Raw genomic sequence first — 127,639 nt, 5'->3', positions numbered from 1 at the left:
CCCACATTTGGTTGTCCATTGATCTGTCAATGGACATTTGGGTCATTTTTACCTCTTAGAGATTGTGAGTAATGCCGCTATGAACATTCCTATAAGGTCTCTCTGTGGACATAGTTTTCATTTCTCTAGGTCATATACCAAGGAGTGGAATTGCTGGATCATGATAATTCTATGTTTAACTATTTAAGGAACTGCCACACTGTTTTCTGTTTTCCACCTGCACCATTTTACATTCCCACCAGCAATGTATAAGAGTTCCTGTTTATCCACATCCTTGCCAACACTTGTTAGTTTCTGTTTTTTAAAAATCAAAGTCATCCTCATAGGTGTGAAGTGATATCTAAGTGGTATCATACTGTCATTTTGATTTGTATTTCCCTTATGACTAATGACAATGAGCATCTTTTCTTGAGTTTACTAGCCATTTGTATATCTTCTTTAGAGAAATATCTGTTCAAGTCCTGTACCGTTTTTTCAAGTGGATTCTATTTTTTTGGTTGAGTTTTTTTGTTTGTTTGTTTTTTTTTAGCTGTGCGGGGTCTTAGCTGCAGCATGCGGGCTCTTAGTTGCGGCATGCGGGCTCCTGGTTGTGGCATGTGGGATCTAGTTCCCTGACCAGGGATTGAACCCTGGCCCCCTGCAGTGGGAGCTTGGAGTCTTAGCCACTGGACCACCAGGAAAGTCCCTTGGTTGAGTTTTAAGAGTTCTTTATGTGTTCTGGAGGCTAATCAGATATATGCTTCTCCTATTTCCCAGGTTGTCTTTCCACTCTCTTACATTGTCCTTTGATACAGAAAAGTTTTATATTTGTTTCTTTGGTTGCTGTGCTTTTGGTGTCATATCTCATAATCCACTGCCATGAAGATGTGCCCCTATGTTTTCTTCCAAGAATTTTATGGTTTTAGCTCTTACGTGTAGGCTGTTTTTTTGTTTTTGTTTTTTTTGCGGTACGCGGGCCTCTCACTATTGTGGCCTCTCCCGTTGCGGAGCACAGGCTCTGGATGTGCAGGCTCAGCGGCCATGGCTCACGGGCCCAGCCGCTCCACGGCACGTGGGATCTTCCCGGACCGGGGCACGAACCTGCGTCCCCTGCATCGGCAGGCGGACTCTCAACCACTGCGCCACCAGGGAAGCCCGGCTGCTGAGTTTTGAGTGGATTTTTGTGTATGGTGTGAGGCGGGGATCAGACTTCATTCTTCTGCACGTGAAGATCCAGTTGTCCCAGCACCACTTGCTGATCTATTACTTTCATAATTACAAAACTAGGTAAAATATAAGCCTGCTCCTGTGTTTAAATTGAAGTAGGCATTGCTCGGCATGGGCCACCTTTTGGGTCTAGATGCTGCCCTGGTCTCTCCTTCCTACTCCTGGGGCAGCAAAGCCCTGCCCTAGACCCTTGTCCCCTCCAGCACTCGCACGTCAGTGGGCAGATCACCAGCCTCAAGCCAGAGGCCTTAGTGATGGGCATGGAGTAGGAGGCAGGCTCACCTGGGTGCTGGGGGAGGAGCAGCCCACCCTGACATAAAGAGCGTGAGGTGTCTGGAGCCTTGGCTGCAGCAAAGGCCACTGGCTCTGTGGGGCTGACCTGGCCTGGGGAAGCCAGGCCAGGTCGGGTCAGGCCTTCAGAGAGACCCATCTCTCCCTGGGATCAGGCTAGGCAGGTGGGGACACAGCCCTCCCCTCTCAGCTCAACCTTTCAGCCTGGAGGCTGGATAGGGCATGGCCCCTAAGGTTTGGACTTTCCCTGCCCCGACCTGCTGCCCCAGGCCCTTGGATCCAGTCCCCCCAACTTTTCCTCCCATTTGCTTCATTCCACCTGCCCTTGGTCCCACAGGTGGCCACTTGGGGATCTGCCATCTCTGCCCCATCCTGAGCTGTGGGCTGGGGGTAGGAGGAGGGTCAGGTCTCCCTCTCCCCCTCCTTGGAGCCAATCTAGGTCCTGGGGGTGGGATTGGGTCAGGGTTGGAATTGTCACTTCGTGCTTTCCACTGGCTAGAGCCCCCCAACTCCCTCTTTGCTCTTTGTGTCCACACCCACTCCTCTCCCTGGGTCCTCCCACACCTGTGCCCCCAGGCCCCACAGGCAGCCCTTCCAGCCTTGCTCCCTGTGGTCCCTACTACCCATTCCTCCCTCCCCTCGTCCTGGAGGCCACACAGTCCAGGCACCCAACGTACGGCTCCTCTGTCTGCTGCCTGCAGCCCTGTTCTCCCTCTGGGTCCCACAGGCTTGGGGGCTGCTGCTGTGGGACGCTACCTCCCTGTGCCCCCCTCTGCCTTGCCTGTCGCTGTTTGCCCCCACCTGTGGCCTGAGTGAGGTGCCGCTGAGCGCAGTGGAGTGGCCAGCCAGGGAAGGACTGGTGGGCAGAAGACCACTGGGGGCTGGCGGTGGGAGGCTCCCTGCTGTCGGGCCTGGCACAGCCTCCTCAGACGGGGGCCTGGAACAGAGCTGGCGATCACACAGCCTCTGCTGGCAGTGGCTGCTCCCGCGGCCTGTGCACAGCCTGAGGGCGGCCAGGCTATACCTGCAACCTCGCCTGCTCTCCAGGTGAGGCGAGGTGCCCCTTCACAGGTCAGGGCAGCTGAGGAGGCTGGCTGAGCCCAACACCGCACAGACTTCCGCTCAGTTGGGTACCTTTCCCAGGGGGCATCTGGCAAACGCTCACTGTCCCACACTCCCTGTCCAGGTCCCCAGCCCCCAAGCGCAGTGGCCGTTTCTCAGACCACAAGCCTCCAGGCCCCCTCTTCTCTCTCTGTCCATCTGGAGTTGGGGGGTAGCCTCTCCCCTCTCAGGGCCCTCAAGACAATCCTTGTGTTGGTGACCCCAAGGCACCCCTGCAGCCCAGACTCCCTGAGGACCCTCAATTCCCTGCGCCAGTTGGAACTCCCTGCTGCCACCCCCTGCACCGGGGGCCTTCCTCCGGGGTCCTCTCTTTCCCTCACTCCCACATCCAGGCCTGGGCAAGTCCTGCAATTCCTCATGCCCTAGGCCGTGGACCCCCAAGCCTGGGAGAGCCTTTGCCCACCCTGGTGCCTGGAACAGAGTAGGAACTCCAGGAATGCAGGTGAGTGAGGACATTCGGGAAAGGGCAGCTTCACACACCGTCCAGCCTCCTCTCCACCCCTGCAGCCCATTCCTCACACGCGGCCAGAGGCAGACTCCCAAAGCACCCCTGGCCCGGGCCTCTGTCTCTCTTCCTTGGCTACCATTCAGGTCTCACCTGCTCAGGTGGGCTGCCTGGTGCCCCAGGTAACTTAGCCCTAGCCACGCACTCTGCACCTGACCTTGCTTTGGCTGCCTCTCCCGACCTTACCGGGGATCTGCGTACCTTCTGGGGGGAGAGCTGGGTGTGGGCCCACCTCATTACTTGCTTTTGCTCTCTAGGGCAAACTCGGCTCACCTGGGCTGCCCCCTCCCAAGTGATACCCGGATTTACAGCTTCCCACTAATCCCCCTAATCTCAACTTGGAGCATCTCAGCCCCAGGGGACAGAGGTCATGACCCAGCCTGGCACGCGGAGGCCCGGGAAAGTTCTCCTGAGGTGGAGGATGGAAGTCTCAGCCCGACCCTGCCCTTGGCCTTCCCCAGGCCAGAATGGCCAGCTGGAGGATGCAGCCAGGCCCTGGCAAGGAACCAGGCCCGGGAGCCACGGAGGGGGCCGAGAGAGTGGGCTGGGCTGCGTGCCAAGCTCTAAGCATCCCCGTAGCCACCGGGAGGGCGAGGCCTTGCCCAACCTTCCTGTGCCGACCGCAGTCCTCCTCTTCCCGGTGACTCAGCACAGCTCGGCGGAATGTCTGGGGTCACTCAGGAGAGGGTGGAACGAAGCCAGTCCCTTGCCCCTCAAGCGCCAGCTCACGGGTGGTTTGCAGGGAGGCGTGAGGGTGGGTCCTGTCCCTGCTCTGCTTGGCCACTCGAGCCCCCGTCTCCCCTCACCTTCGTTTCCTCACTTTCACTCCAGAGGGTGGACCTCACGGTCTCTGGGGATTCGGTTACTGGAATCCCTCAGCCTCCCCGAATCCCCTCAGAGGCCACAGTGGGCAGCAAAGTGAGGTGGACATCAGCCCCCCGGGCAAGACGGCTGTGGGGGTTGGTTGACCTGGCGAGGTGCACCCTCTCTTGGTGCCCACTTGTCGGGCAGCTTGTCCTTTTGGCCATGGCCTCACAGGGAACACCGCACTCTGTCCCACCCATGTCCATAGCCCTGCCTCTGCCTCCAGGCCTCAACCTCTAGGAAATGGCTATGTTGGGCCTCCTGGTTCTCTTGTGCCTTCCAGGAGCGCCGTAATTCCAACCAGAGTCCCTTCCTGGTTGTGGCGCCACGAGGACGCCCTCCCCTGCCCCAGCCTGCTGCCCGGTTCACAGGGCACCCCTTGTTCGGCAGGGGCAGGGACCATCCCGCTGGCTGTCCATGGCCTGGCACATACTTGTAGCGGGGGGGACGGTGAAGGACATCTCTCCCACTGAAGCTTCCCAGCTGGTCCCTGTTTCCTCAGGACCCTACCAGGGAATTTGCCCACCTGCTTCTGGTGGTCCAGAGGGGCACACAGAGGCCCAGGCAGCAGGTGGCAGCCTGGCCTTTCCTGCCCTGGGGCCTGTGAGCAAGTGGATAGGTCATTGCAGCCTAACACAGGCACCTTCCTAATCCGAGGGGGAAGTGACTTGCTCAAGGCCATGCAGGCTGGTGCCTAAGCTGGCCCCACCCAGATCCCTGTGCTTTTGGGACCCCATGAGAGGCCGGCAGCAGGGCTCCCACTGTGAGGTCAGCTCCCAGCACTATGAGCCCCACGGCCAAAAATTGGAGGAAGGACCTGGAGTCGTGGGCAGTCAGAATGGGGGCCTCGTCGGGCAGCCCCTGGTACTCCCCTGGGGGGCACTGTCCTGGGAGGGCATCCAGCTGCCAGGCCAGGCTGCCCACACAGGGGTCACTTGAGGATCACCAAGGTCAGGCGGTATTCTGGGATCTGGGAGCCACAGCCCAAGCCCAGCCCTTTGATGCATGGCCATCCTGGTTTATACCACCCCACAGCGAGCCAGCTTGCCACCCAGTGTTGACATTTGCTCTAAGCTTAGGTGCTGGGGGCGCCAGTGGGAGCAGGATGGCTGACCACGCCCAGGCCAGCAGACTTGGCCCACTCCTGAGCCCCCTGGCCTCAGTTTCCCCATCTGTAAAGTGGAGAAAGTTCTAGAATCACCCAAAGTGTGGCTTTGAGGGCTTCATGTGATATAGGGGCCACCCCACACGACAGGCCGGGAAGCAGGGCCCCCCTCAGAGCCTACTGGCTTCTCAGGAAGGTCCAGCACTAGTCCTTTGCTGGCCCTTTAGTGTCCCTGCAATGTTGTTATTATCCCACAAGCATTGTACCCTCACAAGCTCCAACTGTATGCTTGGGGTGAGGGGGCAGTTTGATCCTGGCTATGCTAGTCACGAAGGGGCTGGGCAGGGTCCCTTAACCTCCACTGTTCTGTTACCACATCTGTGAGGGGTGACCACAGGGTGGCCTGTGGGGAGCTGGCCCTGGGCTGATATTAGCCCAGGGGAAGCAGTCTGTAGCAGGTTGAATGGTGGCCCCAAAAAGATGTGTTCTGGTGGTCCCAGTACCTTAGGATGCGACCTTCCTTGGAAATAGGGTCTTTATAGATGTAATTAGTTAAGATGAGGTCACATGGGAGAAGGGTGGGTCTAACCCAATAGGACTGGTGTCCTTAGAAAAGAACACATGTGAAGACACACACAGGAGGAAGGCCACGTGACGACGGAGGCAGAGAGTGGGGTGATGCATCGATGGGCTGAGGGGCACCAAGGACTAGCACCAGTAGTCACCTGAAGCTGGGAAAGGTGGGTCAGGATTCTATCCAGGGCTTTTGGAGGGAGCAAAGACCTGCAGCCACCTTGATTTCGGCTTCTGGCCTCCAGAACTGCTGCCTCAAGCCCCCAGTTTGTGGTCACTGTTATAGTGGCCCCAGGACAGACACACAGTCAGTCAGCATTGGCAACAGCGGGGATGCAGCAGGCTGGCTGAAGGGTCACCTGCCTTGCAGTGTGCGCAGAGGGCATTCTGGGTGGAGGAGGGGGTCTGGACAGGATGGTGGGCAGGTTGGGGGAGACAGACTGGGAGAACGTGGGGTCTGGCCTGACCTGTGGGGAGACCAGGCAGAGAGCTGGGTAGAGAGTAGTCAACATGTCCCTCCTCCCTTCCATGGGCATCTACTGGGCTCCCAGACGTGGGGCACAGATAAGGGGCCGAGCTCCAGAGCCCAAGTGGACAAATTTTCAGAACTTAGAGGGCCTGTGGGGTCTGCCAGGAGTGACAAGGCCCCTCTCGGGGTGGTGAGGGCCCGAGCTCTCAGCAGGGCCCACTGCCGGCCTCCATCATTTTGTGGGCTGTGTGATGTACAGGGGCAGGTGAGTACCATACCTCTCTGGGCCCAGCACCCCAGAAGCCTTAACTGGGGCTCAGGTGAGGGAATCAGAAGTTCTGGGATGTTGGGCGATTGAAGTGGTAGAAGCTGGCCCTGCCACAGGAATCAAGGCCATGCTGCTCCTGGGCCACCCTTAGGGTTAGTGCTAGGGTCAGGGTCAGGGCTGGGGTTATTGCAGGGATAGGGTTACGGTAGGGTGGGTCAGGATTAGGGGTTAGGATTAGTGTTGGGGTTGTCACAGAGTTAGGGGTTAGGGTCAGGGTGAGGGTTGGGGTTAGGTTTAGTGTTGGGGTCAGGGTCAGGGCTTGGGTTAGGGTGACTGTTGGGGTAATTGCAGGGATATGGTTATGGTGGGGTGGGTCAGGTTTTGGGGCATAGATGGTGAGGTGCAGAGATCATATTTATTGTTAGGATTTGTCTTTATTCAAAGAGGTGTATCCTCTTGGCCCTTTGGGTTTACATAGATACACCCCAGAGGCCCTTCCCTGGGGCTGAACTAGCACCCATGTAGTTCACATGTTGTTCAAATCTATGAGGAATGGAGGGTGTTATCCCTAGTTTATGGAGAAGCAAACAGAGTCCCAGAAAGCTGTAACAAGAGGAGCGGAATTGGGATTTGAAGCTGGACTGTCAAGCAGGTTACCCTGGTCTGGAGGCCGTGAGGCTGCCCAGGGCCTATGGGATGTAGGTTAAAGGTCATGGGGACCCGCTGTGGCTCCTCCAGGCAGGCAGGACTATTTTCACGTGGTTTCTGCGCACTGATAGGATCACATCTTTCATTTTCCATGAGGCTTGAATTATTGATCTGCCTGATTTTTTTTTTTTTTTTTTTTTTTTTGCGGTATGCGGGCCTCTCACCGCTGCGGCCTCTCCCGCTGCAGAGCACAGGCTCCGTTGGTGCAGGCTCAGCGGCCATGGCTCACGGGCCCAGCCGCTCCACGGCATGTAGGATCTTCCCGGACCGGGGCACAAACCCGTGTCCCCTGCATCGGCAGGCGGACTCTCAACCACTGCGCCACCAGGGAAGCCCCTGATCTGCCTGATATTTAATAACCCCTGGACCTCCCTCCAAGAGCTGCCTCCTAAAACAGAGGGTCGGGACTTTTGTCCAGCACTGGCAGGAACAGCTTGGCGACTGGCCCTGGGCAGCCAGAAAGCCATCAGGGTGGAGAAAACACAGATGGAGAGGAGAGGCTGGACCAAAGACTATGTCACCCCGCCTGTGTGCCCATCACTGCCTCTCTACAGCCCGGGCCCCTCCCCTCCCAGGTACAGTACCGCCCCGCTCCGTGCAGTCCCACATCCCGACCCGTCGGAGCCGCCAACAGCTTCGGGGCTGCGAGACGGGCGGGATCGTGGAGCCTAGCTGGACGAGGGGCGGCTGTCGCGCCGGGAAGCCTTGGCCGCCTCCCGTCCACCCGCCACCCACTGATAGTCCTAAGCCTTCCTCCCTCGGCTGCACCTGCGCTCGGGCCGGGGGGGTGGGGTGGGGGGTGGGGGGGTGGAACCCGGAACCTGGCTTCGGGGCTCACGTTTCCAGCCGGCGGGATCCGAGCAGTGCACCAAGCGCGCCCGGATAGCGGCAGACGGACTCGGGTTACCATGGCAACGCGCCGGGACCGGAGGCTGCTCGTAGCAGGCGTTCTGGGTGAGGCGCGGACGCGGGGGCGGCGCGGGGGGCCGCCGAGGGGCCTCAGGGGCCCGCAACGTGGGAGGCTTCGGCCTCTCGGCTCGCTTTTCACGGGCGTCTTTGCTTTCCTTGGAAAAACCCGAGACGTTCAAGTCCTGCCAGACACAGTGCGCTGGGTGGGAGGGCCGGGGGCGTTCTCTGCCGGCATGCTTTGTTTCGAGTGCTCTAGTGTTTATTCGACCCCTCCAGGAACCTGAAGAGGTGGGTGCTGCAGAGATGAGAGAGTTTACCCCGGACAACAGCCAGTGAGGACGGGTTCAAACCCAGGCAGCCTGGTCCAGAGTGATTTTTTTTTTTTTAATTATTTGAGACTTACAAAAGAGTTGCAAAAGGAGTACAGAGATTGCCTCTTTACCTTTTGCCGAGATTCCCCCAAATGTTAACCTCTTATGTTACCATAGTTCATTTTAGCAAACTAAGGAAACTAACACTAATACAAAACCATGATCTAATGTATAGGATTTATTCACTCAGCAATTATCCCACGAATGACTTTAGTCTTTTACAAGATCCAATCCAGCACCATCCGTGTTTTGTCTTCTTATTCGTTAATCTGGAGCACTTCCTCTGTCTTTCCTTGACTTTTATGAGTCAGTTATTTTGCAGAATGCCCCTCAGTTTGGGTTTATCTGATGTTCCTTTATGATTACTTTTAAGTTATGCATTTTTATTAAGAAAAACCTTACCAGTGAAATTGTGTTTTTCTCTGCATCTCATCAGGAGTCATCTGATGCTGATTTGTCCCATTACTGCTGATGCTAACTTCGGCCGTGTGTTTTAGGTGATGTCTACAAGGTGTTTCTCTCATCAAGTTACCCTTTTTCCCTTTCTAAATAGTAAATATCTTGTTTATAACCATACTGCCAACGAGTAATTTTAGCGTCCAGAAGTGAGCATTTTCTGAAACAATTATAAGTGTTGCATTTGCCACATGGTAATTTTTCCATTTCCATTATTTCTGCTTTTATAAGTTGGAATTGTACTGTAAGGAAGAACTTTTCCATATTTTAATTTGTTCAGTTATTTCTTGGTATAGGCATTTTATTTTTATTTCATAGGTTATAATCCATTACTATCATTTATTTTGTTGCACTGTTGTCCAGATTTAGCCCATTCAAGTTGGCCTCTGTCCTTTTAGCCTGTCCTCAACATTTTGAGCACTTACTTATTTTCTGACACCACAAGATATTCTGGACTCATTTTGTGCTTTCCTTAACCTAGCCTGGAGTCAGTCATTTCTCTAAGGAGCGTTGGTTCCTTTTAGTTTAGATGTTTTTTTTAGAAACCAAGATCTGGGGGAGGTATGCTCATTGCTACTGGAGTGTCATTGCTTTTTGGCTTTCTCAAAGGGCGAGCTGGGAAACATGTATTTGTGTACACTATATACATCCGTATCTATTTCTATATCCATATATCTGTACATACTAAAAATTGAGTTTATATTGATACTTCCAATTCCAATCCATCACCACAGGGTTCATTCTACATTCCTTTTCCTCTAACTCTGGCTCCTATTGTCCTCAGTACATTTACCTTTTTGCTCAATCCTAGACCACATATAACGTAATTTCAGTATTACCAATCCATATTTGTGTGAAAAACAAACCTACTAAAGTATAATATTTGCATGTGGTTGTTTTTGTTTTTTTCCTTAGAATATATAGTTAAAATGCTGTTTTACAAAGTTGTCTTAGTGTGTTTATGTTATTAATTTGTAATAAAGTGAGGTTCATTTGTTTCTGATTATATTTCACTTTGAGTCCTTATTGATTTTTTTTTTTTTTTTTTTGTGCTGCAGTGCGCGGCTTGTGGGATCTTAGTTCCCCAACCAGGGATTGAACCCAGGTCCTTGGCAGTGAAAGCACGGAGTCCTAACCACTGGACCGCCAGGGAATTCCCGATTCCTTATTGATTTAAGTTTTGGTATGTGAAACATTTATGTGGTTCTAAAAGTGAGCACAGTATCAGCTCTTAACTACAAGACTATTCAAACTTTTATTTTATCATTTATTCGCTTTTTGGGGGGGAGAGGCAAGGGAATCTGGCAGCTGTAAATTCAAATAAAAAGCACTCTGTTCCCCTCATTGTAGCAGTATCCCTCACCCCAAGCAAGTTCCGGTGATTGAATTAAGATCTATCTGCTGCTCATCTCTCTCAGGTTTTACAAATGGTCATGGGTACTGTTTGGCAGTCAGTGAAGGACAGGAGAAAAGGCTTGGGTCATAGGCCCCGAATTTTCATCCCCTCGATCCTCTTAAAAATCGTCTATACCGAGTTTGGTTCATGCTGGGATTCCAGAGGGTGCCAGCACTGAGTCCCCTGTCCTGAGTGCAGAGATGAGCCACCTCTGGAATTTCTTTCAAGTCCCACAAAAATGTTTTATAAATTCAGCTTTTTGAATATATTTACAGAGCACCAGTAAGACAACATGCCTTACCAAAATAGATTTGGGTTTTCTGCATTAGGAATGGTGGTTGAGTGGAAAGCCAAATGTATCTGGAGCCACAGTCCTACAGAGGAAGGAGATAAAAAGAAACCTCTGCTTTAGGTGTCTCTTTGCCCAGCCATTGTGCCTAAATGGCTTGTTTGTGAGCGTCTAGGGACTGACTTTTAGCCTTTACAAATGGTCCTTTTTTGTACATTTTAGAGTTTGCAACTGCTTATGTTTTACTGAAGTCATGTAATGTTTTTTCAGTAAAGTACTTGTCAAGTGTTTATTCTAAAACAATTGCTCCAAGTTTTTGGTCAGACAAACAAAAGTGTGATTAGTTCTACTGTCACATCTGCAGTTGGGTAGCCTGTGGGTTCCTCTCTGATTTGGTCATCTTGGCAAGGGGTGAGATTGGCAAGGATGAAATTATCCTCCCAGGCTCCTTCCTGTATACACAGCTTATAGTCGCTGCTGACAGCTTGCTGGAGAGTTGGGGCCCTGCCAGGGCGGGGCGAGCCCCTCTGCAGAGCCCACTTGGCTTGGAAAGCTCCTTCTTCTCCATGGAGCTCCTTTTCATATATGGTTTCTTAGGCCTCATCCTTTGCCCCGAACTCTTGTAAGTATGATGTTGGCTGTTAGGAGACGCTTGGCTATAGATCCTCCTTGCAGCCCTGGCCCTGTCGTAATCTGTGAAGAGACACCTCAGAGTCTCCCAATGCCTGGACGAGCCAGTTTCTGAGCCTCTTTCTCAATGCTCCGTTTGATCTGACAAGGCTGGGCCTGCATGGTCAGGGTCAACTGCTGCAGACCACTGCTGGGTTTTGGGTGAGAGAGTAAGTGAGTGCCCGAGCTCTTCCACACCCCACTGTATAGTCTCTGGTGGCATCTTGACACCAGGGGTGCATTCGAACTCACTCATGACTGAGGTGGTCTTCAGATAGGGCCTCTGCTGCTTGTGTCTGTTTGCAGCCTGCAAATTTTCCATGTTTGGGAAACCATGACTTTCATGAGGAGTAACTTCCATCTTCCTAAGACCCAGAATTTCCAAGTGCCTTTCAGAACTAACAGGTAAATATCCCCCTTAGATTAAAAAAAAAAAAAAAAAAAGTTTAGAAAGCTCAGCATTTTACAGATGAGAACATCAGAGTGATGAGATGACCTAGCACAGTCCTGGTCCATCCCCTGCTGACCCCACTGCTTCTCTTAGAAGATTGTGAACACCGTGGGCCAAGACGAGTTGACAGTGCGCTCCCCCCGCCCTTCCCGGAGATTTCTCCAGTTGCCCCAGAGGTTTTGTGTGGTCCCTCCTGTAAACTGGGTGTGTACTGGGGATGCCTGCTGGCTGACAGACAGATTGGGTCCAGATTTTGAATCTGTGACCTTTAATAAAAGCCGATTATTCTCAGCCTTGGGGCTTTTAGGATTTGTGACGGATGCAGGGCAGGCTGTCTGTGATGGGGTGGGAGGGAAAGGAGCATAGCACTGGGCATGTCGAGGTCCAGCGGAGCATACACAGTAGAAGCTGGTTTCTCTCTGGGGACCGGCTGGAGGTCCAGAGGGAGCTGTGGTGGGCAAGATGGGCCAGGCCCCATCCTAGGGGTCTTCATATACTGTGCCAAACAGGTTGAACTTTCTTTTGAAAAGGCCACATGCCATGGGCACAGTATCACGTGGTCAGATTTCTGTACTAGGAGAGCAATTTCCATGGGTGGCTGTGTGACCGATGCATTTAAGAGGCGAGCCTACGGACGGTCCTCAGAGGAGGGAGGCCCGTTGACGTCACAGACCTCCGTGTGCTCTCTCTGTAAAGAGCCGCAGTGATGACTCAGGCATTTCATCAAAGATCATAGTAGCATCGGCATCATTTAAAGTTGTGTATTTGCTTAAATCCTGATTCTTTGCCTGTGAGTGTGCACAGGCATGTGGGTGGTCTGTGTGTACGCCGATTTCTGTTGACAAGACTATGCCAGAGCCCAGAGCTCACTAGGCCACGCACCAGCTCACACTCATGCAGCCCCACTGTAGTCAGCTGGCTTTGTGCATATGTTGGGGTTTGGGGGGCCAGCCATTAGACGTCAGTTAGTGTGGGTGAACGCCCAACTGTGGAGGTCATCGAGTCACCTTGTTATTCCACTCCGGGCTTTTCTTGAGCTTGGTGGCCAGGCTGACCTGCTGGAACCCTGGTTTCCCAGTGGTCCTGGGAGGCTTGCAGCCAGGGCAGGGGCCACGGGCTGAACAGGATGTGTAAGCCTCCTGAAGGCTGAGCAGAGCCCCTTCCTGCCTTTCCCTCTGGGCAGGGCCTCCCTGACCTCTGACCCGGGCAGCCCTGCGTCTCCGGCCACCCTAGTGATGTGGGAAGTTACCTCCTCTGCCCCTTTGTTTCCGTGCATCTCTGTCTTGTCCCAGTAGGGATGACAACCCGTTGGTGTGGGGACCTGGCCCGTGTCTCCAGCAGGTGAAACAGCACCTGACATGTAGTAAGAGCTAAATAAATACTTGTTAAATGAATGAATTTAAGAAAGTTTGCTATGTTTATGAGAATTTTACATAGTATCATTTTTTTTCTGGCTACAATGATATACATCCTAACTGGAGTAGTAACAAACATTTGTTATCTCCTTCAAGGTGCCAGGGATTGGCGTACAGAACAGAGTGTGGTGACCTCAGGACATACCTGGGGAATCCCCTCGGCTGTCTACCTGGGGGAAATACTTGGCAACTGACTGAACTGGAAGCCAATAACTCCAGTTTTTACTGAATTCAAAACTTTTTAAAGTGAATGTCCTTAGTTTCCCTGTAGTTCATTGATACAGCCAATAACACACTTAAAGATCAAGTTATTGTTGATCTAGAGTGACTGAATCTGAAGGGAGAGGGCTGGCGATCAGAGTGTGGGGTGCTTGGGTATTTTGGAGTGGGGGAAACCATGGACAGGGTAGCAGAGGTGGGCCAGGCACCTCAGCGGATGCAGGGTCATCCTCTGTGGTAGAGCCACCTGGGCTCTGAGACCACCTGGTACACAGGGTTGTGGGTACTTTAAGGAAGCCGAGCCTTTGGAGGAGGAGGAGGAGGAGTGGTTTGGAAGGGCCCTGGGGGAACAAAGATACCTGCCTCCCGGGTTCCTCTGCTGTAGCCCCAGAGCCCCATGTTTATGTGTTGTCATGTGATAGTTTTTTTACTTTTTTTTTTTTTTTTTGCGGTACGCGGGCCTCTCACTGTTTTGGCCTCTCCCGTTGCGGAGCACAGGCTCCAGACGCGCAGGCTCAGCGGCCATGGCTCACGGGCCCAGCCGCTCCGCGGCATGTGGGATCTTCCTGGACCGGGGCACGAACCCGCGTCCCCTGCATCGGCAAGTGGACTCTCAACCACTGCGCCACCAGGGAAGCCCGTCATGTGATAGTTTTTACCATTTAGTTATTTAGTACATACTTTTGAGCGCCTCCTGTGTGCTGGAGTTCCAAGTATGGGATACCATGTGGAATGTGTAGGGAAGAATGATAACATAAGCAATAATCCACCCGCTGCTGGTAAGTGCCACGCAGAGAACTTGGATGGGTCTACGGCATTGCACCAGTTTGGGTCGAAGTTGAGGGGGGATTTCCTGGAGTGATCCTTGAGTTGGTCTCACTGACAGGAAGGAGCCTGCTTGTGGGTTGGGTGGAGCATTCCAGGCAGAGGGGCAGCTGGATTGAGATTGACTGACGGGGTGGGAGGGGGAACCATTCGGCACATGCCAGCCCTGAATGTAGCGATCCGGGTGTTGTAAGTGGACCGAGGAACCGGAAGCACTGCTGGGCGGGGGGCAGTTAGGCTTTTTTTTTTAAGATTCCTTTGCTGGCTCTGAAAGGGCAAGTATGGAGCAGAGGGGCCAGTTCAGGGTCTGGAGTCAGCGAGACTCCAGGTGAGGGATGATGGTGGCTGAGGTGTGGTGGGGGGATGAGAGACAGCAGGAAATCCAGGCTAGTTCGTGGTGTTCAGCTTGGGCAGCTGGGTGGAGAGGGGTGCCATGGGCGAGCTGAGGGCAACGGGGGCGGGGGCGTGCAGAATTGAGGGTGGCAGGCTCAGGGTTTCTGTCAGCACCCTGTTAACTCAAGATGGCAAGCAGGCCCTGGATGGATGCAGCTAAGGAGAGGCTGACAAGGCCGCACTGGGCCTGTGGGTGCTGGGCGAGGCAGGGTGCAACTGCCTAGCAGGAGAGGTGGTGGAGACCGGGGCTGTGCCCAAGGTCTGCCCCGGCAGAGCTCTGCTCTGCCCCAGAGCCCTGCGGGGAGGCCACCACACTGTCCCTGGTTAGGACAGCTCTATCAGGACATTTGTGGAGTTCGACCGTCCCTTCTGATTAGGACCCTGCTTCCGAGTTCGTCCTCCCTCCCTGCCCTCACACTCAGGACGCTTGCTTCCTGTCCGATGCCACATGTCAGGGGGCGCTTGCTCCATCAAGCCTTCTCAGATTCTCGGTGGACACCGAGTGGGTGTCCTACGTTTAACTCAGTTCCCACACTAACTGCCTGGGGTTAGTGCCGATCCCACGAGATGCCCCCCTTCTGGATGCAAGTCCAGGTTGTCACCTATGCTCTGCCCGACTGCTGTAAATCAGGGTTCCCATGACCCCTCTCCTCAGGTTCAGTAACGTGCTAGAGCAGCTCACAGAACTCTGGGAAGCGCTTTACTTACTAGATCACCAGTTTATTATAAGCGGATACAACTCAGAGCTGCCAGATGGAAGACACAGGGTAAGGTGGGTGGGAGGGGCTGGGAGCTCCCATGCTCGCTCTCCTGGCACACTGCCCTCCACACTTCCACGCCTTCACCAGCCCAGAAGTTCAAACCTGCTAGTTCAGGGATTTTTACGGATGCTTTTGAAACCGTGCATAATAATTAGTCAAACCCATTCACCTGCCTTCACTAATCAAGGTAGTTTTAAGACTTGCATGTCCTCCGAGCAGCATGTAGCCTAAACAATAAGATGTTTGCCTGAGTTGTTTTCCAGGAACTTGGAGTCAGCTGTGTCTAGTTCAAGCTGAGCCAGTTAAGACTGGATAGGACCACCAACCCTCCAGCTGGGCATGTAGGAGTGTCCGCTTGGTGACCTTTTAACACTGGGGGGTCGAAAACTCTACCCTCAAAACGTGCAGAGGCCTGTAGCCTAGCTACACCTGTGCAGACCGATTACCAAACCTTTTTTCAATCACCTTTCCTCATGAGCTTGCCTCTGACTGCCCTGCTTCTTTATTCCTGATCCCATAAATACCCCGAGCCCCTTGCCTCTGGGGAGGTGGATTTGAGATTTGATTATCTTGCAAATAAACACCCTCTTTGCTGCAACCTTGGTGTCTAAGCGAGGCTTGTTGTGTGGGGGGCAAAGTGAACCTGGTTGCCAGCCACGAGGTAAGTCCAGAGGGACGTTTTGCCTGTGCCTCGTTGGCCCCTTGCCAGTACTGAAAGCCTGTAGAGGAGTCTGAGCATCTGCTTGGTCTGTTAGTTCCAGGGACCGTCCCCTGGATTTCCCCAGGGAGGTGTTGCTGACCTTCGGTGCTTAGTTTCATTTTGCAGCAAAGAGACAGGTTTTGGGTTTGTTTTGTTTGTTTGTTTTGCGGTACACGGGCCTCTCACTGTTGTGGCCTCTCCCGTTGCGGAGCACAGGCTCCGGACGTGCAGGCTCAGCGGCCATGGCTCATGGGCCTAGCCGCTCCGCGGCATGTGCGATCTTCCCGGACCGGGGCACAAACCCGTGTACCCTGCATTGGCAGGCGGACTCTCAACCACTGCGCCACCAGGGAAGCCCCTGTTTTGTTTTTTTTTAATTTATTTATTATTTATTTTTGGTTGCATTGGGTCTTTGTTGCTGTGTGCGGGCTTTCTCTAGTTGCAGCAAGCGGGGGCTACTCTTCGTTGCAGTGCATGGGCTTCTCATTGCGGTGGCTTCTCTTATTGTGGCGCACGGGCTCTATGTGCGCGGGCTTCAGTAGTTGTGGCATGCGGGGTCAGTAGTTGTGGCTGGCGCACTCCAGAGCGCAGGCTCAGTAGTTGTGGCGCACGGGCTTTGCTGCTCCGCGTCATGTGGGATCTTCCTGGACCAGGGCTTGAACCTGTATCCCCTGCATTGGCAGGCGGGTTCTTAACCACTGCGCTACCAGGGAAGCAGGTTTTGGGTTTTGAGTTTTTGTGTTTGGAAGATGTCTTTTGGGTGAGTAACCTTCTTAAAGAAATGCACCTGTGCCTGTTGCCAAACCCCTTGGCTCCCTGTGCACCAATGCCGAATAGAAATACGGAGACAGAGATTTGGAGGAAAAGAAATAGAGAGGCTTTTATTTCTCTGCCAGGCAAAGGAGAGACACGGCATGCTGGCACCTCAAGAACTGTGCCCCTGCTCCTCGGGGAATCAGAGAAGATTTACATGTGCGGCTTGCAGTCAGGCCTATATGATAAGGATCAAAAGTAGTGAAGGTCTTGCATTCTTTTTCCTGCATTATTTCAAAACAGTCACAGCTGGCCTCAGGCAGCCTGGTAATTGGGTTGTTGGGTCCGTTTGTCTCTTGGTTATCGGCCTGCGACCTTCTTTCTGAAATGCAGATGCTACAAGGGAGCGCAGGATGTCATTCACTTAGTGTTAAAGAGTGATAGGTTAGCTTTGTGAAGTACAGATCTAGTTACAGACACTACAGATTAGTAACAGTTAAAACTAGGAGTGATTAACTCTTTCAGGCCAGGTTATGTTTCTTGTCTAGCCTGTTCACTGTTCCCTTTATTTTTCTTGTTCTCAAGAGAGGGAAAACTTCATTTCTATTTTTGCTGCAACATGCCTAGATTGTTTGCCAATCCTGTCCAGATTGTGGGTTGGAGGCCCACCTGGCAGGATTTTTAAACCTGATTGTTTAAACCATTAGCCACTGGTGATTGATTCAGCCTCCAGCTCCTCTCCTTTCCCTGAAAGTTGGGAGGTGGAGGTGCAAGTTCCAACCCTCCGGTTCCCCTGGCAACCAGCCCCCAACCATTGGTTATCTAGGGGCTTTCCAAAATCACCTCATTAACATAGACTCAGGTGTGGTTGAAAGAGGTTTGTTATGAATAATGGGAGACATCCTTTCACCTGGAGTTATTTCAGGAACTAGGAACAAAAACTAACTAAAGATGCCCCTGTAGCTTCTGTCACTCAGGAAATAGGGTTTTAGGAGCCTTGTGCCAGAAACCGTGGATGAAGACCAGTGTTTGTTGCTGTATCACAACCCCACAAGGCCCTGCGTTCTCCTCCTTCTCCCTCAGCCTCTCGTGCCTGTGCCCTCTCCCTTTGCTCCGCATCTCTGGTGCAGTCACCCCGAGGCAGGCTGGGCTGGAAGGGCATGTGCCTCCTCCCCTCCGTGAGGCTGGCCTGCACCCCCAGTGGACACCGGGGAGTTGTGGATGGATGTTTCTGTCCAGATTGAGATCATCGCGGACGCCTGAGGATTAGGGGCTGCGAGGACCAGCCTTAAGAAATGATAGTATCTGTCACACAGGTGCCAATAAAAGCGTCCCCTGCACAAGTGTCTGGAGGTCAGCACAGCAGGCCTGTGGGAGAGACTCAGCCTATACTTTTTCTGTCCTCTGTGGCTGCTTTCACACAGAGTTGAGGGGCATCAGTAGAGACCCTGTGACCCACCAAGCCCTCAATGTTTACCGACTGGCCAGGAAAGGGAGAAAGCTTGCCAGGCCCTGTCCTGCACAATTTGTTTCCCTTATCGTAAGGAATTCATTTAGATCTAAATGCCGACAGCTTCACCTGGGAAACTGCCTTACTTTTTCCTCATGAAAGATGCAAATCCTATGATGGATCCTGTTTTCCTTTGTGCTTTGCCTTCCAGCAAGCCCTTAGTCAGATGCATTGCTCAATATTTTTTTTTTTTTTTTTTTTTTTTTTTTTTTTTTGCGGTATGCGGGCCTCTCACTGATGTGGCCTCTCCCGTTGCGGACCACAGGCTCCGGACGCATAGGCCCAGCGGCCATGGCTCATGGGCCTATCCGCTCCGCAGCATGTGGGATCTTCCTGGATCGGGGCACGAACCCGTGTCCCCTGCATCGGCAGGCGGACTCTCAACCACTGAGCCACCAGGGAAGCCCAGCATTGCTCAATATTTAATAATTACCTGGCCTTCATTGCCCATTCCTAACGTTCATCGTGTGTTTCTTTTTTTTTAAATCAATTTTATTTATTTATTTATTTATTTTTGGTTGCATTGGGTCTTCGTTGCTGCACGCAGGCTTTCTGTAGTTGCGGCGAGTGGGGGCTACTCTTCGTTGCCATGCACGGGCTTCTCATTGCAGTGGCTTCTCTTGTGGAGCACAGGCTTTAGGCGCGCGGGCTTCAGTAGTTGTGAGCTCAGTAGTTGTGGCACACTAAGCTCACGGGCTTAGTTGCTCCGCGGCACGTGAGATCTTCCCGGACCAGAGATCGAACCCGTGTCCCTTGCACTGGCAGGCAGATCTTTAACCACTGCACCACCAGGGAATTACCTCATCGTGTGTTTCTTATTTTACTTTCTGTGTTCTGAGCACTGTTCTGCTGAGCTGTGAGAAACAAATGTCTGAAAAGTTTGTTTCATGTTCCCACTGTCCACGGGGGTAGACAAGCACGTAACACGCATCTTCTTCCAGAAAACGCACCTTATTGTTTCTTTAGTCCTGACAGAATATTTTGGGAGTCTCTAAATACTAACCCAGACCACTTTACTTTTTTTTTCATTTTGTTTCCAAGATGTTAATAGTAATAATTTTGATTACACAGATAATTTTTTGGTAGGGTGTGTGTGTGTGTTTATTTTTTGGTTTTTTGTTGCTTTTCTCTAGAGTTTTATGAGTTCTGTTATTAGTGATCACCTTTCACAGGGCAAAGAGTCCACAGCTCATAAGCGAAGCAAGACTTGGGCTGTCTGAGGAGAGCAGTGCTGGTGGCAGCAACTCTGCAGGTGTTTGAATTGAGGCCCTACGAAGAGTTCAATCACAGTAAACCTGATGCCATCAAAACGTTGTGTAAAATGAAAATTTTGTTCATTTCTTACCTCCACTGGGTTTTAGAAAGTAAGGTTTCGTTGTAGAACTTTGTTGGTTTGTTTTTCTTTTAATATTTATTTATTTGCTGCATTGGGTCTTTGTTGCGGTGCGCAGGATCTTTTGTTGCGGAACACGGGCCCTTTGTTGTGGTGCATGGGCTCCAGAGCGCACAGGCTCTGTAGTTGCCTCACGCAGGCTCTCTGGTTGTGGCACGTGGGCTTAGTTGCCCCACGGCATGTGGGATCTTAGTTCCCTGACCAGAGATTGAACTGGTGTCCCCCGCATTGCTAGGCAGTTTCTTAACCACTGGACCACCAGCGAAGTCCCCCTGTTGTTGGTTTTTGTTATCAGTAATTTCAGGAGTGAAATGAACTTCATGTCTCTAAAAAAAGTAGTCCTCTTTCTGGTTTAGAGAGTGTTTGCTGTAAATGTAATGTTAAAAATAAATTTTAAAAAAGACCCTCAGGTTCTCCTGTTCCTGTTTCTGTGTTAGTTTGTGGATATTTGCTTTACATTGACCAAGGGGGACCAGTATTCATGCTGCTGGTGCCCCTTGGGAGGGGCTGCATGGAACCTCCACAACCTGCAGGGTGTCTTCACAGGCCCCTGAAATCTTGTTCCTCTGCCCAAGAGGGTTTCCATGAATGTGTATTGACCCTGTGGGTTGAGATGGCCTGGGACAGTTTGTCTTTTTCATTTTAAAAAAAACCCACTTAAAATGAATCAGACATTTCAGACTCTTTAGGGACAATGATACACAAAAGTCACTGCTGGATGCCTGCCTCAGACCCCACCTGGCCTTCCTGGAAAAGCACTCTCAGAGCCGGGCATCATTCACATGCCACCCTCTACCCCAGAAGATGCCAGTGGTACGTGTGCCAGCCTTTATGCCTTCTGGGCCTGTTGTGTAGCTGGCAGGGCCTGACCCATGGCCTCGGACCCATTGCATAAGTCAAGCCCAGGAGATTCCCCCCCCACCCCCACCAGCGGTTCTGCATATCAGAATCCACCCCATCTCTGCCAGGTGATGGGACCAGGACAGTGGTGGAGGTGCCCTGGTGGGGAGCAACCCTCACCGGCCCTGCCCCTTGTGGGCCATCCTCTGTGGAGACGGGAAGCAAGAGGTCTTCAGACACTTGTTGGCAACTTGACAAAGTAGTTTTATGCTGTTGAATCTAATAATTAAAAAATCGGAGTTGTGTATTATATATCTTCGTTTTTGTAATTTTCATTTTTGTTCTAGCACTTTATTGTGTTTTACAAAAGTATCAGTGCACGATGGACTGGAAACACAAGAACAGAGGGGCCTGCTTCTGGGTGGTGAATCTCCGGGAGCCTGCATTCCAGCTCCAGGAGTAGAGCATGGGGGTGGGAAGGGGCATTAGCTCAGGGGCCACCTGGGGCCAGTCACAGCTCAGCTACTGAGCGGCCTTTATGAAACTATTTTAAAGAACCTAGCTTTTGTAGGTGAGCAAACAACACTCCCTGTCTTTGCTTCCTCTCTTACCTCGGTGATCCTGCACTTACTGTCTGTTCCTTCTGCTGTAGGGTGAGGATAGGGTAGAAAGAGCCTTTGGGGTCTGGGCCTAGTATGCCCCTGCCCTGCTGGAGCCTAGGGGAGCTGCCTTTGGCTCTCCAGAACTCAGAGTGTGACCAGAAAGCCAGTAACTGGCCAGAGCATCCTCCTGCTTTGGTGACAGCGATCATTTAGTTGGGGATCTGAGGTGTGTGTTGTGGAAGACAGGGTCCCTAACGGTGAACCCGTTGCCTGCCTCCTCTTTGCTGCAGCTGCCGACATGCTGCCCCCGCCCACAGAGCAGGCCCTGAATGCCCTGCTGGCTCGCAAGGAGGAGGAGTGGCGAGCACTGCAGGCCCAGCACTCCCAGTTGCGGGAGGCAGCCCTGCAGGACGCTCAGCGCCAGCTGGAGGAGGCACAGGGGAAGCTGCGACGCCTGCGGGAGGACTTTGTCTACAACCTGCAGGTGCTGGAGGAGCGGGACCGGGAGCTGGAGCACTACGACGCTGCATTTGCCCGGGCCCGTGGGCTGGAGGAGGCCAGGCAGGCCGAGGTGAGCGAGCTCAAGATCGAGGTGGCCAAGCTGAGGCAGGCGCTGGCCAGCGAGGCCCGGCGGGTGGAGGATCTGCAGCAGCAGTCCCAGCAGAGGTTGCAGGAACACCGCCTAGAGCTGGAGCGGGTCCACAGGTGAGGGCCAGCAGACCCCACTCCCCGACCCTCCACACGCCTCCCGCCCCGCAGCGCTGCCCGGCGCCCACCTGTCCAGTGTTTGTCAAGGGAAGGCAGGCAGGGCCACACCTGGATGTCTTTTTCTGGGTCCCAGTGTGGCTGAAATTAGTGGAGATTTGTTCATCTATTTGGAATTTTTCCCCATGATTTACAAATCTGTATAATTATAATAAAACATATTTGAGCTTATGATTATTTTAATGGTGTGGAATATATATTAAATCCAAAACTAAGTGAGCTGACTTGAGGCAAGTCGACTGAGACCCTGAAGCTGCCGTCAGGCTTGTGGGCTCCGCTCACGGTGAGAAGGGAGGTCAGGCCTCAGCTGCGCGCTCTGCTGCAGCCTTGAAGTGCTGTACACTGTTTTGTGAAGTGTCTCCTCAGGTCTTCTGCCCATTCTTTTTCACCAAATTGGGGACATTTTCAACCGTTATTTCTTCAAGTACATTTTTGGCCCCACCCTCTTTTTCCTTCCATTCTGGGACTGCAGTGATGACCATGTGAGTGTCACATCTTTTGTTATCCACAGGTCTCTGAGGCTCTGCTCATTTTTTTCAGTCTATTTCTATTAACAGGTCAGGTAACTTTTGTTTTTCACTGGTTCTTTGCTCTAACATGTTCATTCGGCCTTTGAGCCCAACCAGGGTGTCCTTTGTTTTGGTTATTGTACTTCTCAGTTCTCAAATTTCCATTTGATTCTTTGTTACTTTTTCTTTGCTGAGAGTTTCTGATTTCCATTTGTCCTAAAACTGTGCAAAATTGCTTGTTGAAGCATCTTTATGACGGCTGCTTTAAAATCCTTGTTAGATCATTTCAGCATCTGCGTCATCTTGGTGTTAACATCTGTGGATTGTGTTTTCTCATTCAGATAGAGATTTTCCTGGTTCTTGGTATGACTGGTGACTTTTGATTGTATCTTAGGCACTTTGGGAATTGTGTTGTGAGAGCCTGGATCCCACATCACGTACTCTTCTGCAGGCAGTCACCTGTCCAGGTGCAGCATGTAGGTCCCCTGGGTCCTGCCAAAGCCACCCCCGCAAAAGTGAAGCATGACCTGTCACCTCATGTTTGCAAAGGTGACCCTGTGTAGTTTGGAGACTCTTCAGTGTTACTTTTCTTAACACTGCACTTTTCACACAGTGACAGGAACAGTGAGCTGGACCAGCAGCGGGAGCAGTATGGGAACCTGAAGTGGAAGCTGGAAAGGAGGCTGGAGGAGCTGGACAGCGAACTTGCCCTGCAGCGGCAGGTAGGGCGTGGGGTCCAGTTCCTCCTCAGGTGCCCACCCTGCCCGCCCTCTCTGAAACCAAAATTGTACCAGTTGGAGAAGACCATTTTGTTAGCCGTATGGTATCCTGGGATCACAGATTTCTACTTTATGGTGATCTGTGGGGAAGTGTGATGGGGTGTCTAAATCTTCCTCTGTAGTAACTCCCCCAGGGTTCTCTTTCCTTGGAAATAGAATAAACATTTCCTCCTTTATTTATTTTAGAAAAAAGTATTATAAAGTTAAAGTTTGAGTTATTTACTGTGGAAAAGAGCTGGGAGCTCAAGTTGTGATAACTGTACTTCTTTCAACAAAGCAGTAAATAAGTTTAAATATAGATGTATCAGCTGACAGGTGACACTTAAACCTGTCACCAAAATTTCTCCTTGGTGTCATTGAAACTCAGCCTACACTCAGAGACTCAGCTATGTTGGGGTTTGGGTGAAGGATATCCTTCACACTTATGGCCGAAGTCCATGTCTGGCAGGGCTGCGTGTATGCAAGGACATGGGTACCCTTGGTCTCCTTCCAGGATGTGCCAAGCTTGTGTCATCGTAGCAGTGACTGGTGTTTATAGAAACTGCCTCATGGAGCTCCTTGTGCGTGTGTGTGAATTTATCCGCTCAACACAACAGAGACACAATTTTGTTCTACATTTTCCAGATAGGGGAAACATTAAGTAACCTGCCCAAGATCCCCCTCAGTAAGTGGCGGAGCCGTAATTTGAGTCCAAGACAATTCCAGTGCAAGAACTCTTAGGTACTGTCATCCTGCCACAGGATAACAACTCACGCCTCATTTTTATAAATTTATTTATTTTATTTATTTATTTTTGGCTGCACTGGGTCTTTGTTGCTGTGCACGGGCTTCCTCTAGTTGCGGCAAGCAGGGGCTACTCTTCATTGTGGTGTGCGGGCTTCTCATTGCGGTGGCTTCTCTTGTTGCAGAGCATGGGCTCTAGGCGTGCAGGCTCAGTAGTTGTGGCTCGTGGGCTCTAGAGCGCAGGCTCAATAGTTGTGGCGCACGGGCTTAGTTGCTCCACGGCATGTGGGATCTTCCCAGACCAGGGCTCAAACCCGTGTCCCCTGCATTGGCAGGCGGATTCTTAACCACTGAACCACCAAGGAAGCCCACGCCTTATTTTTAGACTGTGTCTGTGATATTGGAGAGGAGCTGGATCTAGAAGTCAACCTGTCTGTGTCCTCACTTCTGCCCTTCTTGGAGTGATTGAGTGACTTGGAGTGATTGGCTGACTGAGCCATTGAGCTCTGAACTAGGCCCCTAGTCTCTCCAGTGGATGTGCCACTGGGCAGATGTGAATGGTGTGCCTGCCTGTGCTGGTTCCTTTTCGGGCACTGGGGTCAGCGGTTCTCAAGGAGGACAGACCTGTCAGCTGGCAGACTGAGGCCTGACTGCTGGGCCCTCTGTCCCACAGCATAGCGTCAGTGTCCTGAGATAGGACGGCATCCTGATGTGCTGTACCCATCAGGATGGAAGGCGCCCATGGACACAACTGTCCTTGTGACCAAGCTTTCAGGCACGGCCGCATCTACCAACCATGGCTGGTGGAGGAGGGGGCCCTGCCCTTTCCTTCCCCTCTTGGAAGCTTGAATTTTACTGTCCATGATGCCATCATCGCTTAGAACATTTGAAATTTCCTGCAGAGGACTTTCTTTTGGAGTCCTCAGGGACCAAAGAACTTTTCCATTATGGGCGGGTTTGACTTTTGGAAACAGTCCAAGGTCACTGGGGCATGAGCTGAGTGATCAAGACCAGGTATGACTCATCTAAGTCATGAGGTTTCCTCAAGTGGCATTGGAGTCCCTTCCAAAGAAGGAGTTTCGGAAGGGCTCTGGGCAGTGGTGGGAGTGTCCCAGTTAGCAGGACAGTCAGTGGCACTTGGAGGCAGCAGTGCCCTGGTGGGAGTTGTGGTCGCTGGGCTGGGTCTGTGGGTGGCTTCCCAGCCTGTCCACACTCAGAGCCCTTGCTCCGACTCAGGCTTGTTCAGGCTTTGAGCCCCCTTGTCCACAAGGAGGGCACCTCCGGATGGGAGTTTTTATACCAGCCCTGTCTCTGGAAGGAAGGAAACTTGACGTCTGGACTCTCCAGCTCTGGGCTCCATCCAGAGCTGCTGCCAGGAACTTGGGCAGCCTTTGCTGCCTAGTGTGGTTCAGGGACAGCTGGGGCTCACGCCAGCCTCAGGGCTGTGCTGCCCACGCCCGACTCTCTGTGACTGAAGAAAGGGCCTTATGTGCTCATCAGCTTTGTGGGCTTCCTTTGGGCTGGTTTCCCGTCTCCTTTTTCTGAAGATCTTTGTGTTCATTATTGACTTGTCAAAGGTAGAATTGATGCAATGGTAATAGTGATTTTTATTTTCAAGAAAGAAGTATAAGATGACGGGAGCTGAGTTTGTAAGCTGTAGACTGTGGACTTAAGGTGTTTCACTGTTGGTTAGCAGTCACAGGATTAGAAGCCACTGGAGGAGAAACAGTGATTTATTGATTTATTCATTTAACAAATAGACTTTGCCAGACACCATCCCGGGCCCTGGGGTTAGGGCTGAGCGGGGGCCCCACCTGCCCTGAGAGCGAGCTGGCCCTTGTGGGGGCACAGTGGACACCCGAACATTACAGGCTCTGGCTGTAGCATCCTAGGGACGTCACCTGCATAACACAGGGAGGCAGGGTGGATGGGGCTGATCTTTAATAGGCAGGTCAGGAAGGGCACCCTGAGAAGAGGACTTGTGAGCCCGCCTTCAGTTGGCGTCAGAGTTCAAGTTCAAGGGGGCTGAGATAGCAGCGGTGTAGGCCTCCCAGGCCCTCGTGAGGATGGCCTTTGCTCCAAGTGAGGTGAGAAACTCTTGGGGGCTTGTGAGCCAAGTTGAGTTTTTAAAAGATCCTCTGTTGTTGGGTTGAGGACAGCCTGTGGGACTGGGGAGGCAGGGAGACAGGAGGAGGCTGTCGCAGCCCCAGGTGAGGGGGCGGGGCTTGAGCCACTGGCAGGTTCTGGATACACCTAGACGGCAGAGCCAGTGCACACGCTGATAGATGAGATGGGGTGAGAGGCAGGCGCTGAGGACACATCTGGTTTGGGGCCGAGTGCCTGGCGGGATGACTTGCCCTGTTTGGAGATGGGGGAACCACACAGGGAGGATGGGGAGGGCGCTTGGTCGGGCTGCATAGGAAGTGGTTTCTGCACTCCCAGGTGGACAAACTGGGAGGTCAGGATGGAGCAGGTTGGCCACAGAGTACAGAGCTAGGAACCTGGGGCACCCCCAAAGGGTGACTGTAGGCAGAGGAGCCATCCAGGCTGAGCCGGGGACATTGGCACAGGGCAGGGGCATGGGTGGGGGACTAGCAGGAGAGGGGCCCCCAGGAGCAAGAGAAGAGGGTGGTTGGGAGGTGGGCCTGAGCCGCGTGTCTCTGGGGTGAAGTGGGGATGGGGAGTGGACTTGGACGCAGCAGCGCGTGCAGGGGTGGTGGCTTTCTTGTTTCCTCACCAAGGACACTAAATGCTTGCCCGCTGGTCTGGGCCAGGCTCTGCCTGTGCGAGGGCTTCCTGCCCCCTGGCAGCCACAGACTGCAGAACTTTGAGCAGAAACCAAGTGCTTCAGTATTTTGTAGCGTTAGGAGTGAATCTCAATGATTTTCATATTCTGATCCCAACAAGGGTTACTCGTGTGACCCCTTATACTTCGTCTTGCTTCTCAAGGGATAAAAAAAGTATGTTTTCAGTTGTACTTCTGCATGGTGTCTCTGAGGCCCCCAACCTTCCGAGGAGGGGAGGGAGGCTGCTGTGGAGTTTATTGCAGGGCGGAGGCAGACGAGCCCATTCTTGCCGGCGTGCTCAGGCTGGGTTCAGCCTTCCCCGACTCTTTCCTTCAGGAGGCTGAGTCTGTCCAAGCCTCTTCAAAAGCAGGGGCCTCATTACTTGGTCAGAAACCTGGAATCCTGCTAGTGTGCTGGGCTCTCCATGCGCTGTGCTTTCCAGGATGTGCATTTCAGTTTGACTCTGTCCCTCAGTGTGTGATTTCTGCATCTGTATCCAGACCTCCCGTCCATAGGGCACATCAGCCACGAGCGTCTGCTCTCCTGTCACCACTGTAAACAAGACGATAAAGGACTAAGGACAGTGAGAACCCACAGCAGTGACGGGAGCAGGAGAAGGGCCTCAGCACACGGATGAGTGAGCCTGCGCCTTCCCGGGGAGGGCGGGGGCAGCAGCTGGGGAGCGGGCCTGTGGGAAATGCAGCCAGTGGGCCTACAGACTCAGAGAGGTTAGGCCTTGGGACACCAGGGGCCATGCACGTGCAGGTGGATGTCTGTATCTGGGGCCGCGAACCACCCCCCTCATGTGCAGATGGAGTGCCCAGCAGCCAGGAGCTCCTTCCCCAGGCAGAAGCTCAGCACAGTTTTCTTTACAGAAATTGAACTACCCATGGGGAGAAGGAAGGCGGCTGTGTGGGCCCTGGTGTCTGCAGCGCAGACCTGACATTAGGGAAGCAGCGCCCTCAGTCGGCTCTGCGAAGATTCAACTTAATTGAGCTGTAATTTCCTACAGTCCATGCACCCATGTTAAGCGTGCAGTTCAACAAGGTTTAACACAGGTACTTGAGTAACAACCAAGACAGAACTTTCCTGCCACCCAGAGTTCCACGTGCTTCTTTGCAGTCAGGGAGCAGCATCCTTGGCACCGGCCCCACTGGCCTGCTTCCTGCCGCTTGCGGCGAGATCTGTCTTTCGGAGAGTCCTGTGAGAATGGAGCCGTGCACTGTGCCCTTTTTTGTCTGGCTTCTCTCTCACCATGACGTGTCTGAGGCTCCTAGTTGTCATGTAGTTGGCAGCTTGTTCCTTCTCGGTGCCAGTGCTGTGTTGTGTGGAGGTGCTAGTCTCTTTCCGTTCTCTGTCAACGCACATTTTGGACACTTGGGTCGTTTCCAGTTTGGGGCCATTTCGAATGAGGCTGCTGTGAGCATCCTTGGCCGTCTTTGAATGGACACAGGCTACATGACCAGGAGTGCAATTTCTGCGATGTGTCCTACGGCTGTGAGTAACTTTTTAAGAAACTGCCGAGCTGTCCTCCAAGATGGTTGTAGCGTCACATTCCACCAGCAGCAGATTAGAGTTCTAGTCGCTCCTCGTCCTTGCTAGCACTTAGTGTTGTCAGTCTTTTTCTCTTTAGCCAGTCTAGTGGTTGTGTAGTAGTGTCTTACTGTGGTTTTAATGTGCTTATCCCTGATGATCAAAGATTAAGCATCTTTTCACATGCTTACTGGCCATTCATATATCCTTTGTGAAGTGTCTGTTCAGCTTTCTTGTACTTAAAAAAATTGGGTTATTTGTCTTTACATTACTGATATTTAAGAGTTCTGCATATATATTCCAGAAACAAGTTCTTAGGTATATATATTTCAAATGTTTTCTTCCAGGACTTCCCTGGCAATCCAGTGGTTAAGACTCCGCGCTTCCACTGCAGGGGGCATGGGTTTGATCTCTGGTTGGGGAACTAGGATCCTGCATGCCACGGGGTGTGGCCAAAAAGAAAAATTTTCTCCCATTCTGTGCCTTTCCTTTCCCTTTTTGTAACAGTCTCTTATGAATAGCAGGTGTTTTTTAATTTCAACATCCCAGTGAACTTTTTATTGCCTCATTCCTGAGTAGGAGCATATAACTGAGGCAGGATTACAAGACAGAGAAATGCCAGCAACATAAGAAGAGGCCCAGAGGAACAGGGAAAATGACCCTGGGTAGGACAGAGATGATTCCCGAGACAGAGATCCTAAAACCCGCCGCCGTGTGATCAGCTCAGGTGTGAGGCAGCACGGTGTGGCCCTGCCCGTGCTAGGCTTGCCCGGGCATGGCAATTGGTTGTCCGTGTTGGTCTAGCTGTCTGCGTGGGCAGCTCTGGTGCTGTGGCCTCCTGGGCTCCGCAGGCAGTGCCAGTGATCCTGCAACTCCTGTCAGCCCAGTCCTGGAGGATGGGCTGGGAGAGTAGTCACCTTCCTGCTCCCAGGGCAGGGGCTGGCTATTTCCCTCCTTCCCATGAGGCTCTTCCTGTGTCGTTCCCCCAAGGTGAGAACTTGAGCCTCTTGGGAATGGGGTGGGGACAGAGCCAGCCACTCATCACATTATATCTTCATTTTCAGTGTCTAAGAGCACATTGTGGGGGCTTCCTGAGATCAGTGTCCCCAGGGGTGTATTTTGCATCCGTAACTCAGGATGCCAGGAGGAAGGGCCAATCATAACAAGAAAGAATTTTGACAATTAAAAGTATGTATAGAGCCTTCCCTGGCCATCATTAAGACTCTACACTTCCAATGAGGGGGCCCGGGTTCAATCCCTGGTCAGGGAACTAGATCCCCCATGCCATGACTAAGAGCCTGTATGCAGCAACGGGGATCCCGCGTGCCTCAACTAAGACCCAGCGCAGCCAAATAAATAAATAAATATTTAAAATTAAAAAAATAAAAGTATATATAAAGAAATTAATTCAGAAAATGGAAAAAAGACACAGAAAATCCAAGAGAGAATTTAAGAGACATGGAGGATAAATCCAGGATTCATCTAACAATACAAATTCCAGAAACATACAGCAGAGAACAGGAAGGTGTCAGATTATCAAGTAAACATCATAGCCACTTCTCAGGGTGGGGACTTCAGACTGAAAGGCCCCCAGAGCCATGAGCAAAAGGGGTTTCAGAGGAACAAAGAGGAGGTGCTGCAAATGTCCAGAAAACCTGTAGAGTCAGAGCCTGGCCCAAACTCCTCAACCTTAGCTTGGGACAGAAGACACATGACGAGGTCTTCAGCACTGCTGGGGGAAGAGATGTAAGCCCGGGGCCCTGGGGTGTGAGGGTGTGGATGCCTCTGGCTGGGTAACAGCCTCTCAGGAAGTTACTGGAGTGTAACTACTGAGCGAGCCCTGTGCAGCGTGGCTGTGTGTCGGGGCCGAGGGGTCAGCCTTTAGCTGCCTCTGTTTCCCTTTTGAGTTCAGAACATTGAGAACCAAGAGATGGAGTGGAGGAGGCTGCCAGGAGAATGGGGGCCTGAGCTGGGCGGGTCCCCAGGACTGGGTGGCCCCAGTCACAGGGCTGAGCTGGCAGCCTCACCTGGAAGCCCGTGAGTCTGAGAGAGGTGGGGCAGGGAAACTGAGGGCAGCTCCCACTCCAGCCCCCTGGGAGAAGGCCGAGTGGGGCAGGGGATCGTGGGACTCTCACCCTGATGGGAGCTCTTGAGCTGGGGAATGAGGTCCTTTCCAGCAGGAGTAAACCAGGAGAGAGGATGAGGGCATCCAGGAATACCGAGGACCGCCTAGGGGAGCTGTGAGTCTCGGGCCTGGATGCTGGCTGTGAGGCAGCCCAGGGAGAGACCAGATGGGCATGGAGACTGAGGGCCCTGGAGGGACCATACCCCAGGAGAAGAAAGGGTCACATTATGGGGTGTGTCCTGGGAAGCAGACACCACTCAGGAAACAGGAGAGAACCAGACAGAGAAGGGGCGGCGAGAGAGACAGAGAATTGAAAACTCTGGGAGAAATGAGATGGGAACCGTCATAATCGTTCGCTGTTGGGTGAGCCGTGAATCACTTTATTGTTGTAATAGTTTATGGACTTTTGGGTTCAGCCCGTGGGTGAGGCTTACACAGCCAGGGGAGTGGAGCCGTGAGCCCCGTGTCGGGGGTGTGGGGTGGGGCTGCTCAGGAAGCCGGCAGGTAGCGCGGAGGGAAGAGTGGCGTGTTGTTTAGAGAGAGACATAGACGGAACCAACAACAGAACTGCTGGGAGGGGTGCTTCTGAGCTCATGGGCCTGGTGTCTCTCCTTGTGGGTCCACTAGCAGCTCTGTCTGTGCAGAGCAAAACCCCACAGGACCACAGGGGAGAGGGACAAACCTACGTCCACGGTGGGAAGAGCCCTCCGATGTCCTTCATGCAGCGTTACAGGTCCCAGTCCCACTCTTGACCTCGTCCTCCGCTAGGTCCTCTGCGTCCTTCCTGCCCTCAGCGTGCCAGTGGGTCTTTGCTGGCCCCACCGTGCTCTTTTCACCACCAGCTCTTTTTGTTCCAGGAGCTGCTCCAGGAGTTTGAATCTGAAATGCAAAAGCGGGAGCACGCGTTCCGCCTGCAGGCGGACAGCATGAGCAATGTGGTCCTAGCACACGAGCTCAAGGTAGAGGGCGCCCTCGGACTGTGATCGTTTCCTCAGCAGAAGTGAGAAGCCCCTTGCGAGTTAGGGTTCACGTGAAGGCCTCCCGCTTTGTACGTGGGCCTCGATCTCTGCCACACAGAGTTGGGGGTGACATGCAGGTGACATGCTTGCCACTGTGCCTGCCAGGGCCCCGGTCAGGAGTGATGGCCACTCTGCCCAGCCAGAGGAACGCTTGTGCCACCAGTCCAGGTCTAGTTACCTGACCTTGAGGAAGTGTCTCCCTCTGGAGAAACCACCACCCCGCAAACTCTGTCCTTGGCCTGTGTACTCCCGTGACACCTCGGAATGGGCCTGTGAGGAGGTGCCACTCATCCCCCTGTTTTCAGGAGGAGGCCTGTCTGCAGTTGGTGCTCCCAGCCGTGGTGCCGGCTCCCCTCCGTGAACAGGACTTCTCTAAAGCACTGGCCCCAACATGGCCAGGGCACACATGAGGAGCACGCATGCCTGGCCTTTAGCACCGAGACAGGGAGCAGCCTGGAGGGGAGGGGGAGTTGTGCCGGGGACAAGGAAGCAGGGTTGATGCCTGGCCCGGCCCTGCTGCCCCAGCTGGTCACATCTGGGCAGCGTCTAGCCAGGTGTTAGTAGTAAGATCGACACCCTGCACTAGTGGTCAGCAAGGTCCCTCCTCTAGGCTGCCAGCCTCCCCACAGGGCTGCAGTCCAGGGGGCAGCACCAGGCCCTGCCTGACCCCTCTGCGGAGTCTCCCTGACTTTCCCCTGGAGGAATGCACCCAGGGCCAGTAGGACCTTGAGGCTGGGGCTGCCTCACAGTGACACCGCCACCACCCCCGCCCCGAGGCCACTTTGAGGACTTCTGAGCACCAGGGGAGAGAGAGCAGGCGGGATGTGCAGGGCCAACCTGTGCCTCACAGTGCAGTGGGCACTCCTGTCAGAGGAGCAGGGGACAGGGGTGGGTGAGCCAGGGCATGCCCCACTCCCATCTCCAGCTGCCACGAGTCGGTTCTGGTCCCCTGAACACCTGCCCCTTGAGGGCATCACAGGTTATACACAGAACTGATTTGGGGGCAGCAGTACCATCACCTCTGCATTATAGTCGAGGAAGCTGAGGCCCAGAGAAGCTATTTAAAAATTGAATGTGTGGCTGGGGTTTGAGTGGGGTCACTCAGCAGGGAGCCACGTTCGTACAGCCTCCATCTGGCTGTGTGATTCCAGTATCAAATCATGCCCGAGTCGGGTGCTGGGGTACGACGGGGACTCACACGGGGCCCGTGCTCTCAAGGTTGTGGGAGCACGTGAGGAGACTCACTGTTCTATTGCTTCTCAAATTCCAGTTTTCCTTCGCTCCCAGTTCTGATAAAATGGTAAGGCTTACCTCTAGCACCTCAGTTTGTTCCACTTATATCCTTATTTTGAATTCTTCTCTTTCAAAGATTAAACTGCTGAACAAAGAGCTCGTGGCCCTGAGAGAGGCCGGGGTGAAGGCTGCAGAGTCCCTGCAGAGCGCCGAGGCGGTGAATGCAGAGCTGGAGGATAGGCTGCAGCACAGAGACTGGGAACTCAGGGACCTGGCTGCCGTGAAGGACGCCCGGTGCGGAGTCTCGCCATCTCTCTGTGGGCGGAGGTGGCCAATGCGCCCGATGTTTTGCATGGTCTGGACTCCAGCCTGGAGGCATCTGCCTGTTCTGGCTTTTTCCAGGCCGGCTTTGCTGTAGCCCCTTACCTGCTTTTTCCACTAATATTTGATTCTTTCAGGATAAAAGACTTAGAGGGTAAACTTCACTCTGTGCAGCTCACCAAGAAAAAAGAAGAGGAGACGTTTAGGAGGAAGTGAGTGTTTCTGGCTCCAGTGTCAGCGTAGGGAAAACGTTCCCTGATCCCCTTGGGGGCAGACCCAGCCCTTCTGTGGGACTGTTAGCTGGGTCAGGCCTGCTCTTCCAGGGTCTCCCCTCACTTTTCAGTTCAAATTAGTATATTTGTGTGTGTTTGGAGGAATATCATCAAAACACTGAGAATTACAGAACACGCCTTGTAAAATGAATTGCTGAAAGCCGTCCAGATTGACACTTAGAGCCGATATACTTGACCCGTTGAAACAAGTCTTGGGAGCAGGATGCACACAGATGCTCCGTGTCCTCACACACTGCGTGACCCCGCAGAGTCGTGTGCAGCCCAGGTGGCGTTATTTACGGAGCCAAGGTGACAAGAAACCTGTGTTCCTTGGTTCCTTGGTGTGGGCTGGGGTGTCCATGCCCTGGAGTCTTGGTGTTTGCCTTTTGAAAGTAACTAACCAATGGTCACAGAATAATGCAGTGCAGAAATAACTCCCTCCCTTCACTAGCTGTCATGATCAAACTTTTGTTGTGATTTGGTGAAAAAGAAAGGTATATCCTGCCAGAAACTAATGGATACAGCAACTGGCATGAGTATAGTTTTTTGCTACTAGAAGGTGGAAAATACTGAACAGTTTGCAAGGTGAGTAAGATGAAGATTGATTGTAATTGGAATGAAAAGTACGGCATGCGACTTGATTAAATAAGGCTTAACCATCTCATTGAACAGTGCTGATGGAATCTGAAAGAAATCATGTGGAATTACATTTTTTAGGGCTTTTTACTCTTCATCAAAACCAAATAGAATAAAAGCATAAAACATCATGGACATCATGTCAGCTGTCAGCGACACCCAACAGTGTATTTTCGAGACGAATGTTCTGTTGACAGAGTTCCAGTAGGTTTGGCATCTCTAGCGAAGGACAGACATGCAGCCTGCATCCCGCGGCCCCCAGTTCTGGGAAGCCTCAGATTCCGGGTTGAAAGCAGCCCAGCAAATGGGGTAGCTGCGAGGCCAGGGCAGTTTACACCTGCCTTCTGCTTCCCGAGTCCGTACGGCTTCTGCTGGTGGCCCTTCACTGAAGCACATGTTCTGGGGTCTTTCTCCCATGGACTGTGAGCTTGGGAGGGCTGGGGCCCGGCGTCTGAGAATCTCTCAGTCAGTGTTTTTGTGTGAGGAGTGAGGAGCAGAGAGAAGCGGGCAGAAGTGCCCTTCAGGAGGACACTCATGCAGCACTCCTGCAGAATGAGGAAGGTTCTAGGCTCGGGGGTCCTGAGCAGGGCCTATGTGAGCCACTGGGGACCTCACTGTGTTTCAGGCATGAGGAGCTGGACCGTCTGGCCAGGGAGAGGGACACGGTGCTGATGGCAGCGAAGAGCGCCCATGCGGAGCAGCTGCAGGCGGTAGAGGCCAGGGCCCTGGAGCTGCAGGTGAACTGCGAGAACCTCGAGGTGCAGCTCCGCAGGGCTGAGTGGAGGCAGGCGGACACCACCAAGGAGAAGGACGCCGCCATTGACAAGTGAGCTGCGGCTGAGGGCCTGGCTGCCTAGTTAACCTGTTTCAGATGAAGGGAAGTGGGCACAGGCTGTTGGGAGTCACTCCTGCAGCTCCCGTCACTGTTGTTGTTGTTGTTTTAATTTTATTTATTTATTTATGGCTGTGTTGGGTCTTCGTTGCTGCGTGTGGGCTTTCTCTAGTTGGCGGCGAGCGGGGGCTACTCTTCATTGCGGTGCACAGGCTTCTCATTGCGGTGGCTTCTCGTTGTAGAGCACGGGCTCTAGGGCGCGTGGGCTTCAGTAGTGGTGGCTTGTGGGCTCGAGCAGACGCTCAGTAGTTGTGGCACACAGGCTTAGTTGCTCTGCGGCGTGTGGGATCTTCGCAGACCAGGGCTTGAACCCCTGTCCCCTGCATTGACAGGCGGATTCTTAACCACTGCGCCACCAGGGAAGCCCCTCCGTCACTGTTCTTAACCATTCTCTTTTTTCATTTTCCTTTATTTGAAAGTATGTGGCTAGTATGTGTGGATGTATGTATGAATGTGTGCATTTATTTATTTGTGGTAAATACACAGCATACAATTTACCATCTTAGCCATTTTTAAGTTCAGTGGCGTTAAGTACATTCACAGTAGTGCAACCATCACCCCATTCGTCTCCAGAACTCTTTTCTCTGTAAAACTAAAACTGCCCATTAAACAGTAACTCCCCATCCCCCTCTCCCAGCCCCTGACACCAACCATCCTACCTTCTGTCTCTGTGAATTTGACTACCCTAAGGACCTCACATGAGTGCAATCCTACAGTGTCTGTCCTTCTGTGACTGGCTTGTTCCACTCTATGATGGCTTCAAGGTTCATCCACGTTGTAGCGGGTGTCAGAATTTCCTTCCTTTTTAAGGCTGAATAACGTTGCATTGTTTGTATAGAACTACATTTTGTTTATCAGTTCATCTGCTGATGGCCATTTTGGTTGTTTCCACCTTTTGGCTGCTGTGACTAGTGCTACTATGACCATGGGTGAAAAAATATCTGCTCAAGTCTCTTCTCAGTTCTTTTGGTATGTACGCAGAAGTGGAGTTGTAGGTCACACGGTAACTCTATGTTTAACTTTCTGAGGACCTGCCAAACTGTTTTCCACAGTGGATGCACCATTTTTCACAAAGGTTCTAGTTTCTCCATAAACTAGTTTCTTTTTGATTTTTTAAATCAAAAACCATTCTTTACAATTATTTTTTATTTTTTTGGCCACACTATGCAGCTTGCAGGATCAGTTCCCCAACCAGAGATTGAACCCGGGCCCTCGGCAGTGAAAGCACAGAGTCCTAACCACTGGACTGCAGGGAATTCCCAACTAGTTTCTTTTTAAACCCAGTTTTCTTTTTCGGCATCTTAACCAGGCCATGACATGTAAGCCACTCTGTCCCACTGTGCCTGGTGTCTGCAAAGGGCCACTGTAACTGAAGTCATAATTGAACTCAGCCTTTTGGCGGCCAGTAAGGAAGTGATCTTTAGAGAAGCTGTGTTTACAGAAGACGATTAAGATAAATAAGTCATTTATAGAACCTACTGCTTAGCAACTGGCTTTTCTCCTTTGTTTGGAAAATATTTGTCTTTTTTTTTTTTTTTTTTTACAGAGAATTCTCTGCCAAGTTATATTTCTACTTACGGGGAAAATGGCTCTTAAACTATAAAATACCAGGAAGTTAAAGTTTATTCAGGATAGCTTCCTTAGAGTCACACGTTACATTGTTTGATCTGTTAAACACAGGCAGCGGTAGCTGGAGGGCTGAGGCAGCTCAGTCTGGCGGGCATGTGTTTCCCCAGCCTTTCCTCCGTTTGGACAGGCTCTCCCTGGGCCCTTCTCACGGATGGCGACTCAGATCCCAATATCCGGGTGCACAGAACTTCCTGCAGGCAGGCCTCCTTCCTCTGCTCTCACCTCTTGGCATGTCCACCCTTGCGTTCCTTCCTGTTCTTCCGTGGGACCAGTCAAGTGGCCATGACAAGCAGCATCATTGGGTTCCCAGGAGAAGTCTTAGTGTCTGTATCAGTGTCTTTTCATTCCCAGACATACTCTTTATAAATCAGCGACAAAACGGCCCATACTGTGAGCTTGCTGTCTCTTTGGGCCTATTTGTGATAGTTTTCCTGAGACCAGTGGTTTGTGGATGGCAGAGTAGAGAAATGATGACCTGAGACAGTGTTGTGAGAACCATGTGTGTCCGTGCAGGTGTATAACCTATCACATGGAATATGGTGCACTTTAACCTCCTAGTACCCAGAGGTAAGATGCAAAAAGAAATAGGTGAAATTAACTCCAGGGGACTTCCCTGGTGGTCCAGTGGTTGAGATTACACGCTTCCAATGATCAGGTTCAATTCCTGGTCAGGGAACTAGGTCCCACATACTGCAACTAAGAGTTCACATGATGCAGCTAAAGATCCTGCGTGCCGCAACTAAAAAGATCCCGCGTGCTACAGCTAAGACCCAGCACAGCCAAATAAATAAATGAATATTTTAAGAAAGAAAAAAAAATCAACTCCAATAACATTATATCTAACTCAGTATACAGTAAGTCCCCTACATATGGATGAGTTCCGTTCCGAGTACACGTTCCTAAGTCCGATTTGTTCATGAGTCCAACAAAGTTAGCCTAGGTACCCAACTAACACAATAGGCTATATAGTATTGTAATAGGTTTATAATACTTTTCACACAAATAATACGTAAAAAACACACAAACACAAAAAATAAAACATTTTTAATCTTATAGTATGGTACCTTGAAAAGTACAGTAGTACAGTACAACAGCTGGCATACAGGGGCTGGCATCAAGTGAATAGGCAAGAACAGTTACTGACTGGAGGAGGGAGATGAGGTGGGAAGCGGTAGAGCTGAAGGATCATCAGCAATTGGAGATGGAGGGCAAGCTGCAATTTCATCTACACCTGACCTTAATGGCACAGGTTCTGGTTCCTTGCTGGATTCAATTCTATCTACCCTCTTAAAGAAACGATCCAGTGATGTCTGGGTAGTAGCTCTTCTTTTCTCGTCATAGATGACATGATAGCACTGGATTGCATTCTGAACGGCTGCTGCAACCTTCGTATACCGTTCTACGTTTGGGTCCTGTGCCTCAAATACTATCAGTGCCTCCTCAAATAAAGAAAATCCCTTGCCATTTCCTGCATCGTGAATCTCTTCAGTTCTTCAGTTACTTCTTCATCTTCGTGTTTCTCTTCGTCCTTTCTCTGGGTCTCCAATTCCATCAGGTCTTCATTAGTAAGCTCCACGTTCACATCTTTGAAACTTCGCAACTTGAAGGTTCATATGTAGGGGACTTACTTTAACCAAAATGCCATCTTGTTGCATATCGTTAATAAGTAATCAATATAAAGTTATTGAAGAAGGATGACTAAACTTGCCTGAAAAAAATATTATTGAGATATTTTGCATTTTTTGGTGCTAAGTCTTGAAGGCACATCTCAATTCAAATTGGCCACATGCCTGGGAGCCCCATGTGGCCCATGGCCCAGTGCTGGGCAGCGCTGGTCCGAATGCTGGTCGGAGGCCAGGACTCAGTGAGGGCGAGCTCTCTGCTCTCCAGAACACAGGGCTGCTTGTGCTGGCTTGGTCTTGGCAAAGTGGAGCAGGAACCAGGGTCCCATTCATGGACACATGCAAAGCCTGCTGTGTGCAGATCATCTCATGGGAATTCGTTAGAATTAAAAATATGGTTCTCGAGCTCCAGCACCTTCTCTTATAGTTGGGGAAGCCCAACACACATGGAATTACGAAGAATCAGATCAGGGACTGTAATGGGAAGCTCAAATTGGATGTCCTGCTTGATGTGTGAGGCCTGGGCAGTTGACTTCCCAGGGCCGCCAGCTGCTCCTCTTTCCCACCCGGAAAATCAGATAAGGTCCAGTTACAAAGCACCTCCTAGCCGATGTCCTTCGGCCTCGGAGCAGAGTTGCAGTTGAGTAGGTAGAGGGGAAGGAGTGCTTTGGAATTCCAGGGCAGGCCAGGCATCTCGTGTCCTTTCGTCTTCCAGCGACACACAGATCGGAGGAGAGCCTTTCATTTCCCTCTGTCACGTCAGACATGGGGCACTCGAGGCTCCAGGGCTAAGTGTCTGGTGGGGCACAGCCAGGGTGAAGCCCGGATGCTGTGGGCAACCAGCCCACCCGCACACACTTCCCGGTGTGGACTTGGCTCCAGGTCGGTGCCTGGGTTGGGGGCCAGCTTTGTCACAGGTTCCTGGGCCCCCACCTGCTACTTTCTCACCCCGACAACTACATGGGACCAGAGCAGGTGCCGCCCCAGAGAGAGGGTGCTGGCCAGACCCGGAGGGGAGCAGCTCCAGCCCCCATTCTGACACCAGCACTGTGTCTTAGCTGGACAAGTTCTGCAGTTTCCAACTTTTTTTTGTGGCCCCTTGTGATATTAGGATGAGCTTAGTTAAGAGTCAGTATGACTCTGGACATATTGTGCTAGAAGTAATTCGTTTAAATTATATGGGCTTCCCTGGTGGCGCAGTGATTTAAGAATCCGCCTGCCAATGCAGGGGGCCCAGGTTCAATCCCTGGTCAGGGAACTAGATCCCACATGCGTGCCCCAACTAAGAGTTCACGTGCCACAACTAAGGAGCCCACGAGCCGCAACTAAGACCTGGCGCAACCAAATAAATAAATTAAATAAAAATAAATATATATTTTTTAATTATTAAAAAAAAAAAAACCCAGCACACCGGCCTTGGCGTTTAGGCCTGTTTAAGCTGAAATGTTTAAAGAAGCTTCCCACGAGGGAACCTGCTCCCTTCTCCTTCCCATCTCTGCCCATGTTCGGATGGAGCTTTGTCTGAGGCTCAGGGCAGCTGCACTCGGGACTTTGATCCAAGGCCTTATCGGCTGACAGCCATTTGCCTTCCCACAGCTCGTCCACCTCTGCACTGCACTCCGTGGCCCACCTGTGGGCCTGTGGCTCTGGGCAGTGGCCAGTGAGTGATCACAGCATTTACCCCACAGCATGCTGAGTGCAGATTAGGAGGGAAACAGGCCAGGGCTGCAAATAAGGTGACCACCCTGCGAGCTTTGTGTGGTTAATATCATGGCTACTCTAGTCAATATTGTTAGGTGTTCTTTCTAAAGTTTCTCTTCTTGGGAGATTTATCATATTTTTGGTGATTCTTCCAAGGAATGTAAAGGGTTTCTGTAGAACCTTATCTTGCTGTTCAATTTGGAGATATGTGTTGAATGTCTCTATGTGGAAGGGCTCTGCTGGGCATGGCAAGGGGTGCCCAGGTGAGTCAGAATTCACTGGTTCAAAACCGTTGGCTCGGGCTTCCCTGGTGGCACAGTGGTTGAGAGTCCACCTGCCGATGCAGGGAACGCGGGTTCGTACCCCGGTCCGGGAGGATCCCACATGCCGCGGAGCGGCTGGGCCCGTGAGCCATGGCCGCTGGGCCTGCGCGTCCGGAGCCTGTGCTCCGCAACGGGAGAGGCCACGACAGTGAGAGGCCCGCGTACCGCAAAAAAAAAACAAAAAAAAAAACAACCATTGGCTCTGAGAGACACGCCCTGGCACACATTTCCCCGCGCACCTGGCGTGGGCTTGGCATTCTGCAGGTGTTAGTCGATGCTTGGGTTGGTGGGAGGGATGGGTGTGTATTTCTTCTTGGGTTGGACCATTTCTTAATCTAGGCAAGGAAGCCTCTGCCCCGATGAGTGTGAAAGAGACCCTGATCTGTAGCATTTCCTTTGAGGGCTGTGTGCATGTGTGTGTGTGTATTTGTTGTAAAAGAGAGCTCTAGTGAGAATCACGCCCACATTCACGTTGCTTCCCTTCTTTGTTTAGACTTCGGGAAGATGCATCAGCTCTAAAATCTGGCTGGGATGCCCAGATTGCTCAACTTTCCAAGGAGATGATCTCCAAAGACCTCCAGGTTCAGGCGCTGCAGGAAGAAGAGGTGAAGCTGAAGGCACAGCTGGCCAGATGCCAGCAGGACATTGGAAGGTACCATGTGGTGGGGGAAGGGGATGAAGATGGGGCGGCGGGGTGGGTGGTCAGAGGAGGCCTTTCCCACAGAGCGCGGTTCTCGGTCTGCACCAGGGCTGTAAAAGTGTGTGTGCCATTTGGTCCTGTGTCAGGAATCACCTCTGAGGTCTTTTGTCTGACTGTTAGTGTCTTTTCCTATCAGTTGGAATGAGCACTTGGCTAAAGATAATATTCTCTTTCTTGAGAAATCATTGAAATATAATAAATGTCCCAATTTTAACTGTACAATTGATGAATCTCGACAAATATGTACATAAATAAGCAGTATAACCACTACTACAGTCAGGATGTAAAACCCGAAGCCCGAAGTCCCCTCCCACTTCGGCACCTGCCAGGATGCTTTCTGTCACTGTGGGTTTCTCTTGATCTGGAATTTCATCTGCGTGGAATCCTACTGTTTATAGTCTTTTGTGTCTGGTTTCTTTGGATATTTATTTGAATATTCAGGTTTTCTATTTTGTGTGTGTGTGTCGCTTTTGGTAATTTGTATCTTTCCATGAGTTTGTCCATTTCATCTAATTGTTGACTTTATTGGCATAAAATTGTTTATAGTATTTCTTTATTGTCCCTCTAATATGTGTCAAATCTGCAGCAGTGTCCTCTCTCCTTCTTGATACTGGTGACTTGTATTGTCTCTTTTTTCCTCCATCAGTCTAGCTAGAGATTTATCCATTTTACACATCTTTCCAAAGAGCCGGCATTTGGTTTCATTGATTTTTCTCAATTGTTTTTCTGTTTTCAGTTTCACTGATACCTGCTCTTATCCTTACTATTGTCTTTCTTCTGTTTCCTTTGCTTTAATTTGATGTTCTTTTGATAGCCTCTAAGGCTTTCCCCACAAGGTCTCATCTGCCAGGAAGGCTGGTGGGTTTTTTATTTCAGACATTTCACTTTTCATTTCTCTCCTCATTGTGTGTGTGGTTGCCTTTAATCTCTGAACATATTTACAGTAGCTGTTCTAAAGTATTTTTCTGCTAATTACATCACCTCTGTTGAGGGTCTGTTTCTGTGGCAGCCAGGTCCCCCAAGTAAGTGGGTCTCACTCGGCTGGAATCAAGGTGTCGGCCGGGCTGCCCTCTCTTCTGAGGCTCGGGCTCCCCTTACCAGCTCATCTAGGTTGTCGGCAGAGGTCACTTCCAGCAGCTGTGGGTCTGATGTCTGTTTCCTTGCCGGCTGTCAGCCGGGGTTGTCCTGGCCACGTGGTCCTCTCAGCACGGCCAGCAGGAGAATCTCCCTGCAGTGGGCAGGATGGAGCCTTACTTGGTGTCCCCTGTAGAAGGTGTTACCATCCCGCCCTGGTCACAGCCCTGCTCACCGGGGAAGAGGCCTTCCAGCGATCTTCACCCTGCATTGCTCTGTGTGGCTGACGAGAAGCCTCGTGCGGGTCCGGTTCACTCCCCCACGCACTTTTCTTCCATCCCAGCCGGCGGTCTGTACCTTCCCCATGGCGTCTGAAGCCCCTCCTGTCCAGCACTCGGAAGCTTTCAGGCAGAAGGCGCATATCCCTCTCCAGCCATGGTGGATTTCCTCCTATTTCCGTGGTTATTTCCTCCTTCCATTCTGATTTCTCCCAGCCCCCTGGTAGATGGACGCTGGTCTTCTGAGTTGTTTGACCTTTCAACGCACTGTTGACTATCGAGCTCTGTCTGCTCTGCTGTGAACCCTCTTGTGTTTCTCTAGTGCAACCATTTTCTTGTTTGTCTGAGTTTGCTGCCTTTCTTCCTGTCTCCTCTTACTGAGTTTGACCTCCTCTCCCACAGTGCTGGGTTTCTCGGTATTGGGAGACCTGGCCGCCTGCTCCTCTCTGAACCTGGGCCTGTGTGAAGGTGTTAGCCAAGCCCGTGAACACGGCTGGCCTGGGGGCCCAGGAGGAGCGCCTCCCACCTCAGCTACGTCACAGCCCAAAGGGACCTCAGGAAAACGTTCAAGTTGGTGGTTTTCACCCCCACAGGTACAAACAGCAGCTGTCTCTGGCAGTAGAGAGGGAGCAGAGCCTGGAGCGTGACAAGGTGCAGTTGGAGCTGGACTGGCAGCGCCGCTGCGAGGGTGTCGAGCGGGAGCAGTACCGGCGGGCTGAGGACTTGATTCAGGGCCTAACCGCGGCCAGAGACCAGGTCTCTGCTCCCCAGGGCTGTCTGACTTCTTTCTGCAGGAGGAAGGGCTGGGAACGTCCACTGAGGTGCATGGAGCCCGGCTTGGGCCCTCACTGAGTTATCCTTTGCATTTGAAAACACTCAGCCTCACTGAGCAGTTTGATTTATAACAACAGGACTTAAAGTGATAAGATGAGTCTCTGCCCATAGCCTTTCTCTAATGGCCAGTGCAGCTGCCTCTGGAGCTGGATCAGCGATTGCTGTGCTCTGCCGGCTCTGATGGCCACGTATTTGCTGGGGTTTCTCACCCGAGTGTCTGCTGTCTGCTTCCCCGCAGGATGGGGAGCTGGTCTGGACCCTGAAGGTGGCACTGCTTCCTTGTAATCCTCCCAGGATGAACTGAGTCTGTTTTCCCCAGGTTGCTGCCAAGTTGCAGGAGACAGAGCGGGTGCTGTGCGGCCAGGAGGTGGTGCTGAAGGCCGTGACCCGAGAGAGAGACGAGGCTGTGCAGGCGCTGCGGACACGCGGACTCCACCCTGAGGAGGAGGCGCAGGTGAGGGGCCACCTCCTGCTGAGCCTCCGCACGGCTCTTCCTCCCAAGCCCCTTGGAGACACCCACTCCCCCAGCCAGAGGGAAAATATGCCAAATAGAACCAGCACTGGAGGCAGGTCTTTTCAGCCCTATTTCTTTTAAAATGACTGTTGGCACAAACAAGGGTGAGGCTGAGCTCAACCAGTTAATGGGAGTCTACACTCAATCTTTGTATCTTCAGCATCTGAAATATCAAAAAACCCCAAATTCAGATATTGCACCGTGGCAGACAGTAACACGAAGAACCAAGAGGTTAGAGCTTTATCCCAAAACACACTTCTTCATACGTGGTGAGTAAGCCATGCAACATGCGACGACGGCCGTTCCTCTCATAAAGCACAGACTTCCTTACTGCTTTGCACTGGCCAGAGCCTGATACTGTGGGATGCCTGCGGGTTGAATGGTGGCCCCAAAAGACATGTTCCGGTCTCAGTGCCTCAGGATGGGACCTTCCTTGGAAATAGAGTCTTTATGGATGGAATTAGTTAAGATGACATCACATGGGAGCAGGGTGGGCCCAACCCAATAGGACTGGTGTTCTTAGAAAAGAACACACATGAAGACAGACACAGGAGGAAGGCCATGTGACGACAGAGGCAGAGAGCAGAGCCTTGTGTCTGCAGGCCGAGGGGTGCCAAGGACTAGCGCCAGTAAAACCTGAAGCCAGAAGTGGCAGGATTTGACTCAGAGTTGCAGAGGGGGCATTTGCTTCCACTGAGGGGGACCCTTGGCGCAGGCCTAGAGTTTGGCATTACAGTGAACACAGCCCATGTCTTGCCTTGCCTCTTGCCTTGTCCCCCGTCCAACCAGGGCTCCAGAGGGAAGCCCTGTCACCGGGCTGCTAGGAAATCTGGGCAACCCGCAAGGAGAAGTGCCTTCCAGAGCTGCACCAGCAGAGCGCAGCCCGAGCCTGTCTCAGACATGACCTTCCTGGTTCAATGGCCCATTGTTTCAGTAGTCTGACCTCTGTCCATTTGTGGAAAGTCACTTACCCGGTCGTCCAGGATAATGGAGCCACTGAAATCCTTAGGATGTCTGCAGGGGTGCTGGCCTCTTCCCACCTGTCCAGCTGTCCACCTGCAGAGGGAGGATGGATGTGGCACAAGCTGCGTCTCCAGGCGTCCACCCAGCCCTGCTTGTGCCTACGTGCGGGAGTGCAGGTCGTAGCTCATGTGTCCTTGCTGGGAGGACTCATGCTCACTGCGGGTGGAAGGGGGCCCTGGGGCCTCACTGCGACCTCTGTGGCTGGCACTTGCCCGCAGTTGGTGCTGGGTTGACCTAGCGTTCACCTGGTGGAGGTGGGCTCCTGCCAGCCATGCCATGTGGGCAGTGACTGTCCTCTCTGCACAGGTGACTGTGCAGCCCCCAATCTGGCCACCCTCAGAAACCTCAGGAGCTTCCGAAACACACCCCTCTGAGTCCCAGCAGGACCTACTAGGCCCGATGCCTTAGGGGTTGAGCTCCGAAAGACGAGTCTGTTAACAAGCCCCTGGGGAGATTCACCTGTCAGCCAGTCGTCAGGTTTGGGAGCACCGGTGTTCCCAGGTGGGGCTGACCCCAGCCTCCAGAGTCACCTGTGGTCCTGGGGGCTCACAGCAGGTGGTCTCTGCATGGGTGCCTTCCCTAGGACACGTAGAGAAAGCAAATGCCTCTTTTTTTTTTTTTTTTTATCAATGAGCCCCCACCCCAATTTTTCGTTGTCGTATTTTTCCCCCAGGCTGGCAATTAAAAGAAGACATGTGTCTCCAAGCACTAGCTCGGCTGGTCAGGGAGGCCTCTCATGCTGGTTGCCTTGTTAAGTAAACAGGGGCTTTAGAAATGGTCTAGGGGTCAGAAACAAGTGCCCCGCCCATCCATGCAGAGTGGGGAGATGCAGTGGAGGCACCTGCGAATGTGAGCTGGCGTGGCGGTCTTGACAGAGATGTGGCTTCCAAGCCAGGACCCAGGGTGGGGCAGAATGCTGCACAAGATCGCGGCTGACCCAATGGAATGAAGTTTTTTGAATCCTGCAGCTAATAGCAAAACACCTGTGCTCCTGTAGGGGGCCTTAATGCTGGGAACAGGTTAAGGATGTGACCACCTGGTAAAGCGGCAGGTGTGGGCGGGCAGCAGTTGGTGCCGAGTTCTGCAGGGGTGAGCCCTTGGCAAACACTAAGGTAGGAGCAGTGAGGGAATCTGTCATACACCGAAGTCAGAAATAGAGGCCGCCAGGGAGCGAGACACTGTGCTTCCTGGGGAGCGATGAGCCCATCACAGATTCCACTGTTCAGATGGACAGGCTCTAGGCTTTGGCCACATCTTCTCCCTCGCTTGGTACTAGTTCCGAGCACGGAGCCTCAGCAGAGCCGTGGTGATCACCCCACGGAGACCAAGGCACCACCGTCGGGCAGGCATTACCGGGGCAGAGACGCAGCCACGGCCGCAGGGGCAGAGGATTCGCCTTGCAACTGGGCTGCACTGCGGCTTTGAGGTGGATCCTGTTGTTCAGGACAAGGAAGCTGAGGACCTGAGAGGAGTGGTCCCTGCCCCACAGGTGGCAGAGGGAGAATGTGAGTAGCACCAGCCAGCTGCACACTCAGCCCCGACCACACTGCTGTCTGCCTGAGTGGGAGCAGCCTGAGGCCCTGCCACGGAGAGGGTGGGAAATGGCCCAGTGGGCACAGAGAGGGAGGTCGGCTGTTTGCAGCAGGAGCAGTGGGGCCAGAGCAGTGGCTGGAAGGCGACAGAGCAGGTGCATAGCAGAGCAGTGGTGGCTTGAAAAGCTGGGAACTGTGAGTAACAGAAGAAATAGCTTCATTCTGAAAGTAAAAATATGTGGCCACTGCAGAAATTTTACAATTTTAGTTCAGCACAGTGTTCTCTGGAGTCAGGTGGGCCCAAGGTTCACCCCAGCTCAACTCCTCCTTGGCCAGACCTCTTGGGTCCCCCGTGGTGCCTTAGTGGGAAGTTGGTGACAGCATGTGTCACGTGCTTGCTCAATGCCAGGGCTGAGCGTCGTGGCCGGGTCAGACCCATGAGGCCGTGTGCTTGTCTGTCATCAGCGTGTGGCTGTGTGTGGTCGGGTGGCCCCCGAGAGCTCACGTCTCTGTTTCCTCATCTGTGTGAGGGGTACCCCTGGGAACGCTTGGCCCACTGCGGATGGATGTGAGCTCTGCAGATGTGAGCCAGCATCGCTTGGAACAGAGAAGAGAACATATCGTGTCTGTCTGACACTCAGATGTTTTAGTGTATTTCCTTCCAGCCACCTGTATCTCCATATCTCATGTATGTTCCTGTGCCCATACTGTGTTCATATAGCTCAGGTCATGCTATATAACGTTAATTCTCTTTTAAAGTTTCCATAAATATTTCTCACATCATTAAAATTCTTTAAAAATGCAGGACTTCCCTGGTGGTGCAGTGGTTAAGAATCTGCCTGCCAATGCAGGGGACACGGGTTTGAGCCCTGGTCCGGGAAGATCCCACATGCCACGCAGCAGCTCAGCCTGTGCGCCACAACTACTGAACGTGCGTTCTAGAGTTGTGAGCCGCAACTACTGAGCCCATGCGCCACAACTACTGAAGCCTGCGCACTTAGAGCCCACGCGCCACAACTACTGAAGCCCACATGCTCTAGGGCCTGTGTGCTGCAACTACTGAGCCCATGTGCTGCAGCTACTGAAGCCCACAAACCTAGAGCCCATGCTCTGCAACAAGAGAAGCCACGGCAATGAGAAGCCCACACACCACGACGAAGAGTAGCCGCCACTCGCCACAACTAGAGAGAGCCCGCATGCAGCAGCAAAGACCCAACGCAGCCAAAAAGAGAATAAATAAAAAATAGAATTCTTCAAAAATGCAACTTAAATGGTTGTGTACTTTATTGTATGACCATGCCACGGTTTACTTCATCATTCTCTCACTAATGGCCGTTGGGATCATTTGCACAGATTCTTGTAATGCTGCATGGGCATGTTTGTGCGTCTCTGAACTTGTTAGAAGCTCGCGTTGTGTACACGTAGTCTTGGTCTCTCTCAGCAGGACTGGTCAAAGGTCCTTGCGAGCCCAGCTGGTTTGCTTTGCTGGTAAGCAGGATCCAGCAACCAGTCGGAAAGTCAGAAAGTCTCAGGATGGGACCTGGGCCTTGAGTGGGGAGTGAGCATGTGCTGCTTCCTAGGGGAGGACCTTCGTTCCTGCCCATTTGGAGGTTAGTGTGCTGATGGGGCAGCCATGGAGGAGAGGAGCCTGGTGCTTTCTGCAAGCAAACATCCACAGAGGGCTGGGTTGTGCTGGGCCCAGATGCAGAGAACTAGGCAAACCACGGGCTCCCTTCCTCTGTCCCCTCCTCTGGCACCCAGTTCTGTACAGGCAGTGTCTGAAGACAGTGGTTTCATAGAATTTGTGTGGTTTTCTAGTTGTTTACAGCCAGAGGGCAAGTCCCGTAGCAGCAAATCCCTCATGGTCAAAGGCAGAAGTCTCTCTTGCCATCATTTTCAAAGGAGATTTTCACTCTGGGTGACAGGTTTTTATTTTCTTTCTGCACATGGTTCCATTGTCTTCTAGATTTCATTGGTTCTCATGAGAAGTTGTCAGTTTCTTGTATTTGTTCTTCTGCAGGAACATAATGTGTCTTTTTTTCCTCTGGTCGCTTTTAAGAGGTTTTCTTTATCATTGTTTTTTAGCAATTTGACCATGATGTGCTGTTTGGTGTAAATTTTGTGTGTTTATCTTCAGGTTTCTTGAACTTCTTGGATCTGTGGACTTACGTTTTCATCAAATTGGAAATTTTTTTGCCAACAAGTTCTGAATCCTTTTCTGTCCCCCTCAATGATCTGGGTTAGTGTGTTTCTGCTTCACATTATTCCGTGGTCACTAGAGCTCTGTTGTTATTTGTTCTTTTTGGTCTCTTTCACTCTGTGCTTGAGTTTGAATACTTTCTGCTGCTATGTGTTTATGTCCCCTCATCTTTTCTCCTGTAGTGTCTGATCTGCTCTTAATCCCATCCTAGCCAGTGAATTTTTCCTTCAGACTGTATATTTTCCATCTCTGTAGATGCTATTTGGTTCTTTTTTGATATCTTCCATTTCTCTATGTTCATGTTTTTCTTTAAATCCTGGAGTATATTTATGGGAACTGCTTTAAAGTCCTTGACTGCCACTTAGCATGATGTCTTCATGGTCCTTCCATGTTGTAGCATGTGTCAGAACATTGTTCCTTTTTCTGGCTGAGTAATGTTTCACAGTGTTACCCTTTGTTTATCCATTACCTGTGGGTAGACATTTGAGTATTTCCATTTTGGCTACTATGAATAGTGCTGCTCCAAACCTGTGTACAGGTTTCTGTGTGTATGTATGTTTTCAGTTCTCTTAGGTCTATACCTAGGAGTGGAATTGCTGGGTCGTATAATAGCTCTGTGTTTACTTTGTTGAGGAACAGCCAGACTGTTTTCCACAGCAGCTGCACCATTTTACATTTACAAGCCACTGCGTACCTTTACCTTTTACAGTGCACAAGGATTCCATTTTCTCCACATCCTCAGCAACACTTGTTATCGTCTTTTTTATAACTGCCACTCTAATGGGTGAATGATGGGCTTCTGACTAAAAAGGAAGGGTCCCCAAATTTCTCAATAAAAGTTATCTTTGAAAAACCGTGGTCTTGTCTTTATGAAACACAGAAGAAGAAGTTTTTTCATACTTCTGTCAACATTACCCACCTCCAAGACAGATGACGGGGAGCAGGAACAGGGGGCAGGTGGACGCAGATGCAGCCGTCCTCAGTGCACAAGGGAATCATCGGTTCTTGGCTGTAACCAATTTCTTTTCTTTCTTTTTCTTTTTTTTTTTTTTTCCGTATTTGACAGATGCTTGTAAGGCATCAAGAAGAAGAAATAAGTAAAAGTTTTCCATCTACTGTGATCCAGCAGCTACAAGAGCAGAACACAAGCTTGCGAAATGTTATTGCACAGATGAGGAAAGAAATGGAAACTCTAAGTGATCAGATTCTTCCTTCTGCCCAGTTAGGAGGGGAGACCTCACAAACAAACCAGCCTGACCCAAAGGCAGCTGCTGATTCAGCTGTACCTGGTGAGCGAAGGGGAGAGGGAGAGAGGGAGAGGGAGGATGAGATGCCATCTCTACTGGGTCCACGATAGGCTTCACTTGGAGTCTTACAAGTGAACATCCCCTTTGATAGATTACTTCAAAGTATGACAGCTGCTTTTCCTCCAAGGGAAGGGTCTTAAGTCAAATATTTTATATACAATAAAAACTTTTTATTGGTAAGTGGAGGGAAAAAGTGAAGGATACACACTTGACGCACTTAAAAACCAGAGCGAGACTTGGACCAGGGACTGGGTTGGCGTTGTGCTCTCCTGGAGTGGGCAGGTGGGGCTAGGGGAGCAGGCCCTTCCTCAGGGGAGCATCCAGGCCCCAAAGGTCGCCCAGCCCCACGCTATTTGGAGCAGGGTCTCGAGGGGTGGTGAGTGGAGGGGCAGCGCCTGAGACGGCTGCACTCAGGTTGATATGGTTGTGTCGGTGCGTCAAGGGTTGCAGGACTGAAGGAGGGTGAGTGTTTGCTCCTGACCATGGGACCCCCTCGGAGAGCATGGCGAGCTGATCTCTGGAGGGGAGGGTATCAGACAGCATGGGACAGTCATGAGGGTCGGGCAGGGGAGGACAAGGGTGGTAGATAAAGGGTGAGAGTATAAACACGTGTGCCTGTGTGTTTACTGGGTTTTTTTGGAAGATTATGTTCTGGCCCTTGAAGCAGAAATGCGAACTCTAAAGCATAAATTAAAAACATTGGAGGAGCAACTAGAAGATGTGTTAGATGCTTCGAAGACGACCTCGTCCTGTGCTGGCGTTCAACCCAGTGTCCTGGCCTCCACAGACACCACCGGTGAGAATCCTTGTGTCGTGTCGTGTGCTCCGTCCAGTGACTGTCTAGTAACACAGCCCGAGGAGCTGTTAAAATGTGCCATCCCAGGAGCCCCTTGTCCTCCTGAGCCAGCCGCTGTCCTGACTCCTCACCCTGTGGCTGAGTTTTCATACAAGTGGAACTACACGTGTGTACTCTTGTCTGGCTGTCTCCAGACTATTCACACCATTTCCTCTCCCAGTAGCAGTCGTGAGAGCCGTTGCTCTGGTTCCTGCTGACACAGCACAGCTGGCCATCTCCTGTACAATATATCCGTGAATCTTATTTATTTTATACGTAATAGTTTGTACTTCTTAATCCCCCGCCCCTATCTTGCCCCTTCCCCCTTCCCTCTCCCCACTGGTAACTACTAGTTTGTTCTCTGTATCTGTGAATCTGTTTCTTTTTTAGTTATATTCACTAGTTTGTTGTATTTTTTAGATTCTACTTATAAGTGTTATACAGTATTTGTCTTTTTCTGTCTGACTTCTTTCACTTAGCATAATGCCCTCCTGGTCCATCCATGTTGTTGCAAATGGCAAAATTTCATTCTATGACCAAGGAGGCAAGAATATACAATGGAGAAAGGACAGCCTCTGCAATAAGTGGTGCTGGGAAAACTGGACAGCTACATGTAAAAGAATGAAATTAGAACACTCCCTAACACCGTATACAGCAATAAACTCAAAATGGATTAGAGACCTAAATGTGAGACCAGAAATCATAAAAGTCCTAGAAGAAAACATAGGCAGAACACCCTGCCATAAATCTTAGCAATATTTTTTTGGCTCCATCTCCTGAGGCATCAGAAGGTCTTAATTTAAGACAAACTTATCCGTCAGTCTGTTCCTCTGTGGTTGGTCCAGGATCACAGGCTTGTTCTAGTCTCCGCTTTCATTACTCTTAACTTCCTTTTCCGACAACGAGAAGCCTGGCTCCCGACCTCCTCAGTACATTATTTCTTCTATCCAGTTCCTGGGTGTGAGCAGCCTCCCTAGCACGGAGGCCTTTCCCCACATGGAGGCCCCACCCTTTTACCCAGGCCCTCCCGGGCTCTGACAGCCAAACCAGGCTGCCCTCCACCCTGACACCCTCGCCTGCTGGGCCACCAGCCCCCAGGCAGATCGCTCACAGAGGGTAACCTCCTGCCACCGCCCATCTGATCATTTATGGGTCCATTGTTCAGGAAGGAAAGGAAGGGGCAGGCAGGACACTCTGCCTACCTAGTCATCTTGTCCCAAATAGTGGACGTTTTATTTTTGTCTTTTCCAGTGCTGATAGCTTTTACTTTTTTCTCTTGTATTACTTCCCCTGAGTGGAATCTCTAGTATGATGTTGATCATAGCTGGCTTTCTTCCTGATCCCAGAGAAGAACTTTCAACACTTTAAAGTTTAATATTTACTTTTTTTTTGTCAGATTAAGGTTTCTTCCTATTCCTATTGTAATACAAATCTGTATTTTTTTGTCATGATTCTATCAGTTTTTGCTTAATGTATTTTGAAGCCTTGTTGTTCGATGCATATACATTTATGTTTTCTTGGTGATTTCACCTGTGTATCATTATGTGGTGTTCCTCTTCATCCTGGTAATTTTCTTTCCTCTCAAGTCTACTGTCTGATGCTAATTCAGCCAGTCCAGTTTTCTTCTTCTTCTTCTTTGGCCAAGCTGCACAGCATGTTGGATCTTAGTTCCCTGACCAAGGACAGAACCTTAGCCCCCTGCATTGGAAGCACAGAGTCTTAACCACTGGACCACCAGGGAAGTCCCAGTGCTGCTTTCTTCTGATTGGCGTTTGCATGTATATCTTTATCGTCCATTTTCTTTTAACCCACCTCCATCATTGCATTTGAAATGAATTCCTTGTAGGCAGCATGTAGCTAGGCAGTTTTGAAATCCATCTTGTGATGCTTTAGCGGATGGGTTTAGAGTGTTTGCACTTGCTGTAATTGTTGCCGTGTCAGGAGCCAAGCCTGCCATTTCACATTTGTTTTCTATCCGTCGGTTTCCTCTTTCCTGCCTCCACTGGGTCACTTGAACATTTTTTAGTGTTCCACTTTAGTCTAGCTTTTCAGTGTATCTCCTTGGGTACTTTTTCTAGTGTTTGCTCTAGGGATTTCAATATCCTTACTTATCACAGTCAACTCGTGTCAACACTGCAATTTCAAGTGGAATGTGGGGATCTTACCACCAGTCAGGCCCCATCACCCCCTTTATTGTCGCAAATACCACCCCTCTGTACATCGAGAACCACATCAGACAGGATCCTCGTTTTTGCTTTCAACTGTCAAACATAATTTTAAAAACTCAGGAGGAAAGGTATGGTCCATTCTTTCCCCGGATCCTTCCCCTCTCCATGACTCTTGATTCCAGGTTCCTTCTGTCTGAAGCACTTCCTTCAACACTTCCTTTACAGCAAGACTGCTGGTGACAAACTCTTGGTTTTTCTTCATCTGAGATGTCTTTATCTCACCTTAATCCCTGAAGAGTATATTCACTGGTATAAAATTATGAGTTGACAGTTCTTTGCTTTCAGCACTTAAAATATAGCATTTTCTTCTGGTGAGAAATCAGATGATCATTTCTGATGAGCAGTCCATTGCCTGTGAATCATTTCTCTCTGCCTGCTTTCAGAGTTTGTCTTTAGTTTCAGAAATCTGATTATGATGGTCTGTGCACAGATTTCCTTGGCTTATCCTTTTGACATTGAATCTGAAGATGTGTCTTTTGCCAAATTTGAGAAGTTTTCAACCATTATTTCTTCAAGTATTTTTTTCAGCTCCACACTGTTTTTCCCTTTCGGGACTCCAATGGCAAGAGTGTTAGATCTTTTGTTATTCTCCCACAGGTCACTGAGGCTCTGTCTGTCTGTCTGTTTCCAATCTGTTTTCTCTATTGTTCAGATTGGAGAATTTCTATTATATCTTCAAGTTCACCAGTTCTTTCTTCTGTTGTCTCCATTCTCCTATCAAGCCCATACAGTGAGATTTTTATTATGGTTTCAGTTCTGAAATTTCCATTTTGTTTTGCTTTGTATTTTTCATCCCTTTGCTGAAACTTCCAATATTCATTTGTTTTGAGAGTGTATCAGATTGCCTGTTGGAGTCACCTTAACCTGTCATCTTGTTGTTGTCTTCTTCCATTCAAGGTGAGATTTTCCTTGTTGTTGATATAATGAGTAATTTTGGATTCTGTCATGGACATTTGAGTGTCGTGGCATGAAATCCTGATTGTCTTTGAGTCTGTTTTAATTCTGCTTCTGTTTTACCAGCAGCCGTGCGGGTCTCCCTTTTCCTGGGCCTTGGTTCCTGGTCTTAGCTCAGTGGTGTCTCTGAGTCGTGGCTGCTCCAGCACCAAAGTTGGGAAATACAGGAAGGAAAAAACTCCAGGAACTCACTGTGGGTCGTCCTTTGATTCCCAAGGTCCCCAGCCTCTCTGCCTGCTTTTCCTCCCTGTTCAGAATCTCCTCATCTGGCTCGGTGTGTGGTGTCCAGGGCTGTCAGCTGTAATCAGGGAGAGGAGTGGGGTGGAATGCACACACACATTCATTTTGTTCAGAATGAGAAGCTTAAATTGGTCTTTGAATGTTAAACCAACCCTGCATTTCTGGAATAAACTCAACATGTGATATATTCTTCTGCTAATATTTTATTGAGAATTATCACATTTATGTTATGGGTAAGATTGGCCTATAATTTTCCTTCCTCTTGATGTTCACGTCAGGTTTTGGAATCAGGATTATTCTGGCCTCATAAATAAGTTGGAATATGTTCACTATCTCTCTGTTTTCTGAAAATGTTTATGTTAGACTCATGTTCATTTTTCCTTAACCAATTGATAGACTTCAACTTTGAAACCACCTGGGCATAGAGTTTTCCTTGTGGGAAAGTTTTAAATTTTTAGTTCAGGTTTTTTTCACAGTTAAAGGACTATCTAGATTTTCCTTTTTCTGTGTCATTTTTTGATGTTATAATTTGCTAGAAAATTGACTATTTCATTTAAATATTCAAAAATTTGGCATAAAGTTGCTTTGGGGAGTGTATTCTCCACACGTTTTCACAGCCCCCAGGATCTAAAGTAACAGCCTTTCCATCTGCTGTATTGTCTCTGTCCATTTTTCCTGCTTAATCTCACCAGGGACTTAACTTTTTCAAAGAACCTCCTCTGGTCTTATTCACCCTCTGTTGCACGTTGTTTTCTGTTTCCTCAGCATCTAATACTGACTTTGTTCTGTCCTTCCTTGTACTTTATTTGCTTTTTTTCCCTCATTTTTCAAATGGATGTTCAGTTCATTTATCTTTCATCCTTCTTTTCTAAAATAAGCTTGTATGGCTATAAATACTTTTGAAAGGACAGCATTAGATGCATTCCTTAAGTTTGATAAGCAGTGCTTTTATGATAATCAGTTCAAAATAATTTCTAATGTCCACTGTGATTTCTTCTTTGACCTGTGGGTTCGTGGACATTTTCTTAATTCCCAGCCAAACGACCAGGAGGCTATGCAGGTTGGCCTCTACCAGACACTAGCTGGAAAGGTTGGATTTTTTTCTCCACGAAGACTCCTGCTTTCTTGGCATAAGGATTGTTCTTCATGTGCAGCTCATCTCAGTCTTTGGGGGCACCCAGCTGCATCCACTCAGCTTTAGAACATCTTAACGTCACAGCAGACCAGCAGTGACAGTAGGCATCCTTAGGGGAAGGCAGAGAAGAACACACCTCTGCCCTGGATGCCTCAGATGTCCATCTCCTCAAAGGGAGGACAGGCAGTTGGAAGTTCCCAGGGCTTTAGGAGATGTGAGTCTGACAAAAATCTCTCTCTCTGCAGGAGGAGCTGTGCCGGTCGATGGTCCATCCACGGGACTGGCGCTCCAGAGGCTTGGAGACAGGGCACATCTCCTGAGCTCCCTGGTGGCACAACTCAGACAGAAGGTATGGCTGCTCTCTGATGCTAGACTGTGTAGGTCTTCCGACTGAAGGCACTCCTGGGGTGGCACTGAACCCCAGGAACCTGCTGTGGCCTCTCTGTGCCTCAGGTTCCGTGCAAGGAAGGGGTTGTTGTGAGGAGCAGCTGATTCACCTCTCGTGTGTCCCTAGAAGGCACGCAGTGAGGACCTGGTAGATGAGAGAGGAGAGTCCAGGGCATGAGGGGCAGTGCTGGCCGTCGATGTGCAGGGCCCCGTCTCTGCCCCCCCAGGACGTGCTGGGCGAGTCCCGGGACCCGTGTTAAACCCAGGCACCAAGCTGTGGCAGGAACGTGTGCTCGTCATCACTGTGACTCTAGATGCCTTGGCCAGTGGCGACCCTTTCTGTCCCCTGGCCCTGCCTTCCTTGGGGATGGGTTGTCACCAGGTACTCGGCCGACCCACTGCTTCCTGGGGAGGCAGGGCAGCTGGGCAAACTCCAGTGCAGTTCCGCCCTGGCATGATGGTGCTGGTGTCACAAACTGTGCTTTATTGCTATTAATTCATGATATCTCTTTTTTTTTTAGTGCTTTTTATTAAATTCTGGTAAAATATACATAACATAAAGTTTACCATTTTTGTGTGTACAATTCAGTGACGTTAAGTATATTCACAGTATCGTGTAACCATCACCAGGGTCTGTTCCCAGAACTCTTTCATCATTTGAACAGAAACTCTGTCCCCATTAAACACTAACTCCCTGTTCCCCACCCCCAGCCCCTGGTAAACTCTACTCTTTCTGCCTCTATGGGCCTGAGTCCTCGGGGAGCCTCATATCAGGGGAATCACGCAGCACTTGTCCTTCTGTGACTTGCTCATTTCACTCAGCATAATGTCCTCAACGTTCATCCATGTTGTAGCAGGTGTCGGAACTTCTTTCCTCTTAGTAACTGGAGAGTATCCCAGTATTTAGTGTACCCATTTATCTGCTGGACACTTGGGTTGCTTCCACTGTTTGGCTGCCGTGAATGTGGTGGACACATTCTGCCGTGAATGCGGTCTGTCCAAGTCCCTGTTTCAGTTCTTCGGGGTATGCATGAAGGAGTAGAATTGCTGGGTCACAGGGTAATTCTATATTTCACTTTTTGGAGAGCCACTAATGTTTCCACAGAAGCTGCACACTTTCCACCCCCAGCAGGTGCACGAGGGTCCCCGTGTCTCACATCCTCACCAGCACCGGCTGCTTTTGCTGTCTTTTTGACTCTAGCCATTCTAGTGGGTGTGAGGTGGACCTGACCTGTGGTTTTGATTTGCATTTTCCTGATGAAAAATGATGTTGAGCGTGTTTTCATGTGCTTATCGGCCATTTGTATATCTTCTTTGGAGAAATGTCCATGAATATCCTCTGCCCATTTTTAATCGGGTTGTTTATTGTGTTGTTGAGTTTTCAGAGTTCTTTGTATGTTCTGGATACAAGTCTTTTGTCAGATATATGACTTTTTTTTTTTTTTTTGCCACACCGCAGCATGTGGGATCTTGGTTCCCCGACCAGGGATCGAACCCACTCCCCCTGCATTGGAAGCACAGAGTCTTAACCACTGGACCGTCAGGGAAGTCCCCCAGATATATGATTTGCAAACTTTTTCTCCCATTCTCTAGCTTGTCTTTTCATGGTCTTGACAATGTCCCTGGGAACACAGTCCTTACTGCTGGTGCTGGTGGTGTTACGCCACTCTGTCGCCTTGTGACGTTTCTTTCCCATGAGGCCGTTTTCATGTGCCCTTTCAAGTCCATAAGTACATAGGTTACACCATCCTGCAGACTCTGCATCTTCCATGGAACAGAACACCTGGCTGGTGACAGACATTGCTTGGCGATTTCTGTCTTTTGTGGGGAGCAGGCAATGCCCAGAAATCAGATGCCTTGTCTTGGCGGAAAGTTCATTTTTGCTGTTGCAGTGGAGATGAACTGGACCACTTTTCTGTCTCTGGGATTACAGACCTATGTCACATATGAGAGGAGGGGGTCTTCAGATGCTTGCCCTTTCCCAGTTCTGCCCCACCATCGGGATGTTACATCCCCCCACATGCCAGAAACAGGAAATAAACATGTAAATAAGAGCTTTTAATCCTGTCTTGATAATGATAGATGGTTTGATTATCCTGAGGAAAAAAGTCTACCTTGAAGTGTTTTTTAGTTAACAGTGTATGTTTATCGAATGGTCATTTTTTTAGTGTATGTGAATAAATAGAATAAAATATTCATTAGGAATTCTTTGTAGGAGGCCCTCGAATAGGAAGATATTTTATCTTCCTGAGAATAAAATTGGCAAGTTGAGGGTGTAGAGAGGTGTGTCTGTCTTTCTACCTGTCCTTTTCCCCTCCTTATGTTGGGAGAGCAGACGTTGTCGAGAGAGGTAGCTGAAGGACGGGGCGGCCCTGGAGCTCTGGCCAGGACTCTACTCGGGCACCTCCTAGCCGCCCCGCAGCTGCCCCAGGTTGTTCGTGCAGCCAGGACTTCCCTTCCTGCCTCTTCCTACGCCTTCATCCACCTCTGCCTTTTGATAGGCTTGGGCCTCCCCACCCCTGCCTGCGGTTATGTGCCCTTTGTCTCCACCTGGGACTAGGGCCCAGGAAGAAGGTTTTAAGGCCCACTGTCCAGACACCGTGCGGGGACTCTCCCCAACCAACGTTGGGTCCAGTGTAGGCTCTGCTGCAGGTGCCCACGTCCCCACTCTGGGGGCGACAAGTGGAGCCGCCTGGGAGCCTGGTTAGGTGGAACCGGAAGAGCAGCAGCTTGGCGGTGGGACTGCAGGCTTGTGGGTGATGGAATTCGGCCAGAGAGGGGAGGCTGACAGGCATGTGTCCTTCTGATCTTTCTGGACGCTCTACCATCTACTGCTGCCCTTCTCTTGCTTCCCTGTCCTCCCTGCAGATCTGTTCCAGACCCCTTCCCAGAGCTGGCCGCCTTCCTAACATTGTCTCTGAAACGGCCTCCCAGGTGCTGCGGGAACCCCTGGACATGGACACCATCCAGCGAGAGCTTCCCCACGAGCTGGACCAGGTGCACTTCGAGGTTTTGCAGCTGCGGAAGCAGGTGGCTGAGATTGAGAAGCATCTCAGGTCAGCCCAGAAGGAAGGCGGGGGTGCTTCAGGCAGGCAGCAACCGCACGCCTCAGACACCGAGGCTGTCGGGGGAGAGGTGGGTGCCCTGTGGGTGCTCTGCGTCCTGTGCGGGACTGGTCTGGGGTGCAGTCTTGGCCATTGAGGGGCCCGCCCGCCCGCCCCGGCCTCCGTCTTCTTCCTTGACTAGGCTGACTCTGTCAGGGCTGTTCTCCACAGACGCTGTCAAGGGATGCCAAGCCCCTCACCCTCCAGGTCGCTGAGATCCCTTTAAAAGCATGTAGGGAGGCTGCACACGTGAAGAGGACTGTTCGGTGTCCTCTAACACAGGAGTCTTTGACTGTGTGATTCAAGGGCCTGGGAAGCCCTGAAATGGATGCAACATGGTGGGTTCTCCTTCCAGAGGACCCTCAGGGATGGAGCCTGTGGTTCTCATGAGCTTCTCAGAGTGTTTGAGATGCTGTCCGGAGCACGGGCCACCAGGCCACCTGGCGTCCTGGTCCTGGTCAGGCCCTTGGCACCCAGTTGCCCTCCAGTTCCGTGGCTGGGTTTAAGCCAAGGTCCCAGGCCAGGGCAAGAGCTCTGCAGCAGCACGTTGTCCCCACATGTCTGCCAGACAGGCCACCTTCCTGCTTCCTGAACACCGTGATGGAGGTTTGCAAAGAATGGGCTTTCTTCACAGGGCGTCGTGTGACATGCCTCCCGAGACCTGTCAGTTACCTACGGTTATTTGCAGTCACAGATGGTGACCTGCAGTTACCTGTGATTACCTGCGGTGACCTGTGATTACCTGTGTTACCTGTGGTTGCACATGGTGACCTATTCATAAGCAGAAGGTTTTAAGGACAGTAAAATGATGTCTGGAAGGCATCAAGAGTCCTCAGGCAGAAGTAGCATCGATCATATGCCCCCCAGTGGTTCTCATCACATGGGCCAAGTTTTGAGAGTGATACTTAAGGACACAAGAGGGACCAGGCTCCAGGACCTACTGTCGGGGACTGTGAAGGACCTGGAATGGAGAAGATGCAACCCAGGACACTATCTGGCTTAAGGAACATGAGGGGGGCCAGCTGTGCGTTGGCAGGGGCGAACATATGAGGAGTGCCTGCAGAGGGAGATGGGCTGGTGAGGGGGAAGCTGAGGGAGCCTGAGCCCCGAGGGGGCACTAGAAGTGGGATACTGAACCCTCTGTGCCATCGGTAGGTGGATGCTGTCCCCAAGAGCCCCAGACCTCCCCACAGCCCTGTAATCCAGGAGTTAAGTTCAGAGGCTCCAGGCCCAGCTGGGCAGCAAATGCCATTGGTGATGTGTCTGCTCTCCCGCCATGGCCATGACTGTTCCAGGTGCTGCCAGGGGCTCACTGCAGCCCAGGGACCCTTGCAACTCTCCTGTTAGCAGCCCTCACATAACTCTGATCCCCTTGGTTAGAGTGAAGGGGGAAGAAACCATGCAAATGAGTGGAAGTTAAAATCGAGGTGTTTAATCCCTTGGCAGACAGCCTGGGACCTGAAGCGACTTGAGGCCCAAGGCCGCTCTCCCAAGGTGGGTGTTGAGTGAGCTCTCTGGGCCTTAGTTTCTGCATGGCTATCAGGGTCCCACCTCCTTCCAGGTCTAGGCATCCTGTGACCTTGGTGAGATCACTCCCAGGGTGAGAAATTGGAGGCACAGGAAACCCTTTGCCCAGGCCAGGCCCACCCAGGCTCTGCTCGTAATTGCCCAGCTGTGTTGGGTGCCCAGAGAAGAGGATGTGGGCAGCAGGCTTCTGAGGCTGGGGAAGAAGGTGGTCGGTAGGGCTAGGATGCCTCTGGGGCTCAGGTTGGGGTTGGAGTCACCACAGTAAACTCGTGGGTTACTTTAAAGAGAGAGGTGTGCACATACCCCGGCTCTGTCCACCAGGAGCCAAGGGGCAGTGGCTCCCCAGGGTGGGTGAGCGCACCCAGTGCCTAGATCGCATTCCCGAACTTCCTGCTCTGCTGAGAGGAACCAGGGTAAGTGGCCAACTCCACCACGGAGACATGACAGGGATGCAGGAGCCAGCATAAAGGGCTCCCACTGACCAGATCTAGGCCAGTCAGTCATGAAGTCAGGGTCATCATCTACCTACTAAAATGGAGTCGCATTCACTCTGCTGCAAATAAACCGACAAGGAAAGAAAGGAGAGAGGAAAACCCTTCCTTACTTAGAACATCAACCAAGGACATGAAGGGAATGACACAGCCGGGGGGTGTCATCAGATGCTGAAATTCTGGACAAGCTGTTTGTGTGGAATCTCCCCAGAAGTTCTTCTTATTGGAAAGGGAAAACAGTAACTTTCTGGTGCTGCAGCCAGTGGACGCCACTTCCGAGAGATCAGCTCCCATTGCCAACACTGGGACAGACGGACATCACGAGCCTCCGGACAGGAGAGGGACACAGCCTCGCTCCTGACTCCAAGCACAAGACCTCCTGACTCCAAGGACAGACCCAGACCGAGGGGCACTAAACCCACAGCTTGTCCTGTTGAGAACATTCTGCTGGGGACTTAGGGGACCCAGGATGCAGAAGCCATGCAGGGTCCTGGGCCCCGGGCGGGAGGAACAGGCCATAAAGGGCGTCCTCTGGGCAGCTGGTGGAGGTGCCTGTGGACTGTGCGCTAGGTCATAATGCCACGTCCCTGTGACATTTCTGGTTCTAATAACTGGTTATTAAGAGAATGTCCTTGTTTTCAGAAAGTACAAGCTGAAGTATTGGGCCATAAAGGGGTGCGATGTCTCCAACTCACCCTCAGATGGTTCAGAGAGAGATGTGTGTGGAGAGGGGAGGAACCACCAGCAGTGAGACAGGGGCGTGGGCCTCGGGCCGTCCCTGCAGCTGCTCTGTGGGGGTGGGACCCTGCCACACAAAAGCCAGCACCCCAGCCCAGAGGGACCTGCAGACCCTGGAGCTCCCCGCAGTCACAGGAGACCCTGTGGGGCAGGTGGCTGCATTGTCACGCTTCCATGGTGCTTGGCTCACCCAGGCCCCTCCCTCCTGCAGGCTGCCCTGCCCAGGCCCCAAACAGACGGATGCTGGGTTTCCCCAGGCCTCCCCACCGGGCACCTCGGACCGCTGGGGGGCAGTGTTGGCTGGCGATCCCTCTGGCTCTGCCTGGAAGCTTGGGAACCTGCCCCAAGGGAGCCCGCGCTGCCTCTCCCTGGGCCTCAGCCTCCCCGCAGGGCTTCTTCAAGGAGCCCAGGCACTCCCTTCCCTTGGGAACAGAGTTGTCATTAGGATGCCTCAAGCTTTCCCTCTGCTGCGTGGATGTTTCCGTTCTGGCCAGGATGCTGGGACCTGCACCAGAGCAGGCGAGGGCAGGTGGATGGGGCCATCACGGGGTGGGACCTTGGGCCCTGAACGCAGCAGTGCAGAAGCTCCTGGGCATCTCAGGTCATTATTAGCATTGTGTCATTGTGGGGTGAGACTTTAGAGTCATCAAAATAAGCTTCATCTTACCAGGAACTAAGCTTAAGAGAGGTGGGGCCCAGCTGCAGCACCCGCTCATCGCGTGCAGTCACTGTGTGACAAGAACATGGGCCACTCAAGATCAGGACTCCCCATCCCCTGGCCCAGCCACGCCTGAGGGCACGCCTCAGGCAGCATGTTCCTCAGCTCAGGCCAGGGCCATCTTTGCAGGGTGGCGTCCTGCTTTTGAAGAGATTTTTAAATCTCTAAGCGTTCTGAATTTTGCACAGTCTCTGTTTTCTGGATTGTTCTTTCCTTACTTAAAATAACACAAGAGAATAACACAGCATATCCTTGTAGAGGACAAAGCCTGGAGAAAGAGTGGCCTGGCCAGTCCCCCAATCCCAGGGCTACATCCCTGGAGGTTGTGTACCTTTCCCAACGGGTCGGGTTAGCCGCCTGGAGCCTGTGCAGCCCCGTGTGTGAATCCACGCTACAGGTCTCCGAGACACAGCCCCCCACCGGCCCTGGTCCTGTACACTCGAGAGACCCTGAGCCGGGGCTGCGGGGCGGAGGCCTTTCTCTGATGGTCCCTTTACCGCATCACCTCCACGCCCCGCTTCATGCCAATACGTCAGGCATGTGCTGGAGGCACTGGTGTGCAAACACCGTAGCTCCCAGGCCACAGGAGGGCACAGGTGCTTGCCAGCCCTGGAAAGGCACACCAAGAAACAGGGCCAGGACAGGGCGTGCTGGTCTCTTCCAGGGACGTAGAGCAGATTCCTTGTTCTGGCGCCAGCTCGAGTGGCTGGGACGGCACAATGCGGTTTTTCATAGGTGTGAGGAGCAGCCATGCCTAAGTAGGCCACCTGCCTCCTTTGGGGCCTTGGACGCCACTGGCTCCTCCTGGGCCCCTGCCTGGAACAGAGGCAGCCACACACATTCTCCTTTTTCCCTTTCTCCTTTCCCCACACCCACCCCATTCCAAATACCCCTCTGGGTGGGAGCACACATCTGTGTGTGAGTCCAGACTGGGACAGTGGTAGGATGTAGGGCCGCGTGGTGCTGCCCGAGCAACAGGGTTCAGACCTCGGGTGTTGGCCCAAGGCAGCCTCCAGGCCCAGAAGCGGAGGCCCCAGGCAGCCACTGCTCCCTCCCTTGGCCTCCTTTGCTTTCTCTCTGGCACCTTTGTCCGGGTCAGGATGGTGGGAAACCTGGGCCGGCCTGCAGGTGGTGGAGGGGAGTCTGAATGGCAGGTAGAGAAATGACTGAGATGGGAGTATGGACGATGGAGCCAGAGAGGAGGCAGGGAAGGCAAGGTACTGAGTGAATGAAGGCAGGGGAGGCGTTGGAGAAGGGCCCAGGGCAGAGGGGCCCAGCAGTGCAGACATCCAGGGCAAGGGGAAGAGAGTAATGGAGGCTGGGTTCCCGTTCCAGGCCACCTTTTGGGTCTCTGCCAGCCCCCTTCCACACCAGGCGGCCAGCAGGCACCCAGCCGGTGACCATGGGGCCCTCGAAGGGGGTCGGATCACACGTGTAGCCCTCCTGGGTCCCGGGGGCACCTTTGGAGGGAGCCCAGGCCTGGGTGCCAGCTGGCTCCTCACTGTCACTGGAAAGACAAAGGCATTGGGGCAGGGCACAGAGTCACCAAGTGCAGGCAGGCCTTGGCCTGGGAGCCTGGAGGGCCTTCATTCAGAGCACACCCCCAGCCCAACCCCGCCCCCCTGAGAGAGAAGGTGGGCATGGATGCATCATGGTAGAGGGACGTCACCCAGCGATGTGGGTTCTGGGACAGTCGTTCGGGCGGTGGCACCCACCATCTGCACCCTCACTCCCACTTCCCGTTCCCCTCCAGGACTCATCTGATGGCCTCTGCTGTGTGGATTTGTTCACAGGGCCCGGCACGTGGAGGACCCGCAGGGACCGAGGACCAGGAGGCACAGCCCCCTCAGGCCCTGTCTGTGCCCCGACTCCAGAGGAAGCTCAAGGAGGCAGCCAGGAAAATCCTGCGGCTGCACCTGGAGAAGGAGCAGCTCCTGGAGCTGGGGAACCGGCTGCGTGCAGAGCTGGGCCACCTCACTGGTGGGTCACCCCCCCCCAACCGGCCCAGCATCGCCTGCGCCGTGTGGTTGGGGATGCTGGCAACAGAAGAGCCGCGGTGGGGGGACCGGAAGAGGGCCAGAGGGAGGAGGGCCGGCCAGGCTGGCGGGGCGGGGGGTGGGGGGGGTTTAGAAGGGAGAACAGAGCCGCCCTGTGGAGCGGCCAGGTCAGGAGTCAGGCACAGAGCTTGGCTTCATCTCTGCAGTGGGAGTTCCGTGAACCCACTCCTCTGGCAGCATCTGTGAGAAAAATACCGCAGGTTAGCAAAGCAGCTGGTGTTTCTATGCGGCTTTGTGGTGACGGCAAAGGCTGCCGGGTTCCCAGGCCGGCTCGGGCCTCGGCTTCCTCGAGATAAAGGCGACAGTGTATGCGGTGCAGCCGAGAGGCCGGGGCTGTGGGCCGCAGACACCCAGGCTGCCCGTGGGGGTCTTGGGTGCTGGTTCCTGAGAAAGGGGCCCATGGAACCCACCAGAGCCACCACACATTGGGCCTCTCCTGGCGCCTTGGCACCATCCGGTTCTCACAAGCACCCCCGGGTCACCCAGCCTGGCTGAGTGGCGCTCGCGCTGCCTCTGCCTTAAGCCCCTCGGTTTTCCTGCAGCTGGGGCACAGGCCGCTTTCTCACAGCTTACCCCTCAACTTCTGTGGCTTCTGCTTGTCTGTCCTTTTCCAGCAAGAGCTTTGAGTCACTGTGATGATCCCAGAGTCTGGGAGCTTTGGGATTCTACCCTGTTGTCGACTTGAAACTAAGCCATCCCCTCTCTCCATGACAGCTCACCTCCTTGAGGAGCAAGGCTCCAGGCTTGTGTTTCCTACTGGAAGCAGAGCACCCCAGTGTGCCTCTAAGGAGCTCGGAGCCATGGGGTGTCTGCAGAATGCTTCCTCTTGGCTAACTAGAGTCTTGGCTTCCCTCAAGGGTCCTCCTCACCCCCAAGCACTGCAGTGCCCAGAAAGCACTTCCCACTGAAGGGGAAGGAGGTCGGGCGGAACATCCATCCCCGGTCTCTTCGTAGCACTGAGCTGTGTGTACGATAATAGTAGCTTTTTTTTTTTTTTTTTTTTTTTTTTTTTTTTTGCGGTACGCGGCCTCTCCCGTTGTGGCCTCTCCCGTTGCAGAGCACAGGGTCCGGATGCACAGGCTCAGTGGCAGGCTGAGCCCAGCCCAGGAGGCTCACGAGCCCAGCCCAGCAGGCTCACGAGACCAGCCGCTCCGCGGCATGTGGGATCTTCCCAGACTGCGTCATGAACCCGTGTCCCCTGCATCTCAACCACTGCGCCACCAGGGAAGCCCCAAGGGCTCCATTTCTTAATTCTACCCCATTCCCTCCCACATCTGAACCTTCCTGCCCCTTAACCTTGGCCTCCGTGCCAAGCCCTGCCACTGCCAGGGTTCCCTCTCCCAGCCCTTGAGGCCCCAGACCTTTTTGATCACAGCCATGCCTCCCTCTCCCTCTGACCTTTTATCCCAGTGAACTTTTCTTTCCTCCTCATTGTGGCTTCCTGTAATCAGCTGGCCTCATGGCCAAATATTTGAGTCATCCACCTACCTACCCACCCATCCACCCACCCACCCACCCATCCATCCATCCATCGCCCATCCATCCAGTAGAGGAGCCCCTGATCGGTGCAGACCCTCCACTGCCAGGCCCCAATCTGACTGAACTCCTCTCCCCAGGCCTGCTCCCTGTGCCTCCCAGTGTCAGAGAAAGCCGCAAATCCCTAGTGACCAAGTTTGCAGCCTTCTCTGAAAGTTGGAGCGACCTCAGCAATAGAACTTTCCATGCCTGGTGTTTTCATTAGTGGTAGACTTTTAACCACCTTTCATTTTCTTCTCTGGTGATTTGCCTGTATGGATTTTCTGCCTCTTCCTGGATCAATTTTGGACGTTTACATTTTGCTGGAAATCTATCCAGAGTTCCTAGCCTTTAAAGTACTACCGTAGAGTGGCACATAGTGGCCCATAACTCTCTACTTTCTTCTGCATCTGTGCTTGTTACCTCCTTCATTTTCTAAGACTTCCATATGTGCAGAGATGTGGCATTCAGCTCCAACTGCCCTTCGCCCATTGGCTATGCACATATTGACTCAGTGCATCTTTGCAACAATCCCAAGCATGAGGAAGGCTCCCCTTAAAAAGTTTAAAACCACATAGACATGGAAAAGTCAAAAATCAACAGATTTGATGTCATTACATCTTTTTTTTTAATTTATTTTTTATTTTTTTGGCTGCGTTCGGTCTTCATTGCTGTGCACAGGCTTTCTATAGTTGCAGCGAGCGGGGGCTACTCTTCGTTGCGATGCGTGGGCTTCTCATTGCAGTGGCTTCTCTTGTTGCGGAGCACAGACTCTAGGCGTGTGGGCTTCAGTAGTTGTGGCACGCGGGCTCAGTAGTTGTGGCTCACGGTCTCTAGAGTGCAGGCTCAGTAGTTGTGGCAGTCAGGCTTAGTTGCTCCGTGGCATGTGGGATGTTCCTGGGCCAGGGCTTAAACCGTGTCCCCTGCATTGGCAGGCGGATTCTTAACCACTGTGCCACCAGGGAAGTCCCTCATTACATCTTAGTATATCTCTAAGGAAAAGACATTGTAAGCAAAGATAAAAGACAAATAACAGACTCGGGAAATGTTTGCAACATACCTGACAGGTAAAACGAATGAGTACCCAAAATGGGCATCTGTAGATCACAGGCAAAATGCTGGATGGCACGTACAGGAGAAAATCCACAGAACTGACAAGGGTATGGACGCCACGCGCCTCTGCAGGAGTCTGAGGCGGGCAAGTAAGTCAGCATCAAGTTTACGCCCAGACTAAAAAGTCCCACCCTCATTGTCCAGGAGAGTGTGAGGGACACCCTGCCTCCGCGGGAACCTTCCCTGGTGAAGCCTTTTTGGAGGGCAATTTGGCTGCATCTCTCAAATTTTTTAATGTTCGTACCCTTTGAATAAGCTACTCTTCCCCTAGAGATTCTTTTAAAAGATTTTCTCACAGATCTGAAAAAGATGTACATATAAGGATATATGTATATATATATATATATATATATTTTTTTTTTTTTTTGTGGTGCGTGGGCCTCTCACTGTTGTGGCCTCTCCCGTTGCGGAGCACAGGCTCCAGATGCGCAGGCTCAGCGGCCATGGCTCACGGGCCCAGCTGCTCCGCGGCATGTGGGATCTTCCCGGACTGGGGCACGAACCTGTGTTCCCTGCATCAGCAGGCAGACTCTCAACCACTGCGCCACCAGGGAAGCCCATACAAGGATATTTTTGACAGCGTTTTTATTACAGTAAGAACGTTATTGGGAAGGTCCAGGTGTTCATCCGTGGGACATCGGAGTCGGAACTTGGATGCTGCTCAGCCCTCAAGAGAACGAAGGGGCGCCCGCATCCCCAGCAGGCGCCATCTCCGCACAGCGCTTCTCAAACAAGAGGGACAGACAGCCTGCTTTCCGCATTCAGCTCCAGTCCACTGTGGATGATTCTTTTGTCAAGTACAATAAAAATGTGGCCCTTCCAAATTACTTCAAAGCCCCTGACGTCCTAACACGTATTCTCACTTTGTGTCCTTTCCTCGCGGGCCTGGACACTGTAAGGACCAGCTCGGCCCACTGACCACACACTGTGTGTGCCAGCCCAGACGCGTCAGCCTGTGAGAGGAGCAGCCCGCCGAACAGTGTGCTTGGAGCCCCAGGTGAACATACAAAGCGTGTGTGTGCACACGTGCACATACAGGGCGGACTGGAAGGAAGCACATCCAGCGCTTTGAGGAGGATAGCGGAGTGAGAAGAGATGGGTGAAGGGTTTGGGGTTTGCTCTGTGAACTTCTCTGTCACTGGTGGTTTGTAAGAATGTCCAGCATACTCCGTTGGTTCCCTTTTGGGAAGGCCACCCTCCCCCAACACCGTGCGATGGTAGGTTTCTACTCTCCCACATTTGGGGGATAGCAAAGGCTGTGAACAAGACTGGTCTGTCTGCATTTTTTTACAAAGATGATTTACCAGGGTCATCAGTCATGTGACTGCGATCATTAAGTGGTACAGAATGACCAGCTGTGACAGAAGTATCTTATCATCACTTGACAATATTGAAAATGTGAGGCCGTACAGCCAAGGCAGAGCCACACCCACTCTGGCTCCCTCTGGTTTCAGCGCCACCAGGCAGGGTCGACCCCAGGGTACACCTGCCCCTGCCCCAAGGCTTGTCCTCGCCTGTGTGCCTCTGGGAAGGGACCTCATCCCCGCAGGGAGCTAGCAGAGCAGCCCCTTCACTGGCCCTGGCTTCATCCTGCATCCTCCACGGCCTGGGGTCAGGCTCCTGTGCCAGCCACGTCCCTCCCTCTCAGGTCCGGGCCTTCGGATCCGCATTTACAGACAGGCAGACTCGCGTGGTTGGGCGTGTGGCCCAGAGCTGCCCAGGCGGCCCTTGATTCAGCCCTTCACTCCCCCACCTCTTCTCCAGGCAAGTGGGTGGGTGGCAGTGCTGGGGAGTCACCTGTCCCCAGGTGCCCCATCCCCGTTTGCACTCCTGTCAGCCCAGCTCTGAGTGCTCACCCCTCACTTCTGAGAGGCCATTACACCATCTGCTGTGGGTGAGGCCAGGACCATGATGGATGCCAGCACAGCCTGAGCAGGCCTGCACGGTGGAGGGCCAGAAAAGGGCCGGTCATGCAGCCAAACTGAGTGGACTTCAGCTTGGCCCACCTCTCTCCTACTCTGTTCTTCCTCCTGCTGCCAGTTCAGCTTTTGCCAGAAATTGGAACTGCACATGATGTTTTCCTAATCTATAGTATACAGCTAGGATTCCTTAAAGTGTTGTTTCTAAGAATCTTAACATCTAACAGTTTTGAAAGACTTTATTTGGGGGGTAGTTTTAGGTTCACAGCAAAACTGAGCAGAAGACACAGATTTCCTGTACACTCCCTGACCCCGCACACGCACTCCTCCCTCATAATCCACATCCACTCTAGATGGTACATTTGTCGTAATCAGTGAAACTACTTTGACACAGCGTCACCCAGAGTCCGTAGTTTACATCAGGTTCACCTTGGTGGTGTGTGTTCTGTGGGTTTGGAGCCTCTGTGCTCCACTGGTCATCCTCCCTTCCTCCTGACTTCTGACAACCACTCATCTTTTCACTGTCTCCATAGTTTAGCCTTTTCCAGAATGTCATACAGTTGGAATCACACAGTATATAGCCTTTGATAGCCAGCATTTCTTTTTATTTATTTATTTATTATTATTATTATTTTATTTTTTTGGCTGTGTTGGGTCTTTGTTGCTGCACGCGGGCTTTCTCTAGTTTCAGTGAGCAGGGGCTATTCTTCTTTGTGGTGCGTGGGCTTCTCATTGTGGTGGCTTCTCTTGTTGCGGAGCATGGGCTCTAGGCGCGCGGGCTTCAGTAGTTGCGGCTCGCAGGCTCAGTAGCTGTGGCTTGTGGGCCCTAGAGTGCAAGCTCAGTAGTTGTGGTGCATGGGTGTGGTTGCTCCGCGGCATGTGGGATCTTCCCGGACCAGAGCTCGAACCCATGTCCCCTGCATTGGCAGGCAGATTCTTAACCACTGCACCACCAGGGAAGTCCCATAGCCAGCACTTCTTAAAAGCTCTCTTTTTATTCTGATTATGAAAGGCTGTTTGCTCACTATAAAAATACAAATGAATGCTGAGAAATTGTTAACTTATACTGGAAAGCACAAATTACTGACTAGAACTCATCCGCATTTTGGCGCCTATCTGTCTGTCTGTCGGGGTGTGTGTTCACACTGTCACACGCACCCTCACGTTGGAACTCCACGTGGCCCCCGCCTCGGTCTGCACTCATTCCCTCGCTGGCCCCGCTGGGAGGAGACTCCACGCTGGAATCACATGTCTGTCCTGCGGCTCGGCAGTCATGCTGTAGCCAGCCTCGCAGGAGGGCATGGTCGTGCCCCCAGTCCACCCCTACCCCCCACCCAAGCGCATCTCAGGCATTTTTACAACAGTAAAATGCCTACTTGACCACAGCTTCACAGAAACTAAAAACATTAGAAAATGTTTTTTGCCAATTTAGTTAGGTAAAAATAGTTCATTGTTTTAATTTGTATTTCTTTACATTTCTGTGTGTGTGTGTGTTTTGGCCATTTGTATCTCATTATCATGTAGATTTCCTGCTGAATTTCTTTTGTCCCTTCCCCCAACTTTCTTCTTGCTGAATTTTTGATTCATCTAGAAATGATTTAGTAAAAGGAAAGAACAAATTAGGGATTTATCTTTATCTTTTCCTAAGTGGTTAGCTGGCTGACCCAATGCTGTTTATTGGGCACACTTACATAAATAGTAAAATACCTCTTTACATTTAATTAATTATGATCATACATAAGGATCTCCAATCCTACTGTAAATGATATTAATTTAGAAGCAGTGATTTCAGTCACATTTTATGAACTCTTGGCATGTTTGCCCCTCACTGTCAGCAACCTGCCACACTCTGCTTCTCTAGGACCCTCGGGAGCCCTGGGTCATGCACAATTTCACACATCTCTTCTGAGGGCCTGGGAGGGAAAGGAACTGACATTCAGGGATCTAGTCTTTCCTTCAAGAAGAGCCTGTGGGCAATAAACTCTTTGTCTTCATAAAATGATTTTATTTTGACCACTTTCTAGAACGATGGTGTAGCTGGAAAGAGACCTCTGATTAGCATTATCTTACAACTTTTTCAAAGACAACAGCAACTTCCCTGGTGGCGCAGTGGTTAAGAATCCACCTGCCAATGCGGGGGACACGGGTTCGAGCCCTGGTCTGGGAAGATCCCACATGCTGCAGAGCAACTAAGCCCGTGTACCACAACTACTGAGCCTGTGCTCTAGAGCCCACGAGCCACAACTACTGAAGCCCACGCGCCTAGAGCCCGTGCTCCAATGCAAGAGAAGACACTGCAGTAAGAAGCCCACGCACTGCAACGAAGAGTAGCCCCGCTTGCCACAATGAGAGAAAGCCCGCACGCAGCAACGAAGACCCAACGTAGCAAAAAAAAAATAAAAACAATACCCTGCTGTCTTCTGAGAAGCCAGCATTAGTACAAGCCCCTTCCTGGTGGGTGGCCTCCCTTTCCTCTCTGGCTGCTCTCAGATTTTTTTCATCTAATCCGTTTGTGCTCCTGTTTACCATCCTGTGTCTACATGAGAGTTGCTCTGCTTTAATTTAACCTGCTCTGGAATCAGTATGTTTTTTAAATCTTAAGACTTGTGGTTGGTTGGTTTTGTGTTTTTTTTTTCCAATTCTTTAAAATTCTCAGCCATTTTTTTTTTTAATAAATTTATTTATTTTTGGCTGCGTTGGGTCTTCGTTGCTGCGTGCGGGCTTTCTCTAGTTGTGGTGAGTGGCGGCTACTCTTCGTTGTGGTGCGCGGGCTTCTCATCGCAGTGGCTTCTCTGTTGCAGAGCACGGGCTCTAGGCCCACGGGCTTCAGTAGTTGTGGCACGGGGGCTCAGTAGTTGTGGCTGGTGGGCTCTAGAGTGCAGGCTCAGTAGTTGTGGCACACGGCTTAGTTGTTCCGCGGCATGTGGGATCATCCCAGACCAGGGCTCGAACCCGTGTCCCCTGCATTGGCAGGTGGATTCTTAACCACTGAGCCACCAGGGAAGTCCCCATTGTTTCTTTCTTTTTTTTTTTTTTTTTAACATCTTTATTGGAGTATAATTGCTTTACTGTGGTGTATTAGTTTCTGCTGTATAACAAAGTGAATCAGCTATACATTTACATACATCCCCATATCTCCTCCCTCTTGTGTCTCCCTCCCACCCTCCCTATCCCACCCCTCTAGGTGGTCACAAAGCACCGAGCTGATCTCCCTGTGCTATGCGGCTGCTTCCCACTAGCTATCTGTTTTACATTTGGTAGTGTATATATGTCAGTGCCACTCTCTCACTTCGTCCCAGCTTACCCTTCCCCCTCCCCATGTCCTCAAGTCCATTCTCTACGTCTGCATCTTTATTCCTGTCCTGCCCCTAGATTCTTCAGAACCATTTTTTTTTTTAGATTCCATATATATGTGTTAGCATACGGTATTTTTTTTTGCTCTTTCTGACTTACTTCACTCTGTATGACAGTCTCTAGGTCCATCCACCTCACTACAAATAACTCAATTTTGTTTCTTTTTATGGCTGAGTAATATTCCATTGTATATATCTGCCACATCTTCTTTATCCATTCACCCATTGTTTCTTTAAATACCACTTCTTCCTATTTCTTTCTAATCTCTTCTGGAGCATGTTAGATGTGTTTATTTACATTGTGTGTGTGTGTGTGTGTGTGTGTGTGTGTGTGTGTGTGTGTGTGTTTTAAAATTTCTCTGCTACCTTCCAGGGGGTTTCCTCAAAGGTGACTGCTTGGAGCCAATGGGTAGATTCCTGTGTCTTTACCAGAAGTTTCCATTTCATCTTTATTCATTCTTTTCCTTGGGATAATTTTATTGTTCTTTCCCTGATTTCTTAAACATTTACTTCATTCTTTTTTGTTTAGTAATTGCATTTTTTATATATATAAATTTATTTATTTTTAGCCGCATTGGGTCTTCATTGCTGTGTGCGGTCTTTCTCTAGTTGCGACGAGCAGGGGCTACTCTTCGTTGTGGTGTGCAGGCTTCTCATTGCAGTGGCTTCTCTTGTTGCGGAGCACGGGCTCTAGGTGTGTGGGCTTCAGTAGTTGTGGCACGCAGGCTCAGTGGTTGTGGCTCATGGGCTCTAGAGCGCAGGCTCAGTAGTTGTGGCTCACGGCTTAGTTGCTCCGCAGCATGTGGGATCTTCTCGGACCAGGGCTCGAACCCGTGTCCCCTGCATTGGCAGGCGGATTCTCAACCACTGTACCATCAAGCAAGCCCAGTAATTGCATTTTTTAAGGTGTGAATTTCCCATCTGAGTATGGCTTTGGCCATGTCCCAGGGGTTTTGAGGGATCATATTATCAGGGTGATTAGTTGCCAGATGTTCTGCCCCTATGGGCTCAGGTTTTCTATTTCACTCAAGTTAGGTTAGGATTGTTCACCTAAAACACAAAAATGGCCAGTTATTTTTCCAGCAAAATGGGAACAGCAAAGAATTGCCATTTAGGACTGCAGCTACGGTGAACCACGTGGAAGTCCAGTAAAACGAGAGGAAACGGGTTTTCTCACGGGTGAGATAGGAGTACCACACGAACTACTGTAGGGGATAATGAGGCCATAAGCCTCAAAGTCTTCTATTATGGACTTTATACCTTGAAGGGCTTTTTTACTTGAGGAGAGGTTTTGAGGGATCTATTTGAATCTCGATGGGAGGTACACTGGATTTTGCCAATACCAATTGGAGAGTTTGCCCATAAGGAGAGTGGTAGCTGATTCAATAGGAACAAATGATTAGTGTTTCCGGAATCAGTTCCAGAACCGTTGGAGACAGAGCAAATAAAAGATGTCAAAGGATCATTTAATTCACCTGGTGGCTATTTTGATGGCGACTGTCAAATTTTAGAACTGTTTCCCCCTTTTGGGAGAAAGAAGTTCAGGCATGATACTTTTCCAAGAAGTCTCAGCCTATTAAATGAATAGGGACGGAGGAGCTAAGGAGAAGAGGGTGTGTATCTCTTAAAGGGTCTAAGCAAAAGGGAATAGGTTCAGAAACAGGACCCTGTTGAGGTGCATTAGAGATCCCCCAGTATTTGGACCAGTTTAGTATTTTGAGGCAGGGGCTCCTTTCTAGCAGTGGGGCTGAGCACTGAGAGTGTGGTCTGGTGTCTGTAAGGACAGAGAGAGATTCGTTCCCAATCTGGAGAGTGGCTTCTCCAAGCTGATTCAAGGAGAGGATTGGGAGAGCCTCTGTCCTTCCTTGGAGCCCCTCATTGGGAGTTAAGAGGATATTGGAAAGGCTGGTTAGAGGCCTGAAGATGCCCGAAACACTTAAACTTGTAACAGTCTTTCCAGTGTCCTCGCTCTTTACAGTAATAGCAGAAACTAGAAGGTTTTGGGTTTTGTTAAGGGGCCTTCATTTTCGGGAGTTGAAGATTAAGAATTTAGTGGTCTTTCTTTTTTTTTTTTTTTTTTGCAGTACGTGGGCCTCTCACTGTTGTGGCCTCTCCCGTTGCGGAGCACAGGCTCCGGCCGCGCAGGCTTAGCGGCCATGGCTCATGGGTCCAGCCGCTCCGCGGCATGTGGGAACTTCCCGGACCGGGACATGAACCCGTGTCCCCTGCATCGGCAGGCGGACTCTCAACCACTGCGCCACCAGGGGAGCCCTAGTGGTCTTTCTTTTAGGTGATTCATCTAGGATTCGAGTGAACTAATTTGCCAAGTTAACTAAGTCTAGAGTGGACGTAATTTCCCATTCCACCCTTGTTCTTTTAAAAGAGAAAGATCCTGGTTCAGCCCATTCATAAGTATGGAGATAGGGGGTATCTGAGTGGTTTGAACATCTGAAGGAAGACCAGAATTTTCTTTAAAAACAATGTGAAGTCAATTATAATAGTTATGAACAGGTTCATCAGATTTTTGTGTGAAAACCTAAATTTTATTCCCATCAACAGGCTTAGGAAAGACGACTGTAATTGCTGGTGGAGGTTTTCAGCAGGTTCTGACCTCTTGCCAGAAGCTAGGGGTTTGTTTTTCTAAATCCCCTCCAGGGTGTTTCCATCGGGCTAATTTCATCCAGTGTTTGGCTTGCCCCTCAAAAAGCATGTAAACTAACTGATATAAATCTGAGAAACCAGACTGGTAGGTTTGAATAACTATGCTAAATTCTCCAGCAAACCTACGGGGGGCCCTCAGTTACTTTAGGAAAGTCTTTAACTGCGTCTGGCAATTCACCCTACCTCAAGGGAACATAAGTAATCTGGGGTCTCTTTGGACCCTCAGAATATTTCACTTTAAAGGGCAGGTTCTGATAGGTTCAGAGGGTGGCAGAGCCTGAGACAAAGAAGCAGGGGTGGGAGGATGAACAAGATGACACCAGGGACAAAGGAGTTGGGGGAGCTGAGCGTGAGACTTCAGAGCCATTTTGTCTTTCTTTAATTGTTTGCCTCAGTTAATGTAATTATTGTATTTGCAGGGAAGCAATTTTAAATTCCTGATAATGTTTGGAAGCCTCAAAATAGCAACCAAAAGAGGCACCCGGTTTAATTTTGATGATTTCAGAGCTATGGCTAATATAGTTTTAAGAAAGGTAAGTTTGGGGAGCCTGAAATTTCCCCATAGAAATGTGCAGGAGGAGGGGCTGTGGTTTTTAAACATAAAATCAGACAGGGTCCTTGAATGTGGGGTGCCCTCAAGACATTTAGATAACTGGGATCCCATTTTCGAGAGTTTTTTTTTTTTTCTCTAAAGCAAAGAGGTAATTCTTAAACAGCCTGCAGGCCAAATAGCATCACAGTTCCAGTAGGGACAGCCTGATCCCAACGGAATCAGGCCAGAGGCTGAATGGCACAGTTCCAAATAGGAACAGCCCAGTTCCAAAAGGAATTGGACCAAATGCCAGCACAGTTCCAATAGGGACAGCCTGATTTCAAGTCCGGCTGAAGTGCCAAGTGAGTACTCACGGACAAAACAAGGCCTTAACAAAAAAGGATGAAGCCTTTGAACAGATCCCAGATAAAGCCTAGAGAGCTTCCAAATGCAAAAAGAGTGGAGCTCAGATCCAGGAGAAAAGCTTACCCTCAAACTCCAGGGGTGACTAGAAAAACAGTGAGCTCAGTGGGCTCTATTGGTACCACACCTGTTTGCTCACCAGCCTTGGGGTTGTCAGGGGTCTGCTCTGGATCTCGGTTGGACCTCCATGTAATGTTAACCTAAAACAGTTATTTTTATCAGCAAAACGAGTTTATTAAGGAGCAGCAAAGAATTGCAGTTCAGAACATACAACTATGGTGAACCACATGCAAGTCGGGTAAAGCAAAAGAGAGGAAACTCTTTTATAGAGGAGAAGGGGACATTGTGGGGAGCCGTTATAAACAGTCCATTGGAGGAAAATGGGGGTTCAAAGTGTAGTGGTTTTTCATTGGCTGAGCTGTAATGATCTCTCATTGGTTGGGCTGCTGCCAGGCAAGGAGAATGTCTTCCTCCCACAGGCAGCAGTAAAGCAGTGTCACTTCCGTATGGAGATGCAAGGTAGTCTCTTCTGTTAGGATCTGTATTGATGTGAGTGGGACGTGCATAAGGGCTCCCCTTCTGGTCTCCCACTCCATCTTAGTGAGATTCCCTTGGTTAATTTTCACAAGAGAGAGTTTCAAAATTCCTTTAGTGGGCTTCCCTGGTGGTGCAGTGTTTATAAGGATCCAACTGCCAATGCAGGGGACGTGGGTTCGAGCCCTGGTCCAGGAAGATCCCACATGCTGCGGAGCAACTAAGCCCACGAGCCACAACTACTGAAGCCTGTTCACCTAGAGCCGTGCTCTGCAACAAGAGAAGCCACCGCAATGAGAAGCCTGCGCACCACAACAAAGAGTAGCCCCCACTTGCCGCAACTGGGGAAAGCCCGCGTGCAGCAACGAGGACCCAACTCAGCCAAAAATAAATAAATAAATTTATTTAAAAAAGAATTCCTTCAGTTATTTTTAAGCATGAGTTGAAGTCTACTTTTGATTCTGTTCTATTAAGCAGCCTTATTAAATATATTTTTTTCTTATTGGAAAAAAATTACAGTTTTATTAAAGATGCTAAAGAAGACCTAGATAAACAGAGATATAGTATGTCCACTGATACAGAGAGTTTACTTTTTTGATGACGTCAATTCTCAAACTGATCAAAATCCCAGCATATTTTTTTCAAGGAGCTGGACAAACTGGATTTTATGTTCACATGGATGAACAAATGAGCAAAATACCGAAGACTATCCTGCTGGTCTTGGGGGGTCTCCGAGGAGGTGGGAGGCAGCTGCAGCTCACTGTGGGGACAAGGACACTGGTGGCGGAGGTACCAGGGAACACCCACTGGCGTGAGCTCTCCTGGAGACCACCACCCTGGCACGAAGACCCAGCCCCACCCAACAGCCTGTAGGCTCCAGTGCTGGGACGCCTCAGCTTAAATACAATTATTAACATTCTGTCTAAACTTCTTTATACTCGTCAACTTGAAAAGCCAAGAACCATGATCTTTGTGTTAAAATCTTGCACTGCTCTTGTATTTCTGTCCATTTCTCCTCCTCACCATTGTGTTGTATCAATTTTCATGCCATGTTACTTAGAGCAGAAGTGTTCATGACAGTTAATAGCTCATTATGGTTCATATTATTCAGTGTCCTTTCTGATGTTTAATAACATTTAATAATATTTCTTTAACCAGGTTTTAAAAAGTAATTTTCAGAAAGAAGTAAAATATGGCTCTCAAACAGATATGAAAATGATCCCGAAAAAAAAAAAAAAAGATCCCGTGTTTAGAATTCTCTTCTGTTTACTAAACAGTGAGGAAATCAGTCACATGTTATAAGCAATTCCAAGGAAAAATCAGGAGCACAAATTTATTTGGAGTAAAGGAATTGAATTGCAAATGGGGCAGAACTGGTTTCTCTAAAGGGGGGAGGGGGAGCCCATGAAAACTCCAAGGGACAAGGTGTAGTTTGCGTGTCTGTCAACTTCCAGAGTTGTAAAGTAGTTCAGGCACAATGAGAGGCAAGAACCTGATAGCTCCTCAGGGTGCGCAGTAGGCTATGCAGTTTCCATTGGAACACAGTTTTTTCCCTGCAGTTTCTTTTTTAAAAAATTAATTTATTTACTTTTGGCTGCCTTGGGTCTTCGTTGCTGCGTGTGGTCTTTCTCTAGTTGTGGCGAGCAGGGGCTACTCTTCGTTGCAGTGCACAGACTTCTCACTGCGGTGGCTTCTCTTGATACAGAGCACGGGCTCTAGGTGCACAGGCTTCAGTAGTTGTGGCATGCGGGCTCAGTAGTTGTGGCTTGTGGGCTCTGGAGCGCAGGCTCAGGAGTTGTGGCGCTCAGGCTTAGGTGCTCCGTGGCACGTGGGATCTTCCCGGCCCAGGGTTCGAACCCGTGTCCCCTGTTTTGGCAGGCGGATTCTTAACCACTGTGCCACCAGAGAAGTCCCTCCCTACAGTTTCTCAGCTTTTGATAAAAAAATAATCTCGGGGAATTCCCTGGCGGTCCAATGGTTAGGACTCTGCGCTTTCACTGCTGAGGGCTTATGTTCAATTCCTGGTTGGGGAACTAAGATCCCACAAGTCGCACAGCGTGGCCAAAAGAAAAAAGAAAAAGAAAAATAATCTCAAAGACTATTCTTGATCACAAAACAAGTCTGGTATCATTTGGCCTGATCGTTTCCATAGGCGCAGCAGGAGTGTTAATTCACGGTGTTAGACTTCTTGAGTTTGCTTTGCTGGAACTTTCCATCACGATTTCAGATTGGACTGTTGAAAGCTTGTTTGTTGTCCTGAGTCCAGGAAGCCAAGAACTCTCCATGTTTCACCTGCTTGGTGATTTTGAGAAAATTCCTTTTTTCTTGAGGTTTCCAAAATATTCTGAGGTTCCTGGACCTGCCAGGAGATGACCTTCCTTAACCCTCTGTGAGCCTGGCACTGCCAGTTATCCTGGGAGGGAGGGCTTTGTGAGCATTGCTCCATGAAGTCAACCACAGATCCTTACAGGCAATGGGTCCTGATAATTAAATGAGTATCATTCTCAACTCTGGCTGCCCAGGCAGGGCCTTGGCTGCATAATCCACATTTCCAGTCAAATCCTGGTAAAAACAAGGACAGATTCTCTTTGAGCCTATGCAAATTACTATATTGTCAGGCAAGTAAGAATAGTCAACAGGAGTTTCTGAGTTCTGGAGGACTTGGGCAGGGAGAACAAGATACCACTTAGAAATGTTTCATTTCAGTTTACAAAACCAGAGACCACTAAATGTATGTGGACTACAGACAGCTTAAGGGGAAAAAGAAAGAGTTCCTTGCATATCTAGAAAGGAGAACATTAAAATCACATCTATAGTGTTCCCAACAACAGCTGCCTCGTCCCTGATTGGTTCCTTCAGTCCTAGGTGGTTAATCCTTGTTCCTCTCAGTCTTGGTTCTGAGGTCTCAATGGTCCATCTGCTTCTTGACTAGGGTTCTGGAAATCCTGAGTCAGTCCACTGGGATGGCCTCACGGTGGTCTAAGCAATGCCTGTAAGCACAGTCTTTTCCCACTGTGCTGACCTGACTGTAAAGCTTTCTCTCCTTTTTCTTCTTTCTTTCATTTTTTTTCCATTAAAGTAAACAAACTCTTTGTAGATGTTCACTGAAGAAAAAATGCACAACCTAAAAGTTGAGAATTATGTTTTATTCAAGAACGTTACTGAGGACTGTAGTCTGGGAAGGTAGCCTGTCAGATGGATCTGAGAGACTGTTCCAAAGAGGTCAGGGAGGAGAAAGAATATGTAGGAGTTTTTGCTGAAACAATATATATGTAGTGAGACATCAAAAGATTACTGCTAATCACAAAAAGCAGACACCTCGAGGATTTTAGTGCCTTTCTACCTATGGGAAGATGCAAGACCTTGGGCCCATTGAAATCATTCCTTTGATATGCATCTTAACTATGTAGGGACAGTGTCCTGTTTTTCTCCATCCCAAATCCCCTCAGGGTGCACAGTTGGGGTGGCTGCAGAGGCTGATAGCTTGGTGACAGGCAACATTCTTTGTTTATTGAAATGGCAGACAACATTTTTTTTGTCCATGGAGATGTCAAAGACTTAACATGGCCATGGTTAACTTACTAATAATTTTCAAAAGTGAAAGATCTGATGAGAGTTCATAACAAGAATAGTGCAACTGAGAAGTTACAGTTGGTTGTTCCTGTGTCATGCAAAACAAAGTTAGTCCCCCACCCCCCACCGCCGGCAAAAAAAAGTTTTAGATAAAGTTAATCTAAGATGTTTACGCCTATTTTCAAAGAAGACTGCTGAAGCATTGATTACAAGAATAATCCTCAAGTGTATATACTTAAACTTTTGCTTCTTATTTTTCTCTGCTGCGGAGAGGGTATGTCTTTGGGTCTCTTAATGGATGGCTCATGACTGCCACTTTGAGAAGCTGCATAAGGGGTATGTGCTGCTGTGGAAGGCTTCTGTGTGTTCTGAAGTCTGCTGAAATGCTGGTGTGTGTTGTATAAGTCACAGGTGTCCACCCCCCAAGTTCTCTTGAAAGAGAAGTGACTTTGGTTTTGAAGAGGTACTTACTGTTCTTCTTGAGTATTTGAATTCACCACGAGAGAAACCCAAGTGACGTGCACACAGAGGACAAACCATTTCCCTCATCTCGTTTATAGGGAAGCTGCCTCATCACCCCCTTCCTACCCCTGAGGCCCAGGGTTCAGGTGAGGCACCTGATGCACGCTTGGGACCGTTGCAACCCCGTCTCACAACTCAGGTAACACTCCTTTACGTAAGAAACTTATTTCTAATAACTTTTTACTGATTGCTTAAATACTTCATTTCATAACAGAAACTTCAAAATACAGTAAACACAATTTAAAAAGTTTCCAACTTTTAGCATTTCAACATAGTTGCCAGTAACATATCAGTGTGTTTCCTGCTATTTTTCAAAATTACAAAGTATAATATATATATATATGTTTTATTATATAGCTTTACCTACCTAGGTATTATTTTCTAAATCTTTACCAACATAATAGTTTAAAAAATGCATCTTTTAAAAATGTCTTATATTTGGAGCAATTTTAAATTTTTTAATCTATTTATCAGCCATTTATATTTCTTCTTTTGTGGGTTATTTATGCAAGTTTTTAGCTAATTTTTCTACTTGTGTGTTTGTATTTTTCTTGTTAGTTTGTAGGGGTTCTTTATGTGTTAAGGAAATTGTTCCTTCTCTGTTACACATGTTTCTCAAACTTGTCATTTGCCTTTTAATTTTTCTTTTTTTAAAAAATCCACAGATAACTTTTTTTTCATCTAGTGAACCCTGTCAGTCTACTTTAAAGGTTTATTTCACTGTTTTCTGGCTTAGAGGTTTCTTTCTATATTTTGAGTTTAGGTAAATATTCACCTGTTTCTCTAGTTGTTCTATTTTACTAATTGTCATAGTACCCTGTAAGTAATTATCCTCCTTTTTCTCACTGATTTTGAATTGACATTTTTATCATGTACTGAAAATCTATACTCTTGCTTATGTTTGTGTTTAATTTTTTATTTTGAAATAACTTCAGATTTACACAAAGTTGCAAGAATAGCACATATACCCTTCACTTAGATTAACCAATTGTTAACTTTTTGCTACATTTGCTTTATCATTCTTTCTCTTCCCTCCCTCTGCTTCCTCCACATTTTAGAGAAATAGGTAGATCTAAGTTGCAGACATCGAGCCCCTGGATGTCAGAATACAAGGACACTCCCTGACATATAGCTGCAGTAAAATATAAATTATCAAAATCAGGAAACATAACATTAATGCAGTCCTAGAATTTAATACATATTCCGTCTTCAGATTTTGCCAGTCACCTCTTTTCAGCCATCCTCCTCCACCAAGCAGGCCGTCCAGGACCTGTGTGGCATGCAACCCACGCGTGTATGTGCACATGTCTCCTTCAGCCTGGACGACTTCTCAGCCCTTCTTTGTCTTTCACAACATTGGCATTTTTGAGAAGTTAGGCCAGTGCTTGGTAGGTGATGGGCCTGATGCTGCAGCATTGTTAGGTTCGGGTTCTGCATTTACTTTCTGTACAGTTCCAGTGAACTGTCTGCTCCTGAGCAGGTGCTCTCCGGCTCTGAATCCCGTAGCTTCGTAATGTTTTAATAAGTTACAAATACATATAACAGCTTGCCCTTGTTTCTGTTCCTTTACAGAATTTTCTTGGTTGTTCCTTCCATTTATTCTCTGTTGGGTGGATATTGTTATTTATGCATTTATTTTTATTTTAAGTATTTTTAGACTTCTAAGATAAAAAGACTAATATAATGAAACCTGTGTGTACACCATCCAACTTAATAAGCAAAATGTTGTAAGTTAAAACCCCTTTGAGTGTTCTGCCCCCAATATCCATGGTCCCTTCAGACTTTCCCGAGCCTGGTGTTTCTCTCTCTCAGCAGATATTTAAAGAATCTGTGTAAATCACACCGAGCTGTGTGTACATCGTTCTGTACACATGCTCTCATTCAGCACTGTGTTTCTGATGTACACCGTTGGCCCTTGAACATCATGGGGGTTAGGGGCACGGACCCCCCACCAGTGGTCGAAAATCCACGTTTAACTTTACAGTCGTCCCTGTGTATCGGTGGTTCTGCATCCGTGGATTCAGCCAGCTATGGATCATGTAGTCCTGTACTGCATATTTATTGAAAAAACTCTGCATATGAGGGGACCTGCCCAGTTCAAACACATGTTGTTCAAGGGTCAACTGTGTATATGTTGGTACATGTAGCTTTAGTTCAGGAATTGGTAAACCTTTTCTGTAAAGGACCAAATAGTGAATATTCCCGCCTGTAAGGGCCAGAGTCTCTGTTGCAACTTCTCAACTCTGCGTTTGTCCTGAATGCCAGCACAGGAGATATGTAAACAGGCGGGCATGGATGTGCTCCAGTAAAAGTTTATGGACCTTGTAACTTTAATTTCATAATTTTCATGTCATGAAATATTTTTCTTCTTTTTTGATTTTTTTCAACTATTTAAAAATGTAAAAACTATTTTTAGCTCATAGGCTGTACCAAAAAATGTGGTGGGCAGGATTTGGTCTACAAGTTGTGCTTTGCCGACCCCAGGTCTAGACACAAGTTGGTGTATTTTCTTTCTATTTTGTGAATACACGAGCATTTACTTATCCATTCTTCTATTGATGGGCATTTAGGTCAGTTACCATTTCTTTGGTGTGAACATTGTTACAGATGTCCTCATGTGCAGAAGTTTCTCGGGCATGGACCTAGGATCAGAATTGCTGTGTTCTAGGCTGTGTACGTTTTATCTTCCTTAGATACTGTTGAATGACACTGTCAAGTTGTTATACTGGCCTATACCTTCAGACAATGCATGAAGATCCTTTATAGTGTGTCACATATAGGTATTTCAGAGGTCAACAAAATATAGTCACCTGTTTTTGTTGCTATCAAAAATTTTTTAATAAATAGGCTTCGTTTTTCAGAGCAGTTTCAGATTCACAGCAAAATTGAGCGGAAAGTATAGAGAGTTCCCGTGTACCTCCTGCCCCGACAAGCGCACAGCCTCCCGTGTCATCAGCAACCCCCAACAAAGCGGTTAATTTGTTAGAATCAATGAGCCTGCCCTGACACGTCATCAGCACAGTCCACAGTTTACATCAGGGGTCACTCTTGGCACACTTTCTACGGGTTTGGACTAGTGTATAATGGCACATGCTCATTATTATAGCATCACACAGAGTAGTTTCATGGCCCTAAAACTCCTCTGTGCTCCACTATTCATCACCCGTAACCCCTGGCAACCACTGATCTTGTTCCTGTGTTCATGGTTTTGCCTTTTCCAGGATGTCACAGAGTTGGAATCAAACAACAAGTAGCCTTCTCAGATGGGCGTCCTTCCCTTAGCAACATGCGTGTAAGGTTCCTCCATGTCTCTTCCTGGCTTGAGAGCTCATCTTTTTATTGATGAATAATTGTCTAATAGCTGTACCAGTCTGTTTCTCTTCAACATCCCTTTAAACTTACACTTTCCTACTGTTGCTGGTCATTTGGAACAGAGTTGACTTTTGTAAAATGATTTTGTAGCTATTAACTCTTCTGAACTGATTGATGCCAACACATGTGTCAGTATTTCTCTTTGCTTTTGTGTGTTGATGGACGTAGCATCTGGGGTAAGGACCGGGCTGCTTCCTTTTCTGGCCTCACACCATTCATCTTTTCTCACCCCACTGTCCTGGGCAGGACCCCACACAGCGTGGAGAAAAACTGGGTGGCTGACACCCACACATTTGTCCTGGTTTACAGAGAATGCTTTTCCCATTTTTTATCTTCAGGTAGTAAGTTTGCTGTAGGCTTTAGTATTATGTTGAACCATACAAAATTGCCATTTTATGGGTCAAAAGTGGTCAGATACCAGCAATTTCATATAATTTGACCTAATACAGACTCTCCATCAGTTTAGATAAGTTTGTTTGTTTGTTTGTTTGTTTGTGGCTTGTGGGATCTGAAAGTTTAACTGAAAGTTAAAACGAAAATGTATGAGTGCATTACTTGGCTGAAAATCCAAAACTTAATTAAACTTGAGCAGGAGAAGCGGCAGCAGCAGGTGGCCCTCCGTGCAGGGCTCTGCACAGTCCCGGGCTTCGGTTCTCCTCGGTGACCCCTCCTGACTGCTTTTCCACAGGCTTCCCCTCAGAGGGAAGATGTTAGTGTTTAGGCTGCAGGGGGCCAGCTGTGCACTGAAGATGTGTCACAAACAAGAGCTGCAGGGCCCCTTGTGTGCCTGGCAGGGCCCAGGGTGCCCTCCCTGGGCACCACAGGAAGGTTGTGTGACTTTCCGGTGCTTGGTTGCCCTCGAGGGCGGGGAGGTACTTCGATTGCCATGATGAGGCCTGTTAAATTCGTCCTGGCCGGTGAACCCAAGCAGGTTCCCCACTTTGGCTTGTCACAGAGCCGAGTAAGTCCCTCATATCAGAAATTTGGGGAGAGCGTTTCTCCCTAATCTTGAGGGAAAACTCAGTAAGGTACCCCATCAATGACCCACGAACACTGAATTTCTTTTATTTAAATTTCCACGACAGGACTCTAAGAATGCCAAGAAAGAATGTTTCTCTGAACGCTCAGGAGAGAGCCAAGCCCGCTTGGCACAGACAGTCTGCAGAAGGGATGCTGAGCCAGGCTGCACAGCGGGGCCAGGGCTGGTACGCAGGATCCACCAGGGCCAGGTCTTCATGCCACATCCCGACCCAGGAAGCACCTGGAACTGGAGTGCTTCGTGTCAGAGAGGGTGGCCGTTGCCCAGAGTGACAGGACTTCACCTCAGGGCATTGGCCCTGGTCCCCAATCCCACCTCCCTCGCCTCCCTCGGGATTGTGTTTCATGTTTTTTTTTTTAGCTGCACTGCGCAGCTTGTGGAATCTTAGTTCCCCGACCAGGGATTGAACCCGATTGAACCCGGGCCCTCGGCAGTGAACGCACAGAGTCCTAACCACTGGTTCGCCAGGGAATCCCCCATGTTTCATGTTTAAATGTCCAGAGCCCCTCCTCGGGCCACGTCCACTGTCTTATCACCCCAGGAGGGCAGGGAGAGAGGGTGGCTTTCAAGGATAATTCTCTTTTCTCTCTTTCACAGAGGCAACACAGAATCTCCACAGTGACTTGCAGATCAGCTCCTCAGAAAGAAAACCAGTCCCCAAAGCCACGCCTGGCTCAAGAATTCCAGGAGGAAAATGGCCACCACACCCAAAGGTCCTCATCACTTGCCAGCAGTTCCCTCCAGGACACATGGAAGTTACTGGACCTGGGATCCAGCCCTTCTGGCCTCACCTCCCAGGACGACTCGCCTCCAGGTAGGTGAAGACGTACATCCCCAGGCCGTTGCCCCATTGGTCTGGGTGCTGGCCATGAGGACAGCTGTGGTGGCCACTCGCAGGCTGACACACAGAGTGAGCACGGCGTTCTTCCTGCTGTGGTTAGGGAATCTGTAAATTCTGCAGTCCTGTCCTCTGATTTGGTGCCTGACCGTCCCCCAGGGACAGAGGGTGTCTCCCAGCCCCGCGTCCAGCTGACCATGTCACCATGTCTACCCAGAGTAGAGCCCACAGGTCGCGAGGGTGGGGGCACTGTGGTCAGTCTGTGACTCGGGCAGGCGGGTGTTCTGTGTTCTGCTCAGCCTCACAAGGCCAGGGCAGCCCACGAAGTGCGTGTCCTCTGCCCCCGGGAAACTCGCTCACTGTGAGGTTCTCAGGAAAGTTCATTTGAAGGGCCACCTTTGGGGGAACTGCGTGAGACCAAGATGTAGTAAGCAGGGTGGGCGGAGGGGAGGCTGTTTGAAGACCGGGGTTGGGGGAATGAACTTGGATCCCCTTCCGGATCAGCTCACAGCAAGCGCCCTCATTCTCGGCTCTCAGCCTCAATGCATGAATGCTTCCTGCTGTGCCCAATGTGCCAATGGGCATTTTCGATTATTTCCAATCTTTTGCCGTCACCAATAACGTTACAGTGAATTACCTTGTACATGCTGTAGCGCATGCGTAAAAGCGTAAATGTAAATTCCCGGAGGGTGTATTGTTTGGTCCAAAGGTATGTGCATGTCCAGTTTGAGAAGATGTTAGTTGGGCTCCATCAGGTGGTACCAGTTCACACCCACCCAGCAAAGGCTGAGAGGGCATCTTTCCCCAGACCCTCTCCAGCAGTGTCATCGAACTATAATCTTTGCCAGTCTGTTAGGTGTCATTTTAATTCATATTTCTCCTGTTAGGAGGTTGTGCATCTTTTCACATGTTTGAGTCATTTCCTTTTCCTTTTCTTCAGTTCTCTGCCCATTTGTATACTGGGTTTATAATCTTTTTCTTATTGATTTGTATGAGCTTATTATATATAATGGGAATCAGACCTTTTCTGAGATATGAATTGCAAATATTTTCCCACAGTTTTTCATTTGTTTTTTGACTTTGCCTATGGTAGTTTTTGTCATGCACGTATTTTTTTATTTTTATGTAATTTAATTAATGTTCTTGTTTTTAATCCTTTCTGGGTTTTGTGCCATACTTGGGTTTTTTCCACTCCAAGATTGAAGATTATTCTGCCATGATGTCTTCTAATACAGTTATGGTTTCCTTTTTTCATAATTAAATCCAGGATCCATTTGGAATTTATCACTGTGTAGGTTATGAAATAGGAACCAAACTTTTTTTAACCCCAGGTGGCAATCCAAATGTCCCCACACCTGTTTTTTTTTAAATATTTATTTATTTATTGGCTGGGTCAGGTCTTAGTTGTGGCATGCAGAATCTTTTGTTGCAGCACACGGGCTCTTTGTTGAGGTGCGTGGGCTTCTGTCTAGTTGTGGCACACGGGCTCCAGAGCACGTGGGCTCAGTAGTTGCAGCGCCTGGGCTTAGTTGCCCCGCAATACGTGGGATCTTAGTTCCCCAACCAGGGATGGAACCAGCGTCCCCTGCATCCTGTGACGTATTCTCAACCGCTGGACCACCAGGGAAGTCCACTCCCCATACCCGTTATTGAATAACTCACATTTCCCCACTTGTTTGAAATCCCGCTTTTACTATCATGTTAGATGTTCTGTGTGTACTTGAGTCTGGGTCTGGAGCTCTTGTTCTGTCCCTTGGTTCGGCAGTCCCCAGCCTTTCCACAGACAGGGGTGCAGATGGCTCAGGCGGTAATGTGAGCGAGGGGGAGCGGCAGATGAAGCTTTGCTGGCTCACCCGCCGCTCACCTCCTGCTGTGCCGCCTGGTTCCCAACAGGTCACGGATCAGTACCAGTCAGTGGCCCGGGAGTTGGGGACCTCTGCCTTGATTTATTGGTCTTGGTCTGTCCACGTGCAGTGCTGTTTGAATTGTTACTGCTTCCTGGTCCCTTGTAATGTCTACTGACTTAGGATCTCCAGTTATGCTTCTTTCTCAGAGTTTTCCTGGTAATTCTCATTTGTTTATTTATTTTTTTCCCATACAGTCTTTAGACCCAGCCCCAAAACTCTGTTGTGGCTTTTCTCAGGATTTGTTAAACCTGGGTTCTGCCCCTGGAAGGAGCCACATCCTCCCAGTGGTCCACATTCTGTCCCCTCTGGCGGCAGCATCGCCCCTGTGATGCCTCGAGTAGTCTCCTCAGATGCAGACTGGTCTGTTCTCCTCACAGCTCCCGCTTGAGCTCATTAATCTGAGAAGCTACTGCTTCAGTACATTTTAAATTCAGGAACGTTTTGCTGTATTTTTCATCAGCTCTATCGGAAGTTTTTGGTGAATGTTCATTGTCGTTTTGCTGGTTTCCTTCCTTCTTTTTTCTCGTAGCACTTTTGTTCCTTTGTTCCCCCTCATCTTTAAAAGAGGTGATTTTTCCTTGACCAGGTATTTGTAGGAAACTTATAAGGGAAATGAGGCCAGGGCCATTGTCCAGTCTAGCAGTTTTGTTGGTGGTTTTTAACTAAGTCCGGCCTTGACTTATCTCTGCCCGTTTTCACAAAGCCCAGCTTCTCTCCCCTCCCGCCCAGGCACGCTGCATCCAGGGGGTTGTGCTCCCACCTCCTGGCTCCTCCTGAGGCCTCCCACCGTGCCTGTCCTTCCACACACCCCTGCTCATTTCTACCGCCTTTGGCAGAACCTCCATTTCTCCCATCTGGAATTTTATCTCTAGTTTTCATGAAAATTTTCTCTTTTGGGGGATGATTTACAGGAAGAGTAGGGGAGAAATGCTGACTCAATGATGCTTTCTTCAGGCCACACGTCCATCTTATTTCCTGATAAATGCACTTTCCTCCAGCTCTGCTTTGCTTTAGCAAAAAAACTGAGCAACTGTGCCCCACCCGTCCCTCACTAAAAAAAAATTCCAGAGTAGGTGTCGGGCCGAATAGTGAGTATTTTCGGCTTTGTGGCCCAATGGTCTCTCTTGCAACTACTCATCTCTGCCTGCAGCTCAAAAGCAGCCGCAGACAATGTGTAAGTGATCGGTGTGGCTGTGCACCAATAAAACTTTATTGACAAACACAGGCAGTAGTGATGCTGTTTCTCAAGCTGAGTATACAGGTTTCTGTTTTATTCTTTGTTTTATTTTTTAACAATTCTTTAAACGATACACGTATGTTATATGTGCTTGATGTAGTTTGGTATCTTTTATAATGAAAAGATTTTAGAGGGAGGGAGTGGTCAACTGGGTGGAATGCTGCAAAGAGGTCAGGGAAGGTCAGGGCAGAAAAGTGCTCTGCGTCACTATGGCCTTCTGGCTGTCTCAGTGGAGTGGTGGACTTGTCATCCAGCCTTCCCAGTTAAAGGGGCTGGAGAAGAACGGGTGGACAGCTTAGTCAAGATTTCTTGGGACTTCCCTGGTGGCGCAGTGGTTGAGAGTCCGCCTGCCAATGCAGAGGACACGGGTTCGTGCCCCGGTCTGGGAAGATCCCACATGCCGCAGAGCGGCTGGGCCCGTGAGCCATGGCCACTGAGCCTGCGCGTCCAGAGCCTGTGCTCTGCAACGGGAGAGGCCACAACAGTGAGAGGCCTGTGTACCGCAAAAAAAAAAAAAAAAGATGTCTTGCTCTGAAAAGCAGCAGTTAAAATAGGGACTGGGGACTTCCCTGGTGATGCAGTGGTCAAGAATCCACCTGCCAACATAGGGGACACAGGTTCGAGCCCTGGTCTGGGAAGATCCCACATGCTGTGGAGCAACTAAGCCCATGCACCACAGCTACTGAGCCTGCGCTCTAGAGCCTGAGAGCCACAACTACTGAGCCCGTGTGCCACAACTACTGAAGCCCACGCGCCTAGAGCCCATGCTCTGCAAAAAGAGAAGCCACCGCAATGAGAAGCCCACGCACTGCAACGAAGAGTAGCCCCTGCTCACCACAACTAGAGAAAGCCCATGTGCAGCAACGAAGACACAATGCAGCCAAAAATAAATAAACAAACAAATAAATAAATAAATTTACATTTAAAATACTTTTTAAAAAAGAGCGATATTGGAGGAAGTTGTGGAAGTGCAGCCTGTCTATATGCAGGTTGGGAAGATGGGCGAGATGTGATGCTTGTGGCTGGGGAGGAGGGCAAACCCAGGAGAGAAAGGGGTGGGGGGGCTCAAGGGACTGGGGTTTGATAGCACAGGTCAGAGGCAGGGAGGTGATGGGTAGCCAGAACGGGGAGCTTACTGGCCACACCTGACAAGCAAGCTGCCACAGCCTCACAGGCACCGGCAGGAGATGCGGAGAACTCGTCGCTCGCAGCACAGCAGGCAGCCAAGGGTCTCCTCAGTCCCTGTCCCACGGGCCAGGGCAAGAGTCTCAGCTGAGCGACCCCAAACGGGCAGAACCCAAATCTTTCATAGTGGGCTGCAGGCATATCTGCCCTTTGCCCCCGAGGGAGTCGTGCTGTCTTCTTCTGAGGCTGTTGGCCGTGGAAACACCCAGGCAGGAGAGTCAGGAGCAGAAGCCTTCATTGGCCTGAGGAGAACTGTCCCAACAGCAGGTCTGGTGGTGGGAAAACAGGTGCCGGTCGGTTCCCTTTATTTCCTCCTTTCAAGTATGAGGCAAAGCCATGGACTCTGAGAGGAGGAGGTGGAGGGAGAGGTAGAAAGAGAAGTGTGAAATGGTCGTCTGGTATATGAGGAAGCAGGGACAAGTAGTGGTGGATGGTGCCATCAGCCATGCAGGCCCCCGTGGATAGCAGGGCCTGGATCAGGGCGAGAACAGCCCGCTGGTGGCTGCAAACACGGCCCCCGGCAGTGGAATTGGCTTGGGGTGGAGGTGGGGATGGTTTGTATTAGTTTAAATGCTTTTGGCTACAAGTCACAGCACAGCCTGATGAAAGTAACATACGGGAGCTTCCCAACCTTTATCTCATCGTGGCACCCATAGAAAATCACACACGGTCACTGAATGAGGAGGAGAGAGCCAAGGTGGCCAGCATCATGGTAGCCTTCCCGACACACAGTGTGCATGCACAGCAGCAGGACACGCTGACCAAGAACTTGCATGTCAAGGCCGAGGTAAATGAGCTTACGGCTAGCTCCTCTGGGACTCTTTCCTCCTAAAGGTTCCAAGATGGCTGCAGCAGCTCCAAGCATCACGTCAGAAGGCCCAGAGATGGAAGGCATACTTCTCTCCTCCTGCTTTGGTTTCTTTTCATTGGAAAGGGAAATGTTTCCCCAGAGCTTCCAAATTCCCTTTTCCATCTCGCTGGCTGTCGGGGTCACATGGTGTCCCTTGACCAGTCACTGGGAGATTGTCTTAGACTCTGTGAACCTGCTGCCTGGAACTAAATGGTGTTGGGGTTCCTTGGCAAGAAAGCTGGGGAAGGGCTGTGCTGTGGGTGGGCCTGCAGCAGAGTCTGTGCAGGGGAAGGTGCTGAGACACCCATACAGAGGGGTTGAAGCTGCTACTTCTCAGCAGCACTTTGCAGTAAAAAGTAGGAATGATACATTGCTGCGGCTTTTGGTTCGCCCCGTGAAAGATTTGGTTGGGAAGAAAGGTTGAAATTAATGCAGTTTAGTTTTAAGTTCCCACAAAGCTTCTTTATGCTCTCCTTGTATCTTGAATATTTGAGCACGCATAACTGAACTACCTGTCTGGTATTTCTACTTTGTGTAAGAGTACTTTTTAAAACTTTATTGGTGACTTAAATGATAACCACAGCTCTGGTTAAGACGTAAGCCTGTTAGTATTTATGATAAAGGATTGCGTGGGCTTCAGTCCACAGTCAAGCAGTTTGGAAGCTCCATTCTGGAAGGTGGGATGTCTTGTCCTCTGCATTTTTTTTACATTTTTGGCGCATTTTGAGTAGCAAACTGTGAGACCTAGCAGTCATGAACTGAGTTAAAAGTGATAACGAGAGAGTTTAACAATTTGTGGCATCTGCATTAATAACATGAATAACTACGTGGTATTTCTCAGGATGGAGGGAGGTTTTCCTGCTGAAAGGCCACTCTCCTCATGGTTTTGAGGTGGGGCCAGGGCCGCCCCTCCCACCTCTGCCCTGACCCCCCCCCCCCCCCCCCCCCGCCACGCCTGTCCCTGCCCCTCCTACTCATGCCCCGCCCCTCCTACCTTTGCCCCGCCCCTCCCTGACGTCCTCCCCCTTCCTCCCACATGCACACAGAGCTGCCGCTTTGCCGGCCTTACAGAGTCCTGCTGCAACCTGGTCTCAAGGCAGGGCCGCAGCCTGACATCCTCGGCCCCGCTGCACCCCAGATCCCAGGGCCACTATAGCCCCCTCCTCCATCCTCCTGGATCTGTGGTTCGCAGGGTGTGGCCTCTCCATTCCCAGCCTCCTCTCACCCTAATTCTTGCTGCATCTGGACAGTACCCGGTCGGTCCCTCTTCTCCCCTCCCCTCCCCTCCCTTCCCCTCCTCCCCCCACTTCCTGGCAGCAGTGGCTCAAGGACTCCGACCCCATCTCCCCTCTTCCCCAGACACATTCAGCCCAGCTCCCTCCTGCACCTGTGGACTGTGGACACACCCCCACCCCATACCTGCGGACCGCTGACCCCTGTGCACGTGTGAGCACCCTCTACCTTCCTCTCCAGCACCTGCCTGTTCCTTGAATCCCTCCCTTGCTAAAGTTCACTCCCTACCTGGCTTTCTTCCCCCTTAGCACTAGCCTCCAGACCACGTGCTATTTTTCTCATTTATCTTGATTCTGTTCTGTCTGCTGGAAGAATGTAGGGGTGGGGGCAGCTTCCTTGATCCTTGACCCCTGGCCAGCACAGACAGGTACACAATAGGTGCTCAATCAGGATGTGCAGGAAGATAACTGGGAAGAATGGGAGCCCAGCAAGGCCTTGGGTCCGCAGCTCAAGGATCTAGAGGCTCAGGAAGCGCATGTGATTAGAGAAACAACCAAGCATTGTCTAAAAAGTTTAAGATTTGAAAGACAGACTCTTCCTGGATGGAGTATTAAATATTATAAAGACAGCTGTTTTCTCCAAATTGAAGTAACCAGTTAGTGTAACAAAATATGGACAGAGGGCTTCCCTGGTGGTGCAGTGGTTGAGAGTCTGCCTGCCGATGCAGGGGACACAGGTTTGTGCCCCGATCCGGGAAGATCCCACATGCTGCGGAGCGGCTGGGCCTGTGAGCCATGGCCGCTGAACCTGCGTGTCCGGAGCCTGTGCTCTGCAATGGGAGCGGCCACAACAGTGAGAGGCCCGCGTACCGCAAAAAATAAATAAATAAATAAATAAATATGGACAGAGTTTCTCTTGAAGCTAAAATAAGTGGATTTTCAAGTTCTAGAGCAATAAAATGCATGGGGAAGGGGGAGTAGCAAGCTGGGTGGCAGGCACAGAGCAGAAACCCTTCCCCAGCACGGCCTGCAAATCAGAGCCCAGACACAGCAAGGTGGGGACACGGCGTGCTCCCATCCTCACAGCCTGCACCCAGACTACACACTAAAACGCAGCCCAGGCGCAGTTAAATGCCTTAAAATCAAACCTAAAAATATGCAGAATTGGAACTATTTACAAATGACTAGAAGGTTATAACCTTAGATGTGACTTAAAAATCACAGATTTCTAAGGTATTCTTTCTTAACCTCAAAAATAACCCAACTAGAAAGATATTTTGAAGCAACATGACAAAGATCAGTCATATATAAATAACTCATCCAGGTTGACCAGAGGTACAGGGGCGGAAACACTCAGCCAGGGCAGTACCAGAAAATATGGATGTTTGACCTGTCAGCAAAGCAGCCCTTGGAGAGCTGATCCTGGGCCTAGAGGGGGCGGCCCAGCCGCTTGGCCTTCTTGGAGGGCATTTATTGGTGAATCTGCCCCAGGGGTGGTTGGGAGTCATCAGCCTCCCTAGTGTCCGTGCTGCATGTGCAGGCGGCCCAGGTTGGCATGACACGGCGCATCCACCAGAGCAGGGGGGCTCCAGACCTCGTCCAGCATGAGTGACACATCCTTGTGGCTAAGAAATAAACTAAAACAGCGCAGAGGGTTTTCAGTGAAAGTCAGTCTTCTCCGTTTCCGCTTCCCTGCCCACCTGGCCACCTGTCCCCTGCTCTTCTCCGGACACACTCTGCACTCCATGGCTACGGAAGCATGTATTTAAATGTGTGTGCGTATCCTCTTCCTGCTGTGTAAAGTGCTGTCTGCGGTGTTTCTCCATTTTGGTTGACACAGAGCTCACAGATCTTTTCAGTGGTTCAGTGGTCCTCTGCGTAAGTGCTTCCTTTCGCCTGTCTCACATTCACGGACACTCGGGTCGCTTGTAGTTTGCAGTACTTCAGCGAGTCTGCTGGTGTGGGTGGTTGCTTGTGGGAGTGTGTGGTCAGGTGAGTGTCTAGGAGTGAAATCGCTGGGTCAAAGGTGTGAGTGGTCTGAGCTCTGGGAGGTGTTACCAAATCGCCCTCAAAGAGTTGGTGCAATTCATGTTCATGGCCACAGGGTGTAAAGCGTCCTTCCTCACTCCAATACTGGTGGATTTTTCTCAAGCATTTTCTTTTTTTTGCCAGTCTGATAGGTGAAAATATGGGTTTTAATTTGCAGTTTAAATGATGGGTCAGATTGGCCATTTTATGTGTGGTTTGTATGTCGTTCAGGTTTGTACCCTTTTTTAAGGTGACTATGAAAGGTAGCGACAGAAGAAAATGCATGTTCGCTGTGGTCTTGAAGTCAGGACACAGAGGGTAGAAAAGTGCTCTAGAAGGGGCTGTGACCCCTGCTCTGGGAAGGGGGCTGGGCGTGGGAGGCGGGGAGGGGCTGGACATGACTTTTACAAATAAATGCAGCCTGAATGGGTTTTTTAAAAGAGAGGAGTCCAGCTAGAAGCTAGTATTTGTTGAGTGCCCACCTGTGCTAATGCCTTAGTGCCAATGCCACTCCCACAGTAAACCAATGCCATCCAACCACTGGGTCCCGTTTTCAAAACAGGACGCCTCACCGCCCAAGGCCGGAGTTCCCAAGTCCCAACCCTCATTCCACCCCCTGGAGTCCCAGAGGAAAGAGGCCTGACCTCATCCTCAGGGCAGAAGGTCAGGAGGGGCCAAGGTTGTCCCTGGGGTCACACAGATAATGGGCAGAAGCTCCTGAGGAATGCAGCACTCCTTCAGAAAGAGAGGCACCTGCCCGGCCCTGCCCTGGGGGCCGGACACACCTCCCCACATTTCAGTGTTCTGAGCACGGCCCAGCACCCCTGTGGCCTGGCTGGTGCTGGGGCTGGCATGGAGCGAGGTCCCTAGGTTTCTGCTGTGGGGTCTGAGAAGGTCCTGAGCAGTCCGGCTGTGCACCCTGCTTTCTCCTGGGTGGAGACTCTTCCCCTGGGTGCTCCCCACCCACTGAGGATGAGGGAGTGAAAGGGGATAAAGTTTTTAAAGGGTACAATGTTAGTGTTGAGGTCTTTTTCTTTAAATTTTTATTCTTCTGAAAATCATATTAGTTCCTCCTGAAATTAAAATTTTTTCCTTTAACGAGGGTTGCATAAGATTTTAAGATGGAGCATGCATGAGCCTGTTAACTGGTTGCTAATCCAAAGTTATTTTTAAGCCCTGTATAGTGAGAACATTTCTGTGCAGATCTCACTGTAGAGATGACACCTAAGTCATAGTTGCCAGGCTGTTCTGAGGATCCAGGAAGCCAACAAACAACCACCGCCTGTTCTCAGCCCAGTGCTTGCTCACATAGTGCCCGGTATCGCCATTAGCCCGGATCGCACTCTGCCCGCCACAATGGATTCCTCTCCCAGCAGCTCCTGGAGGCCAGGGCTCGACATTCAGATGAAGAAACCCAGGCCCAGAGATGCTAGGCTACTTGCCCAAGGTCACATAGCCCCCAGTTCGTGTACCAGGACCTGGCTGAGAAGGGTCCGAGACACCAGAGCCCCGGGCACCAGGCAGCAGGTGGCTGAGTGACAGGCGGCAGAGCCGTGCGGGCTGCAGGGCGGTGCTCGCTGGAGGGGGTTGGCGGCCCCGGCCATCTGGCCTGTCCGGCGGGGGCAGTTGGTGACTCCACTCCGTGGCTGCCCCTCCATGGCAGTGTGGCAGTGTGGCTCCAGCAGTTTTTTAAGATGATAGAAATCTTGTTGTTTATATAGAATGTGTCAGTTTTTGAATATTGGCAACTAATTTAAAAATCTAAGTAGGGCCAAATTGCAGCTCCGTCTGTGAGCTACAGACCCCTGGGAGCCAGATCCAACCATGCCTAGTGGTACATGGTCTGTGTGGCCTCCAGCTCCAGGGAGCTTGCTCCAGCAAAGCACCTTCTCAGACCGGGAATAAAATGACTGCCAGGTAAACTGAGATTCTCCTATTCTGAGAGTCACACATGATTGACTGCAGAGCAAACGTGCCAAGTCCCCCAGTCTCGTCTTCGTGGTTAGTGGGCCATTCTGCAGGGTGTCACCAGCCTATGAATAGGGCTAAGTGGGCCCCCAGGACACCAGCTCACCCTGGTCTTGTGTGTTTTTGAGTGAAGACTGTTCCGGACCTTCCCTGAAGGACGCTTGGACTCAGAAACAGCATTTGGGGCCAATCTCTGAAGGCAGATTGTGATTCAGCCACGGCTCTGCCGGCCCAGCTGTGCTCTGAGGACGTAGATACGTACTCTCAACACAGGACCTGAGAGCCACCTAGTCTGCACGCCCTCAAGACCAGGAGTATCACCATCTGGCCTCCCCACACGTGCTTTGTGTTTCTCAGTAAACCTAGGGGCTGAGCACAGGAGAGCAGATTCAGATGCCCCGGCGCTGCATTGAGTGAAAGATGGAAGGAGCAGCCGCCTGTGGTTGGACCTGTGATAAGAAAAGGTGAAATCTCACCTCAGAGAACAGTCTGTGATTCCAGGGTAAACACACCTGGAATATTACGTTCTCTTCTCCCCATCTGTGGTCCTCAGACCTGTGTGCAAACCAAAGAATTCTCCTTGGGTCTGAGACTCTGTCCTAGAAGGTGGGCACCAGGCTCCTGGTGCGTCACAGTGAGATGGCAGACCCAGCTCGGAGACTGGCGAGCCTGACCCATGGGGAGGGAGGCCAGCATGAGCCTGGGGAGGGGCCGTCCTCCACATCAGACACGTGTGAGGGTGGAACACGAGCCATCAGAAAGGCTCAGCCCACACTCTCAGCAGCCACTGTCGCGGCGGCCTCTTGGGGTGGATGGTAATGGGAACTGCCCAAGGGAGCACAGCCAGAGGCTCACTGAGCAACGTGACCAGAACTGTTCCAGGATCCGGGGGGACGAAGGGGTCCTGCCTTGTTTTGCCAGCATCACGTTTGTCCTTTTGGCTCTGCCCATTACTACTCTGAAGATGGGACTGAATGAGAGCCAGGTTCACCAGCGTGCACCCCCTGTCAGCATCCTCTGTAACTGCAGCCGAAGAAATCTAAGAACCAGTGTTCTGGTCAAAGGAGGGAGCAGTGCAGTATCTTGAATTAGGTGAGCAACTCCAGCTTCCTGCCTTTACTGATTATTATAACCTGAGACATTTTGGGAAGTACAGAGTATCCTCTAAACTTTTTGAGAAACAGATAGTCAAATAGATCTTTGTTAGCTATTTTCTTGAAGTTGTTATGATGAAACAACTTTTCCTGCCACTTAGGAAAACACTTGTGTTGAAATAACTTTTAAAACACAGTAAATACTTTGAGATAGAGCCAAATCAGCTTATACTTTAGTGATGTTTATTCTGGGGCCACAGCATGACCAGCAGTCCCTCCTGCTTCTGGCCAGGCTAAGGACTAGACATTAACATCCCTCCATAAACAAAATATATGAAACAACTGTCTTCAGACACTGGAAAATAAATAGCACAGGAGTGTGCTTCTTGAAAGAAGGGAAACAAATGAGGCACCTTTCTGGTTCCCCTGGATTTCTGCTGCAGGCACAGGGAGGGGAACACCAGGCAGGGTTCAGTGCCTTCCTGGGTGGAGGAAACAGGAACTGCAGTTTGGGGAGGCAGAGGGGCTGGAAATTGCAGGGAAGAGTCCAGAGAAGCAGGGGGAGGGATATGCAGAAGAGAGCTCCAGAAGTCTGAATAGGGATTATCTTGAGTCCTTACTGTGTACTAGCCCATAGATGTACAGAATAAAACTGCACAAACCCAGGCAAAGGAAAGACAGCTTATAAGCGCAACCATTTCCAGAGCTCTCATGGGGTGGGTAGATATTCAAGCTCCAGCCTTCATTCAGTGGATACCCAGAGAAGTTACACCTTGGTCGTAGAGCTCACTGTCTCTGAAGTGCAGGCCCATCTAGACTTACTTTAGAAGAGCTTAAAAACAATCTTTGAAATGACCAAATGAGGAACCTAACTGCCTACAAAACAAAGCCCAACACTCTAAAAAAAAAAGTCGAAATTTCAGCACAATACTTAAAATGTCCAACAGCCAGTTAAAAATTATAAGATTTTTGAAGAAACAGGAAAATGTGATCCAAAGCCAAGAGGAAAACCATTCAATAGAAAGAGGTCCAGAGATGACAGAAATGAGGAAACAAGCAAAGACGTTAAAAGGACTGTTATGACTATTTTCAGGTATTTAAAGGAAAATACGTACATAATGAGAAGAACTGAAAATATAAAAAAGAACCAAACAAAACTTCGAGATGAAAAATACAATATTTGATAAAGAAAATACATTGGATGGGATTAACAGTAGAATAGAGATGGCAGAAGAAAAAACAGGGAACTTGAAGACATAGCAATAGAATCGACCCAAAATGACACACAGAAAGAAAACATGGGGGATGGAAAACAGCCCCAGCAACCTGGTGGAAGATAGCATCCATTAGTCTTAACAGAGAGGAGAGAAAGATGGGCAGAAAAAGTGTTTGAAGAAATAATGACTTTTTTTTTCTAAATTTGACGAAAACTCTTAACTCACAGATCCGAGAAATTTGTCTACCCCAAGCATCAGGATAGACACATGGGCACAAATGCAACCCAGGGAATATCATAATCAAGTTTCTGAAAATCAGTGATAAAGTAAAATCTTAAAAGCAGTCAAAGAAAAATAAAAGACACATTATATGGAGATGAATGAAGATAAAAATTATGACAGGCTTCTCTTCAGAAACTGTACGTGCCAGAAGACAAGGGATCATTGTCTCTAAGCCAAAAGAAAAAGGAGCTGCCGAAATAGAATTCTATACCTAGCAGAAGTATCCTTCAAAAATGCAGGCAAAATAAAAACGTTCACAGACAAACAAATCAGATAGAATTAATCACCAACCGACCTATGCTACAAGAACTAGTAAAGGATGTTCTTCAGGCAAAGGAAATGACAGCAGATAAAAACTGGGGTCATCAGAAATATAGAGACAGCAGGGTGGGTTTGTGGGTAAACGACAGAGATAACCTTGTGTTTTTCTTTGAAAGATCACTGGCTGTTTAAAGCACACATGATAGCAGTGTACGATGGGGTTTGTGATACGTGTACAAGTAAAATGTATGACAAAATGGCATAAATGGTGGGAAAGGGAAAAGGAAGTACACTCCTGTAGGGCTCCCATACGTGAAGTTGTATAATATTACTTCAGCGTAGAATGTAATAAGTTAAAAATGCATAAACCATAGTGCAACCATTCAAAAACAAACAAACGAAACCCACAAAGAAGTATAGCTAATAGAGCAGTAGTGGAGATATTGATAAAATGGGATAAAAAACATAAATTCAAAAGTAGGCAGGAAGGGACTTCCCTGGTGGTGCAGTGGTTAAGAATCTGCCTTCCAATGCAGGGGACGCAGGTTCTATCCCCAGTCAGGGAACTAGATCCCACATGCATACCGCAACCAGGAGTTCGCATGCCACAAGTAAGGAGCCCACGAGCTGCAACTAAGGAGCCCACAAGCTGCAACTAAGGAGCCCATGAGTCACGGCTAAGGAGCCCGCCTGCTGCAACTAAGACCCAGAGCAACCAAAATAAATAAATTAAATTAAAAAAAAAATCTTGGGGCTTCCCCAGTGGCACAGTGGTTGAGAATCCGCTTGCCAATGCAGGGGACACAGGTTCGATCCCTGGTCCGGGAAGATCCCACATGCCGCGGAGCAACTAAGCTCGTGTGCTACAACTACTGAGCCTGTGCTCTAGAGCCTGTGAGCCACAACTACTGAGCCCACATGCCGCAACTACTGAAGCCTGCACGCCTAGAGCCCGTGCTCCACAATGAGAGAAGCCACTGCAATGAGAAGCCTGCACACCGCAACAAAGAGTAGCCCCCGCTCACCGCAACTAGAGAAAGCCCACGCGCAGCAACGAAGACCCAACACGGCCAAAAATAAATAAATAAAATTTAAAAAAAAAATCTTCACAGAAACATCCAGATTAACGTTTGACCACAGATCTGGACACTGTGGCCCAGCTAAGTTGATACATAACATTAAACATTAAAAAAAAAAGAAGTCAATTAATCAGGAAGATATAACAATCCTAAGTGTGTATGCCCCTCATAAGACAGCTTTAAAACACATGAAGTGAAAACTCACAGGAATGAAAAGAGATATAGACACATCCGTAATTACAAGTGGAGAGTTCAGTGCTTCTCTATCAGTAAGTGATAGGGCAAGTAGACAGAAAATCATTGGGGATAGAAAAGACTTGTTCCTCACTATTAACCACCATGACCTAACTGACATGTTTAGACCTCTCCGGACAATAACAGCAGAATATACAATCTTTTCAGGTACACATGGAACAGTCAACAAACTAGACCATATATTGGGCCATAAAAACCCGTCTCAGTAAATTTAAGAGGATTAGAATCATACAGAATATGTTTCCTGACCACAGAGGAATTCCACTGGAAATCAATAACAGAAAGATATCTAGAAAAAGATCCAAAAATTTTGAACATAGAACACTTCTAAATAATCCATTGATCAACAAAGAAATCACAAAGGAGTGCTTAGAAATTTATACCTTTAAATTCTTACATTAGAGAAGCACATTGGTCTGAAATCAGTGATCTCTACACCTTCACCTTAAGAAGCTAGAAAAATAAGGGACTTCCCTGGTGGTCAAGTGGTTAGGACTCCGCACTTCCACTGCAGGGGGGCATGGGTTCAATCCCTGGTTGGGGAACTAAGATCCCACACGCCATGTGGCATGGCCAAAAGAAAAAAAAGAAGATAATAATGGAATAATAAGAACAACTACATGCCAATAGTTTCACAAATTAAGTTAGATAAAATTGGCAAGTTCTCTGAAAGACCCAAGTTACCAAAAACTGATTCAAGAAGAAATAGAAACGTGAATATGCCCGTATTTATTTAAGCACTTGAATGTTTAACTTAAAACCTTCCCACAAAGAAAACTCCAGGCCAGGTGGCTTCACTGGTGAAGTCTATAAAACATTTAAGAAAGAAATAATATTAATTCCACCCAAACTCATTTTCAAAAAACAAAGGATGAAAGAAGATATTCAATTCATTTTATGACACCAGCACTACCCTGACACCAAGACCAGACAAAGACATTACAGGAAGAGAAAACTCTGGGCCAATATCCTTAATGAATATAGACCAAAAAATCCTTACTAGAGTATCAAATCCAATGATACGTGAAAAGCATAGCACATCCTGACCCAGTGGGTGTTATCTCAGCAATGACAGGTCGGTATAACATTAAAACATCAATATGCTATATTAACAGATTAAAAAAGGAAAACCATATGATATGTCTCAATAAATACAGAAAAAGTATTTAACAAAATTGAACATCCACTCATGATTTTTTAAACCCTCAGCAAATTAGGAATAGAAGGGAACTTGTTCACCCTGATAAAGGGAATCTATGAAAAACCTGCAGCTAGTATTTCACTTGGTGGTGAAAGGCTGATCCCACTTTCACACTTGCATTCCACACTGTGCTGGTAGTCCTAGTCATGTAAAAAAGCAGGGAGGCTGGACATACAGAATGCAAAAGAAGAAGTAAAACTGTTTCCTCCACACACTGCATTATCTAGTACATAACAATTGTAAATAACCTACCCAAAAAAAACCCTACTAGACCTAAAGAGTGACTTTAGCAAAGGCCCAGGATATGAGATCAATATACCAAATCCATTATATATCTAGCAATGAAAAACTGGAAATTGCAATAAAAATACCATTAACAATAGCATCCAAAACCATGAAATACTTAGGGACATACTAAACCAAATACCTGTACACTGAAAAAAAAATCATTGCAGAGAAAATTAAGACCCAAATAATGGAGATATAGCATATTCATGGATCAGAAGACTCAATGTTAAGATGTCATTCCTTGCAAAATTTATCTATAGATTTAACACAATCTGAATTAAAATCCCAGCAGGCTTTTAAAATTGAAATTGAAAATTAAAATTTACATGGAAATGCAAAAGATACAGAACATCCAAGGCAATCCTGAAAAAGAACAGTTGAAGTCACTTAAACTACCTGATTGTAAGACTTACTGTAAAGCTCTAGTAAACATGACAGTATGTTGTTGGCATAAGGACAAAAAATAGACACACACACACACACACACACACACACACACACGGTGATTGATTTTTCAATTAATGTAACTTAAGAGGAATGGATTGTTTATGCAATTAATCGTGCTGGAACAACTAGATATCCATGTGGGGAAAAAAACAAAACTCTTTTACCAAATACAAAAATTAAATCAAAATCTATCATAAGCCTAAATTTAAAGTTAAAACTATAAAACTTCTAGAAGAAAGCATAGGAGGAAATCTTTGTGACTTTGGGATAGGCAAAAATTTCTTAGGATTAAAAAAAAGTTCCAACCATAAATGAAAAAAATTTGCTAGATTGGACTTCATCAAAATGTTAAAGTTCTACATCTCCAATGACACTGTCAAGAAGATGAAAAGATAAGCCACAGGCTGGGAAAAAATATTTGAACACATATCAAGGACTCGTGTCCAGAACATTCAAAGAACTTTACAACTCAGTAGTAAATGAATAGCCCAATTTTTAAAATAGCCAGAATACTAGAAAAGACACTTTACAATAGAAGAGATACAAATGGCCAGCAAGCCCATGAAAGCTACTCATTGTTAGTCATCAGGGAAATGCAAATTTAAACCACAGTGAGGCTTCACTCAGGTAACCGAAAACATACAAAAACATGACAATATCAGTGGTAGCGAGGATGTGGAGGGGCTGGAACTCACACTGCCTGAGGGAACACAGGATGGTCAGCTGCTTTGGAAAATAGCTTGGCAGTTTCTTAAAACTTTTTTACTACACAACCCAGCCATTCAATTCCATGGTAACCGTGGGAGAGAGATAGAAACATGCACGCACCGGAAGGCCTTAACGTGAATGTCAGACTGGGAACAACACAGATGTCCATCAACACATAAATGGAAAAGCAAATTACTATGTAGCCGTATGGTGGACCACTACTCCACAAGCAAAAGAACTACCGATACATATGACAACAGGAACTCAGAAACATTTCTTTGATCTCTGGAAGAACCAGACATCAAACAGCACCTAGTGGGGCTTCCCTGGTGGCGCAGTGGTTGAGAGTCCGCCTGACGATGCGGGGGACACGGGTTCGTGTCCTGGTCCGGGAGGATCCCACGTGCCGCGGAGCGGCTGGCCCCGTGAGCCATGACCACTAAGCTTGCGCGTCCGGAGCCTGTGCTCTGCAGCGGAGGGGCCACAACAGTGAGAGGCCAGAGTACCGAAAAAAAAACAAAAAACAGTACCTAGTGTACGCTTTTTATGTGAAATTCTAGAAACGAGCCATATAGTCAGTAATGACAGAAAGCAGATTGGTGGTTGCTTAGGGCCGGGGGTAGGGACGTTTGGAGTGATGGAAATGTTCCACATACATGGATATATACATTTTCTACAACCCATTGAAATGCACACTTAAAATGGATACATTTTATTGTTTGTAAATTATAGCTCAATAGAAGTTATTTTTTTAAAAAAAACATCAAAGGATCTCCTGTGTTTAGCATCACCCAGACAGCAGCTGGGAGCTTCTGCTCTCTATGTTCTCCTCTCTACGTTCTGTCTCTCTCCTGCCCCATGGTCCCTTCCAGTCTCAGTTTCTAGTCTAGGAGATCTGCGTCTGTCACAGGCAAACCCAAGAAGGGCCAAAGTGAGAAAGACACCAGTGTCAACTTGCCTCACATTTGATGGCCGCTGCAGGTCCTTGCAGAATTCTTGTAATTCCTATCAATTTACTCAGGTTCTCTTAATTATCCTCCACTATGGCACTCAGGACTCCTAGGGGAGGTCATTACTGTCAACAGTGCCCTCTTAGCGGGCCCCAGGGCCTCTCGGAAGGGCCTCAAGAGCCCTGGTGGGTGGGAGGGATGAAGGAGCCTCTGGCTTCCTACCCTCATCCCAGCCAGAGCTGCCCTTCCCTGCAGGCCTGCACTCAAGATTTTGTTTAAAGAAATAGTACCTCAACTTTAAAAAGCATTAGAATCAGCGTATAGAACAAACCCACTTCTGGTTTCTTGATTCATACGCGGTCATTTGCTCTCTGGAGAACACTGCAGATTTCACACTCACTTTGTAAAGAGAGGGTGGCCTAGATCCTCCTTCGCTGAGGGAAGGCCCCCAGGTGCTGCAGGCAGAAGCAGCAGTGGAAATAGTGGCCACCCTCTGGCCACAGACAATGATGACAAGGCATCCGGCTGCATCCCAGTGAGACTTCATTTACAAAACAGGTGGCAGGCTGGTTTCGAGTCTTCTTGCTATTTCCAGTACTTTATCCTATTTGCTAGATGGTTACAGTTCTGTAGAGAAGTGCTCTGTAGTAAGCAGGCTGATCTGTCTACCCGCCTTGCTGAACTTCCACATTAACACTAATAGTTTGTCTTTGGTGCTTTTTTCCCTAAGTGGATGATCTTGCTGTCTTCAAATAGTGGGTGTTTCTTCCCTTCAGTACTTATAGTCCTATTGAGTTTGCTTTCCTTACAGAGCTGGTTGGGGCCCTGGAATCATATTAACAGGAGTGTCATCATGGACATCTTGTCGCATTCTCTGAGTTGAGGAGGTTGAGGCTAGTTTTCCACTAAATAAAGTGATTGCTGTGTGTTTTTAAAATATAACATCTATCAAGTTAAAATTTTTTCTTTTTTTTTTTGGTTGCATTGGGTCTTAGTTGCAGCAGGCAGGCAGGCTCCTTAGTTGCAGCTCACCGGCTCCTTAGTTGTGGCATGTGAACTCTTAGTTGCGGCATGCATGTGGAGTCTAGTTCCTGGACCAGGGATTGGCCCCCTGCATTGGGAGTGCAGAGTCCTAACCACTACGCCACCAAGGAAATCCCTTCCCTTACATTCTTTTTTTTTAAAATAAATTTATTTATTTATTTATTTTTGGCTGAGTTGGGTCTTTGTTGCTGCACGTGGGCTTCCTCTAGTTGCGGCGAGCGGGGGCTACTCTTCCTTTCAGTGTGAGGGCTTCTCATTGTGGTGGCTTCTCTTGTTGTGGAGCATGGGCTCTATGCATGTGGGCTTCAGTAGCTGTGGCTTGCAGGCTCTAGAGCGCAGGCTCAGTAGTTGTGGCGCGCAGGCTCAGTAGTTGTGGCTCGGGGGCTCTAGAGTGCAGGCTCAGTAGTTGCGGTGCACGGGATTAGTTGCTCCGCCGCATGTGGGATCTTCCCGGACCAGGGCTTAGAACCCATGTCCCTTGCATTGGCAGGCAGATTCTTAACCACTGAGCCACCAGGGAAGCCCCTACATTCTTGATTTACTAAGAGTTTTCATCATAAGTAAGTGTTAAACCTCATCAGCTGTTTTTCTGCATTGATTATGATAATCATATTTTTTTTTGCTTATTGTGGTGAAATATGGTGTTAGATTTTCTGATATTGAAACAGCTTTGCATTACTGGGATAAACTATACTTGATAATGATATATTTTTAATACTTATTTGATTTGATTTGCTAATGTTTATATACAGTTTTTATAGCTACATTTATGAGTTAAACGGGCCTGTAATTTTTTCTTGGGTGGTCCTTATCTGGTTTGGGAATGTAGATTACTTATAAAATGAGCTGGGTAGCTTTCGCTCTTTTTCTACTTTTCTGAATAATTGGAATAAGATAGAAATTGACTATTCCTTGAAATTTTGGTTTCTTTGAAAATTCAGTAGAACCTCCTGTAAAGCCATCTGAACCACCAGTCTTTGGGGAGGGAAGTTTTTTGTTGTTTTTTTTGTTTTTTTTGTTTTTTTAACATCTTTATTGGGGTATAATTGCTTTACAATGGTGTGTTAGTTTCTGCTTTATAACAAAGTGAATCAGTTATACATATACATATGTTCCCATATCTCTTCCCTCTTGCGTCTCCCTCCCTCCCACCCTCCCTATCCCACCCCTCCAGGCTGTCACAAAGCACCGAGCCGATATCCCTGTGCCATGCGGCTGCTTCCCACTAGCTATCTACCTTACTACGTTTGTTAGTGTGTATATGTCCATGACTCTCTCTCGCCCCATCACAGCTCACCCTTCCCCCTCCCCATAACCTCAAGTCCGTTCTCTAGGAGGTCTGCGTCTTTATTCCTGCCTTACCCCTAGGTTCTTCATGACATTTTTTTTTCTTAAATTCCATATATATGTGTTAGCATACGGTATTTGTCTTCTTCTTTCTGACTTACTTCACTGTGTATGACAGACTCTAGGTCTATCCACCTCATTACAAATAGCTCAATTTCGTTTCTTTTTATGGCTGAGTAATATTCCATTGTATATATGTGCCACATCTTCTTTATCCATTCATCCGATGATGGGCACTTAGGTTGTTTCCATCTCCGGGCTATTGTAAATAGAGCTGCAATGAACATTTTGGTACATGACTCTTTTTGAATTTCGGTTTTCTCAGGGTATATGCCCAGTAGTGGGATTGCTGGGTGGGGAGGGAAGTTTTTGATCATCATTTCAATTTCCTTAATAATTGTTGGACATTTCAAATGGTTTTGTAACTTTCCATTTCATCTAGATTTTATTAACTTACTCGTGAATAGGTCTTTATGACATTCATTTTTACCCAGTTATTCCCCTGCCATGTTCATTTTCTCTCCCTTTTTTGGATCAGTCTTGGCAGAGGTTAATCTTATTAATCTCTGCAGATAGCAGTTTGGGTTCTGTTGATACTCTGTGCTGTTTGTTTTCTTGGAGATTCTATGTCACTGAAACTTGCCTTTAACGCTGTGACATGCTTTTTCCTGTTCCCAAGTTTGTTCTGTTCCTTACTCTCCCACTTCTCCCATTGGAGGCTAGCTCATCTCCTGGTAGTTTTAACTGTTAGTATTTCCAGATAAGTGTATTTAAAGCTGTTTCAGCTCTGTCCTACAAATTCTGAGATTCAATTCTAAATATTTTTTTAATTCACTATTTGATTTCCTGTATAACTCAAGGATCATTCAGTAATACATTAGTCAGTTTCAAGGCAGAAGAAATTTGGGGGAATTTAGATGTTGATTTCTAATTTTATTGTATTTTATTTGGAATGAATTGAGACTTGTTCTGTGACCTGATATGTGGTCTGATTCTGTGTGTGGACTGTGTTTGGCTAAAAAAAAAAAAAAAAAAAAAAAAGTGTGTTATCTGCCTATTAGTTTAGACGTCTCTGTGTCTAATAACTCATGGTAATTAATTCCATTGACTAAGTCTTTGCCATCTCTGTGTGGGTTTGTGATCAACAGGGGTGATTAAAACCTTCACCTACCGTTTTGGATTATCTATTTTGCTCTGCAGCTCTGTCAGATGTCATTTGATATGTTTTGAAGTTGTCCCTTCACCAGAACACAGAGTTCTTCTTTGCCCCTTATGACACTTTGTGCCTAATTCTATTTTTTGTTTTGTTTTGTTTTCAATTTTTATGTTTGTTTTCTTTTGGCCTCACCACACGGCTTGGGACATCTTAGTTCCTCAACCAGGGATCAATCAAACCCAGGCCCCCAGCAGTGGAAGCACAGAGTCCTAACCACTGGACACCGGACTGCCAGGGAATTCCCTGTCTTTTGTTTTAAATGGGTCTTTTATACAACATCTTGTTGGATCTTGTTGTTTTTTTTTTTAATATAAATTTATTTATTTATTTATTTTTGGCTGCGTTGGGTCTTCGTTGCTGCACGAGGGCTTTCTCTAGTTGCGGTGAGCAGGGGCTACTCTTCCTTGTGGTGTGCGGGCTTCTCATTGCGGTGGCTTCTCTTGTTGCGGAGCACGGTCTCTAGGCGCACAGGCTTCAGTAGTTGTGGCTCGTGGGCTCAGTAGTTATGGCTCGCAGGCTTTAGAAGGCAGGCTCAGTAGTTGTGGCGCACGGGTTTGGCTGCTCCGCGGCATGTGGGATCTTCCCGGAGCAGGGATCAAGCCTGTGTCCCCTGCATTGGCAGGAGGATTCTTAAGCACTGTGCCACCAGGGAAGTCCTGTTTGTTTTTTTTAATCCAATTTGAGAATTTTTTTCTTCGTTGCTGAGCTTAACTCATTTATGTTTATTTAGTTCTTATCATTGGGCTTAATTCTACATATTATTTACTTCCCATTTATTTACTTTCTGTTTCTTTTTTCTACATTCCTGCCTTTCATTGGAGAAATCAAGTTTTCTGCTGCTGCACTGTAAGTTACAGATTCTACTTTTACCCTAGGATAATTTCACTCACTCACACCCATGTTCACGCAGCCCTACTGATTTCTCACACTTGTTACCACTTTCCTGTTCCCCCGCCATAGGCACGTTCTTTACACACTCCCCTCCTCCCCATGACCGGCTGCCCCACCCCATCACAGCCACAGCGTCTGGAATTCTCATTTTGGGTCGTTGTGGGTCTGCATGGGTTTGATTTCTCTGTTTCTAACGTCTCTGGCAGCTTCTTCGGGATTTGTTTTTCTCCTTCCGTAAGCACTCCTCCCAAGAGTATACTCAGTGTGGATCCTTATATTGAACCAGAATTTGTATCCCACTTGTCTGAGAACCCCTCGTGCCTGCATCCCTGTAGGGATTTAAAGTTTGTGTCTGACAGATTCTGTCCTCCATCAACATCCTGTAAGAATGCTGTTCAGTCCTCAAGTGAGCATAATAACAATGTAACTAATCCCGGGAAATGAGCGATTTGTTTTTTAACTCGGGAAAGACAGTAAAAGATTTCCTGGGCTTTGCACGTGTGGCTCTGGTGGCCAGGTTTCTTGTGATTCGAAGGTTCAGCCCTGAGTGATTTTGGCATCATTACACATGCTACTCCGTTTATATTTTAGTGTAAAATAGAGAGCCAGTTACAATCCTGAACTACAGATGTCACACACAAGTGAGCAGGAAATCTCATAGCGTAAAATTCTGTTGTTTAGCTCTCCACAGACCCTGCTACAAACATGTGGGTTTCGGGGTTCACTCTACAACCAGGGCTGAGCCTCCCTGGTCCATATGGGGACTGAGGGAACTCTGCAGATGGGCAGAAAAGCCCAGCCATCTACAGAAGGGGCTCCCAATTCATGGGGTGGGACGTGGGTCAGGCGTTCAGAGCTGCACGGGCACCCTCCTCCTGGCAGTGCCCAAGGGAGGCCTGACAGAGGGGCAAGAGCTGCATTCTTGCTTCCAGCCCAGCGGCTGCAGGTTGACGGTCCTGGACTTTTGCTCTCGGCCCAGCTGCACCACCTCTGTGTCAGGACGGGGGTCCCGCAGTCCCCGTGTAGGGGCCGGGTGTGAGGCAGGTGTGTGCCCAGGAAGCTTCGCCTGGAGCCAGGCCTGGCACCGTGGCGGTACTCGGCAAATGCCACACTTCTGCTCACACGGTCAGTCGTTCCGGCAGCCCAGGCCCCTGGAGAGGCCTCCTGGCCTCCTTGCCAGCCTCAGGCCTCCCACTTGGGCTGAAATCAGACAGGGAGCAGCAGAGAAGCTGTGGGGAGCTACCGGACACACAGTAGGTCTGCGCAGAGCTCACTCCCGCTGGCCGCCTGCCCTGCAGGGCACGACTGTCACTGGCCTCTCCTCCTGAAGGGGGTGGGGTGTGGTGTTTGCGGGGGTGGGGACCCAAAGCAGCCCACAGGGTCCTCAGGCTCATCGCCTGGGGCCTGGTCCGGACTCACGGGGCCTGGAACAAGGCAGGCAGCCAGTGTGCTTGTGGCTAATTGGTGGCCCTCCCGAGGGGGCAAGTTTCTGTGGAAGAGGAGAGTGTTGCCTCACTCACAGCTGTCCCCTCTCCAAGAAGGAGCAGAAGGCAGCCCTTCGAGGCGTGTGGCCTGCCGGTCTGCACCCTAGGTGGGCAGCCCCTCCACATGAGGATCTCCAGTGGTGCTTGGGTGCCTGGCCTGGCCTACCTGGGGGCAGAGCCCCCACAGGTCCCTTTGAAAGTGTACCTTTCATGAATGTCATCTTGTTTATCAGGTTTTCAGGCTTTGATCTCTGGAAAGAAGGCAGATCAGAATCTACCCCGCCCCATGTGCCCTCCCTGCTGTCCCCACACATGCCTTACAGAGGACACAGGCTCTCTGGGTGCAGCCTGGGCACTCGGCTCCCCCCCACCCCGCCAGGCAGCCCCGCCAGCCCTCTTCCCTCCAAAGGAGGGACCCAGCCAGGCTTGGTGGCCCAGCCTCTGCTTTCTGCCACTTGACCCCAGCCCCCACTGCCCTGACCTCTGTCCTGGTGCCATTTCCTCCTTGCCCACGCCTGCACTCATGTGCCTGGCGCCTGCCCACCTGACCTGGCCTCTGCCAGCCCCTCTCCTCTGGGGAGCTGGGGCTCAGACAGGCCCCGAAAAGGGGTAGAGTCACCATGGAGGCGGTGCCAGCTCTCCTCACGTCCTCTGCCACAGAGTATTTCTGCTAAGTCCCCTGCCCAAGTCCTGGCACCCTGCGGCCCGGCAGCCCTTCCCAAAGCCCAAGATGGAAACCACACTGGGCCACACTGAGGGACGCTAGCAGACAGTCCTGGATGAGCCCAGAACCAGGGAGGAGGTACCCCCAAAATGATGGTAAGCAGGAGCAGTTAGGGGTTAGTGTCAGGCCTTAACTTCAGGAAGGGAGGGGGAGGAGTGGTGATGCTGCTCTGTTAACCAGGTTGGTCGGGGCAGCGTCCCCAGCCCAAGGCTGGGGGTGGCTACAGGACCCTGAAGGAGCTGGCGTTTCCTGCCTGCCCTTCCTCCACCCTGCTGAGTAGAGTCAGGCCTGGCAGTGTCCTCCCAGAGCCTCTGCACCAGGGGCCAGCAGCAGCTCCCGGCAGGGCACCATCCACACCCATCATACACGGAAGGCTTGGGGCGCTATCCCAACAGTGGTGGGAAGCCTTGGAAGGATTTGGGGGTGGGGAGTGTAACGGAATCTAACTTTTAACCACTGATCCACAAGGAGGCCCAGGGTGAGGGTGAGGAGACCTGGGGGTGTGACTCCCCCAATTTGAGAAATGTTGAACTTTGGGGCTTAAGGGGCTCCCAGGGAAGCAAGAGAGAGGTCTCGACAGAAACGAGGGGCCGCCGGCACGCAGAGGTGGTCACCCAGAGAGGAGAGGGAAGGACTGGCTCGGGCAGCTGAGGCTGAAGTGAGCCTGAGGAGGCCTCGTCCCCTGTGGCCAAGGCCACAACTGGCACCTGCGTCGAGAGCAGCCACCCAGCTCCAGTGAAGGCTCTGGAGAGCCGCGGCAGACATGGCGCCATACCCCCTTTCTCAGGAGTGCAGCTGAGTCCCCAGCCCTTCCAACTGCCCTTCCAGGCCTGGCAGGCATGCTCAGGGTCGCCCTGAAAGCAGGCAGCCTAGAAGCCAACTCAGAAGGGAGCTGACCAGCAGCTCCGAGCCTCCAGAGAGCTGTGCTCAAAGAGCCAGCCCTAGGAGGCCCTGAGACAGGAGACTAGCCCACTTCCCCCGGGCGCTGGTCCACAAGAACTTCCAGGCTCAAGGTCATTACAGGCGCCAGGAAGGTTGTGGGGAAGGCCACCCACCGTAAGTGCAGGCCCACACCCCCCTTGGCACTGTCAGCCCCTGCAGGGCCCCCCGTCCTGCTCCCGGGTTCATACTGGGAGGTCTTCGGCATCTCACTGAACCTTCCTGAGAGCTGGAGCTGGACCAGCAGCCCATGAGAGGCAAGTGCTGTGCCCCCAGATTTCCCTGAAGCCTGATCAGAACCAGTGCAGAAAGACAGCAGAGCAGGTCAGGCAAGGGAGAGCAGGCAGAGAGCACGGTGGGAGCCTCGCTTCCACACACCAGCTCCTGGTCCGAGTGAGGGCGCAGAGTAACCAAGCGGAGACCACGGCTCGGGCACAGGGAGTGTACTGAGGAGAGCAGGCCTGAGGTGTCCAGCTTCGTGCCTGAGCCAGGACTGCCCTGCCCCGGGAGCCTGTCCTGGAGGAGCCAGTCACCCCCTCAGGGTGACACTGCAAGGAGAGGGACAAAAACCAGAGCCTGCAAGGCCACCTGTGCCATCCTCCCAGCCTCGGCTCAGAGGCCCTGCCCACAGGCAGACAGGTGGGTCTGCCTGGCCTGTGCTCCCAGCACACAGTGGAACCACCTGCCTGGCATCCGGCTGAACTGGCAGACAGCTCCTGACAGCTGGGCACAGGGAGCTTGGCCTCCCAAGCAAAGGTCTTGGGGCCTGGGCTGGCCCTTCTCCCTCCACCTCACTTTCTCCAGGAGCCTCCAGGTGGAGACTCTGGGATAGACTCAGGTCATGCCCACAGAACCCCTGAAGGGCTGCTCCCTCGAGTTATAGGGAAGGACCCCCAGCATCACAGCGGTCAGGGTCCTGACCCTGCCCCTCCCCAGTGGCCGCTGCATTCCAGAAGGAAACCAAGTGAGCAGCATGGAGCTGACCAGAGATCCCTGTATAAGTACTTGTAAAGGCATCTGGGGTGGGAGTGTCTCTGTGTAGAGAGGAGGAGTTCGTCTGGGGTTTAAGAACCACAGACACGGGCGCTTTCCCAGAGAAGGAGAGGCAGCCATGGCCAGTGGAAGCAGAAGGGAGCCTGGGGACGTCCAGGGACGCACTTCCTCACCCCACTCCAGGACCCGGCGCATGGAGGCACTGGGCAGGAGGAGAGCAGAACCTGGCCCAGCTTTGGGGCTGAGGGCTCTGGGGAGGCCACTGGGTATGACCCCTGGAGGCTCCGGGAAAGGAGGAATGGTTCCAGATATCTCCAGAGGCCAGAGGAGCAGAAAGAGCACAAGATGAGAGAGGGGGCCAGGGCCTGGGTGCCCCTGGCAGACCCCGAGCTCATGGTGCTGGAGTCACTGGAAGAAGCCCAGCACGCAGCCCTGTGTGTGTGCTTTCAAAGCCCAGGCCTTTCCCATCTCCCAGCTCCACACCAGCACTGTTCTTTTCCTCCAGAGGCTGTGCAGCTGGCCTGTCCTCGGCCTCAAGTCTTGCCCAGGTTGGTTCCTGTCGTCCACCTGTACAGCACGCGGCCATGCGCTGGGCAGGCCTTCCAGAACTCTCCCCACAGCGTCCTACCACCAGACCCAGGGGGGTGGGCTCGGTGACACTGGGTAGACGGTGTGCGTCACTGCAGTGTGTGTCACACGTGTGAGATGCCAGTGCCAGTTGGCCAGGCCCCACCTGTCTTTACACCCTGGGGCAGCATTGTCTTTTATTTTACTTATTTTTTGGCCTCACCATGTGGTATGTGGGATCTTAGTTCCCAACAGGGATAGCACCTGTGCCCCCTGCAGTGGAAGCATGGAGTCTTAACCACTGGACTGCCAGGGAAGTCCCAGCATTGTCTTTTTGTGCAGACCCTCCTGGAGCTCCAGACCCCAGTCCTGCCTGCTGGGCCAGCCCAGGAAGGAGAGCCGCCCCTGAGCTTGCATCTCACAATTGCTTTTTATTTATTTTTATTTTTTATACAGTTTTTAAAGGGTTACACTCCATTTACAGTTATTACAAAATATTGTCTCTATTCCCCATGTTGTACAGTACATTCTTGTACATCTTCTTGGTACTTCTAAAAAAGAAATACAGGGCTTCCCTGGTGGCGCAGTGGTTGAGAGTCTGCCTGCCGATGCAGGGGACATGGGTTCGTGCCCCAGTCTGGGAAGATTCCACATGCCACGGAGCGGCTGGGCCCGTGAGCCATGGCCACTAAGCCTGCGCGTCCGGAGCCTGTGGTCCTCAATGGGAGAGGCCACAACAGTGAGAGGCCCGCGTACCGCAAAAAAAAAAAAAAAGAAAGAAATACATTCTTAGTTCTAAAAACTAGGAAAATAGAGAAGAGCTCAAAGAACTTTTTAAAAAATCACCTATGGTGCCCTAGTGCAAAGACAGTCGTTGTCAATATTTTGGAAGTGCTGCCCTGGAGCATTGGCCCATACCTGTGACACGTGGTGCAGCTCCCGGTCCTTGGTCTGTGCCTGGCCACGCGTGTTGGGGCTGCTGCGCGGTTGGAGATGCCCGGCAAGCATGGCCAGAGGGCAGGGGGTGGTTGACAGCCTGGGAAATGCCTGGGAAGTGTCGTGAGTCAACCATTAACCCTGGTACCTCCGTGGGACCTATTGCGAAATATGCACGACAGGGGATGTCGTTTTCAGGCCAAATGTCCTGAGTGCCCAGTGGAGGAGCAGGCCCAGGCCCTGCAGAGCATCTGGAGAGCACGTGCCCACACAGACCTTCTTTGCGGGGACACCAGGGCCAGAAACCCCAGGAACAGCTGTTGCCCCGGCATGGGCTCCTGCAAGGAACCAGGGCAGGCATGGGGTCTCTGGTTCCTGCTGGCGAGCAGCTCGGCCACTCGCACTCAGTGAACCCAGCTCTCTGTACACACCGCATCCTGCCCCTTCCTGCCCCATGATGACGCACCCTCCTTTCTCTTTTCTCTTCACTGCTAGAGCACCCAGCACCTCCAGCAGCCTACAGCCTCCAACACCCCGAGGGGAGCTCCCTGGCGCCTTGGGCGGCCTTTGCCGTCGAAGGGATGAAGATGGAAGCCCAAGCAAGGGGCAAGCCTGCCAGACACCCCAGGGCTCATCCTGCAAAACCTAAAGGCTGCCAGCGGCCCCCCAAGATTCGTAACTACAACTCCAAGGACTGACCTCCTCGAACCGCCCCTCCCCACCCCTCCTCCTCCCTCCCCCGCCCCTCCCCCTTCTTCTCATCCCTTCCTCCCTCCCCCCTCCCCATCCCTCTCTCCCCACCCCTCCCCCTTCTTCTCATCCCCCTCCTTCCTCCTCCTTCCCCTTCCCCCTTCCCCTTTTCCCCCTCCTCCTCCCTTCCAATCCATCTTGGTCTCTTCCCCCTCCTCCTCCTTGGTGGCTTTATCTCCATATCAGGGGTGTGTGTGTGTGTGTGTGCGCGCGCGCGCGCACATGGGTGGGCACAGTGAACTGAAGAGCAGCCTCCCCAGTGCTGCTAAGGCGCCTCGTGGACCGATTGCAGAGCCCCGAATTGTTCTTTTAACTTGGGAAGGACAGTAAAAGAGTTCCTGGGCTTTGCATGTGTGGCTCTCGTGGCCAGGTTTCTTGTGATTCGAAGGTTCGACCATGAGTGCTTTTGGCATCATTACACATTGCTACTCCTGGGGCCTGGTCTGGACTCACGGGGCCTGGAACAAGACAGGCAGCCAGTGTGCTTGTGGCCAGTTGGCGGCCCTCCCAAGGGGGCACATTTCTGTGGAAGAGGAGAGCATTGCCTCACTCACAGCTGTCCCCCCGCCAAGAAGGAGCAGAGGACAGCCCTTCGAGGCGTGTGGCCTGCCGGTCTGCACCCTGGCTGGGTGCAGAGGTGGGCAGCCCCTCCACACGAGGATCTCCAGCGATGCTTGGGTGCCCGGCCTGGCCTACCTGGGGGCAGAGCCCCCACGGGTCCCTTTGAAAGTGTACCTTTCATGAATGTCATCTTGTTTATCAGGTTTTCACGCTTTGATCTCTGTGGAATGAAGGAAGATCAAAATTTACACAGGCATATTGATGTCCTAACCACAGATGCACTGCTCATCCTGGGCGCAGTGCTTGGGGAGCTGCGGAGGCAATGGCAGGTCACTTCTGATGTGCCAGGAAGGAGCACGCTGGGAACAGCTTTGCTGCCAGGTGGCGGGGGTCTCTATGCTCTGCTGTGTCTGGCATGTGGCCCTTTAAGTGAGGTGTTGCCATATGACTTCCTTTAGATGAAAAAGTGAGGAGAGATGCCCTGTCGCTTTCCCTAGAAGCACTTCAAAGCCCATGAGTCTCCAGACCTCTGTGGTACAAACCAGGGACTCAATCCCAGCCACCCAGCCTGTAATCGTCCCATCACCTGGGCTCCTGGCAGGCTGCAGTAAGCAGAGCCCTACTGACCAGCAGGAAGTGAGCCTAGGATAGCTTAAGACACCAAGAGTTGGGGACTTCCCTGGTGGTCTAGTGGGTAAGACTCCATGCTCCCAATGCTGGGGGCCTGGGTTCGATCCCTGCTGGGGGGACTAGATCCTGCATGCCAATCCCGCACGCCACAACAAAGATCCCAAGGGCCACAACTGAGACCCGGCGCAGCCTAAATAAATAAATATTTTAAAATAAATAATAAGACGTGGTCTTTAAAAAAAAAAGACACCAAGATTTGAGGGTGTTTGTGCAGCACGGTCCAGCCACTCCTGGTCCAGGTTACCAGGTGTCTGAAAAGGTCTTAAGTAGGAAGGAAAAGAAAATCCCACAGAAAGGTTGTTCGGGACAGCAATTCAGCTGTGGGATCTCGGGGCCCTCTCTCCCCTTTTCCTGTCCTGCCCTTTATTCCACAGTGTGCGAACCAGAAGCCCCCAATGATGAAGCCAAGGGGAAGAATAGAGCAGGGAGTATGGAGCTGCCCTGGGACTACCTGGGGGCCTAGGGAGCACTGTGTGTGGGGGGGGGGGTGGCGTGTGGCCACGTGAAGCCATGTTGTCTGGTTTGACGTGCCTGTCCGTTCTGTGTTGTCCCTGAACATCCGCGGACAGTGCCACACTCCACTGACAGCCCCTGAGCTTCGGAGGGCAAGGCAAGAGGGGTTGCCAAGGAGTCAGGCGAGGAGCGCAGCAGCGTTTGATTTCAAGACAATGAGGCTGCGGGGCACCAGCCCCAGGGAACTGCCAAGGCTCCTCTGGCCTCACAAGGGTCTGTCTGTGGCCCCAGAAGATAGCCAGGGCGGTGCAGGGCGTGGCCACCAGGCCGGGAGGGCCGTCTTCCTGGACTCTCACTTGACCCCAAGACGGAATGTCTGTTTCTTTTTGGTCTGGAAGTTAAGGGTTTTTTGTAAATTCGGTAAACATTAGAGCAGGGGAATTACAAAGGAGGGCGCGCCGGTGAGCGGAGACGCAGAGTTCCGCCGGTGCGTGTGCGCGCCCGCGGGTGAGAAAGGCCACGTGCGCGCGCGAGTGCCTCTGCCCAGGGAGACTCCTTTGTTCAAATCACACCAAGAGGTGTCCGTACAGAGCCCGCTTGCCAGATGGCCGCGCCCCGTCCCCGCGGCCGGCTGCGGGGAGCCCCTGCCCGGCCTCGGGAGCGTCCCCCCGGTCCCCGCGCCCGCCTTGCGAATTTGGGAGGCGAGGCAGGGAGGACCAGCCGCGCTGCGTTGCGGTGACCGGCAGTAACCCCGCGCGGGGCGCCCTCGGCCGGGTCAACGACCGCGCTCGCCCGCTGCGGTCCGCGCAGCGCCGGCCCATCACCCTATCGCCTAGCAACGCCCACTCGCGCGCCGCCATTGGTCCAGCTCGCACGCCCCCGGCCCCCGATTGGCTGCGGCTGCAGAGCGAGCCACGCCCCGGGCCGGCTTCGTTCGTCCCGGACGCCGGCCCTTCAGTCCTTACGCCCGGGGGTTCGTCCGGCCCCCAGTGTGGCCCCAGTATAACCCCCAGAGTGACCCAAGCAAGCCCCGTCCCGTTTCCACTGCGCGCCGTGCACACGTGGCCCCCGAGGCCCCGTGGGTGGGGGCGGCCCCGGGAGGCGTGGGGCGCGGAAGGGAAGTCGTGGGGCGGGGGTGACGCTGCGCCCCGCCCCAGCGCCCCCCGAGTCCCGGGGCCCCCAGCCCGGCGCCCCCCTGGCGCGCCCCCGCGCAGAGTCCCGGCGTCCGGCGGCGGCGCGCGGCATCACCCCACTGGCGGCGGCGCGCCTGGTCCCGGGGCGCAGCCCTGACGCTCATTGGCCTGGGCGGCGCAGCCAAGCTGTCAGCCCATGTGGCGTGTCCGCGCGGGGACGGCAGCGGTTAAATAGCGCCGGCGCGGGCCTAGAGGGAGCCAGAGAGACGGAAGCGGCCCGGCCTCCCCTCCGCCGCGCGCTCCATCCTCGCTCTCCCTCCGCCGCCCACGCCACCGCCCGCGCCCGCGCCCGCGCCCAGACCAGGTACGAGCGGCCAGGCCGGGCCGGGGTCGGGAGTTGGTTGCCGGGGACCGGAGTCCTGGGGCCGGGCAGGGGCCGGGGCGGGGGTGGTGCGGTCAGGCTCGAGGGGGCGCCGCCGGCCCGCATCTTCCGGCCTTGGGCGCGCGTCGTCCGGCGCGCCAGTGGCGAGGGGTAGCCCCGCACAGCCTGCCCTGGTCTCGGGGTCCGAGCCCCCGGTATGGATGTTCGAGCCCCACGGGGCGCCCGAGGCCGGGCGGCGAAAGGCCCTCGCGGCATGCCCCAGGCCCGGCGGGGCAGGTGGGCGGATGGCGAGGGGCGGACGCCCAGGAGCGCCGCGAACAGCCATTTTGGTCTTGGGCTGGGCCGGGCGGCTGCGGACCCTCGAGGGCCTGTAGGAGCCCCCAGCCGCCCGGTGTGCGCCCAGCTCCGGCAGCCCACAAGGGCCTCGTTTCAGGCCGGGCCGCCAAGCCCCTCCATCCGCAGCGTCCCCCCACCTCCGGGTGCGGGATAGCAGAGTCTCAGCCGACCGGAGGGCCTAAGAAGAAGGGAGGGTGGTGGGTGGAGGAGGCGCGGGGCCGGATGAGGACGGCTTCCCCACCACGTGGGCTCCGTTTGGAGCCCCCGAAGTTCTGGGGGGAGACCGGCTCCTGCCCCGTACAGCCTCGCGGCGGCGCATGCGAGACAGTGCGCTCTGCAGGGGTCTCCACCCCCTTGCCTAGTCCCGCCGGACTCCGCGTGAATAGCAAGTAGGGGGAGAACAGAGCGGGCGCTTTCTGGAGAAGCAGCCGCCCCGGGAGCTGGTGCCTCTGGGCCGGCAAAGGGCTCTTTATTTAGCGCTGGGGGAGGGGGCTCCCTCTCTGCCGGGACAGCAGGGTGATCAGGGCACCCAAGGAAGACGCTCTCTCCACTTGCTTGTGCTTTCCTTTGCTCAGAGAGACGCTGGAGGGCCGCTGGTTGGCGAGTCTAGCGGTCATTAGCGCCATGAGGCCCTGGAGCCTTGGTGGAAGTGTGCGGGATCGACCCTGGCCTTGCCCCCTTCCTCAAGGGCTGTACAAGAGCCCCCATCCTGAGCCCACAGCCTCAGGGTAGCCTAGGCTCCCTCGTTGGCGTCTTGGGAACCTGGGTCTGGGTGGCCAGGCAGGCTGCGTGGAGGTTGGCAAGCAGGACTCTGAGGCCTCAACCTGTGCAGGTGTGTGGGTCTGGGTAGCACTTGACCGGCACCTGACTAGGAGTAGTTCTCCAGGTTGGAGCTCGCTGGAGCAGCCATACAGGCTGGGTCTGTCCACTGTGGGGCAGGGACCAATTTTGCCCCAGAGCCCCCCAGGCCTTGGCACTCTCAGTGCCTGAGCCGTTGGGCCCAGCATGGAGGACAGCGTGGGGTGCTGAGTGCAGAGCCGGCCGGTCAGCAAGGGTGCGCTTTCTCACCCGCACGTTTGCTCCTTCTCCTTCGCCTGCTAAATCCCCTTGGCCAGCTCTTGATAGGCTGATGGCCAGGCAGCCCTTTCCTAGGAAGGGTTTGGGCCCTTCTCTGGGTTGGCCCTGCCTGCCTCCCACTGTGAGGCCCCCTCCTGAGACCACTGCAGCAGGGCCGTTTTGGGGTCACCCCAGGCCAGGGCCAATGCCCAGAGAGCCCAACACTGCCAGTGAGAGGTGCAGGCAGGCTGGACCGGAGTGGACTCCCCGCCTCCCAACCGCCGTACACATACTTCACCCAGGGCATCCGTCTGGCTGGCACACAGCACAGGAGCTGGCCGTGTGGATCTTTGTTGTGGGGCTTTCTGAGCTGCTGCCCTCAGACCCTTGGGTGGGCCAGATGGCGGAGGGGGGTCAGGGAGCCAGGGCCGGGGGAGCAGCAGCTGGGCCTCCAGTGAGGCTGCAGACTGGCAGTGTGGGTGCTGAGGTTGACCAGTGACCGGGCCCCCACACCACCCTCCCTGCAGAGAGAGCAGCCATGGAGGAGGTGGTGATCGCTGGCATGTCCGGGAAGCTGCCTGAGTCGGAGAACTTGGAGGAGTTCTGGGCCAATCTCATTGGCGGTGTGGACATGGTGACGGATGATGACAGGCGGTGGAAGGCAGGTAAGTGGGCCAGGGTTCTCCTCTCACTGCCGCTGGGTACACAGTCTCCAAGCTACCAGGACAGGCCTGCTCTGGCCTGAGCTCCCGTCCCACCTGCAGAGCCAACGGTCACCCAAGGTGAGGCCATGCTGCAGGCTCTTCCTGCGAGATGGCGCCAGGAGAAGGCTCAGGGCGAAGGAGAAACTGGGGCCTCTGGCCAGTGGACTAGGGACTGAACTCCAGTCCGCAGGAGACTGAGGGCTGGCCCTGGGCGGGGTCTTTGCCCACTTCGCAGATGAGCTGGGTAAGCTGCGAGGGGGCAGATCCAGAGCTAGGCCAGGTGGGTGAGCACCTGTGGCCCCACTGCCCACCACCTGGTCCCTGCAGAGCCTGGCCAGCCACTGCTGGCCCACATGTCCCAAACTGTCAGATAAGACATGAGGCTCTCCCAGGAAGCTGGTTGGACTCCCTCACGCCCAGTAGGTTCTTCAGCAGAGCGGCTCTTCCTGATCTACGGGATGTGAGTCAGTGTGGCGGAGCCTGGCCTGGCCTCAGCCTCTGGGGCCAGTGTCAGGCCACGCAGGGGGTCTCCAGCCAGGACAGGACAGTGGTGGGTGGGAGGAGGGGGCCCTCCCCCCACCGTGCTGTGCTCTGGGACACCACCCGTGAGCCTCCCCCTAGGGCCCCCTCTCAGAAGTGGGCCCACCCATCCCGGGGAGCCTTGGCTCCCTGTTGCCACAGGGACGCCACTGTCAGTCACTCGGGGCCGTGAGGTTCCGTGGCTGGCCCCTCCACCTGCGTGTGTTCCACAGGACTGTATGGCCTGCCCCGGCGGTTAGGCAAGCTGAAGGACCTGTCCCAGTTTGACGCCTCGTTCTTCGGGGTCCACCCCAAGCAGGCAAACACAATGGATCCCCAGCTGCGCTTGCTTCTGGAGGTCACCTATGAGGCCATTGTGGACGGAGGTGGGTCATCAGGAGGCTGACAGCCAACCTGGGACTTCTGGGGGCCCATCCCTGAGGTTCCTGCCGCCCCTCTTGAAAGCGTTCCTCCATTTTGCTTCTAAGAGCAACATGTGTTCATGACAAAACATCCAAAACATAGGAGCTGTTGAGGGAGCGGAGTCCTGGGCCGGGGCCAGTGGGCTGGGGAGGCATGGGCCTTGGGCAGGTCACATTTCACAGCTGCACACCAGAGGTGTCCCAGGCACGTCCTGATGCCCCAGTTTCCTCACTCTCCATTGCATGGCTGATCTTGGGGGCAAGGGAGGGTGCCAGGCAGAGTAGGAGGCGAGACCTGGCCCCACGACTGTTACCCTCCACACTCTTCTCTGCCGGGTTAAGTCTGGCTTTGGACAAGTGCCTCGAGGCCAGCTGCCCCTTGTCCCAGGGCACAGACTTGTCCCAGGGACACCAGGGACGTAGAAGTCCTGCCAGGTGGGAGAGGGGAGGCTGACATGTGGGTGAGGCCCCTCAGTAGGTGAGCAGTGAGAGCTCAGCTCTGAGGGGGAACCTGGGGCCTGCCTACTCCCACCTGTGGTTGACAGGGTGGGTATCCTGGCCTTGCAGTTTCTTGTCCTGCAGCAGATGCTAAGTAGTCTCTGGGGTTGACACTGAGCGTGATGGGGTTATGGACACATGCTGCCTGGGGTGGAGTGGAGGGGAGGTGAGAGGACCCTGGTAGGGGAAAGTGGAGACCTTTCCACTGCCCAGGCCCCACCCGGAGACCTTGGATGCGGCTCCCCAGGGGCCGGCCAGTGTCCCTCCCTCCTTCCCAAGCCTGGACACTCGGCTTTTGTCTCTCTCTCTCTTCTTATCTTGGCCCGCCCAGGGCAGGCCGCCCTCAGGGCTCACCAGATCCTGCCAGCAACACCAGGGGCCAGGGGAGTAGCCTAGGGACAATGCTGCCCTCTGTCCCCACCTCCGGCTGTCTCTGGCCGCTGCCTGACCCAGAGCCTGGAGCCCCACCTGGCACCCCGCCCGTGCCTGGGCCCTGGTTCCTTGTGACCTGGTTATCCGTTCTCAGCCCTACCTGGGCTGGCCGCCCCACTGTGGCTCTGCTCTCTCTTCCCTGGCCCACCTCGTCCCTTCCAGAGCCAGGCTGAGATGGAGCCTCCTCTCACCCAAGCCAGGGAGGCTGAGAGGCGAGAGCTGGGTGGTGGGCTGGGCATGTCACAGCAGCTAGGGCTGACCTCTGTCTCCTACAGGCATCAACCCAGCTTCCCTTCGTGGGACGAACACCGGTGTCTGGGTGGGTGTGAGCAGCTCTGAGGCCTCAGAGGCTCTGAGTCGAGACCCTGAGACCCTCATGGGCTACAGTATGGTGGGCTGCCAGCGCGCCATGATGGCCAACCGCCTCTCCTTCTTCTTCGACTTCAAAGGTGGGTGCACACACAGCTCCTCTGGGCCTCGGACTGGGGCAGGGTGGGGCCGGACGGCAGCTGAGACCCTTCCAGACTCTGACCTCCCCCCTCCGAGGAGGGCCTGCAGGGGTGAGGTCCTGGTATCATAGGCTCCACATGGAGGGCATCTGCTAAAGCTGCCAGGGCCCCAAGGTTGGGGGAGTCCCGCAGCTGCATTGTGCCCTTGCCTGCAGGGCCCAGCGTTGCCCTGGACACAGCCTGCTCCTCCAGCCTGCTGGCCCTGCAGAGCGCCTACCAGGCCATCCGCAGTGGGGAGTGCCCTGCGGCCGTTGTGGGTGGCATCAACATCCTGCTGAAGCCCAACACCTCGGTGCAGTTCATGAAGTTGGGCATGCTCAGCCCTGAGGGCTCCTGCAAGTCCTTCGATGCAGCAGGTGAGGGCGGAGGGCGTGGGAGCACAGGATAGCACCCCCGCCCCCGTTTCACCCTACACCAGCCCCTGAGCTCTGCCCTGAGCTCCTAGGCCTGAGGTGCCCTCTGCCCCCAGGGGACGGCTACTGCCGTGCAGAGGCTGTGGTGGCCGTCTTGCTGACCAAGAAGTCCCTGGCCCGACGGGTGTATGCCACCATCCTCAATGCCGGCACCAACACTGATGGCTTCAAAGAGCAAGGTGGGAGCATCCCGGGCAGGGTGAGGGTGGGGCTGCAGGCGATTAGGTGATTGGTGGTGTGCTGAGGCCTGGCCCCGCCCACAGGCGTCACCTTCCCCTCTGGAGAGGTGCAGGAGCAGCTCATCCGCTCCCTGTACGAGTCGGCCGGGCTGACCCCCGAGTCCCTGGAGTATATCGAAGCCCATGGCACTGGCACCAAGGTGAGAGCCCTGCCTGGCTGTGTGCACACCCCACACCCCATGCCGGAGAGGTGCCGGGGTGGAGTCCTGACCTCCCTGAGTCCCCCACAGGTGGGCGACCCCCAGGAGCTGAATAGCATCATGCGGGCCCTGTGTGCCACCCGCCAGGACCCCCTGCTGATCGGGTCCACCAAGTCAAACATGGGGCACGCGGAGCCCGCCTCGGGGCTCGCAGCACTGATCAAGGTAGGCGGGCGGTCTGGGGCCATCCTGCCCCTGCCTCCTCAGCTTCCTGCTGCCCGGTCGGGGGAGGATCCCCACAGGCTGTGCTGTGGGGTGTGGGCCACTGAGACCCAGACAGCAGGGTGCCAGCATGTAGCCATTCCCTGCCCTAGTCCACTGGGCCAGACATCTTGCCCGGTACTGCTCCACAAGAGACCAAGCCAGAGGGTGGAAGCAGCGGGGCGGCCCCACCTGTCCAGGGCTGCCCTTCCCCGTGGCCTGCTGACCAGTTGGTAGCCCAGAGCATCCAGGTCAGCACTGCTCAGGCTCCCTGGTGCTCTGGGCTTCCTGGGCCACTGTAGCCACCCGTTTGCAGCTCTTAGATTGGGACCTGGGGTGGAGTCTGGCTGAGGGACCTTTGTGTCTAGCCCCATGGCCATTAGTCCGGAGGTGGCAGGGACCCTAGATGAGGCCCAAGGCCGAGAGGGGAAGGGGCCTGCGGCTCGGTCACCAGACCACTGCACTGGGGCTGGGCAAGGTTGGGGGGGAAGGAGGTCTGTTGCAGCGGGCAGGTGGCCTCAGAGTGTCCTCAAGAAGGGAAGTACCTGAAGGCCACCCTGACCAGCAGGGCAGGGATCCCGGGGCTGGCCACCCCACTGACCATTAGGCACCCATAGGTGCTGCTGTCCCTGGAACACGGGGTCTGGGCCCCCAACCTGCACTTCCACAGCCCGAACCCCGAGATCCCAGCGCTGCAAGACGGGCGGCTGCAGGTAGTGGACCGGCCTTTGCCCGTTCTTGGGGGCAATGTGGGCATCAACTCCTTCGGCTTCGGCGGCTCCAACGTGCATGTCATCCTCCGGCCCAACGCCCAGCCGCCCCCGCCACCTGCCCCACACTCTGCCCTGCCCCGTCTGCTGCGGGCCAGCGGGCGCACCCTTGAGGCGGTGCAGGGCCTGCTGGAGCAGGGCCTCCGGCACAGCCATGACCTGGCTTTCGTGAGCATGCTCAACGACATCGCGGCCGCCCCCACGGCCACCATGCCCTTCCGTGGCTACGCTGTGCTGGGCGGCCAGGGCGGCAACCAGGAGGTGCACCAGGTGCCGGCTGGCAAGCGCCCACTCTGGTTCATCTGCTCCGGTGAGCCCCCGGCTCCCCAGGGTGTCCCCGAGGGCAGTGGGGGCAGGGCCGCGCAGCCCTGCCCTGACGCCTCTCACTGGGACAGGGATGGGCGCACAGTGGCGCGGCATGGGGCTGAGCCTCATGCGCCTGGGCAGCTTCCGCGATTCCATCCTGCGCTCAGACGAGGCCGTGAAGCCTTTGGGACTGCAGGTGTCGGACCTGTTGCTGAGCACAGATGAGGCCACCTTTGATGACACCGTCCAGTCCTTCGTGAGCCTCACTGCCATCCAGGTGCACCCCCGGGGTCTGGGGTGAGCGGGCCGGCAGGGCGGTCAGCCTGGCGTCCCCGGGACTGGCGTGACGCACCCTGTTCCCCCAGATTGCCCTCATAGACCTGCTGACCTCCATGGGCCTGCGGCCTGACGGCATCATCGGGCACTCCCTGGGTGAGGTGGCCTGCGGCTACGCCGACGGCTGCCTCTCTCAGGAGGAGGCTGTCCTCGCTGCCTACTGGAGGGCCCAGTGCATCAAGGAGGCCAACATCCCGCCTGGGGCCATGGCAGCTGTGGGTAGGTGTTGCCCTGCGCTCTGCCATCCCACTCCACCCATGGGCCTGAGGGTCTCCGTGGGAGGGGACGTCTACGCTGGCACTTTCGACATTGGTGCTGGGCAGAGGCAGGGTTCTGGGGTGACTCGCCGGCCGCCGTCCTCCTCACTTCAGGGTGAGAGCGACCCTGACAGCCTGCTCCAGTGTGCCCTGTATGGCCCCCCTGAGCCTGCTGGCCTTGGTGCTCAGCACACTTGCCCATGGGCATCAGGAGAGGCCAGCATGGTTTTCCCATGAGCCTGAGCTAACTGGGGGCTGCAGGGGAAGGAGTGGGCCTGTTCGCACTTCGGGCAGGCAGGGCTGGGAACGGAAGGACACCCGAGAAAACCTGAGGGACTGGCAGGAGAGTGAGGCCAAGGTCCTCTGTGGTTGGTCAGACGTAGGAGCCTTTGGCCTCAATACTGAGCCGAAACTGGCTCCCGCCTCTGGGGTAGCATTAACGACACCTCTGCCTGAAATCAGACACGGCAGGGGTGAAAGTGCCTCGTAAAGGTGCCGCTGTGCAGCTGTCATCACCGCCTCTGTCGTTAGAGCCACCCCGGCAACGTCTTCCTCCCCCTGGGGAGGGGCTGAGTGAGGGTGCCGGCTCCCTGTGGCCACCTTCTGAGGCTGTCTCTGCCCCCAGGCTTGTCCTGGGAAGAGTGTAAGCGGCGCTGCCCCCGTGGTATCGTGCCTGCCTGCCACAACTCCAAGGACTCTGTGACCATCTCCGGACCTCAGGTGGGCCCTGGGAGGCGAGGCCTCATCCCCAAGTCCCCTCCTATCCCTCAGGGTGAGCTCTGCATGGGGAGCGGGGCACAGGCCTAGGACTGCTCGTCCAGCGCCCCTGCGCCCTCCCCACCCCCACCCCAGGCCGCAATGTCCGAGTTCGTGCAGCAGCTGAAGCAGGAGGGTGTGTTTGCCAAGGAGGTGCGGACAGGTGGCATAGCGTTCCACTCCTACTTCATGGACTCCATCGCCCCTGCGCTGCTGCAGGCACTCAAGAAGGTGGGTTGCTGCCCCATGGGCTGCCTGGCGGGGGCCTCCCGGAGGGCGGGCGGGCAGGCGGCCCCAAGCTCCCTCACGCCGACCCAGCCTGACCGTGTGTGCAGGTGATCCGGGAGCCACGGCCCCGCTCCGCGTACTGGCTCAGCACCTCCATCCCCGAGGCCCAGTGGCAGGGCCACCTGGCCCGCACGTTCTCAGCTGAGTACAACGTTAACAACCTGGTGAGCCCTGTGCTGTTCCAGGAGGCACTGAGGCACGTGCCCGAGCACGCCGTGGTGCTGGAGATCGCCCCCCACGCCCTGCTGCAGGTGCGTGCTGGGGGGGCAGGATGGTCAGGTCCGGGAGGGATGGCGGTCGGGCTCCGTGTGGCCTTGTGGGGTTGGGTGGGAGCTAGTCAGGGAGGCCCAGCCTGTCTCTGCCTCTCAGGCCATCCTGAAGAGAGGCCTCAAGTCCAGCTGCACCGTCATCCCGCTGATGAAGAAGGACCACAGGGACAACCTGGAGTTCTTCCTCGGCAACGTGGGCAGGCTCCACCTGATGGGGTGCGTCCCCTCGCCCTGCTTGACCCTGGGAGCCCCTCAGCCATAGGCTGGCCTTGAGATCGTCCCCAGGAAGCGGGGCTGTGGGTGCTGGGCCACTGTCACACCCTCACTGCAGCCCCCACCCCACCCCGTCTCGGTCATCCCTGGGGTCTTAGGGGAGAATGGTTGGCAGTACCCACCCAGGGTGGTCCTGGGGTCAAATGTGCTGCTCACATCTCCCCTCTGCACCCTCCAGCATTGACATCAACCCCAACGGTCTGTTCCCACCCGTGGAGTTCCCGGCCCCCCGGGGGACCCCCCTCATTTCCCCGCACATCAGGTGGGACCACAGCCAGACTTGGGATGTGCCCGCCATGGAGGACTTCCCCAGCGGCTCGAGCTGCTCCTCTGCCACTGTCTATAAGATCGGTGAGTGAGGTGTGGGCAGGCGGGGGGCGGCTCCTTCCTCCCGCTCGCTGGCACTAAGGCCCATGCCCCACAGATGCCAGCCCTGAGACCCCTGACCACTACCTGTTGGATCACTGCATCGACGGCCGCGTAATTTTCCCCGCCACTGGCTACCTATTCCTGGTCTGGAAGACGCTGGCACGAGCCCTGGACCAAAACATGGAGCAGGTGCCTGTGGTGTTCGAGGACGTGACACTACACCAGGCCACCATCCTGCCCAAGACAGGTGAGGCCGGCGGCTCGGGATGCGGGGCGGGAGTGCCGCCTGCTGACCTCTGCTGCTGACCTCTGACCCTGCTGCCTGCAGGGACCGTGCCCCTGGAAGTGCGGCTTCTGGAGGCTTCGTGCACCTTCGAGGTGTCTGAGAACGGCAACCTGATCGTGAGCGGTGAGCGGGGGCACCCGCCCAGGCTGCAGAGTCCCTGGTGGGGGTCTCTGGGTGGACCCTGGCTGCCAGCTCAGCCCGGCCTTGCCCTCAGGCCCTCTGCCACCCCCGCCCACAGGGCAGATACACCAGTGGAAGGACCCCGATCCCAGGCTCTTTGACAACCAGTATGGCACGGGCCCCACACCTGTAGACCCCAGTGCTGCGTTCCACCTGAGCCAGAGCGACGTGTACAAGGAGCTGCGGCTGCGGGGCTACAACTACGGCCCCCACTTCCAGGGCATCCTCGAGGCCAACCTCGAAGGTGGGTGCAAGGGGGCCCCACTTTATACTCAGGAACATGCTTTGGGGCTAACTCCTGCTGCCCGGCGTTAGATGCCCAAGCTGGGTGAAGGGAGGGCAGTTGTGGGTGTGAGGGGGCCGCATGGAGGAGAGGGCCCACTGGGGGAGAGACCCAACCTGGCCGACTGACGGTCCCTCCACCCCAGGTAACACAGGCCGGCTGCTGTGGAAAGACAACTGGGTGACCTTCCTGGACACCATGCTGCAGATGTCCCTCCTGGTCCCGGGCCACCGCAAC

At 51.6% G+C, this 127,639-nt stretch overlaps 2 protein-coding genes across 3 annotated transcripts in view; both read left to right on the top strand.

The window, feature by feature from the left end:
• Positions 1-9,655: 9,655 nt before the first annotated feature.
• On the top strand, positions 9,656-114,417 carry CCDC57 (coiled-coil domain containing 57). Of its 2 annotated transcripts, XM_059996576.1 has the most exons (19): positions 9,656-10,030; positions 21,354-21,768; positions 22,951-23,059; positions 31,141-31,242; positions 32,672-32,829; positions 32,994-33,068; positions 34,390-34,590; positions 40,425-40,583; positions 42,577-42,739; positions 43,137-43,271; positions 49,153-49,375; positions 50,037-50,189; positions 55,031-55,134; positions 58,107-58,307; positions 63,544-63,730; positions 79,991-80,091; positions 84,410-84,529; positions 84,961-85,177; positions 114,027-114,417. In XM_059996576.1, the coding sequence occupies exons 2-19, from the start codon at positions 21,362-21,364 to the stop codon at positions 114,227-114,229; spliced, it is 3,018 nt and encodes a 1,005-aa protein (XP_059852559.1). In that variant the 5' UTR covers positions 9,656-10,030; positions 21,354-21,361; the 3' UTR covers positions 114,230-114,417. The 2 variants fall into 2 exon arrangements, 1 of the variants encoding a protein (XP_059852559.1); XR_009516906.1 differs by lacking the exons at positions 9,656-10,030; positions 21,354-21,768; positions 22,951-23,059; ... (13 more) ...; positions 84,410-84,529; positions 84,961-85,177 and adding an exon at positions 110,080-110,191 and having other exon boundaries at positions 114,027-114,151.
• Positions 114,418-117,375: 2,958 nt separating this feature from the next.
• The window catches only part of FASN (fatty acid synthase), an 18,726-nt gene continuing 8,462 nt past the window's right edge, over positions 117,376-127,639 (top strand). Inside the window, exons 1-20 of the mRNA XM_059997143.1 lie at positions 117,376-117,482; positions 119,420-119,557; positions 120,349-120,501; positions 121,743-121,916; positions 122,132-122,332; positions 122,446-122,568; positions 122,653-122,768; positions 122,859-122,993; positions 123,647-124,109; positions 124,195-124,382; positions 124,471-124,660; positions 125,324-125,418; positions 125,551-125,685; positions 125,790-125,993; positions 126,112-126,227; positions 126,463-126,635; positions 126,709-126,900; positions 126,982-127,062; positions 127,178-127,363; positions 127,548-127,639. The exon at positions 127,548-127,639 is cut by the window's right edge and continues 88 nt beyond it. Coding sequence (XP_059853126.1) covers positions 119,431-119,557; positions 120,349-120,501; positions 121,743-121,916; positions 122,132-122,332; positions 122,446-122,568; positions 122,653-122,768; positions 122,859-122,993; positions 123,647-124,109; positions 124,195-124,382; positions 124,471-124,660; positions 125,324-125,418; positions 125,551-125,685; positions 125,790-125,993; positions 126,112-126,227; positions 126,463-126,635; positions 126,709-126,900; positions 126,982-127,062; positions 127,178-127,363; positions 127,548-127,639 — 3,144 coding nt within the window. The 5' untranslated portion in view covers positions 117,376-117,482; positions 119,420-119,430. The remainder of the gene's footprint in view (positions 117,483-119,419; positions 119,558-120,348; positions 120,502-121,742; positions 121,917-122,131; positions 122,333-122,445; positions 122,569-122,652; positions 122,769-122,858; positions 122,994-123,646; positions 124,110-124,194; positions 124,383-124,470; positions 124,661-125,323; positions 125,419-125,550; positions 125,686-125,789; positions 125,994-126,111; positions 126,228-126,462; positions 126,636-126,708; positions 126,901-126,981; positions 127,063-127,177; positions 127,364-127,547) is intronic.

The sequence above is a fragment of the Delphinus delphis genome, chromosome 19 (genome assembly GCF_949987515.2).
Source record: "Delphinus delphis chromosome 19, mDelDel1.2, whole genome shotgun sequence".
Lineage (NCBI taxonomy): Eukaryota > Metazoa > Chordata > Mammalia > Artiodactyla > Delphinidae > Delphinus > Delphinus delphis.
Note: the sequence above shows the minus strand (reverse complement) of the source record. Positions and strands in the feature narration are given on the sequence as shown.

Bases quoted from the DNA above. Each gene is read 5' to 3' on its own strand.
- CCDC57 (XM_059996576.1), top strand. From the start codon at position 21,362: ATGCTGCCCCCGCCCACAGAGCAGGCCCTGAATGCCCTGCTGGCTCGC. The intron at 23,060-31,140 runs GTAGGGCGTGGG...TTTTTGTTCCAG, and splicing joins AACTTGCCCTGCAGCGGCAG to GAGCTGCTCCAGGAGTTTGA. The intron at 63,731-79,990 runs GTGGGTCACCCC...TCTCGTTTATAG, and splicing joins AGAGCTGGGCCACCTCACTG to GGAAGCTGCCTCATCACCCC.